General features: G+C 44.2%; 5 protein-coding genes, 1 long non-coding RNA gene and 1 pseudogene across 11 annotated transcripts in view; 5 read left to right on the top strand and 2 right to left on the bottom strand.

The window, feature by feature from the left end:
* LOC307208870 (protein SSUH2 homolog) overlaps nucleotides 1-225 on the bottom strand; it is a 14,881-nt gene extending 14,656 nt beyond the window's left edge. For both annotated transcript variants that reach the window (XM_079963888.1, XM_079963889.1), the window contains exon 1: nucleotides 116-225. The gene's annotated coding sequence lies outside the window, so the exon portion shown is untranslated. The remainder of the gene's footprint in view (nucleotides 1-115) is intronic.
* Nucleotides 226-8,509: 8,284 nt separating this feature from the next.
* On the top strand, nucleotides 8,510-29,812 carry LOC307208820 (protein SSUH2 homolog). The gene is made up of 13 exons (XM_079963803.1): nucleotides 8,510-8,608; nucleotides 10,288-10,343; nucleotides 10,757-10,858; nucleotides 11,252-11,330; nucleotides 11,700-11,829; nucleotides 12,487-12,547; nucleotides 13,347-13,471; nucleotides 21,620-21,682; nucleotides 22,990-23,072; nucleotides 24,679-24,771; nucleotides 26,460-26,565; nucleotides 28,476-28,583; nucleotides 29,076-29,812. Exons 1-13 carry the CDS (start codon nucleotides 8,583-8,585, stop codon nucleotides 29,214-29,216), a joined length of 1,173 nt encoding a protein of 390 aa, XP_079819929.1. The 5' UTR covers nucleotides 8,510-8,582; the 3' UTR covers nucleotides 29,217-29,812.
* Nucleotides 29,813-34,853: 5,041 nt separating this feature from the next.
* On the top strand, nucleotides 34,854-60,696 carry LOC307208814 (protein SSUH2 homolog). 4 transcript variants are annotated; one of them, XM_079963797.1, is made up of 14 exons: nucleotides 34,940-35,032; nucleotides 37,522-37,580; nucleotides 40,920-41,239; nucleotides 43,867-43,968; nucleotides 45,105-45,186; nucleotides 46,078-46,207; nucleotides 48,773-48,833; nucleotides 49,400-49,524; nucleotides 51,432-51,494; nucleotides 51,987-52,069; nucleotides 52,841-52,933; nucleotides 54,756-54,861; nucleotides 56,683-56,796; nucleotides 59,590-60,696. In XM_079963797.1, the coding sequence occupies exons 4-14, from the start codon at nucleotides 43,920-43,922 to the stop codon at nucleotides 59,728-59,730; spliced, it is 1,047 nt and encodes a 348-aa protein (XP_079819923.1). In that variant the 5' UTR covers nucleotides 34,940-35,032; nucleotides 37,522-37,580; nucleotides 40,920-41,239; nucleotides 43,867-43,919; the 3' UTR covers nucleotides 59,731-60,696. The 4 variants fall into 4 exon arrangements, with proteins under 4 accessions (XP_079819921.1, XP_079819923.1, XP_079819922.1 ...); XM_079963796.1 differs by lacking the exon at nucleotides 40,920-41,239 and adding an exon at nucleotides 40,472-40,872 and having other exon boundaries at nucleotides 34,972-35,032; XM_079963795.1 differs by lacking the exon at nucleotides 40,920-41,239 and having other exon boundaries at nucleotides 34,854-35,032.
* LOC307209267 lies at nucleotides 56,824-58,544 on the top strand. Its single transcript, XR_013835493.1, has 3 exons — nucleotides 56,824-56,943; nucleotides 57,601-58,113; nucleotides 58,472-58,544. It is a non-coding gene; the product is annotated as an uncharacterized lncRNA (long non-coding RNA).
* A 6,014-nt stretch (nucleotides 60,697-66,710) lies between the features above and the next one.
* LOC307210521 (small ribosomal subunit protein uS10 pseudogene) lies at nucleotides 66,711-67,199 on the top strand (annotated as a pseudogene). The gene has a single exon. The product of its transcript is annotated as a small ribosomal subunit protein uS10 pseudogene (transcript).
* A 1,521-nt stretch (nucleotides 67,200-68,720) lies between these two features.
* LOC307208809 (protein SSUH2 homolog) lies at nucleotides 68,721-111,642 on the top strand. Its single transcript, XM_079963783.1, has 12 exons — nucleotides 68,721-68,863; nucleotides 77,236-77,334; nucleotides 78,893-78,974; nucleotides 80,112-80,241; nucleotides 83,109-83,169; nucleotides 86,579-86,703; nucleotides 87,073-87,135; nucleotides 87,956-88,056; nucleotides 103,715-103,807; nucleotides 104,905-105,010; nucleotides 106,677-106,784; nucleotides 109,517-111,642. Exons 1-12 carry the CDS (start codon nucleotides 68,782-68,784, stop codon nucleotides 109,661-109,663), a joined length of 1,197 nt encoding a protein of 398 aa, XP_079819909.1. The 5' UTR covers nucleotides 68,721-68,781; the 3' UTR covers nucleotides 109,664-111,642.
* Nucleotides 111,643-130,202: 18,560 nt separating this feature from the next.
* The window catches only part of LMCD1 (LIM and cysteine rich domains 1), a 55,924-nt gene continuing 42,556 nt past the window's right edge, over nucleotides 130,203-143,570 (bottom strand). Inside the window, exons 5-6 of the mRNA XM_079963876.1 lie at nucleotides 134,819-135,034; nucleotides 130,203-133,794 (exon numbers count right to left, since the gene is read on the bottom strand). Coding sequence (XP_079820002.1) covers nucleotides 133,636-133,794; nucleotides 134,819-135,034 — 375 coding nt within the window. The 3' untranslated portion in view covers nucleotides 130,203-133,635. The remainder of the gene's footprint in view (nucleotides 133,795-134,818; nucleotides 135,035-143,570) is intronic.

Below are 143,570 nucleotides of genomic sequence, written 5' to 3' on the forward strand. Positions count from 1 at the left end.
CTCTTTCCTGTTTACTTCGTTGCAGAGGAAGAGATGCCGAGGACGGGGAGGACGGGCAGCTTTCAAGGGGAGCTAGGAAGAGGAGCGAAGGAGGATTTTTGAAAAAGGCTCTCACCGGATTCCCTGATGTCCGTCCATCGCTTCTAGAACACCATCTCGAAAACGCGAGCGAGCAACCTTTGCTCCCTCTCTTCTTTCAGTTTCGGGATCCCTCTGTCGCCAGCCTTGCACAGCTTTCAGATTTATATAAGCTGCTAGAGAGGGAGTGGAAATGTGGGGGGCGGAGGGGCCAGGGCGGTGTCATCACTAAGGGGGGGTTGACAAAATATTTGCGTGTGTGTGCCGGTGCAGAGACATCACCTTGCCAACAATGGTCCATACAGTGGTACCTCGGGTTATATACGCTTCAGGTTACATACGCTTCAGGTTACAGACTCCGCTAACCCAGAAATAGTGCTTCAGGTTAAGAACTTTGCTTCAGGATGAGAACAGAAATCGTGCTCTGGTGGCGCAGCAGCAGCAGGAGGACCTATTAGCTAAAGTGGTGCTTCAGGTTAAGAACAGTTTCAGGTTAAGAACAGACCTCCAGAACGAATTAAGTACTTAACCGGAGGTACCACTGTATAGTTAAAGCTATGGTTTTCCCAGTATGGAAGTGATAGCTGGACCATAAAGAAGGCTGATCACCGAAGAATTGATGCTTTTGAATTATGGTGCTGGAGGAGACTCTTGAGAGTCCCATGGACTGCAAGAAGATCAAACCTCTCCATTCTTAAGGAAATTAGCCCTGAGTGCTCACTGGAAGGACAGATCCTGAAGCTGAGGGTCCAGTACTTTGGCCACCTCATGAGAAGAGAAGACTCCCTGGAAAAGACCCTGATGTTGGGAAAGATGGAGGGCACAAGGAGAAGGGGGCGACAGAGGACAAGATGGTTGGATAGTGTTCTCGAAGCTACAAACATGAGTGTGACCAAACTGTGGGAGGCAGTGGAAGACAGGAGTGCCTGGCGTGCTCTGGTCCATGGGGTCACGAAGAGTGGGACACGACCAAACGACTAAACAACAAGGAGCACGTGCGTGTTTGTGCGCGAAGTTGCAAAGCCCAAAGGCGTGCGCTCTCTCTCTCTCTCTCTCACCAGCTGGCTGCTCTGCTGCTCTCTCACCCTCCTTCCACCGCTGAGCAAAGCTGGCGAAAGCAAAAGCCAAGGGGCTGCCGGGCTGACCTCTCTCCGCTTCCGAGGGGTGCGCGCACTTAGGCGCAAAAATGCTTTTGATTTTCTCACAGTCCCAGACTCGAGGACTTTGTGGTGCCAGAGGGAGCAAGCCGTCTGTGCCCCCCCCCCCGCGCGCTCCTTTCCGATCTCGCATTCTTCTGTTTCCCAGGGGCACCGTCGACCCCGGTTGAAATTGAGCCAAGCCAAGCCCCTCCAAAAAACAAAACAAGCAAACAAAACACCCTCACTCTCCTCAGCATCTCTTTTAATTCACTCTGGAAGGAAGTACAGTGGTACCTCGGGTTACATACGCTTCAGGTTACATACGCTTCAGGTTACAGACTCCATTAACCCAGAATTAGTACCTCGGGTTAAGAACTTTGCTTCAGGATGAGAACAGAAATTGTGCTCCGGCAGCGCGGCGGCAGCAGGAGGCCCAATTAGCTAAAGTGGTGCTTCAGGTTAAGAACTGTTTCAGGTTAAGAACGGACCTCCAGAACGAATTAAGTACTTAACCCGAGGTACCACTCTAAACAGGAAAGAGTCCCCGTTGCCCTCATGTTGCTGATGATCTTCAGGGTCCCCGCTGGAGACTGAAAGACTGACCCTCAAAGCATTTTATCTCCTTTGCAGCACACATTTTATTCCTTCTTTAACTTTCCTATGTTGCTTAATCTGCACAGAATTCTAAAAAAGATTTTATTGAAGTAAATCAAACCAATCAATACAATGAAAATAATGAAAGTTCATAAAGCAGCACAGTATATCTGAAATAGATTTAATATTAGGTTGGCAAAGTACCGTATTTTTTGCACCATAACACTCACTTTTTTCCTCCTAAAAAGTAAGGGGAAATGTCTGTGCGTGTTATGGAGGAAATGCCTATGGGTGGCATGCCTACGGATTTTCCTCCTCTAAAAACTATGTGCGTGTTATGGTCGGGTGCGTGTTATAGAGCGAAAAATACGGTACTTAAGACCTTTAGGAAAACCAAATTTCATGCTGCATTGTGGAGAGGGAGTCCTGTGTGTCTGTGTTTCTTGCTTATAAGATAAAATCCCATCAGAATTTTTCAGGATGCTCCAGGCCTTTGGCAACACATAATTTATGAGCTGCTTTTTCAGCTAGTGTTAAACTCCACAGATTATTATACCAAAGCAAAAGTCGCAAATTCTGTAATGTTTTCCATCTGGGGGCAATTTATGTTCTGCCAGCATCCGTGTCAAGAATTCCTGAGAACTGAACCCTTTCAACTGATTGAGCAACAAACTGCAATAAAGCTGGAATGGAGTGTTTAAGTCAGAGCTTTCCAAAAAATACTTACCCAACTGCAGCTGGCACACTAGTGTGTTGCAACACAGAGTTTGGAAAGCTCTGGTTTAAGTATTTTGGTCACTTCTTGACAAACCATTGTCTAGAATTTTAACACCGGTGGGCAGTCCCGTCATTGGTGGGAAAAGGGGTCTCATTTTCCGCCGCACTTCCAACAGTACTGAGAAGATTGCTAATATCATGTAGGTAATTTGCACTGGTGTGTGGTAACTATTTAGAATGCTCTATCACTACGTGCAGCCCTTTCTCCCATGTAAGTGCTTCCTGAATGCTGGAAGAAAGACCTGCTCCCTGCTGCAAGGCCCATTTCCACCTGGCCTAGTGGGCCAGGCCCAGACTCACCTTGGACAGCTAAAAGGCTCCTGGGAGGCCGGAGGGACGTTGCTGGAACAACTCCTGGGTTGGGGCAACTAGCTAAAATGTTTTAAACGGTTCTAATTTTGGTTCCCCTGTTTTGTTTTTGTCGGGTTGGTGTTGATTAAATGTTTAGTTGGGGGGCTGGTCATCATTTTAATTTTGGTATAACTATAAACTGTTTATTATCGTTATTATTGATATTGTTGTTATTATCATCATCATTGGCTTCTATCGATTTATTTGTTTGTTGATTGTATAGAGTATTTTGTTTTTTAATGTTTGATGTTCTGTTGTGTTTTTATATATTCCACAGAGTGGCTGGGGAAAACCAGCCAGATGGGCAGGATATAAATTAAATAACAATAATAAGTTTAAGGCCTAATAATGGACCATTGGAAATATATCATATTACATATGTAGCTGACACTAGGCCTTTCCCCTTTCAACCATGATCTAATAGAAGTGATTCAAGCTTGGTTAACCGATCTGGTGGCTTGGATTTTAAGGGCTGAAACTGCCAAATATTTAAACTGAATATTTTGAAACCAGGTGAGTTGTAAATCATATACAGCAAGTTTAATTTCATCTAAAAAGAAGGGGTTACTATTTTTATAAAAGTCTCTTAACCTAAAATTATTATCCCCCCCCCGCCCCATGACAGGATTCTTTTATGTACTGCTAGATCTGCCACCAATGAGTGTCAACTCAATTGTATCAATAGCAAGCATGGAGGTGACTCTACCATTACTTCCACACTCGTAGTACTTTGGCCACCTCATGAGAAGAGAAGACTCCCTGGAAAAGACCCTGATGTTGGGAAAGATGGAGGGCACAAGGAGAAGGGGACGACAGAGGACGAGATGGTGGGACAGTGTTCTCAAAGCTACCAGCATGAGTTTGACCAAACTGCGGGAGGCAGTGGAAGACAGGAGGGCCTGGCATGCTCTGGTCCATGGGGTGATGAAGGGGACATGACTAAGCGACTAAACAACAACAACAACAACAACAACACACGGATAGTGTATTAAACACATAATTTCTGTCCATATAACATCTCTTGCTCTGGTAACATCCATTTTTTTTTTGTCAACTTTGTTAATAATAAAGAGCTGCCTTAACAGATTTGCTTCTTCAGATAATATCAAATGCAGATTTGAACCATCCAACCCCTTATGGTTGTTCAGTGCTAATATTGGTCTCTTCCCTCTTCTCTTCTCTTGAAAACAACATTAGTTATTATTCATGCACAGATTGTGTAACATATATCACAAGTATTTCCAGTAATCTTTTGTGGAACTTCAGGGAGAACAGAAAGTGAATTTTATAACTTTATTCTTCGAGTTCATGAACTGCTGAGGGCACAAAGCACTTGTAGTTGTGGTCTCACACTACTCTTTTCAGACTTGGGACTCACAAGTTAAGTACAAAAATATATTTTTAAACAAATATTAATATAGTTCTGCTTTTGTGACTCACCTTAATGGACACAAGTGGAAGAATAGTGGCATAGAGGATTGTCACCTGCGGAGGTGACAATAAGAAGCACTAGGTAAAAATGGTTGCCATGCCCTTTGGCAAAAGCTTCAGTGCCTAACTGAATACCTCTGGGAAGCCCAATAGCAGGACATGAGGGCAACTGACCAGGCATTTCTTTGGGACAAAGATGAAATTCCAAGGTGAAGCAGCCTATTGGTCTTTTTTTAGATATACAGACCACCTCCAAAATATCATGACTCTGGTTCAAAATGGTCTGAACTGAAGTAGCCTGATCTTGAAACTCTGGACCCATCTCAGAGTTTTGCAGGGCTCAGGCAACAATGTCACTTTGATTTCTTGGGTAGGCCTTTTAACCTGCAGGTGGTGCATAGTGGGGATGAGTTGCCTGAGGTGAGGGGAGGAAGCATCAGTCTCCTGGATGTGGGAAAGACATCATAGCCGGGTCTGATTTTGCAGCTCCTAGTATAGGAAGAGTGCCCATTTGTAAAATGAAACTGACAATTAAAAGCACATTGTTAATTCTTATTAAAATATGTGTTGGCAGATGCTTGCTTTGAGAAATAATCAGCATACAGTTCCCACATTCAGCCTAGACAACAGCAACAACAAATTGATAACGGCAATGCAGTAAAATGATTCAAAATGCTGTTTTAAGAGTTGTGCATGGCAAGATTGTTGCTGAGACTGGTCAGGTCTCTCGCCCTACTCCTGGAGACTACCTGAGAGGCATCTTCTGCCTCAAAAAAGCCCTGGACACTTCTCATAGATGGGTTGCTTCTGCTCAGGGGGAGCTTGCTGAAGGGGTAGAAATTATTGTCATGCTTACTATGCCTTTCAAAGAATAATGTTTGTCTCATCCATCTAAAGTTAGCTGTGTCTAAGTCTGCAAGTCTGTGCGAAATAAGTTCCACTGAACCAAGAGAGACTTGCTTCTTTGTAAACGTGCCAAGGAAAGAGGCACACCTTTCACAGGAAAGATCATAAATTGATTTTAAGTAGGTTGTCTACTTAAGAACATGTTAGTTGTTGCAAATGTACTCACTGAACTCAGTGAGACTTACTTTTGAGAAGACAACTGTGGATTATCTGGCAAATCCTGAGTTTTCCTGGAGTGAGGCAATTCTCAGTAGCAGACACATCATCCTGGCACGCCACTAAAAACTCAACACTGATCCCACACTGACAAACATCAGCAAGCAAAGCTGGTCAAAAAAGAAGTTAATGTCAGGATTATTAGCATGCTGTCTTCTATTAACATATAATACCATATATTGAAGAATATGCTTTCATATTAAGAACAAACTTAATTGGTCTCTAAGGGGCTACTGGTCATTAACCAATATTTTATTTTATTATTTATTTATTTAGTTCGACTGTGTCAGACCAACATGGCTACCTACCTGAATCTAGATGCATGTATATTGATCACAGAGCAATATCATCAAAATATACTACAGAAAGAAAATCCATTACATGTAGTATAATTTTTATGTATAGTTGCAGAATACAACCCCCATTATGAAAATGCAACTTGCATGTAAACTCCTGACAAGATCATGTTTCTTCTTCTTACAACCGTTGAATTTTCTGTTTGCAGTTTGGTGCCCTCCCAATTCGGAAATATGTAATTCGGGATTCACCTAAATCCTATTCTGCTCCTCCATGCAACTGTCTCCTCTTCATCAACTCCACATAGCTGAGGATCCCAACGTGCGCCTATGCATATTTTGCTACTCAGTTGTAGGCATCCCTTGAAGGCATCATGCTGAATGCCCAGGCACAAAGGAGTTTGGGCCAACGAGGCACATGTTGGGGGAGGGGAAGGCCAGCGGTTCAGCCCTATTGCACCTTAAAGGTAAAGGTAAAGGGACCCCTGACCATTAGGTCCCGTCGTGATTGTCTCTGGGGTTGCGGTGCTCATCTCGCTTTATTGGCCAAGGAAGCCGGTGTACAGCTTCCGGGTCATGTGGCCAGCATGACTAAGCCGCTTCTGGCGAACCAGAGCAGCGCATGAAAACGCTGTTTACCTTCCCGCCAGAGTGGTACCTATTTATCTACTTGTACTTTGACGTGCTTCTGGACTGCTAGGTGGGCAGGAGCAGGGACCGAGCAACGGGAGCTCACCCCGTCGCGGGGATTCGAACCGCCGACCTTCTGATCGGCAAGTCCTAGGCTCTGTGGTTTAACCCACAGCGCCACCCGCGTCCCTACTGCACCTTACCTAAGCAATAATAACACTACACATAGGCATAGCCAGGATCTATGATGAGGGGAGGGGGCACCCACCTGTCACCATCATTGCCAGATTTACATATAAGCTAAACAAGCTATAGCTTAAGGCCCCACTCTCTTGGGGGCCCAAAAAAATTTAAAGGAAAAAAATCTGGATGCACATTTCAAAATATAAGATAAAAACCAAATAAAATAAAACCTACATACAGCAACAGTGTTTTGTGTTGTGTAGGCTCCTATGATGTAAGCAATGGGCCCCGCCTGCTAGCCTGCTCCCTTAAAATATCACTGGTTTGTTCATTTATACATACAGTGGTACCTTGTTGATATCATCAGTGACTTTGCTTTGGCAAAGACAAGGAAAGTATTGTAATTAAGATCATGTTTGTGTACTGTTTCTATACACAGTATACAATGAATCATGATAAAATAATACAGTTGAATGGGTATTGGGTAGATGCATTAATATAATTAGTCCTGTTAAATAATTTTTTGATCTACAGCCGTGTTTAGTATTGGTATTATTTATGAATGTGACATATTACTAGAAATATTGTCTTTTACACTCACTAAGTATAAGAGGATACAAAGGTCTGCTGTCCCAATGAACAGCGTAGAGTACTATGGTGATATTGATATTATATAAAAATGCATTGTACAGGTAATAACACTTAATTTCATATTAATAAAGCTATTTATAATTCTTTGTAGTTTGCACCATACATTTACACCTATTATTATTTCATGTTATACCAAGTTTCCAGAGACTAGATTATGAGTCTTTGTAAATTGTGTTTCTAAAGGAACTTTTGTTATTGCCAAATGCCAATGTGTTTGCATTATTAAGTTTGCTATGAATAAAAAATCATTTTAAGTTAGAGCTTAATAATTATTTCACTATTAACATTCTTCTTGATTGGGAGCCGCCCAGAGTGGCTGGGGAAACTCAGCCAGATGGGCGGTGTATAAATAATAAATTATTATTATTATTATTATTATTATTATTAATTGCATTTCACTATTAATATACTTCTTCTTAATTGTATTTCCGTTCAGCAATTACTCTGATAAAATACATATTTAGTTATGTGCAAAAGACTTTAGATACCTATTAGGTCCATAAATTACCATAAAGCATATATTCAACAAAAAATTAGTGATAATTTGTTGTTGACAAAGGACAGCTGGACATATAAAAGGCCCCATTACCTTCAGTAACTTAGGGTCTCATCAAACCTAAATCCGGCCCTGGTCATCATCCTCTGCCCGGCTCTATACAGCACATTCTGAATGAAGTAGTTTTAAACTACTTTCTTTTGACCCCAAGTGCTTGGAAAAATCTGTCAAATTATTTCTACAATTTCTGCTTTTAGTTAAGTGTTTTTTAGTTATTTCTTTGATGGGGGGCTCCCTCGTCTCCCCCCCCCCCCCGCTACGCCCTTGGCTCTACACACAAATGATATACCCTCCAACATTTCTCCAATGAAAATAAGGACATCCTAAGGCAGGCTTCCTCAACCTCAGCCCTCCAGATGTTTTGAGACTACAATTCCCATCATCCCTGAACACTGGTCCTGCTAGCTAGGGATCATGGGAGTTGTAGTCCCAAAACATCTGGAGGGCCGAGTTTGAGGAAGCCTGTCCTAAGGGAAAGGGGATCAAATCAGAAACTAGGGCGGCTTCTCTAAATCAAGGACGTTCCTGGGGGAAAAGGGACACTTGGAGGGTCTGAGATAACATGAGAATGGGCCTAGGAATAGGAGAACTCCTGTCCATTTCTGCTTCCTCTCGCTTCCTCCTTTTCCTGCTTCTCCGCCGTCCACATTTCCGCAGCTTATATGAAACAGAAAGTTGCGCAAGGCTGGCCAAAGAGGGATCCGGAAAGAGAAAGTAAAGAGAGAGGGGGCAAAGGTTGTTTGCTCGCGTGTTTGAGATTGTTTGCTGGAAGCGATGGCGGACGGCCGTCAGGGAATCCGGTGAGAGCCTTTTGCAAAAATCCCCCTCGTCGGGACCCGCTTCCCTCCCCTCTTCTCCGCTTCCCTTGAAAGCTGCCCGTCTTCCCCACCCTCTCCCTCCTCGCCATTCCTTTTAATTCATGCTGGAACGAAGTAAAGGGGAAAGAGAGTCCCCGTTGCCCACGTGTTGATTCTTTCTGCCAAGAAAGCTGCAAAGGGGGCTTTTTTTTTTGCGCAGGAAAAAAGCTGCTTCCGGGGCGCTTTTGCTGCGGGCGAACGGGAGAGGCGCGCAAAAGCGCGCAAGGCAACGCAGCCGCGGAAGGAAGCCGCCCCTCCAGTCTCTCCTCCCTGGGCTGAGCGCGCCGCGCCCATGTCAGTGGAGGCGGCCCGCTTTCATCTCCACAGCTAGCGGGACTTGAATTAGTCCCCAAGTTAAGCACCTCCCCAAAACATCTACAAAAACCACAGAAGCAAAAACAAAATAGCTCCAGGAACCATTAGCTTCTTTTCCTAGGGACATGGGAAGTTTCCTCATATGGCATGTGACCCAGGCTTCTCCACCCCTGATGGGGAGACATAGGGAAGTATGCTCTCCACAGGGTTTCAGGATGGGCTCCTTGCCAGCCGTTCCTGGAGATGCTCAGCCACTGGAAGTGAGCTTGAGACACAGGGCAAGAGTCTCTTTCCTAGCCTTGCCTGGGGATACCGGGGATCGAACCGGGAACCTCTGACAAGCAGAGCATGCGTACTTCTGCAGAGATTCCCTTAACTCTGAGATACAGAACATGCCGACCTCCGGGTGTCAGACATGAGAACGTAAAAGCCCCGCTGCAAACAGGATATTGCAAGTTGGAAAAGTTTCAGAAAAGAGGGGAGGGGATACAAAACTTAGTATCTTTTCGTATTTCCCCCCACAAAATACAAAACTTAGTATCTTTTTGTTTTATATTTTTCTCTATAAACCTTAATAACATTAAGTTTTTTTAAAAAGGGAGTGGAGGAGAAAAAGTTTCAAAAAAGGGCAACCTAAATGATCAAAATGCAACTTTCTGCACAGGAAGGAGTAACTCCCCCGTGCAGAAAGGTTGCAGTGTTTGGGACTTTTTAGTTTAGAGAAAAAGTGGTAAAGTTATAGGTGTTTAGAAAGTTATGTACTGCATGGAGAAAAGTTTTCCTACCCTTCTCATAACATTGGAACTCATGGACATGAAATGTAGCTGATTGCTGGAAGATTTGGGACAAATAAAAAAATGTACTTGGTCATTTGGCAATGGATAAACATTGGGACTCACTCCCAGAGTCTGTTGAAAGAGTTCTCAAGAACTCAAAAGCTTGTTCTCTATTTTATGACGATTCACTTAGTCATAGCATTACAATACTAATACTATGCCAATAAAGGTATTCTTATATTGTGGCTTTAGGGCTTTTAAAATCAACTAAAACAGCAGCTCACAATTCCTTTTTTTAAACAATCAGTTTGTTGCTGAAAAAATGGTTGTATGAAGCCAGCCTTGATTTTATATATAAAGTGTTAAGCACCTACTACTTCAGACCTTCATCCGACAGTGTTAAAATTGCATCCACAACTGCACTCTCTAATGGTTTTAAATTGACTGCATCTATTTCTGCTTTTTGTATTCTAAGCTGCTCATTTATATTCGTTATTGTGCATTACACTCTTTTTCACTTTCTCCTGCTAGAGTACCAACTCAGACATACGGAACTGTTGGACAGACATCTGCTCAGTGGACGTTCGGTATGAAAAGCAAGACATTGCGGGCATTAATTATCCTTATTAACCTTGGCTCCATTGAGATGTCACACTAAATCCTAGTTTACCAGGGGTTGCCAATGTGGCTGCAGGTGCTAGCATGCCCACTGGTACCACCTCTGGTGCCTGTGTAAGGTCTTGATGAATATCCATGATGCATGAGAAATTTGCCCTTCCTTCTCAGTTCTTGTTTGCATTGGCTCAGCATTGCTACGTCCTCCCTACATTTTGTGACCATGGCACTTTCTCAAATCCCAAAGGTACCCACTAGTGCCAAACCCATCACTTGTGTAATAAAGACGAAATCTTATATGTAGGTTTCAGTGTTCCGTACGATTCATTATATGTTTGAAAGATGACAACGTTTAACGTCTTCCTTTTCCCTAACTTTCTTGTAGGTGCTGCCCTTCCCAGAGACATGGCTCAGATGCCAGGACCTTATGCTGCTCCTATGTATAACACAGGCACCATATCTGGCTATGAAGGCACAACCGCTGCAGGCAAGCACTTGTTGGTGTGGACCCTAGTTCCCTAAAGCATATGCCAGGGGTAGGCAACCTAAGGCCCATGGCCCACAAGCAGCGCATGGGGGTCGTTTAACCGGCCCACGAGTCACCCCCAAACCGAGCCACCCATTCGGTGAGTCCCTGCACGCTACAGTAAACAAGCCCGGCATGGCATTTCCGCGGTGCTGGAAATAGCATCTCAAAGCTGCGCTCGGAGTTCTGCACTGGTTGCTGATCCGCTACCTGGCCAAGTTCAACACCCACTGCATGAATGTTCCTTTCTGCTATTGCCAAGGAGAACTTTCTTCTAGCACGTTGCTCATGAGACCTGAGAACATTCACAACTGCTTATCCTGCTGTTCTTACCCGAACCCCATTCCTTTATAGGAGGAAAACATTGCCTGCCTCCACCTAACTTGTTTCTTGGACATGGAGGTGGGCAACAGCCGCCCCAGAGAACATGGAAGTAAGTGGATACTGTTATGCATTCTGTTGTGGACTTCCTTCTCAGGGTCACATGATAGTGGTGTGGGTGGGGCCAGAGGCAAAAATGGGCCAAGCAGGGCATGCAGATTTCACCTTTGTTCAGTAGGCTAGTTTCCACAGACACTCCCACATCTCTCCCCAGCCTCCATTCAGAAATTCACAAGGTGTTTTCAGACTTCAAAGACATATTCTAACCGGGCCTGGGGAGAGTTGTGAGGGCCAGGAAAACGGGATATGGTGTGCATATTTGGTTCTTGTCCCTGAGGTCCCGCCCCTCCCAGACAAAAAGGACTATGGGAAGTTTTGGCGGTCATTTTTGCTTATCCCTCCTTTTGGTCCTTTCCTACAGTGTTCCTGCCATTTCAGAAGATGAAGCCAAAGAAGCTTTTATCCAGTACGCTTCCAGCAAGTGCTGCTACAGCACAGACCCAGCCAAAGAGATGGTGTTTAATGACCTACAGTTATTCAATACCTACAGAGTAAGCAGTATATATTGGTAATAGTATAGCTATGCAGGAGCAGCTGGTATGGTGGAGGCAGAGACGCCCTCTGAACGCTGGCATTGCCAGTCCGACACACCTGACTGACTCCACCTCCCTGGGTCCTGACTGGGCAACCTGTTTAACTATTTCACCTCCAGCACTCTCTCATATGTTAACGTCACACTCACATTTCTGGTTCTTCTTGGGATTGTTACCTTCATGAATGTATCTGAACTTTTTAATCTAGTACCAACATCGCTGGATATCTTGCCCATCTCAAAGCAATGCTTTTGCTTGCAAAAACTGTTGCATGAACATTTCCATGCGCTGTTCAAAATTGATACACATTTATGGATTTATTTTCATTAGCCTTTGCCACTTATTTTTTAAGTATCTGCAGTTCTTTTATATTAGCATGGAAACTTGTAGACAGGGACATTCTATTTTTTTAGTATATATAACCATTTTGAATTAATGGATATGAGATGCATTTTACTTGTACTGTTTTGTAGTCTTCTGGTGGTTGCTTTGTGTTGGCTCTAACCAGAGACATTTAAAGGTGTTGCTTCCCTGTGTAATTTCCCTAAGCCAATTTTAAAAATCTGCTGACTATTTCTTGAGTGAAGTGTTTAATTCTTGAAAGTTGTTTCTTAGTATAAATTGGAGACCTTCACTGAATCAAGATCCTCTGAATGGAAGACGGAACCTTATGGGGGTAAGTACCGCTATGCTACGCTACACTACAATCCAGCCCCACCTAGGCCAGACTGAACCATCCAAACCCTTCACAGTGTGGTGCATCTCCTTTTGCTTCTGCCAGCTGAGCTGGCCTCCTGCCAGTCACCAGTTGGGCAGTCAGGAGTCCCGTTGACATTATCCCAGTGGATACCCAACAGAGGGCCTTGAAATGGGTTTCCAAAGGTGGGAATGGGGCTGAGCTGGCCTGGGATGCAATGGATCATGAACTGGTCTAACAGCAGGCATCAGGTGACAGCTTTTCCTGCCCCCACCCCCCAATTCTATGGCCACTGAGCAGCTGAGGATGTTGTGATGGCTCTGCCACTTCACAAAAGGCTGTGTCAGCAGGTGGTGGGAGTTCGGGTAGCAACTGGAGAAGAATTTTACAGGAACCAGCTTTTATTGCTTTCTCAATGCATTCTCAATGTAAAGGACTCAGTATAATATTATTTAACAAGGCCTTCAAACCAAAAAGGATAGATGCATTTAAAAATTGCATTTTGTACATTTGTGTACCTTTGTTCTAAAAAATCTGAAAGCATTAGATGGAACTGTGCTTTAGTATAGACCACCTTATCTCTCCATTTCTGTATGTCCTGAAAACAAGGTGTGGTGGTACTTTGGAAGTTGAATGGAATCCATTCTGGAAGTCCGTTCAACTTCTAAAACTTTCAGAAATAAGGCATGGCTTTCCTGCAGCCAATTGGAAGCTGCGGAAGTCACATTGTATGTTCGGGTTCCAAAGAACATTTGCAAACCAAGCTTTCTTATACCAGGTGGAGCAGTAGATTCCTACCTGCGTGGGACACCTCCTTTGCCTTGGGATGTGAGAGCAGACTCTCCTGGCATGTTCCGAGAGAAAACCCAGAGAATCAGAGTGCCTCATACATCAGCATTAACGGTACAGAGCTAATGTATCAGTGAATATGGTGGTATACGTGGGTCCATGCATTTTGTCTGGCCAGCACCCTTCCCCTCCTCTTTGGCACAGTCCTGTGCCTTTTTTCTTCAAGGTAACTCCCATTGAACTCAGTGGGGCTTACTGCCAGGTAAGTGTTCATGCTGGCTTGTGGCTTGAGGCCCTGATTTTGTGCTGTGTCTGTGAGGGAGGTCAGGGACTGTTTCCCCAACTCTCTAGCTGCCAGTAGCTTATACTCTTGTCCTTATCCTGTAGCTTATACTGTTGTCCTTAATTACAAGATAGTTATTATCTCTGAGTTGTTCCTGTTGTGGGAGAGATTTATGAGAAGCAGCCAGTGACTGTGGGCTAGAGTCACGTAAGAGGGAAGCAGCTCTTTGGAGTTTCTCAGGCAGAATTGAAGGCACAAAGATCATGATCAGATTTATAATGGGATATAAGAGCAGAAAGAAGCGACAGAGGAATGTTGTTGCAAATTGTACACAGGTTTACTGGTAAGAGTTTGTGCAGAAATGGTTGTATAGGCATTTAGGTGGATCATTAGGTGACCCGAGTAATTAGGGTAAGAGGGTTGCGTAATTTTGGAGGTAAAAGAGTTTTGTATTGAAATGAGATGACTGAAGGAAAGTCAAGCAGGAAAGGAAAGTCATACTGTCAGGGACTCAGCGGGAGCGCAGGGAGGAGAGGAGATGGAAAGCGAGGGGGAGCAATCCGAGGGCAGCGTAGGAGAATATGACAGCAGCCCGATAGATTCCATGAGCCTCTCCAGCGAATCGGAAGATTCACAGAAGGGGGCGCCGATGGGCAGGGCAAGGGGCGACCCAAGGGGGACACCCCAGAAGCAAGGGGCCAGCGGGGACTCCCAGAGCACCAGTTGCAAATCAGGACCAGCTTCCCCACCAGAGCGTAGTGGGGGGGAGGAGTCCCAGGTGTCAGAGCCCACATATGCACCACCAGCGAGAGAAGATGAGTCAGGGTGGACCACGCCTCCATCGGAGAGCGAGTTAACGGTTAAGAGGAAAGTTGCAGGCTGGGCGCGCGCGCCAAGTTCAAAGGTACAGGCGAGCGGCACAGAAGGTAGCCCGGATAGGGAACCAGGTCCTAAAGCCCGCCGGAAGGAGGGGCAAGAATCGTCAGGGTCAGCGTCAGAGGAGTCGAGGAAGGATGAGACCCTAGTGGGCAGGAGGGCCCAGAGGAGAAAGGAATTTAGGAAGAGGTGGAGCAAAGCGAGAGTCTTAAACTGGTGTGGAGGGGGAGGAGACTCAGACAGGACTTCGCCGGTCTAAGCTCGGGACGTAGAGCTGCACGCTGCGGCTTTGAAATGGAGACTGAATCTCAATAAAGACTTTTGTACATAACTACAGCCTAGCGTTGGTCCTCTGTGAGCTGGGACCTGGAGGCAGCTCTGACAGTAAGTCCTGTCTCTGATTTCAAAGAACCTCGCAACGTGAGAGGACGCAGCGAGGGGCGAAGATTGGTGCTTCGCGAGCTCACAAAAGCAGCACAAGATGACTACAGAAGAACGACTGGCAGCTTTGCAAGAAGCCGTGGTACAACTTAACGCAGAAATACGAGCGGCAAGGAGGAGAGAAGAGGAATCAGATGCTGTCTGCAAGGATCTGCAAAACAGGTTGGAAATGTTGACTAAACAGGGGCCACCGGCAGCCAAATCAGAAGGGATCGGGCTCGGGAAGAGAGGGGGGAGCCTGGTGTCGCATTTCGATGGGAGTCTGCAGCAATATCCTAACTTCACAGCAGACGTAGTTTTTGCGCTAAAGTTGCTGGAGAAGGACTTTAGAGATGAGCAGGAGAAAGTAGGCTTCATACTAACGCATCTCCATGGAGAAGCTAAAGCGTGGTTGCGCAATCTGTGGAGAGATAATGATCCAGCCCTCCAAAACGCAAAAGCCTTCATTAAGGCGATGGACGATTGTTTTTTATCGGAGATAGATGTCGATGTCGCTAGAAAAGAGATTCACGGTCTGAAACAAGGCAGAGCCACTGTAAGGCAATATCATTCCCGCTTTTTTGCATTGGTCAACGCGCTGGGATGGGAAAAAGATTCAGCGGCCGTCAGGGACCTGTTCTGGGAGGGGCTGAACGGGGCTGTGAAAGACGAAATCGCAAGGGGGGAGAGGCCACGGAGCACTCAAGAAGTGGTCCAGAAGGCGTTGACGATTGGTGTGCGGCTGGAAGAACGTCCCTGGAGCAAAGATGAAGGGCGTTGGGGACGCACGCCAGCAAGGGCACCTCCTTCATTTCCCAGAGACTCAGCGCGCGCTCAATCCACGCCTCCACTGGGAGGGGGAGAGGAGCCGATGGAGATAGGTGGTGCCAAGGCTCAGTCAGCGACCAGAGCCCTCACACCAGGAGCAGCCAAGGTGAAGCCTCCTAGAGGGAACAGGAAGTGTTACATCTGCGAAAGTGCTCAGCATATGGCAAAAGAGTGCCCCCAGAGGCTCCACAAGCACAATGCAGCCTCAGCAAAAGTAACAGAAGCAGCTCAGCAGAGGGAACCGCAGCAGGGAAACGACGAAGTCTGGCTGGAAGCAGAGCCGCTGGGGCCCAGCCAGACGAATCAGTGAAGCAGTCCCCAGGAATCTTACAGCCCACAGACCCCCTCCCGCCCAAACCAGTGGTGCAGCTCACCGCAACACTCCAGCTTCCCAATGGGCTCACCATGGAAGTGCCTATTACCATTGACTCTGGTAGCAATGCAGACTTTATGGGGGTGGATTTCATCAAGCAACATAGCATAGCGCTCCTGCCTGCCACGATGCCCCTGAAAGTAGTGACAGTCGATGGAAGAGAATTGCTGGGGGGACAGGTGGTACAGCAAACGCCGCCAATGGTGATGCGCATTGGAAATCACCGCGAAGTCATCAGCTTCAACGTCACCCAACTGTCAGACACGCCCATAGTGTTGGGCATGAGCTGGTTGGACAGGCACAGCCCGGCATTGGCATGGTACCAGCGTAAATTGACCTTCTGCTCCTCCTACTGCGCAGAACATTGCATCATGACTAACCAGGAGGACGAGGGGCAAGAGGATGACCCACAGCTACAACTGGGCATGCTGCAAGCTGTACCCGACAAGTACAAGGCGTTTTTGGAGGTCTTCTGCGAGAAGGAAGCGGACAAGCTGCCTCCCCACAGACCCTACGACTGCAAGATTGACCTCCTGCCGGGGGCAACGCTGCCGACCGGAAAACTGTACTCCATGTCTGAAGACGAACTGCAAGAGCTCAGGGAGTTCATAGATCACAATTTGAAGCGGGGATTCATCCGAGAATCCAAAGCAGTGGGGGGCAGTCCTGTTTTCTTTGTGAAGAAAAAAGACACGCCCCAGAAGAGGCTTGTAGTTGATTTCAGAATTTTAAATTCGAAAACCAAGCCCACGGCTTTCCCGATGCCCAAGATCGACGACTTGCTCGCGACGGTGAGAAAGGGACGCATCTTCACCAAGCTGGATCTACGAGGGGCGTACAATCTTATACGCATGCGGGAGGGCGACGAGTGGAAGACGGCCATGTTCACGCCCTTGGGCACCTATGAGTATAGGGTTATGCCTTTCGGTTTACAAAATGGCTCCCACTGCTTCCAAGCCTTCATGCATCACGTGTTAGCGGGGCTCCTATACAAGAAGTGCGTCTGCTTCCTGGACGACATTCTGATCTTCTCGGAATCGCAGGAGGCTCACGAGAGAGATGTCAAGGAAGTCCTGCAAAGACTACGGGAGCACAGGCTTTACGCCAAGCTGGAGAAATGCCAGTTCGACATGACGGAGGTGGATTTCCTGGGCTACAAGCTGTCCGACAAGGGAATCGCCATGGACAGCGCCAAGGTACGATCAGTACTGGACTGGAAGAGCCCGCGCAATCGGAAGGAGGTCCAGAGGTTTGTCGGCTTTGCTAACTTTTATCGCAAGTTCATCAAGGGTTTCGCTATGCAGACGGCGGCCATCACGGACACCCTCAGCTCCAAGAAGAAGAAGTTCATCTGGACGGACCAGGCGGAGCAGTCCTTTCAGAAACTCAAGCGTCTTTTCGCTTCCGAGGAACAACTGCTGCATGTGAACCCCAGCAAGCCCATGAGGGTGGAGACGGATGCCTCCGACAGAGCCGTGGGGGCAGTCCTGTTGCAGCGAGACCCGCAAGGGGATTGGAGGCCGTGTGCTTTCTACTCCAGGAAGCTCAGCAAGTCAGAGCAGAACTACACCATCTGGGACAGAGAGTTGCTGGCCATTCATGCAGCATTCAAGGCGTGGCGGCACTTCCTCATCGGAGCCAAACACACGGTGCAAGTTCGCACGGACCATAAGAACCTGGAGTACTGGCGCACGGCGCGGTTCCTGAACCAGAGACACATCCGCTGGGCGGAGTTCTTTGCGGATTTCGACTTCAGGATAGAATATATCCCCGGAGACAACAACGTCATGGCGGATGCGCTATCCAGGAAGCCGCAGTATCTGGAGGAAGCAGCACCGGTAGCGGCCAAACACATTTTCGCACCCAAGGCGTGGGCATGCGCTTCTGCCACAATAGACCTGGAAGCGATACGGCGCGAGCTGCGAACAGATTCCTTCGCGCGCTCCAAGATGGAGGAGGTGCGCAGCGGCACGGCAAAGGACGACGAGTTCCAGATACGCGACGGACTGCTCCTCCGCAAGGGGGCCATCTACGTACCGGGAGATGAACTCCGCGCGACAGTACTGCAACAGCTACACGACGCACCCAGCGCCGGACATTTCGGCAGGGAAAAGACGGTGGAATTAGTAGCCAGAGACTTTTGGTGGCCCAAGATGCGGGGAGAAGTCGCGGAATACGTCACGAGGTGCGACACCTGCCAAAGGGCCAAGCCAGTACACAGACCGCCGGCGGGACTGTTAGAACCGCTACAGACCCCGTCCGAACCGTGGGAGAGGGTAGCCTTGGACTTTGTCACTGACCTGCCCAGCTCGAGGGGCAAAACAGCAGTACTTGTGGTAGTCGACATGTTCACCAAGATGGCGCACTTCATTCCTTGCGCGAAGGTGGCCACAGCGGAACAGACAGCCAAGCTGTTCATAGACCACGTGTTCAAGGTACACGGCCTGCCAAGGTCTATCCTGTCTGACAGGGGGCGCCAGTTCATCTCGAGTTTCTGGCGGAAGCTGATGGGGATCCTGAACGTCAAGGTCAACCTAGCGTCGGCAAGACACCCGCAGACCAACGGACAAGCGGAGAGGGTCAACGCCGTCATGCAGCAGTACCTGAGATGTTACGCCAACCAGCAGCCCTCGACCTGGGTGGACTATCTGCCCCTGGCCGAGTTTGCATACAACAACACACAACACGTGTCCACGGGGGTGACACCGTTTTTTGCCAACCACGGGCGACATCCCAGGACCTTCCCGGGCTTAGAGAAAGAGGGGGAGGGGGAGCCACAGGGAGCAGAGGCATTGGCAGAGGAGTTACAGGAGGTCCATGAACAGCTCCGTAGACAGTTAGACCTAGCAAAACACGTATACAAGATGCAAGCAGACAAACACAGAAGAGTGGGGGAGGACATACGGGTAGGGGACTGGGTCTGGTTAGCGGCCCAGGCAGTGCCGGCCAGGTCCTTAGCTAAGAAGAAGCTAGGACACAAGCAGTTGGGCCCTTACCTAGTCGAGGCACAGATCAACCCAGTGGCTTTCCGTTTGACACTACCGGAGGGTTCCAGAATGCACCCGGTCTTTCATAGATCGGTGCTAACGCCCTACAAGGCACCTCACAGGTTTCAGGAGCCAGGAACAGCTCCCAGTCCGCTTAGAGATGCACCCATGACAGGGGGGTCGCCGAGGGCGGGGCCACTCAACGAGGTGACGGAGATTTTGGACTCGAGATGGGGGGAAGAGGGAGTCGAATATCTCATCGCAAGGGAAGGTGCCCCGGCCAGCGCCAACAGCTGGGTGCCGTACTATGCGGTGGAGGAGCACTACCTCAAAGACGAGTTCCACGCACTCTTCCCACACAGGCCCATGCCGGAGGATTATTTTGACGAATATCTTTTCACCCCCACACTCTCAGCCAGTACGTTTCAGGGGTTCTCCTCGGTTGAGGAGACGGTTCCAGAGACTACCTCGCCGGAGGGGTCGGTCTCAGACTTGGGTGCGGAGCGCTCTTATTGGTGGGACACTCAACCCGAGGAGGAGTGGCGCAGGAGACTGCTCAGAGGTCCCTGGCACGCAGACTACCCAGAGGAAATGGGGGAACAAGGGGGCATGGACGGGTTGGGGGAGGATCCTGGTTTCGAGCACGCCGGCAACGAGATGGAAGCGGAGGAGAGCGACGTCGATGTACCCGTCACGGACTGGCAGCATGCCAGGGGGGGAGACCAGTATCCGGCATGCACCCCCACAGCATTGGAGCACCCGGAACCCACGCCAGAGGAGGGGGAGGGGGGAAGGGGGGGCTTCGAGGGGGGGATGGATGTCAGGGACTCAGCGGGAGCGCAGGGAGGAGAGGAGATGGAAAGCGAGGGGGAGCAATCCGAGGGCAGCGTAGGAGAATATGACAGCAGCCCGATAGATTCCATGAGCCTCTCCAGCGAATCGGAAGATTCACAGAAGGGGGCGCCGATGGGCAGGGCAAGGGGCGACCCAAGGGGGACACCCCAGAAGCAAGGGGCCAGCGGGGACTCCCAGAGCACCAGTTGCAAATCAGGACCAGCTTCCCCACCAGAGCGTAGTGGGGGGGAGGAGTCCCAGGTGTCAGAGCCCACATATGCACCACCAGCGAGAGAAGATGAGTCAGGGTGGACCACGCCTCCATCGGAGAGCGAGTTAACGGTTAAGAGGAAAGTTGCAGGCTGGGCGCGCGCGCCAAGTTCAAAGGTACAGGCGAGCGGCACAGAAGGTAGCCCGGATAGGGAACCAGGTCCTAAAGCCCGCCGGAAGGAGGGGCAAGAATCGTCAGGGTCAGCGTCAGAGGAGTCGAGGAAGGATGAGACCCTAGCGGGCAGGAGGGCCCAGAGGAGAAAGGAATTTAGGAAGAGGTGGAGCAAAGCGAGAGTCTTAAACTGGTGTGGAGGGGGAGGAGACTCAGACAGGACTTCGCCGGTCTAAGCTCGGGACGTAGAGCTGCACGCTGCGGCTTTGAAATGGAGACTGAATCTCAATAAAGACTTTTGTACATAACTACAGCCTAGCGTTGGTCCTCTGTGAGCTGGGACCTGGAGGCAGCTCTGACACATACCATACATTTAAAGCATCGTCATACTAATTTAAACACTCATAGATTCCCTCAAAGAATTATGGGAGCTGTGGTTTGTTAAAGGTGCTGAGCATTGTTAGGAGCTGCATGTTCCCTTCACAGAACTACAGTCATACCTTGGAAATCAAACGGAATCCGTTTTGGAAGTCTGTTCAACTTCCAAAATGTTTGGAAACCAAAGCGCTGCTTCTGATTGGATGCAGGAAGCTCCTGCAGCCAATCGGAAGCTGTGGAAACCCTGTCAGACGTTTGGGTTCCAAAGAATGTTCGAAAACCAGAACACACACTTCCGGGTTTGTGGCGTTTGGGAGCCGAAATGTCCAAGTACCAAAGCGTTCGGGATCCAAGGTACAACTGTACTATGTCCAGAGTTCCACGTGAAGAGGAAATTCTTATTAATTCACTCTGAAAATGGTAGCTCTGGGAATGGAAGACATTGTGACCCAGTCCCAAGGTTTGTGCACTGGAAGAGCCTACGTTGGGTGTTTTCCATCTTGTTGGCTGTAACAGCTAGGTTCTGCCTTAGCCCAATGTCTGCAAGCATAGAAATCATAAGGTTGTGGCTGAGATTGAAATTCTGAACCTTCTGACAGTAGAAGACCTGGGTGGGAACCTTCTAGAACTTGTTGCAGTTCAGCACCCATAACAAACTCCGGTTCCTAGAATTCTTTGCGGGGGGTGGGGGGTGGAGCCATGGCTGCTTAAAATGGCACCATAACACCTTGAATGTATGTTATGAATGTGGCCATAGCTTAATGCAAAACAAATGGAAGCCCACCAGATCCTCTTAACATTGCCTGCTTTCATTATGAACAGCATAGTATTTCCAGACAACCCAGGTCCAAATAAAAGCTGCTGGCTCCGTTTTGACGCTCTCCTTTCTTTGATTTTGAAGGCTTGCCCGACATGTGGATCGACTGGTAGACGTCACTGCAGTAAATGCAATGGCAACAGCAAGGTAAGTAGTTGTGAGTAAGGGGGTTGTTTTGCTTAGTGTGGAGTTTTTGTTTTGTAGAAAGATGAGAACACAGATAAGAAAATAAAAGGTGGTGGAGGAAAGAATATTTCTTTTGCGCAGTAGCCTGTCCTGCTATTGTCTAAACAGCAGATGGGATGTTGACTAGTAGAACCAAATTGGAACCCCGGAGATATAAACCAGAAAGCCAGTAAATATTTGATATAGCAATTGTACTGGATGTCTGGGGTATACGTTTTCTATGCTGGTTTTTCTTCCATATTTGGAAACTCAGAACAGAGAACAATTAACACGACTGACTACGTAATCATGGATGTGAGAAATATTAATTAAAGTAAACATTGCAATGCCGCCCAAAATTGATAAAAGTCACGACTAACAACTCTTCCATCAATTTTTAATCTGTTAATTCAGAAAAAGTTTATTTTTATTTTTAAAAACCTACATTTTTACATGCTTTGTGAAAATAGAAAGGAATGAAGTATGGTGGAATCAAATAGAGTATCAGTTCACAGACTGATGGAACTGGGCAGCTTCTCTTATTAAGAGGCAAGAAATCTCCAGCTGCATCTAGGCAGTGTTAAGAAAGCAGAAGGAGAAGGTCAACACCTCTCACTTGGATGGAATCAGCCAGGTTGGGTCAAGGAGACAGGGAAGTCCTCTGTCACAGAGGGAAGACCTTTGGATTTTTGACCAAGACAGAGTGGTGTTCAGGATTGATCCTTCCCCTTATACTTCAGCACCATGTTTCATGAGGTGCAGGAAACAGATTTTCTAATAATTTTTTTGTCTGAGATGGCAGCAGTTTGAGGTTCATAGGGCATTTTAAAAATACACTTGGTGGAGAGTAGAATCTGATTCCCGGGGTGGGGGTGGGGAGATAGTCCCCCTTGTTTCCCACAAGCAAGTCACCCAAGACTCTCTTGTCTTGAGAACCACCAGAAGCAGGTGGAATTGAGAAGGCTTGGATCTAGCCAATTTTTCTGACAGGTCTGCAGTTACAGCTGACTTTGTGGTCCATTTGCCCATAGGAACACCTCTTCGCAACAGTGTCCTCATTGGGGATATGTACAAAGGTGGTGCCTTGGGCCTCTCCATCTACATTCCCAGGGTGTTACAAGATGGACATCTTTGCTTCGGCAGATAGCACCTTAATGACTGATAGAGAAAGCAGTGAAGTGATTCCTTGTTAAAGATGATCATGGAGATCTGTTTTTGCCCAACGAGGGTTTTGTTTGGAGTTACCCTGCTTATTTCTGGCTCTTTTGTCTAAAATTAAATCCCAACAGCAACAGTGTGGGAGATGTCATGGAAGAGGAGTCCGGTTTGTGGATGACACATGTGACCTGTGTTCAGGAAGTGGACTTGAAAAGTGCGTGAGTCAATATGCAAATATATGAGGAAGATGCTCATTTTTATTTTCACTGTGGGGTTAGAGTGTTGCACTATGTGTGACAATTGCACTGCTTCCTGCTCCCCTGATACGTGAGATACCATGGGCAATCGTATGGTGGAGTTTCAAGCTATAGGTTCAACAGATGATAGGTTCACACGTATACTGTGCTAATGCATGCATGTGTAAATATCTACTTTTATCTAGTTACTATAGCTCAGGGACCATGAAGTCTTTGCTTCAAATCTTGCCTTTGCTGTGAACTGAGGCTGTATACACACTATATACCTTAAAAGCACATTCAAAGCACATTCTTTCCCTCAACGAATTCTGGGCACTGTGGTTTTCTCCTCTCAGAATTAAAATTCCCAACAACGCCCAACAAAATACAACACCCCTTAATTCTTTGAGGAAAATAATATGTTTCGAATGTGTTTTATATGTATCATGGGTGCTCAGCCTCACTCATTGGCCTTTGGAAAGCTGCAGGATGAAAGAGACATCTGCAGTATGGGAATAATAAGACTTAGCTTACCCTCAGAGGTGTGAAATGTTTAAAATACTGCATGTGAAGGACTTTAAAGACCCTAAGTTAAATTTTTAAAATTAAAAATATAGGAAGCATTGTCCTAGATCTTTCTGTAACTGAATTGATTCAGTTTCTGTAACTGAAGTGATTCAAATGTATTTTGCACTTGGGAAGTGCACTTGTGCCCAAATGTAAAATAAAGCAAAAGGCGTTGCCTAATAGCAGCACCCTGGAATGAGGGCTATAGTGAAACGGCCCCAAAAACTAGAAATATAAATGGAAGTCTCTTCTGTTTATGATTTTTTGCATTCAGAGACGTGTGCTATTGTTTTGCAAAATTTGAATTAGCGTGAAAAGTTAGACAGCCCTCATGTGAATGGAGAAAAGATCCTGCAGGCCTTACTTTTCACCTCCCCATTGGTCCCAGGCACATGCAGACTGTTAAGAAGATGGTGATCTGTCATTTTAATCTTTTAATCTTTGTGAAATTTTCTGTGTACATATAATTGCTATGATGATGCAGCAGCCTCCCTGAAGCTAAAGCTGGTCTATGCCTAGTTGGGGACATATGGAAGCCTGTAGGAGTTTCATGGTGGAAAAATTCATATGAGAGAAAGGCTTAGGGGTATGTTTGAAACAGAAGGATCCTAAGAAAGCAAATAAAGCAGATCTCCAGCCCTTCACCCAAACTATGGGGCATGCCACACTTCATCTCTCTGTGTGCCTGTGTTGGCTAAGTATATTCAAGAGAGCAGAAATAGAGTTGCCATCCCCTGACTAGTATTGGCCATAATGGAAAATGTTGCTAACTGAAAAAGAAGCTCAGCTTGTTATGCGTCCTGAGGTCCAGGAGATGGCACCATTTCCCAACAGAAAAACGAAACAAGAAGACAGCTCTAGAACTGAGAAACCTCTATTCCATTGGTTTTGCCGGATTATCCTTTCCTTTTGTGTGTGTGTGTGTGTTTCAGCCGGGCTCACAAAGTACCAAGCTTTATGCCGAGTAGTTTCATTACATTTTATCACACCTTGTGTTTTATTACATTTTATTTACAGTTGCCAGCAGTGTTCTGGTATGGGAAAAACAGTCTGCAATGATTGTGAAGGAAAAGGACAACTGCTGTCGTTCATTGAGCTGCAAGTTGAATGGTAAGTCTTGTCAAAATAGACTGTGGTGGAAAGGGGAGGCCGCTTCTAACGGTGTGGAAAATTGGCTCTGCCTACCAGAGCCGCCTGAGTTTTACATTCAGCATCTTGAGTGAGCAGGTCCAGTATAGATGTACGAATGGTTACTCAACTGATCTGGAAAATATGGGCTTGAGACCTCTTGTCATTTAGGTTAGTGTATGGGGCTAAATGAGGCACTGCTCTGGCTCAGTCCGCACCGACGGCTACCTTTGAGCATTGTGCCAGTTTTGTGACTTCATGAATTTATGGTCAGCGCCTGATGTGGTTCAGTTCTCCCATGGGACTGCACTGTGTTTGATATACCGTAATTTTCGCTCCAAAACACGCACTTTTTTGCTCCTAGAAAGTAAGGGGAAATGCCTGTGCGTGTTACGGAGCGAATGTACTCGACCGGAGCCATGGCTGCCGTCAGTCAAGCAAAGCGGGAGCCGCTTCCAGGGCTTTGCATGGCTCTAGCTTTGATTGCTTTACAGCCAGGAGGAGGGGGAGGAGCCGAGGAGGAGGGAGGGAAGGAGAGCCATGGCAGCAAAGCGGGCAGCAGCCGCTTACACGCGAGGAGGAGCCACAGCGAGCCGGAAAAAAGCGCCGCGTAGCCAGCAACAGCTGCTGCAGCCTCAGCTAGCAAAGGTCCGTGCGCTCTCTAAATGGAGCAATGAGGCTGCAGAGGGACGGCAGGGCACAGGAGGGCTCTGAGCCACGAGCGCAGTGAAAACCAGTAAAAAAGTTTTTAAAAAGGCTGCTGGGGACAGGAGGGCACGGGATGAGGGAGAGGGGGAAATTACGATTCTCCCAGCGTCTTAGCTGATCTGCTGAGCAGGACTTGGGTTGCAGGGGATTCACCATTAGCTGCGTAAAGCAGCAAAGAGGGAGAGAAGGAGCAAAGCGGGGGAGGAAAGGAGCTGCTTACACTGCTGTAAGTGGCTGCTGTCCAGTTGGCTCCTTTAAAGCAACAGTGCTCTTTCCCTCCCCCCTCCCCGCTCAGCTCACCGAAAAGCTCCTTTTCCACATTCCCCACGCGAGCTCCTTCTCCTCTTAAACCCCTCTCCTGCATCATTAGCAGCATCCTTCTCTACACACCCCATGCATGTTCCTTCTCCCCTTAAACCCCTCTTCTTCATCATTAGCAGCATCCTTCTCCACACACCCCATGCATGTTCCTTCTCCCCTTAAACCCCTCGCCTGCATTATTAGCCGCATCCTTCTCCACACACCCTACGCGTGTTCCTTCTCCCCTTAAACCCCTCTTCTGCACCAAAACACACACACATGTGGCTGCAATGGTGCAAAAACGTGGTTACAAAGCATGGATCCATGTGGATTTTTGCATTGGGCTACCCCAAACTCACCATCAGATCATGTCTGTGGCCACAGCATGAACCACAAAAATCATATATCCACTGTTTCGTTTAGAATATTTTTTTCTTGTTTTCCTCCTCTAAAAACTACGTGCGTGTTATGGTCAGGTGTGTGTTATAGAGCAAAAAATACGGTATGTTGGAGATTGGGTCGGCTCTTCGACCCCACGTAAAAAGGTTACATAGCAGGGGGAGCCATTTTGAGAGCGTTTGGTTTGAGAAGGGTGTTGTGCTGTGAAAACAAAGAAAGGCTGCAGGTTGTCATTACAACTCTCCTGCCTTTTGCCTTCATAGGAAGAACAACGTTTATGAATATGTGGCAGATGAAAGATCTGGATTTCCTATCGAACTCTTCAAAACGGTTACTGGAGAGACGTTGTTTGTTGATGACAGCCCTATGGTAATGAAATGCTTTCAGCAAAAGCAGTAATGCAAAGAGAGGCAGGACTTGAAAAGGAATCAACTTAAGTGTTGACAGTTAATTAATTGGTGGAGCATATTTCACCATATAATGTCCCCCAGACACATAAACCTCCCCCCACCCTATTCCAACCTCTGCTACCTCTCCCTCACCCTGAGCCACAACACACACACACAATCATAAAAGTAATTGTAGCCATACAAAAATACACGGGTAGGAATGTGACATGTTTGTAAAGTCATCCAGAGCCTGTTAAAGATTTAGTGTGATAAAAAGGTTGCAGAGGCCTATGGCTGTAAACAGGTTTTCATTAATTCATAAAGTGATACTACAGTGGTATCTCAGATTACATACGCTTCAGGTTACAGACTCCACTAACCAGAAATATTACCTCAGGTTAAGAACTTTGCTTCAGGATTAGAACAGAAATCGTGCTCCGGCGGCATGGCAGCAGCAGGAGGCCCCATTAGCTAAAGTGGTGCTTCAGGTTAAGAACAGTTTCAGGTTAAGAACGGACCTCTGGAACGAATTAAGTACTTAACCCGAGGTACCACTGTAGTTCAATTGAATCTTTCAGGAAACCCACTGGCAGCGGCAGAACATAAGCCCTTTCTCCCCCTGCTCTCCGTTACCAGGTCAGGCCTGACCTGGCAGCGGAGGTGAAGCTGCTGAGGCCAGGTGCATCTCACCGCAACTGAGATGGGATGCTCTCCACCGCCAGGTCAGTAGTGCGCCCCCTCTCAAAATTGTCCCCTGGCACCCCCCACTCTATGCCTCTGCCTACTCGGTAGCTTACAGCCAAATCGTACAGTGATCCTACTATTTTAGAACCTGCAATATGCCCATTGTTTGACAGATCCTGACCCCCAACCCCAACAGTGGCAGTCAGAAAATAGTTTTAGACAGGAATGATGGTTTAAACGCAATCTTCCAAATAGCTTAATAATGCATTTAATGGATTAAAAGAAGTTTTTCATACCCGGTGATTTGTTAAGACATGATTTGAAGATTTTGCATCTAAATGGCATTTCCAGAAAACATGCATATAGTTTGTGTGAGGCTGGGGTATACATTTTCTATAAAGCACCCTCGTAGTTCCCAAACTATTGCTGGCCTTGATAGCCAAGGCAAACCTTGTGGACCTATCACTCTGAACGAAGTCAGGGACAATCCCTCACTTTCTTCCCGGCTGGGGAGGATGTGGGTTGGGCAACGCAGGGGAGAACAATCTCTGTGCTCCTCCTTCCAGTCATGGAACTGGAGAAATTTTGGTGTTGGGTGACAGTGGCGCTTGGCCCACTTCAGTAGTGCATTTGTCAAATGGCAACACATTTTTCTGTGGAGGCCCAGGCTGGGGCTTGTTTCGGCACTGGGCTGCCAGAGCATTAACAGTGCCAAAGTGGGAACCTAACCTCTCTCTGGCTCCCATTTCCACTAGACGTTGAAAACAGCATCATACCACATTCAACAGTCATGGCTTTCCCCCAAGGAATCCTGTGAACTGTCTTTGGTTAAGGATGCTCAGAGTTGTTAGGAGACCCCTATTCCTTTCAGAAAGCTGCAGTTCCCTCCCAGAGTGGTTTATTAATCCCTCTTCCCAGGGAACTCTCTTGATAATTTTGTGTAAAATAGAAAGGGCTGGACAGGGACATACTGGGTTGCCCAGAAACAGCCTGGCTTCATCATCTCATATTGGCAACAGTAGTTTGCTCTGCATTTTACTTACCTGTCCGCAGTGCAGGCAAGAGGCTTTTCTTGGGTGGTATGCAGTTGCATTTTAGAGAGTTCATGTCTACATAATGTGATAAAACAATGACTAGCCTGCTCTTGCTCCTCGCTCTGGACTTCAGGGTTTTTTTTGTATGTCTTTGAAATTTGTGTTTCCATAGGTATATCCAGTGATTAGTTTCCCTGATTTTGGCGTCAGTCAAGCCTCCAGCTATGCCGTTGAACAACACCAAGCTCAGTTTGCATCTACAAGGCGGATACTGAGGCAGGCAAGTGCTGTGAATATTAACTGAATCACCACTGAGGCGATGGTCCTCAGTGCTGTGGTCCAAGAGAATTGCCTGGAGCGCTTCCTTCCCCCATGCAGGGTCATGGTGAAATTCATACATCGGCCTGTGCCCTTGCAAACATTCTAAGCTTTGTAGGCTTTTTCCATATTGTTTGGCCAAGTTCCTACATTGGCAGCACCCTCGGCTAGTTGGGTCAGAGAATAGGGATGGGGAACTTCTGGCTTTTCAGGTGTTGTTGCTCTCCAGCTTAAGTAAGCCCAGCAGGCATGCCCAGTGGTTTGGGACAAGAACGTCAGGAGCGTCACAGATTCCCCATACCTGCCAGATAGGGCTGCAGCATGTCCGTATTCAGAATGTGCCTAACTCTTGCCATTCTTCTATGTATAAAAGAAAGCCATTCAGGTTTGAACATTTCTGCAAACGATACACTGATATTTAGACCCTAAAAGTATCTTCTTTGTGTTTTTACAGAGGCAAACAATTGAACTGATACTTCTCACCAGGGTACAATATTTGTGGCATGGAAAACCTTACTCCTTCTATGTTTATGGCAAGGAACGCAAGGTGCATGCGGAGGATTATCCACAGAAGTGTTGCTGTACCATCCTGTGATTATTATGGGCTATTTCAACCGGTGTAAAAGAAGCACTGTTGATTAAAACTTGTGGAATATTTGCAGTCCCTCCTCATCCCATTTTTTTTTAAAAAAGAAGTCTATTGTCCCACTTTATAAGAATTGTGGAAGACATAAAGGACTAAAGTTTGCCAAACTCCAGGATTACATATTAGAAGGAGAAAGAAGAGCTATCAGTGCAAGGATGTCTCGTGCACAACAGAACATTCCTGCCCCCCCCAGCGTGTCTCCTGAATATGTTCTTTTTTAATGCTTTATTAATATTAAAAGATATAACAAAGAAATATATATATATAATCAAAATAGAAATACAAAAAGAAAATCACATTATTTGTTCACTGTACATTCTTCAGTTCCCTACCACTTCCTGCCACCCATCATGCATTTATTTCTTATTTTATCTAGTGCACTATTAATCTCTATTTTCTTTTTAATTGTCAATAATATATCCTCTTATAAATATCCATCATAACACAGAAATCATTCAAATCCTGCCACTTTTATACTAATACAATAATCTCTAAGATTTTTTTTATACATGTCCCATTTCCAAATAAATGTTTGTTCAGTATTACCTCTCAATTTGTCTTGCATTTTTGCCAGTTCGGTGAACTCCATCAATTTACTTTGCCACTCCAACTTTGTTGGGATTTTCTCTCCTTTCCAGTTCATTGCAATTAGTATTCTTGCTTCTACAGTAGCATACAAGAATATTTCTCTCGCAATTTTTGGTATGTCTAGGCCAAGTATCCCTAATTTTCTTGACCCTTCCACTTACCAAATATTTCAACATTTGCTTGAAATATTTTTATACATTTTAGATAATTTTAGTGGTGTCAGGTACCATCGGAACTGCTTCATATTAGGGTGTAACATGCAGTGAATTTCTTATTGACCTTCCATAAATTTTCCCAGGCGGTCATTGGGATGTTGTAGCCAAAGTCTTGGGCCCATTTGACCATAACAGATTTTACCTCTTCTTTCTGGAGCTCCCTGGAAAGTATTTTTGGAAAGTACAGTGGTGCCTCGCAAGACGAAAAGAATCCGTTCCGCGAGTCTCTTCGTCTTGCGGTTTTTTCGTCTTGTGAAGCAAGCCCATTAGCGGCTTAGCGGATTAGCGCTATTAGCGGCTTAGGGGCTTAGCGGATCAGCTGATAAACGGCTTAGCGGATCAGCTGTTAAGCGGCTTAGTGGCTTAGCGGATCAGCTGATAAGCGCCTTAGCGGCTTAGAAAAAGGGGGGGAGGGGAAAAAAACCGCAGGAACTCGCAAGACATGTTCGTCTTGCGAAGCAAGCCCATAGGAAATTCGTTTTGCGAAGCACCTCCAAAACGGAAAACCCTTTCGTCTAGCGGGTTTTCCGTCTTGCGAGGCATTCGTCTTGCGGGGCACCACTGTATTTTTGCTTTTGAGTTTACCAATTCTTTTTCCAGTCTGGATGGTCCCACCCTGCCTAGAGGAGGAAAGGGGCTGGACTTTGTTGGTGCCAGCAGCAGTAGCACTCGAGTGGCTTGCCATTTTAAGCAGCCCCTCTGCGGAGCCCTTTCGCACACCACTCATTGTCCCTCCACAGCCACCACTGCCAGCCCCTGCCACTCGCAAGAAACAGGTAAGCAGCCACCGGGGCTCGCGATGCTCTTGCATCATTCCCCCCCCCCCCAATAGCCCGGCCCCCCACTAGGTCTGAGGGACAATGGAGCGGCCCCCTGCTTAAAAAGTTTGCTGACTCCTGATCTAGTGCAACTGTTTCATTGAATACTCATGCTTTGATTTCTCTGTTGCTATCTGTGGGGAGCGATCTCTTTGTCATCCTGAGAGCATTTTGAAATCGTTTTTCAATGTGAACCAGAAAAATCACCAGATAAACGATTCATTCTACTCTTTATATAGATCTCTGTAGTCTCTCTCACTCTCTCCTTCCCTCCCTCCCTTCTGCTCTCCCTCTTTCACCCCTAAACGTTCCGTGTCATTGAGTTCTTATGGGGTGTTTTGGTTTCCCCCCTCCTTGATAGGATTTATTCCTACAGGGTTTTTCTGCAAACCTAGTGCTACCTTAGGGATACCCCAAGTCTGCCTATGCCTTTACTGTGGGTGGTGCAGTTTTGACTCCAGATACATGAGCACAATAATACACATTGGAGACAGAGGGCACGATGGAGGGGCTGCACTCCTTCTCAAGGGGTAGGTCAAGAGCTGGAGGTTACACCTGGATTCATATTTGTCATTAGTGACCCCTGTGACTAGCTTTGTCTGTTGGCCAGGTATGGCCATATCTGGGTCAGAATAACTTGACCACTACCAAAGAGCATACTATTCATGTAAGCGATGACAGCAGCGCGGATATTACCGGCCCAGAGTCCCGACCAGAGACGAATGGTTGAAAAAGACAATGAACTACACCAAAATGGCGAAAATGAGCAGAAAATTAGGAACCAAGAAGATAGAAACTTTAATAAGGAATGGGGAAAATTTATAAGTTACCTAAGAGAACACTGTAAATGACTAAAAACTTTGGCAGGATTATAACAACACTTGTAACAAAAACTAAGGTAAAAATGAAATTATATGATGCAGTAGAAAAAGGTTGACAATGGAACTCATGGAGGGAAGTCGAAGGATTCAGGGAATCCTATATGTTTATGATTATGATTATTGTTCAAATTCAAATATATATTGTAAAACTGCATAATAATAAAAACAAATAGCTTGACCACTAGTCAGTGCCTTGTTAACCTCAAGAGTGGATTGCTGCTACTCAGTCACCCATTCCAGGACTTGGTTGTCCACTAGGTCACCTGCTCAGGTGGCTGTTCAGTCATCTGCTCCACTTCTCACTTGGTCAGTCAATAGGTCAGCTAGATTGCTGCTCAGTGAGTCTGCCATTAATATTATTTTTACTATTAAATGTGTAGCCCTTCAGCCGAAGATCACAGGGTGGTTCACAACATAGAAAAGGGGGGGGGGGACAGAAAATGCATATACAGTGGTACCTCGGGTTACAGACGCTCCAGGTTACAGTCGCTTCAGGTTACAGACTCCGCTAACCCAGAAATATTACCTCGGGTTAAGAACTTTGTTCAGGATGAGAACAGAAATTGTGCAGCAGCAGCGCAGAGGCAGCAGGAGGCCCCATTAGCTAAAGTGGTACCTCAGGTTAAGAACAGTTTCAGGTTAAGAATGGACCTCCAAAACGAATTAAGTTCTTAACCCGAGGTACCGTACCACTGTACTAGACTGGTACAGGCTGTTGGTGTTCTGCATGAGATGCCAGCAGTAAGAGACTACAAGAGAGACTGGCAAGAGAGACTACAGTCTTATACACACTTCTCTGGGAGTGAGCTTCACTGAACTGAGCAGGACTTTTATCTAACTGGACATATATAGGATTGCACCCTTAGCATCCTCCACACTAAAACCCTGGTATCCCAGGAAAGGTGGGAAGGTGTCACTGATTCAGCTGTTGGCCATCTGATATTGAAAGCTATGAGGGACCATACTGCACTTAAACATTTTGTAATGCTTAAAAGGCTGCCAGATGATCTTAAATATCCGAAAACTGGGCAGATAAGAGTTGGGCTCCCGTTCAATGCCATCCTTGTTCTTATACAGCTTTTGTCTTACTGCTTTTCAGTTCTACAGTGCCACCCTGTGGTTAAAATATAAAAATGTTTCTCTTTCTTTAACAATAATACTGTAGTAACTTTTCCACTGTTCCCAAAGAACTCAAAAGCTGTCCTTTTGAATTCTAGGGTGAAAGGGGGTTGTTTGTTTGTGTTTCTGAAGTTTGGTTGAACTGGGTAAAAGCTGTTGGCAATGGGGGCTGCCATACCACGAGCTAGACACAAAATCTCCCACACCCCTCGCTGTTGTATATAAACACATTTGCATAAGCATAAATATGCACATAGGTGGATGGTTATAGGGCACTGAGCAGCCCATGGCTCCTGGCAGATAGACCCAGTGACTTCCTATCTGAAACACAAAAGCTCTGCTTCCGTTGCAAGCAAGGAGAGCACCCTGGGGGAGGGGTCAAGACGCTGCACGGCTTTTGCAGGTGGTCTTGGATCTCCCACTCTTTCCCACCCTCACATTTTATTTTATTTTTTGCCTGCATGGCAGCTGGGCACACCACAAATCACAGTGCCATGAGAACCTAGCTACAGTATCTTCCTTCTTTATTTGCAGAGGACCCAATCCACATACAGTGGATGGGTTTAGGAAAGCCATTGTTCAGAGAAATCCCTGATAGTGAGAGCCCGGATTTTGTTCCTCCCACCTAAGTCAGCCTAAATCTGCATCCATACACATAAATCAGCAGACGCAATTTTTAGGCAGTTGTGTGTCATGGGCTTGTAACTCAAGTCTTTTATGTGCCCAGAGATATCCCTGTTTGCAAGTCTGGCAAACTAAACTCTTTGTTGTTGGTTTTTCCTGCTATGTCTCTATTAGAGAACAGGATTGTTGATTTTGAATAGTTAATTTGTAACACTGCAGCTTTATGAAATGCATTTAGTTGGTCAAACATAAAGCTTCCCTTGGATTCTGAACCATTAGATTTTGAACCATTAAACTCTTTGCTTTGATGGTACCACCAAGGTCACAGCATCACTCTGCCTGGGTCAGCTGACTCCCAGAATCATTCCCTGTCTTCTAGGCCCAGTAAAGCTACACCTAACTTGTTGCTCAGTCTGACCAGTTTCTGGTGTGGAAACACTGCCCAAATCCCTGCTTGCTTCTGTGAACCTTGACCCCTGTCTGTGCCAAGCACTTGCTTCTGGTCCTCTGATATTTGTTCACTATAGGTTCTGGCTCATGTGGACTGCCAGCCCGTTACCGCCATCCTCAAAACCTGGCTAACTAGGGCCTGACAACAGCTCTTGTGTGACAACAGCTCTTGTGTCTCCGAGGTTTTGAACAGTCACAAAATTAATCTGTGTGCACTGGAATGTACACAGGAATGTGGACACGACCTGTCCGTGCATTTTGCTTTCAGTGGGGTGGATCCAGAGGGGCGTCCCTTTTACTGTTTTAGCTACTCACCTGCATCTGGACCCTCTGATCCTATTTTGCTGCTCTGGAATTCAACACCTGTGTGTTTGGGACCACAACAATTACTTCTGGACTGGCAGCCATCTCCCATGGCTGGAAGAAGCTCCTCAGAATCCAACTCAAAGGATGTGCTTTCAGAAGTACATGTGAAATGACAACCCAACCCATATTCTAGCACAGCTTTGAATAAAATACTTCATGAGGCATGACTGATGCTTGGCTGACATTTAACATTTAAAACAACTAGGATTTTAAGAAATAAATATGCATTGCGAAACTAAAAGAGCCCCTTTTGCTCTCAAGATTCAGTATGTGTGTTCTTCCTAAAAGTATTTGGTCAATAATGATGTCACTGGATTTCTATGTGTACAATTGGTTTTTTTCAGAGCCAGCAACAACATGGAATTAACTGCAAGGCCAGTTAACTTGGTCCTGAATCTTCCAGTGTTTTCTATGCCAGCAAAAAAGAGGAACTGCCATTACACAATCAACATCCTGCTTAAAGAAAGTACAATCCAGCCCCCCCTCCCGCCGCTGCTTCTTCAGCGTTATGTAGCAACTGAGCAGCGAGCTGCAATTTGACAGGGGTTGTGCACATGTGTCCTTGTAAACTTCCGACAAACATACCAACTTCTGCAGAAAGAGAGGCCTTCTGGGAAGCAGGAACTTTTTCTCTCTCTCCCCGCTACCCAGCAAAACATCAACAGCTGCCTTTCAGTAGCGATGGAGAAAGACCTGCTTATGGGGTGAGTTGTTATTTAACAAAAACAATTTTGTTCTACTAAATAAAGCCATATGTGATACATTTTTTAAAAAAATAAATGTTGAAGACAAATCCAACAGTAACGGCAACAGATGAGGAGGTAAAGAGGACTCATCATTTCCAGTACATTAGTTGGCACTGATAAAATACAATTCACAGAGTATTTCTTAATAGAGTTGCAAGTGGAACCCTATGCCAGATTTTTCTTTTTCTTTTTTTACCCATATGCTGGAAATGCTTTTGCTTCCTGGTATAACAGCCTGTTCTGTTCTATTTTCTGTCGATTTGTTTTGTTTTTTCATCATCTGTTACATAGGACAGAGCAAATCCGTGGGAACTGAAACAAATGCTACAGTCTGGAGTCCTCCTGTTCTGGAATCCAAACACTCCAGACACCCCTTTCCTTTTTTCCTGTCCCTTCCTACCCCCTTCCCCAAGTCAGCGTTCTGTGGCCACTGAGCATGCTCAGTCCTTACTGGACTGGGAGGGTGTTTCCTCGCTGAAGATTTTTTTGTACGTTCAGCCAGCTGATACCTCTCCATCATATGTGTAGATGGTGTGATTTTGGCTACATAAGAACCACATTTGGGGGATTTGTGATCACTGGTGGTATATATGATAGTATTCAAGCTAAGAAGATGGCTTTCTGTTTCTGTTTCTATTAAGCGAATTTTTTTGTTAATTCAGCAGTGGTTCAGATAAGCAGCAGGTGAATTGGGCAATATGCTGCCATACTTAGACAGCAGGTAGGGGAATGTTGTGGCTGAATGACCCTCCTTAGAAAAAAAAATAAAAAAAATAGACCACCTGTATGTAGAGAACTGACGCAGGTGGCGCTGTGACGCAGGTGGCGCTGTGGGTAAAAGCCTCAGTGCCTAGGGCTTGCCGATCGAAAGGTCGGCGGTTCGAATCCCTGTGGCGGGGTGCGCTCCCGTCGTTCGGTCCCAGCGCCTGCCAACCTAGCAGTTCGAAAGCACCCCCGGGTGCAAGTAGATAAATAGGGACCGCTTACTAGCGGGAAGGTAAACGGCGTTTCCGTGTGCAGCTCTGGCTCGCCAGAGCAGCGATGTCACGCTGGCCACGTGACCCGGAAGTGTCTCCGGACAGCGCTGGCCCCCGGCCTCTTGAGTGAGATGGGCGCACCAACCCAGAGTCTGGCAAGACTGGCCCGTACGGGCAGGGGTACCTTTACCTTTACCTTTATGTAGAGAACTAGATATCAGACAGAAGGGTTCTAGCCAGCCTTCTCTCTTAGGCCCCAATGGCACTATATATTGAAAACAGTATCACAGTACTTTAAGCAGCCATGGCTCCCCTCAAAGAATCCTGGGAACTGTAGTTTGCTACAGGTTGTTGGGAGTTGAGAGTTGTTAGGAGACCCCCCTATTCCCCTCACCATGCTACGATTTCCTGAGTTCCCTGAAAAGTGGGGTCAGCTGTTAAACTGCTCTGGGAATTGTAGTTCTGCCTGGTAGCCCTAACCCCTAGCCTCTGCCCTTGATTGTAACATCAGTGTGGGAAACGGTTTGTGTATTCATATACAGTGGTACCTCAGGTTAAGAACTTAATTCGTTCTGGAGGTCTGTTCTTAACCTGAAACTGTTCTTAACCTGAAGCACTTTAGCTAATGGGTCCTCCTGCTGCCACACCGCCACACGATTTCTGTTCTCATCCTGAAGCAAAGTTCTTAACCCGAGGTACTATTTCTGGGTTAGTGGAGTCTGTAATCTGAAGTGTCTGTAACTCGGGGTACCACTGTACAGTCAAACCTCAGTTGTTGAACACAATCCGTTCCAGAAGTCCATTAGGCTTCCAAATTATTTGACAGCCAAGGCACGGCTTCCAATTGGCTGCAAGAGCTTCTTGCACTCAAGTGGCAGCTGCGCTGGACGTTCAGCTTCCAAAAAACGTTAGGAAACTGGAACACTTACTTCTGGGTTTTCGGTGCCCGGGAGCCGAAACGTACAATCACAGAGGTGCCTGGGAAGCAAGGTTTGACTGTACCTGAATGTATGTTGGCTCCTGCAGGATCCAGATCACACCTTCAGAGGGTACTTTAGGGTGCAGGTGCACAGGCTTCTGGGTAGAAGTTGTGTTCTCTGTGAGAAGGTTGTGCTGGGTGTAGGGATAGGGCTACAGATGAAACTCTGTCTCCCCCCCAGCCCCCCCCCAGCTCTTTACCCAGGTTGACCATCTGCACAGGCTCAGGAAGTCGGTAATGATTTGTGGTACAATAAGCAATTGTTTTTCTTCACGATGGAAAAATCCATGCCTCCTTATCTGTACATTCAAGGCGTACAGCGCCGTCAGTCACAGGACAGGAATATCCCAAAGGTGCCCTGTCAGTCTGGCATGCTTAACTGCCCTACCTTATAGCCTTGGGGAACAGCTGACTGTCACGTTGAGTCAGAAAGATCCGACTCTTTCAAAAGAAGTTAAGCGACGTTCTTTTGTTTGCCTTCTTTCAAACAGAGACGGAAATTGTGCAAGTTATGGAAGTGACGGTGTCCTCTCCCCAAAGATTGCACAAGGTAAGGCAAACCTAGAGTTAGCCAGCCCTAGGCTGAGATAAGATCTGAAAACAGTTTCCAAGCAAAATCTACAAGGTGGGCAGGGTATTTACAGTCTCTGGGTTGCTTGTTGTGCAAAACAGATGAGAGAAGAGGCTGGTGGCAGTGCAGCCGACATACATACATATACCTACATTGTATAGGAAAATCACTGAACTTTGTTTGACTTGGGGTATAAGTGGCCGTGAATGGCTGCTGGTGCTTGTTTAATTTCCCCAGGATTTCAGACAGGGGAAATTCCTTTCCTTCACTGGAGATGCCTGGGGCAGAAGAACCTTCATGCAAAATCTACCACAGAGCTATAGCCCAAATATATAAATAATATATATTTTTTAATACTATTATTAATTTCATTTATATCTAAGTAGCTATGTTTTATATTTTTAACATGATTGTTCTATAATGTTAAAGGTTAAGGTAAAGGTACCCCTGACAATTAAGTCCTGTCGCAGATGACACTGGGGTTGCAGCACTCATCTCGCTTTACTGGCCAAGGGAGCTGGCGTTTGTCCGCAGGCAGTTTTTCCGGGTCATGTGGCCAGCATGACTAAGCCACTTCTGGCGAACCAGAGCAGCGCACGGAAACACCGTTTACCTTCCTGCCGGAGCGGTACCTATTTATCTACTTGCACTTTGACATGCTTTTGAACTGCTAGGTTGGCAGGAGCAGGAACTGAGTAACGGGAGCTCACCCCGTTGCGGGGATTCGAACTGCTGACCTTCTGATCGGCAAATCCTAGGCTCTGTGGTTTAACCCACAGTGCCACCCGCACCCCCTTTTTATATATATATATATATAAATATCTTTATTAAGCAAGTTTTAAAAACCACATACAAAAATATAACAGAGATGATAACAAGCATATAGGAAGAAAGCAAACACAGATGAAAGAGAAAGAAAAAAAAAAGAAAAAAGAAAAAAGAAAAAAATAAAGAGTAAAAAATACAAAAGACTTACAAACTTACAAATCTACAAACAATAGACCTCCGTCCAACTCGGTTTAGGGTTACCTTATCTTATACTCTTTCTGCAGTTATTAATACCATCATACTAAAACGTGGTAGGTATTAAGTACCGTCTGCTGTTAAATTATTAATTCCAAAATTAACCTCCATATAACTTATAAATTTATTCCAATCATTTTTTAATTTTATACTATTATGATGCCTAATTCTTTGTGTCAATCTCGCTAATTCTATGTACTGATGCAGTCTCACTTGCCAGTCTCTGATCGTAGGCATATTGGGGGATTTCCAATTTTGCGCTATTAAAATTCTAGCCGCCGCCGTGGCATACTGAAAAAAGGTTTGATCCACGGTCTTTATTTCCTCACCAATCATACCTAAGAGAAACGCCTCGGGTGTTTTAGGGAAGTTGTACTTCAATATTTTTTTCAATTCCTCATAGATTTGTCCCCAGAATTTTTTCACCCCGTCACAGGTCCACCAAATATGAAAAAAAGTCCCTACCTTTGCTTTGCACCTCCAGCATGTGATGTCTCCGGTTTTGTACATCTTCCCCAGTTTTGCCGGGGTCAGGTACCAACGGTACATCATTTTTTCTAAATTTTCTCGGAGAGCAGCACATGCCGTAAACTTCATACCCTTCTTCCAAAGTGTCTGCCATTTATTATATTCCACATTGTGACCAAGATCTCTATCCCATTTAACCATTACTCCTTTCACCTGTACATCTTTGGTATCCCAATCCAGTAATTGCTTGTACATTTTGGAAAGAATTTTATTATTACTTTCTAGTATTTCTACCTGGTATTTTGACTTTTTTTCGCTCATCCCTGATTTTTTATGTTCGCTCCAGAGAGCATTGATTTGGTGGAATTGTATCCATTCCTTAATCTTTTCCTTCATCTCATCATATGGCCTAAGTTTCCATCCCTCTTCTGTTTTGACTAGGAGATCTTCATACGTCCACCTTTCACCTGTCATATTTAATTTTTTTATTTTGATAATATCAATAGGGGAGAGCCACCTGGTGGCACCCGCACCCCTTCTATAATGTTAGTTGGCACTTTTCAGAACAACTTCCTCCTTCCAGCATTCCCCCCCACCCCCCAACTTCTATGCTTCTCTCCTAGATTTTGTTTTCCTCATTCACAGACCGTGACAAAATATCAGTGATAGAAATGCAGAAAAGCTCCAATATTGCTTAATTACAGCTAGAATATGCTACACTTTCTGAGTTTGGATATAATGCCTGCATATAGACCATACATTTAAAATACATGACCTCAAGGATCCTAGAAAATGTAGTTTGCCCCCCATGGAGCTAAAACTCTTAGCACTGTTAACAAACCACAGTTCCTAATATTTTTTTGGGGGGTGTGCGCAATTTAAATCTGCTTTAAATGTATAGTGTGTGTGCTGCCAGTGAGAAACAGCAGTATAGTGGTACCTCTGGTTGCGAACGGGATCCGTTCTGGAGGCCCGTTCGCAACATGAAAAGAGCACAACCCGCAGTGGTGCTTCTGCGTATGCACATGATGTCATTTTACGCGTCTGCGCATGCACGAGTGGCAAAACCCGGAAGTAACCCTTTCCGGTACTTCCAGGTCGCCACAGGGCATAACCTGAAAGAACGTAACATGAAGCAAATGTAACATGAGGCATGACTGTATATTCAGAACGGTAAGTAGACATTTTCAGTCTTGCTCCCTAATGCACCATGAGAGGGGAGGTTCACTACAACACATTCTTGTAGCAGAAAACCATATGTGAATTGGGACAGACTTTTCCTGTGAAAATCTGACAATTTAAGAACATTCCCCCTGAGAGTTGAAATACATTCATACCTTCAAAATGAGATTCTCACCATTTTGTCTGTCTGCTCTCAGAACAAAATACTTGGATGCATGTGCTATTGCAGAAATGCCCCGTTTGCTGTGGATGATGAACAGAAAGCTCCACCTATATTTTCTCAAGCACTTCCTCTAATGCTCTAACCACGTGTGTTGTGAAATGCCACATACTTAATCGGTTCTCCTTCAGAAAGTTCCACTGACACATTCCTCCTCAAGCGTTGCACCTTACGAAGCTGTTAAAAGGAGTTGCTGCTCAAATATTTACTCATCCTCTGACGCTGTGAAAAATACTTTGGCCATAGCAGCAATCGGCCTACTCACACTCTCTGGGCTAATGCCTTAGGCTTCTTTGGAAACAAGAATTTTATTCGAGGAATCTTCCATGCGCAGAACAGAGCATTTGAGAGGCAGCTGGAACAGAAAAGGCATGCCTGGTATGTGAGACAGAGGAGCTTAAATCCAAACATCTTCTTTTCTTTAGGAATTGTTTAGAGCAAAATTCAGCAGTGGTATCTAGCGTGCTGGAGCTAGACTTCAGAGTTGTTCTGGAGTGCCGCTGGTAAACGGTTCCACACAAATAGGGTGGGAGACTCAGAGCTGATTAAGACTGAACCTTCCATTTGAAATCAAAGTAAGGAAACGAAAACAAAACTGAGAGAGCTGGGAATATTCACCCAGTACTCCTTTTAGCAACAGCAGCTTGTGCAAAACAGAAAAAGGGATATCCTAACTGGTGTGAACTAGACAGGCACTGAAATAAAGGAAAGAATCATCAACTCCTTAACACATCCAGAAGCTTGTGTAAGTAAGAATAACATTCTCTAGCATGTTTCCTTTTCTTCTGTATGTTTTGAGCTTCACAATTAAGTTCCCCCCTACAGAGGCCTTGAAAAAGTAAGTCATACCTGGTGTTTCTGTATGTAAACTGTGTGAGAGAGAGAGGGGAGGGAGAGATTTTATTTACTAACAACACAATCCTTTACTGTATGTCTACTCAGGAATAATTCTCATTCAGTTCAGTGGGGCTTGATGCGAAATAAGTGTGTATACGAGTGCAGCCAAACAAATTAGAGTTCGGCAAAAGCTGTCTGACTAAAATGGAATCATGCTCATTTCAAGGAGATGACTTTGATTCAGGGAGCTGACAGTATGTTCCATTTGATTAAAATAGAAAATCTTCACATCACACCAATATCTGTATATTATTTTCCAAAAATGAGTGGTGTTCGGACTTATGCATCAATTGAAACAACTGCCTTTGACTTCAATTTAACCTCTCCCATTCTGCTCCAGTATGTTCTATGGACTATCTAATCCATAACGCAGGTGGCGCTGTGGGTTAAAGCCTCAGCGCCTAGGGCTTGCCGATCGAAAGGTCGGCGGTTCGAATCCCTGCGGCGGGGTGCGCTCCCGCTGCTCGGTCCCAGCGCCTGCCAACCTAGCAGTTTGAAAGCACCTCCGGGTGCAAGTAGATAAATAGGGACCGCTTACCAGCGGGAAGGTAAACGGCGTTTCCGTGTGCGGCTCTGGCTCTGGCTCTGGCTCTGGCCAGAGCAGCGATGTCACGCTGGCCACGTGACCCGGAAGTGTCTCCGGACAGCGCTGGCCCTGGCCTCTTAAGTGAGATGGGCGCACAACCCCAGAGTCTGTCAAGACTGGCCCGTACGGGCAGGGGTACCTTTACCTTTACCTTTATGGTGTTGAACAAAGTTTAGTAATTGACTTGGCAGGCTCTATTTTTTCATTGTTCCATTTCAATAGCACTGTCCATTTAAAATAATTCTATAGAGGTTTTTTTCCTGAACCTTTCCATCCTCACAAATTGGGCGATTATTCTTCTCCATTTTACAAACTGAGAATTTTCAGATAAAAAGGGATTTTCTTGTAGTTGGTTGAGTTGACAGTCCGTTTTCAAGATCCAAGTCCAACACATCACCTGTTGGAAAATACTGGACTTACAATGCCAGCGGTAAAAATCTTTGCACTGTGTCTAGCACATGCACTTAAGAAGGGAGACGAGTTCTTGAAATGTTGGGCCCTACAGATGATATTTTACAGGTGCATTCAGGATGATTTGTGCTCATGATGCTATTGGGGTGGTCACACACACTCCTGTATTCGAGCTGATTTTTGCCTTCAAAATTTTCAGGACAGTCTCATGGTATGAATAGCAATCCACGCATGGTCAGTAGCTTCCAGCAGAGATCCCAAAACTTTTAACACCAGAAATATTTCATGGCAACGTGCCAAGCTGAAGTTGCTTCTTCATGATGCAGCCATTCCCACATACATCCTGTTGATGCTTTTTGTGTGTGTATGTGTGGAACTGAACACAGCTTAAGCGCGGCCATCAGAGCCTGAGCATTAAAAATACAAGAGCAATAGTGTGGTGTTGGCATGGCACCATAGTGCAAATAGCCCACTCTCTTTTGCTGCTTGGCTTGCGTCAGGAGCGTAAAGAAGAAGCTTTGTGGCTGGCTGAGCCTGTTAGGGTTTTGTTTTGCAGCAAGGGGAGGTAGGTATGTGTGTGTGTGTGTGAGTGAGTGAGTGTGTGTGTGTATCAGTGCAGGTACAGAAGCAACTGAGGAGTGGGGAACAGGTAGATCTTTCCCTCCATCTCTCCCTCCGCCGTACCCTCCAGCATCTTTGTCCAACTGCTGTGTGCAGCGAGGGAGGCATCAAAAACTGGATTTCCTGCTGCAGGCAAAGGAGAAGGGCAGCAGCACATCTGCCACCAATGGAGGACTGTGCAAAAGAGCAGGGTGGCAAGGCATCACAGCACAACTAACCTCTATTGTTGAAAATAAGAGGAAGGAGAGCAATAACAATTTGAAAGGAACCAAAGGAAGCTAGTGCACACTCCACAATGTGGAAGTACTGAAGAACAATTATTTAATGGGAGGAGCAGCAGATGTCCAGTACCAAACCATCACCAACCCAGACTTTGGAACTCCTTCCCTAGAGAAGCTAGACTGGCTCCCTCCTTGCTGAAGATGCCTTTGTGCTAATGGGCCTTTGGGAACTGACTGCTTTTAATGAAAGGGCTGGTGCTGCGCTGTTTTTACTGTAATCATTTGTGTGTATACACACACACACACACACACACACCAATACAAATGATTACAGTACATATACATATATATATATATATATATATATATATATATATATATATATATATATGTTTAATTGTTTTAATGATGGGTTTTTCCTATGTTTTTAGCAGTTCTTATTTTTATCTCTAAGGTGCCTCGAGTCCCGTCAGAGAAAAAGCCAGGGTATAAATAAATAAGTTAATAACAACAACAACAACAACAACAACAACAACAACAACAACAACTTGTTGATACATACACTTGCAAAAAGAAACCCATCTGGAGGAACCTTCTGTGAATTAACATGTTCTGTATCATCTTTCTGTGTTTTAGGTGCATCTTGTAATTCATCTCTCTGGGAAGGAGCCTCTGCCCCTCCTTGTGAGATGATGGACAACAGCCCTGTGGATGAAAAGGAAACTGTTGCAGATGCTGGTGAGTTGACATTTACATGAGTCCAAGCTACTAGAGGCTTCCTTCAAAAAATGGAAGTCTTGTCCAAATGGAGAGAACAAAAAGGAACACAAACTTTGGCAAAAGAAAAGAAAAGTGCAAGCAGACAGTAAGAGATACAGTGGTACCTTGGGTTACATACGCTTCAGGTTACAGACTCTGCTAACCCAGAAATATTACCTCGGGTTAAGAACTTTGCTTCAGGATGAGAACAGAAATCGTGCTCTGGTGGCGCAGTGGCAGCAGGAGGCCCCGTTATCTAAAGTGGTGCTTCAGGTTAAGAACAGTTTCAGGTTAAGAATGGACCTCCAGAACGAATTAAGTACATAACCCGAGGTACCACTATACTAAAAAAGAATTTGAGGACTATATTGCTAAAAAATATTAAGGCTGACAAAAAAGTAATTATTTAAATATATTAGCAAGAGACCATTTAGGAAGATGGTTAGACCCTTGGATGACAAGGGAATCAAAGGAATGCCAAAGGAGAATAAGGAGATTGCGAAGAAGCTTAATTAAGTATTTGCACCTGTCTTCACAATGGAAGATATAGGGCAAATCCCAGTGCCTGAACTAACTTTTGCAGGAGAGGAGTCTGAGGAACTGAGGCTGATAATGGTGATGAGAGAGGAAGTTCTAGGCCTAATAAACAAAATAAGAACTGACAAATCACCAGGTCTGCACTCACAATCAATATATTTAGGAGCAAAACAACCAAAAGCTAGTTTTACAAAGATTGTTTGCAATTGCTGACAGAAGACAAAGGGGATGATGACATTCTCTCGGGGCACTGTCTGCTCCATTGTTCTGTGGTCCATCTTGAATCATTATCTCCTTAACACCACTCTACTCCTGAAGTTGCTTTATTGGAAGCCACTACAGAAAAAGCACTTCCACCAACTGTGCCTTGGAAAGCAATAGCGCATGTCGGGTTGGGGGGTGGGCACTGATCTTACTGGACAGGGAAATTTTCATTAAAAAACACTGTCTTTCAAGTAGTTTGGCCCAAGCTGCTTCCAACTTTTAAGGTAATAACCAGCACCTCAAATTGCACCTAGGAAACAAATTAATTGGAAAGGACAGACATTACAAATATATCTTTTTTTATTCCATTGCAGAGAACCGGTCCATTTCTGATATACCTGCTCACATGTCCTGTGAAGAATATGAGGGACTCCCTCCATATCTAAGAGAGGGAAAGTAAGACATTTCTTTAATCATTGTTTCTGGGTGTTGTTATGAGTGATTGTTAAAATTATTGGGTGGAATCTTGACTGGAAAAGACCTGGAGAGCTTCAGCCAACCAGTGTAGACCAAGGATAATCAATGTGGTACTTCTAGATTTTGTTGGACTACAAGTCTGACCCATACTGATTGGTGCTGATGGGAGTTGCAGTTTAACAACACCTGAAAGGCACCTCTGGTGTAAAGGTAAAGGTAAAGGACCCCTGGATGGTTAAGTCCAGTCAAAAGCAACTATGGGGTTGTGGCGCTTATCTCACTTTCAGACTGAGGGAGTCAGTGTTTGTCCACAGACAGCCTTCTAGGTTATGTGGCCAGCATGACTAAACTGCTTCTGGCACAACAGGGCACTGTGACGTTTACCTTCCCGCCACAGCAATACCTATTTATCTACTTGCACTAGCATGCTTTTGAACTACTAAGTTGGCAGGAGCTGGGACAGAGCAACGGGAGCTCACCCCGTCACAGGGATTCAAACTGCCGACTTTCTGATCGGCAAGCCCAAGAGGGACAATACTGAGCTAGATAGACCAATGCCCTCACAGCAATCACTATTGAAAAGGGTTGGCTGTGTGTTACCACCTTCATGTTGCTATTATTTTTACCTGCCCTTCAACCTAAGGTCCGAAGGTGGGTTCACAACATTAAAACACAATATTATAAACAGTTTAAAACAGCTTACAATCGCAGAAATAACGTGGGCCCCAAAATACATATCCAAAGTGTCCACAGCCCTTGAAATTGTTCCAATTTTGTTAACGTTCAGGCATTTTTAAGGCTATAAATTCCAAGTATAAAGTTATCTAGCAAGTACTACAAACTGAAACATGTCTTGATTTCCTTTCCCAGTGTCCTCTTTGCTTCTGAGCAAGATGTTAAAGAAGCCTTCCTACAGTACGCAGCCAGTAAGCGTTGCTATAGCACTGCCCCTGCAAAGCAAATGAAAGTCCAGAATCTCACTCCTCTCAACATATACAGAGTATGTACCATAGTAGTATAAAGCGAAGTGACCGTTCCTGAAAATCAGGCTTTGTGAGCTTCAAGCCAGAGGTTTAGCTCAGCTGCTCTCAGACTTTTCCCTAGGAGCCACTCAGGTCAAGATAACTGAACGTTCAGGTTCCACAACATCACACCACTTTGCATTTCCCTGTGTTTTCAGTATGTCCCATGACTGTCAGGTATAGGAAATGTTCTTGGAAAAACGCAGGTATCTTTTTAGTTGGGAACCAATAGTTAATTCTTAAAGAGGGATTAGCTGCCATGAGAAGTCTATGCAATGGCTGTGTTCTAGCTACCTGTTGGAGGCAGTCTCTGAATGCCAGTTCCTGGGGACAAGTGGGGAGAAGACAGCTGTAGCACTCAGGTCCTGTTTTTGGGCTTCCCATAGGTATCTGGCTGACCATGATGACAACAAGATGCTGGACTAGGTGGGGCATTAGCTTAATCTGGCAGGTCTCTTCTTATGTTCTTATGCGTTCTTAAAAACCTTTACTCCTCATTGTTAAAATGCCAGAGTACGCATATAGCAGTCAGTGGTGCTGTGAGAGTTATTTCCAAAAGATGTGGTTATTACTTAAAAAAAAAGAAAAGAGCCACACTTTTTGACTTAGTTGTTATGTTGAAATTATACCTAATTCTGAGAACGAAGATGTAAGTAGTATCTAAATCTAGAAAGGTGTCAGAGTGGCAACTCAGGAGAGCCAAGGCACATGTCTTGAAATCCCTTCTCCTTAATTCTGTGGGTACAACCTACAGTTGCACAGTATGTTAATGGTTTGCTTTCTGGTGTAGGGACCCAAGTTTGGCATGTCAACTTGCGGTGGGACTTGGCATGGATGAATTCTGCCAGTTTTTATTTCTGTCCGCCTCTCATTTTTCCAAACTTAAATTCAGTTTGCCACAGTCCCATATTAGTTTGCAGTTTATTTATTTATTTTAAAAAGAATTTCCTTGTGGAAATTCTCCAGCATTTCACCTAATTATACTTATTTCTGTAAGCCATTTTGCATAAAACAATGCTTTTTAAAATGTATGTTATTCCACCTATATATACATTTTAAAATGCACACTTTCTTGTTGCGTATGCATTTTTGGTACACATTTTTGTGTTGGAGAACTGCATTGCAAAATTTGGAGAATTTCAAAGAATAGTTCCATTTTTGTTTCTGCGAGTACAGGTTAGGTAGGTTGTGTTAAAATGAGAACGGAAGAAGATCACATTTCTTTCCATCTCTAGGGAGGGACTGGAGAGGGACAACAGCTTAGCAGCAAAAGGTCCCAAGATTAATCCCTGGCATCTCCAGTAAAAAAAAAAAAAGATCAAGTAGCAGGTAGAATTCAATATTTGCAAATCCCCGTAGAAAATGATCTGATCGCACCTTTCGTGTGGAATGGAATTTCCCTTATCTATTCTTCAAATGTTGTAGCACAGTTCATGCCATATGCATGAATACAGAATTAACTCCCACTGACTTCTGCAAGACTTACTTACTGCAAGTCACCATGTATAAGATTGCAGCCTAAATGTATCAAAATATATTATTTAAATGCATAGGGGTTTTTTGAGGAGATAAATATTTTTAAATGTAGTATGCATTTAAATATATCTATGTATACTGAGGAAAAATGCATATTTGGGGGGAAATTCTTTTTTAATTCCCCCCTCCAAAAATAATAATAATGCAGAAGTGGAACAGAACAGGATTATGAATAAAAACATGCAAAAGCAATAGGGACCAGAAATAGATAGCTTAATCCATTCCTAGCAAGTAGACAGCTTGGGTTAGGACTAGGTGGACAATACATAGGCCTCTTTCGTTCTGTGCATGCTTAGAGGCGTTATTTCACAAAGTCTGGGGCTTAGGCTCAGGGCTGAAAATAGATTCTGGCTGTGACCATGGGTGGTGAGAGAATTTAACAAAAGAACATTAATGTTCATGCATGGTTGGAAATCTCTCCATGCTGCCTTGAGAAGGTGACATCCTTCAGTTCATGAAGAGAAACACTTGTTGCTGTTTGAATCCAAAGAGAAGAGCTGGCCGTTTGAAGCTGAAGTGTGCTGGACTGGAGAAAGCCCAGGACCTTGATGGTCTCCATACAATTGTTTTCTGGGAATCTGATTGAGTGTTTTTATAGGACCCTTTCTGCTTCTGTAAACACTTTCTTTTCTTTTTCAAATTACTTCTCATACAAAATGGTTGTGGTTAAAGGATGAGTTGTGGGTCGACAAGGCAAAGCACAATAATTTACACTGCTGCTCTTAATTCCAGATGTGTGAGGGGTGGTTGTAGTTATTTAATGGTGAAGGAAAGTATTTGTACAAACTCAGAAGTTGGTCTAATCTCTTCACGGTTGAATCTTTAAATATATGAAGAACAGAGCTGCACCCTGTTGAGCTCTGGCTAAGATCAATTGGGAAGCCAGCTCTCCATGCGACACTTCTCATTTGCAGGTTTTGTTTCTCAAAAAGAACCATTTCAAGTCCACTTCCACATACCCTTATGTTATAATTTTGATAGGTTTTTTTCCCTCTTCCTGTTCTCAGTATCGTCTGGAAACTTTCACTGAAATGAGAGACACCCACGTGGCCAGTGAGCTTTATGATGGTGAGTCGCACATGAAAGAGAAGATATACCATTCTGGTATCTGTATAGATCAGCCTTCCCTTTTTTGTTGCCCTCCAGATGTTTTGGATTCCAACTCCCATCATCCCTTACCATTGGCTGTGCTAGCTGGGGTTGATAGGAACTGGAGTCCAACAAGATCTGGAAGGTACAAGGTTGGGAGACGCTAGTATACATGAAAAATGGGTTTAAAGGTGTTGTTCAGCTATGACATCCATCGGCCCCAGCAAGCTTTGACAGTGGTCAAGGATGATTTGCGTTGTAGTTCATCAACAACTGGAGGGCACCATGTTGGTTTCTCCTGCTCTAGGGCCTCTCAAGGGAGAAAACCATAATATTTACTTGTCCTATTGTATTGTTCTGCTGAAAAACATTTAACCAGCACCGATGATTCAGGAAAGGTGCTCTTCTGGTTGAAAAATCCCAGAATATTTACCCACTTTGAGACAAACATTAGTAATGGCAGGTCATTTGTCAACCTGTCATTTTGCCATTGAAGGTGGGGTACATCATTCTTACTAATTTTATGGTGGCTTCTGTTCTTCCAGGTGGATTTGTAGACTCCTTTGCTGTTGGAATACCACCTCTCCCATGGGATATAACAGTGGATGAACCTCCTTTGTTTACGGACTGTGAAATGCATATTCCAGTGCCCCATTCGTACTCAGTAGAGGTAAGAAATCAACTAGCCATTGGCTGCTCTACACAGGAGTTCAGTGGGGTTTACAATGCAACCCTGTGCATGTTTCCTCCGAAGTAAGACCCACCGTGTTCAATAGGGCTTATTTCTGTGAGTCTCCCTAAAAGGCAGGCAGCAAATAGAACAAGATGGAGAAGAATGCATGGTATTACGGCCTTGTTGACATTTTCCACCAAGGGAGACCTGAGGCTTTTCTGCGCTGTAGGTGAAATGTCCTGCTGCTGCCTCTGTGATGTGAGGGTGCAAATTCTGTAAGGCCTTCTCCCTGAGTGCGTGTAGAGTCTTCCCTGCTGGGCAGGGGGCATCCTTTTCAGATCCTGACTCCCACCCAAGCAGTGGTGCTTCCCATCAGCTCCTCCATTCAGGAGACAGGAGGGGAGGTGTTCCACAGAGCATTCCCACTGGTCACTCTCTGCCCCTAGAGGCTGGGGAAACCAGCGGTGAAGCTGAGCAGTGGTGCAGTCCCCCTTGTGGGGTGACGCCTGAGGTGGCTGCCTGACCCTGCTTTGCTTTCTGCCTTACTGGTTCTTCAAGACTAAAGCCATGTATGCAATCAGTGGTTGAACTGAACTCAGGTTTTCTGATCTATTCACCTTGAACTGATGGGTCAGGGCCCACTACTGGGTCAGAACTTACTGAAATTACAGCAGCACCGTAGAAAATACATCATAAAAAGTAAAATAAAATAGAATTGAGAAATTCAAAGTGCTTTTGGCTTAACTTAGCACAAGTTGCACCCCTTCTGAAACCAGTTACTTTAAATACTCTGAAACAAACAGCGTCCCCCAGCCTGGTATTAATTGCTTCTTCCCGCAGTTTATGATCTTGGCAGAGAGCATTGTTTTTACTGCGAGATAATATATTAGTGGAGAAAGTTTTTTCTTTTCTTTTTTTAACGTATGGGGATTTGGCAGGGAGTATTTTTCCCCCTTTGGTTTATATAGTCTGGTGTGTGTATTTCATTTCAAATGGGCAAGTCGCCATGAAAAACTGATTTGTATCTACCCAGAAGAACAAAACATGGATATTTTTTTACACAGGGTGTGTGGTTTCTTTTAAAGCAGGTGCAAAAACAAAAAACAAAACTATTTAGGTGGTCTCTCCATGCTAAAATCCAATATTCTAGGTACATCCTCTAAGTGGGCTGTAAGTCCAACTGAAATCAATGTATCTTAAGTTGGTGCTGAAGTGCAAATCTACCATTTAAGTTCAATGGAAAGTAAGTGAGTGCTTAATAACATTATGTGAATGACACCTTATGCCTCACTTCAATAGGTTTCTCCATGCTGAAGAAACTGGAAATCTTTGAGCACTTGATTCACTCTGAACCATGTCCTGCCACTCTCATTGCTCCTAACAGCTGCTTTTATTATAGCATTGCTGGTCCATGTCATTTCTTTTAATGTGGAAAGTGGAAACCAAAGGTTGATATCAAGAAACAGAAGTGCCAGATTTAAGTGAGAACAGACTACTGCAATCTGCTTTGGGGGTTCTCCCCCTTTTATTACACCTTTAAATAAAGCCACCTATATGATGTCTTACTAAAATGAGATCATAACATTGAATAAGTTGACTGTAGTTTAGGGATTTCTATCATAAGAAGAGAAAAGATTTTGGGTTGATTCAAGCATAGCCCTTTTCATAGATAGTAGAATATATATATATGGTTATAGAGGGAGACTACTCCTCCCTGTCTGCTTTTCCCAAACTTCTGCATTGCAGATGTTTCGTTTTGCCGTTTTTTACTTATGTGCTTGTTTTTTATCCTGTGTTTTATTCTGTGAACCGCGCTGAGATCAAATGATGAAGGGCAGCTTAAATGAATGAATAAGTTTCCCAAATCATTTTCAGTTATACTTCATTCCTTGCTTTGATTTCAGGACTGTCCAAACTGCAAAAGACGTGGTGAAACTATGTGTCAGCCTTGTAAAGGAACTGGCAAGGTATTGTATGATGGAAACATTGCCAAATTTCTTTTTTGAAATTTCTGGGGTTTTTTTGCAATTGATACTTACTTTCGATTCAAAACGTAAAAGAACGGTTTTTTATTTAAATTATATGAATAATGTGTTTGCTGGAAACCACAGGAAATGAGAGTTTTCTCATGCTCTGGTCCTGCTTTGGGTTTCCCAAAGGCATCTGGTTTTCCACTCTCAGAAGAGGATATTGAACTAGATGGACCACTGGTCTGATACAGTAGGCTCTTCTTATGCAACATGCCCAGCTTGAAGAGAGTGGAGCCCTGAACAGGAGCACTCACTGGAGGATACACTGCAACATTTGGTTGCAGGCACACTTGTTGCATTCTGTTCGTAGGTAAAATCACAACCTACTTAACGTGGCAAATGTGCACTCAACTCTCCAAATGGAAAGAGCGAGTTTCAAAGATATACACACATGCATGCCTGATTATTTTGTTTTGTCCTTTAATGTAGAAAAAGTGTTCGGCTTGTGGTGGGACTGGTTCACAGGAGGACAGCAATATCTGCTCGTGGTGTGCAGGTTCAGGAAAGAATCGGTAAGTGAATAAGTGGTAAGTTACACCACTTGTATCAGGGACGTGGGTGGCGCTGTGAGTTAAACCTAGGACTTGCCGATCAGAAGGTTGGCGGTGCAAATCCCCGTGATGGGGTGAGCTCCCGTTGCTCGGTCCCTGCTCCTGCCAACCTAGCAGTTCGAAAGCACGTCAAAGTGCAAGTAGATAAATAGATACCACTCCGGCGGAAAGGTAAATGGTGTTTTCGTGCGCTGCTCTGGTTCGCCAGAAGTGGCTTAGTCCTGCTGGCCACATGACCCGGAAGCTGTATGCCAACTCCCTCAGCCAATAAAGCGAGATGAGCGCCGCAACCCCAGAGTCGGTCACAACTGGACCTAATGGTCAGGGATCCCTTTACCTTTACACCACTTGTAGTAAGTTGCATGGCAGGAGATTATTGAGTTGGCTCATCTCCCCCCCCCCCCCGTTATTTCAGCAAGGGGAATTTGTGATCAATTGTGATTTGGCGGGGGGACATGCAGTGTTCTCAGCACTCTCTGCCTCATTCACCTCCCCTGTGATCATCTGTATCAATGTGCCCATTTTACAGCAGCGGCACTGAAACCTGAAAACCATACTGAAAATCTTAGCGTTGGTCCATAGTAACGATGAAATTGTTAAAAACTATTCAACTTAGAAAAATCTAGCCATATTCAGAGTAAAGAATTATATTGCTTCTAAATGTTAAGTATGTGCACATTTCCTATTTCCCATTTTTGTGTGTGTCTGTTTTCCCACCTTCCTCTTCCACAGTTGCTTCAATTGCCGTGGCAATGGCTGGCTGAAGTGTTACCGTTGCAATGGGAGCGGTGTCTTGCTATTTCATACCGAACTTACGATAACTTGGTAAGATGAAAAGCCAAAGGAAGCAGAGTTCCATGAAGGTGTGCTCTTGCTACAACCCTTGAACATTTTCGAGTGATCCCTTGGCATGGTATTAGCAGAGATCATCACCGAGTACTAGGAATCTTTACAGCGGCTTTATATGGAATCTGGCCATTACTGTATCTAGTTCAGTATTGTCTGCTTTGTCTGTCAGTGGCTCTCCAGGCTTTCAAACACAGGTCTCTCCTGGAGATGCCAGGGATTGACCCTGATGCCTTCTGCATGCAAGGCAGCTGCACTACCACAGAGCCATGGCCCATCCCTATTTTCTGCAGCTTTTGCTATATTAAGCGTTATGCTAGGAATGCCCAGTATACATCAACAGAGAACATCAATTGACACTTCTTTCCTTTTTTCACCATGCAGACTGCTGGACTTCAAATCCAAGAAAGTTACTAGACTGCTTTGTTGTTATTTTTTTATTAGCCTCTTACTAGGCTTTTTAAAATTGCCAAGTGGGCTTGCATAGAAGGGACGGGTCTCTCCATCGCTTGCCCACCAGCCTACTTGGTTTCCCCGCTGATCTTCCTCTACAGGCAGCAGGGAAGGAAAGTAGACTGGTAGATGAGGAACAGGGAACTCCATCCGTCTTCTGCCAGACCCACAATATTTCCTTGTTGGCCATGGAGCAAGATGCTTCACTTTATCCTAAGCCAGGGTTAAAACCAAGTGGGCTGGAGAGTCAGGATGATCCGTCCCTACTTCAGCTCACTCACCTGCAGGCCCTGACAGAATTCCAGAGAGGCCCAGGACCCCAAACCATAATAAAACCACTAGTTTTTATTGTGCCCCCCCCCCCAATAATCAGCTGAGCTGAGGACATGTTTATCAATGGTCTAATCTTGTGTTGTGAGAACCTCTCTCTCTCTCTAACATATATATATACTACATATATATGTGTGTAATAAGGTATATTATGTAAAAACAGAAATAATAATTTTATAATTGATTTTATTAAACTCTAAAAATGACAAAATCTACATCAGTTAACAATTTTGTGTCTTTTTCCAAATCACAATTCATATTTGCAGCTCTGAGCTGAGTGTGCCACATTATGGTCTGAGGCTCATAAAAACAAACTGTGCATCAAATGCCAAAAAATAGGGTTGCCAGAATTGTTGAGCTTCCCCCGCCCCCCTCGGATGTCCGGGGAATTTCTGGACATATGGCAGCCCTACCAAAAGATTAACTAGTGTATAAATCTGAGGCTCTCTTTGTGTTTAAGGCTCAGGGGAAATGGCCTCATGCTACCATCTTCTGATTGGCCCTGCTCACTTGCATCTAATTTCTTGTCTAGAGACCAGACAAATAGTTAAATACGAGGCTATTCTAGTGGTCCATGAATTTTTCCCATAGCAATGCTAGTAGAGCCAACAAAAAAACCTCCAAATGACTGAGAAACCAAGTCACACACAGACCAGTCTCTCCCCCCCCCTCCACTTTCATCTCACCTCATCATAAATCACTGGAGCCAAAATTCCTTGCTAAGCAAAACACATTTTCCGAGTCATCCAAAAGCAATGTGGGAAATTGTGGTATCAGGATACAAGCAAAGCCTTCATTCAGATTGCAGTTATACACAATTACCTAGAACCAAGTTTCATTGAAATCAATCAGTGGGAAGACATGCAGGTTTGCAGTATTAATTTATTTTTTCAGTGCTGTCTAGGAGCTGGATGTTGTGAGGTCAGCACTGTTACGCTTTGCCCAGCCTACTTTGTCCTTGAATGTGTGCCTGAAAAAGAATGCAAATGTGTCTTCTTCGTTTCTGTTTTCTCAACAGGAAGAACAATGTTTTAGAACATGTAGCAGACAAGAATTCTGGCTTCCCAGTTCACCATTTGCAAGAAGTAACTGGGAAAGAAATTGTTAGTGATGAAGGTTCCTTGGTAAGCCACATTCAACCAAATAGCCTGGGGGCATGGGTGCTGTTTTTCTTTTGTGGGGTGTGGATATACTCGGGATGTGGGACAAATTCAATTCAGTTCACATTTAAACTTACCTAATTCACACTTTCTGAAATAATCCGTGAACCAAAACACAGCCCTCCTTCAAAACCTTCACTTCTCTAAATGTTGCAGTGCAGTTCTATAGCCACATAATGGATGTGCTATAGTGCATATACTAAACATAGGGATGTGGGTGGTGCTGTGGTCTAAACTACAGAGCTTCTTGGGCTTCTTGTTGATCGGAAGCTTGGCAGTTGGAATCCCTGAGACGTTCAAAAGCATGCCAGTGCAAGTAGATAAATAGGTACCACTGTGGCGGGAAGGTAAACGGTGTTTCTGTGGGCTCAGGCACTCATCCTCTGTGCGCCAGTAGCGGTTTAGTCATGCTGGCCACATGACCCGGAAAACTGTCTGTGGACAAACGCCAGCTCCCTCAGCCTGAAAGCAAGATGAGTGCCGCAACTCCATAGTCACCTTTGACTGGACTTAACCGTCCTTTACCTTTACCTTTTTACCATACTAAACATAATGCATATACTAAACATTTTTTGAAAGTTAGGTCATTCAGGTTATGGAAACACTTTAAACAGGAGCTTAAATACAAGCTCCAGGTAAGCAGTTAAATGTGTGTTTATCAAAACTATAAGGTGAGAAGGATTTGTTTTTTTAATAGGAAATATTGATGGGAATTTCCTATGTCGATAATTTTTTTTTGTCATCCCATGCAAAGGAAGAGTATTTGGGCTGGTTTTGGTGTTTATATGCTCTATACTCAGGGATTTTTCCCCCCAGCCAGAACTTGCCAGAACTGGGTTCCAGCACCTCTTGGGTGGATTCTAGCACCTCTCAGGTGGGTGCCATTGCCATTCTAAAAGAACAAATGAAGTGTTCATGGCCATCTCAGTTCTACTATATGCAGATGATGTGGGCCTAAAAACAAAAGTGGGCCTAAAAAGATTGATGAGGGCAATCACAGGATACTGCCAGAAAGAACAACTGACTGTGAATTTGAATGCTATATTGAAAGGGAATTTTCAATGTGCGTTTTCCTTGGCTCACAATGGCAGGAGAAGCAGCACCTGTTAAATTTCCCACTTATACAGAAGTATTTGGTGCAGCAAAACCCTGTCTTCTGTCAGTGGCAGATTTGGGTACGATGGTGCCCTGTGCAACACCAAAATTTGTCCCCCTCCATCCTCGCACTGCCTTCCCAAAGGCAGGGAAGCAAGTCACTGGGCTTTGAGAAGGAAGCATGAGGGGTTGGCAGGGTCCTAGAGCCCTCCGACTTCCTTTCCAAAGCTGGGAAAGCACTAACTATGCTTTGGGAAGGAGACTGGAAGATTCCAGGACTCTATCAGAGCCCAACACCACCATCCCAAAGCCAAGCGACTTGGGTTTTCAGAAGGTGCCCCCTCAACTCAGCACCCAGTGTGTGTGCACTGCTAGCACAGTCCTAAATCCACCCTGCTTCTATACTGTATTCCATGCAGATAAGCAAGGAGCATTAAAGAGCCCAAGGACATCCTTGGGCCAATCATAAAAATTCAAGGAAGGTGCAAAGCAGCGTCTGTGAGGGGTGTGGCACTGGGAAGAGCCCCATGGGTCAGACAGAGAGGCCCTGAGGGCTGACTTTTGACCCCTGGACCTGAGGTTCCTCATCTCTGTCCCAAAACAACAACGCCACCACTTTGGGGTTTTTCTTGGGATTTTAACAATATTTTACAAATGTGAATATAGCAGTGTATTTTATTTGTTCTCTAGGTATTTCCCATAGTTGATTTCCCAGAGCCATTAGTTGAGGACTATTCCCGAGCATTCATTGCACAACACAATATGCAGTTTACCTCAGAAGGATTGCACAGAGTCCTGAGGCAGGTAGGTGGAAAATGGAATCAATGGATACCTGTAATAAAGGATTAGGGTTTGTTTCTTGTCCGTAACTTGGCATAACTTCTTCTTATTCTTTTTCTTCTACTATGTCATTATTATTTATTAAATGTCTTACCCAACCTTCACCAGCAGGTCCCAGGGAGGGGATACAACAATTTATTTTTTTAAAAAAAATAATATTTATTAAACTTTCCAATAAAAACATACAAATACAAAACAACTACAATAAAAAACAAACACTAACAAACAAAAAGAAAACAACAAATATAATTTTAAAACTTATTTTCATAACCTAATTTCCCCGACTTCCTCATACCTCACCGTCTTGTATTCTAGTTTCATTATCCCATCAGCAACTCCATTCCCTTATTTCCCCAAATTCTTTATAAATTCCATTCCTTTTCTTACTCTAATGTCTCTGAAAACCACAATATTTTTAAATCCATGTCAATCTAACATTCTTTAATCTTATAATATTTGTTAAGATAGTCCTTGAATTTCTTCCAATCTTCTTCCACTGTCTCTTTCTCCTGGTCTCGGATTCTGCCCGTCATCTCTGCAAGTCCCATGTAGTCTGCCATCTTCATCTGCCATTCTTCCAGCGTGGGTAGATCTGATGTCTTCCAATACTTTGCAATAAGGATCCTTGCTGCTGTTGTTGCATATAAAAACAGAGTTCTATCTTTCTTTAACACCACATGGCTGACCATACCCAGGAGAAAGGCCTCTGGTTTCTTCAGGAAAGTGTATTTAAACATCTTTTTCATTTCATTATATATCATTTCCCAGAAAGCCTTTAGGGGATACAACAATTTAAAAATCAGAATAAGAAATAGTTAAAACGAATTATAGTCACAGGAATAGAGTGGGTCTTGAAAACACATGTGTCATGTGTCAAAGGCCAGGGTGAAGAGGTGAATCTTCAGCATGCATCAGAAGCTATGCAATGAAGGTGCCAGATACACCTCTGTGAGGAGGGAATTCCACAACCTAGGAGATGCCACACAGAATGCCCTCTCCCAGGTCAGTCACCCTCACTGAACTTCTGAGGGAGAGATGTAACTTTAACTTAGAGAGGCAGACTCTCAACAATATTTTTGCTGGCTGTACCAGGGCCCAATACTTTTTAGGAAAGTTAAAAGGGAAGTTGTATGCTGGTGAACTGTATGGTGACTGCAAATAGGGAATGGTTTTTGGTTTTTTATCCTCTGCCTTTGTAAAACAAAAAGGGGAAAATGTTGCAGCATTCGAGGAACTTCAGTAATAGTTGTAAGGTAGATATACGAAATTAGATATACAGTGGTGCCGCGCAAGACGAAATTAATCCGTTCTGTGAGGCTCTTCGTATAGCGGTTTTTTCGTCTTGCGAAGCAAGCCCATTGACAGCTTAGCGGATTAGCGCTATTAGCGGTTTAGCGGCTTTTAGCGATCAGCTGTTAAGCGGCTTATCAGCAGATCAGCTGATAAGCGGCTTAGCGGCTTAGGAAAAGGGGGGGGGGAGGAAAAAAAACCCGCAGGAACTCGCAAGACATTTTCGTCTTGCGAAGCAAGCCCATAGGGAAATTCGTTTTGCGAAGCGCCTCCAAAACGGAGAACCCTTTCGTCCACCGGGTTTTCCGTCTTGCAAGGCGTTCGTCTTGCGGGGCACCACTGTATTAAGAATAAGTTTAATTATGATAAAAGTGTGTATTGGCAATAAGTATTATGAAATCGAAATATGGAATAGATGGGAGGTTGGGTCTTTAGTGTTAAGACCAATATATGTTCTATTGTTTGCCAAGAAAATTATGTGTCTATAGTTATTCCTGTGTGTAATTTGGAATTTGTGTTTTTTTCTTTTTTCTTGTTGTATCAATAAAAAAAATCTTTTTTAAAAAAAAGGGGGGGGAGGAAGGGACCTGTGAGAACCAATAGGCAGATGTTCCAAAACAAAAGGAAATAGTTTTTCACATAATGCTTTTCTGAAATTCCTTCCTTGTGATGTATGTATCAGTAAGGTCAAAATTGTCACGGCCATGAACAGTTGCACAATAGGCTTGTCAGTGAATATAATTTCATGTGAAGTCATGTGAGTTTCAACTCATCACCACAAGCTGGGGGATGAACAATGGAGTCATTCAATAACTATTCCACAGCATACTAGAACTATGGGTATTACAGTGTTACACAAATGATGACCCTCCAAACTGAATCCAACCCATGAGCTGAATATCAGATAGTTCGCCATGAGTTTTGCTGCCTGTGTGGAATGCTCAACTCTTGGCTATTTTGAGATACAGGGTGCTAAAGTGAACCAGATGAGTAATCTCTTACCTGGCACAGGAGATATTAAATATTTTCTTCCTTTAGCTAACAAAGGGGAACTATTTGTGGGTCAACACATTGGTGTCTTGTGGGAGCTCTTCTTTAAAGACAGAAAGGCAGGGCATAAAAGTTCTTCTAAAGAAACAGAGTTGAGCTCAGGTCTGGCAAAGACATTTTGCTGCCTGAAGCAAAAGGCAAGATGGAACATCTTCCCTATTCGATGTGTAGAAGCCAATTGTACTGACAGCTGAATCTTACTACAAAACCAGAAATGGGATGGCATCCTCCACAGCTAATTTAGGTCGCTGAGAACAGGCCATGTGGCATACAAACTGTGGCTTCCAACACAGGGGAATGTCTGGTGTTCAGGGGTGCTTAGAAGGAGCAGCCAAGGGAATGCTACCACTGCTGCTCAGCATCTGTTTGCTCTTTGGAGCAGGTTTTTCAGTAAATTATATATCTCTTTTTTCCCAGAAACAAACAGTTGAGTTGGTGCCACTCACAAAGGTTGACTATGAATGGAAAGAGAGAGTCTATTCCTTCTACATCTTTGGCAATGAGAATAAAGTATATACCAAAGACTATCCAGCAAAGTGCTGCTGCTCCATCATGTGACACGAGGACAGTTTTGGCGGCATTCAGCAACACAGCTGCTCCCTGTTATTTGTTCTTCATGGCAACTTGCAGATTTTTATTTTATTTTATTTGCTGAAGGACATTTTCTGTATGATATTTAGGGATTCAGCCATAGTTCAGCACGGTCAAAGTTGATTGTGGGTGCTATACACCGGACATTTGTCTCTAATACATGACTGCATTGGCTGTGCTTCTCAATTAGGGAGATGAAGGAAACTATTTGTTCTAATGTACGAAAGAGGATTCAATGCATTTGCTTTCTTGTGGTTGTGCGTTAGGATGTCTCAAGCTAAGCATCCTGTAAACTTCTTGTGGAAGTATAAGCAGTTCAGAATGAAATATATTCCAGCACTGGGCATCATATTGCACGAATCTCTGCAGTGATTTGCATTCCTTCTCTTAACTAAGAAGGTCAGGTAAGTGAGGAATTGATGGACAGATTTTTCATTTGTCTCCTATACTAGAACAGATCCCCTTTCGCTGCCATTTCAGTATCTGATTGTACAAGTGCCACATTTAGCAAAGTCTATAGCAAGGTCAGAGAAGCTGTGGCCCACCAGGCATTGCTGGATTACAACTCCCACCATCCGTTACCATTGGCCATGCTTGCTTGGAAGTGGTCCAGGAGCTCCTCAAGGATCACAGATTCTCCATGCCGGATCTGAAGGATCATAGCTGTAGCCGCCATATAGCATGCTCTGATGTTATTGTAAACATAGAATTCAATGAGAAAATATTTTGAAAACTGAGTCTTAGCTGTGATCAAATGCCCCAGTACCTGGTGCTCAACAACCTCTGTGTTTAAGTACCAGTATTAAGGCAACTGGCATCTACAGTGGTACCTCGGGTTACATTATGTAATTCTACCTGAAGAAATATCAGGATCACCCCAGAGAAGAATTAGTGTGAGTCTGCAGGATGAAACTTTTTTTTATTTAAGAACACGTCTCAAGTGGTGTAATACATTTAAGCAACCCTTTGGATTTTGTTTCTGTTTTTAAATTAACTTACATCATTGCGTAGAAAATGACTAAGAACAAAACTGATCAGATTTGCTGGAATGCTATGCTATAGGGGAATAATGAGTAAGTCTCCTAATGGTGGGTTCCTCCCCTGTCCTAATACTTGCACAAAACCATGTGGTATAGCAGTCAGAATGCTGGACTTAGTCCAAGGAAACCCACATTGAAATTTCCACTGAACCATGATGCTCATTAATTCACAATGGGTTAATTACTAAGAAAAACAACAACACTATTATAGCTATGTCTGCTAATTTTCTTGCTCTTATACATTTAAGGAACATATGACATACAGACGTTAGTCAAGTGAAGCTACTCCCAGCATGATGTGAAACTAAGTGATGCAGGAAAGCCTTTGTCCACCTGGGACCAGAATATCCCAGAGTATCCATCTCCTCCTTATCTTCCTGCTGCTCTGTGAACCAGGCAGAAAAGTCATTCCCTTGTCAGAGGCCTTCCTCCATGTCCTCTTGCCACCTGGGCGGGGAAGTTGAATAGAGAAAGCACCTTCTGCGCTGTGGCCCCCAGACCGTGGAAGAGCCTCCCTAGGGAGACATACCTAGAGCCATCCAGATTGTCTGTGAGTTAAATAACATGGCATAGAAAGCCCATTCAGGCCAACCATTGATGCTTTTAGCTCCATATTGTCTCTTCCCTGCCAGCCAGGATGTCAGACAGGAGTTTTTCGTAGCCCTGCCTGGAGACGCCAGGAACTGAACCCAGGACTTTTTGCATGCAAAGTGTGCACTCTACCACCTCTCTTACCATGTTTTAACTGCTGCTATTTTAATAATTTCACTGTTTTGTCTTATTTGCAATTTTCATTTTAACTTTTGAGTTGCCTTTGAATAGTTTCTGTCAGAGGCCGTGTATATATATATATATATATATATATATATATATATATATATTTGTAATAAATAACATAAATCAAAGTTCTGCCTGCTTAATTTCTTTGGGGATGATGTTAAGGCAAAGAAGCCAGACCAAAATAAAAATGTGTTTATTTAAATGTAGCTCACTGGGATTTGATAATAAATTCCAGCGCCAATGAAATGCTTCAGAGTCCTGTCCTTGCCCTAGGACCACTTAAGCCTGTCTTAAACAAATAAAGGTCACTAGTCAGTTCTGCAGCATCGTTGTGTCCTGTCACAGTGGTACTACACTGTAAATAAGTGTACAGTGGTACCTCAGGTTAAGTACTTAATTCGTTCCGGAGGTCCATTCTTAACCTGAAACTGTTCTTAACCTGAAGCACCACTTTAGCTAATGGGGCCTCCTGCTGCCACTGTGCCGCCGGAGCACGATTTCTGTTCTCATCCTGAAGCAAAGTTCTTAACCTGAAGCACTATTTCTTGGTTAGCGGAGTCTGTAACCTGAAGTGTATGTAACCTGAGGTACCACTGTACCGGACTTCAGGGACAGGAATGGAGCTGGATCACAAATAACCTGTGTAAACCACATAGGACTCCACAGCTGCTTCTCCAGCAGAGGTTGACAAGGAGAAATGGATGCAGAAGTGGGAAGTTGCATTAGGAGGGACAGAATGATATTGTAGTTGTGGTAATGCAAATAATTGGCTGTACTATGACCCTACTATGAGTAAATAAGCTCAGGCTGGTATACTGGTATACACGCAAGCACGCGCACACACCCATAGTCATAAGAGGTAAACATGCTGAAGTTGAAACCAAGATCCTATGCCTGATGCCAAGTTCCACGAGGAATTTTTCTTGAGCAAAATTACAGAAAACGAACAGCTCCTTGGGGCATTGTACTGACGTCACTGAGCAGACCAAGCCTTTTTTATATGAGAGTTTAGAACAATAAGAAGTCTCTTAACAAGATTTTGGGTCGCTAGAACTTCTCCCACATAAGATAAGTAGTTAAAGTAGTAGACAGGTATAATGGATGACTGCCAATGTTAAAGGTCAGTAGATCACAAACAATGATATTCTCTCAAGACATTGTAGTTGGAATTGGATTGTGTAACAGGCAGGACACAGTTCTGAATGGAAGTAATGGACATAAACAACTTCATCTACCAACTGGAATGATGATATTATTATTATTATTATTATTATTATTATTATTATTATTATTCCTTGTTAAATTTGCTTACTGCCAAAGATCACAGGGTGGCTCACAACATAAAAATACAAAATGAGAACACAAAAGACATAATAAAAACAGTTGGGGCATCATTTTACCTGAACCTCATGACTCGAAAACTTTAGACATGTAGTCCATATATCAAAGCAACGTGAACGAACAACAATCGTGTATACCAGACCATTTACTGGTACCAAGCCTGGTATTTGCCACTGTTATCTCAGTTCACTCCAGAAGGAAATATTGCAACACTTTCTTGATAAAGCTCTCAATCCAATGTTTCCAAGACGCAGGGCTCTTTCCCTAGCTATTTTTATTTTTTGCTGTATTATTTTATTGTGCAACTGTAGTGTTTCCCTTTGCAAGTATTAAATATTATAATATGTTCTTCCCCCTCGGGATCTGATAAATTGATAACAATGTTATCAGAGTATTACAGGCTGTTTTGTTCTGTGTATATGGCATTATTAGCATGCATTTAAGGATGTGAGCATAACTGGGTAGTCAGGATTTGAAAGGACGGTGCAGCTGAGATGATAGGCATTACTACTAGAAAGCTGTATGAAGAAGATAACAATTTGGAATAAGAATCTAGGGAGAACCTGCAGGATGAGACCAAGGGCCCATCTAATCTGGCACCCTGTTCTCACAGTGGCCAACCAGATGTTTGGGGAGAGCCTGCAAGCAGGACATGAGCACAACAGACTCCCCTCCTGGAGTCTGCAACAACTGGTACAGTGGAACCTCAGTTGTCGAACATAATCCGTTCTGGAAGACCGTTCAACTTCCAAAACGTTCAACAACCGAGGTGCTATGGGTGGTTGGAAATGTCAATGGAGAGAATTGATAAACACGCCTCGGAAGCTGTTCAACTTCCGAGGCACGTTCAGAAATGGAAGCAATTAATTGTGGGTTTTCTGCGTTCCAAAACTGAAACGTTCAGTTTCTGAGATGCTTGAAAACCGAAGTTCAACTGTACTCAGAAGCGTACTGCCTTCAACAGTGGAAGCAGAAGCTAGCCATCATGGTTAGTAGCCCTTCGAGGCCTTATCCTCCATGAATTTGTCTAAACCTCTTTTAAGGTCACCCAACATGGTGGCCATCATTACCTCTTGCAGAAGCAAATTCCGTGGATGAACTATGTGCTGCGTGCAAAACTGCTTTCTTTTTGTCAGGTTTCATGATGCCGCGCAGACTCACTCTGTCCAACAGACAGACTCAAATTGCCCGCACCTGAGCCCTTACAACATTTCTGCACAACCTGCTCAAAGCAGCACACCCAGGTGGTGACTTTTCGTTGCAACGGCAAGCAAGTGGAGGATATATAACCAGAGTGCCAAATCTTTTTAATGCATAGCTCCAAAGTGTGCTAATTTTATACAATTTTCTACAACAGATGTTAATCACAGTTCTGTAGGGGAAAATTTATGGGGGGGGGAGAGATTTTCATGACTCATATCTGATAAACACCAAGATGAATTGTAGTGTCAAATCACTCCCCTGTGAGCACTATATTAGTCATGCATATTAATAGTGATGAATAGTTTAGGCTACGCTGCTGCAAAGTGCTACTGCAACGAGACCAGATGCTGTTATTTACTGAAATGCTCTGCGTGCGCTGGAGGCTGTTGTGATTTTTCTGGTGCAATTTCAGCATGAGAAATTGCATTTCTTTTTGCCAGTTTAAATTTACTGCCATTAGCAAGCCGATTTAGATTTATAATTTCCCCTCTTTTTTATATATTCTTGGGTGGTGGTCGTGTTTAATTTATTGACTCTTGCACAGAATTTTTTGGTTTCTCATATTTTATCAGAATAAGCCTGCCTTAATGAAGAGAAGAAGATCCCAAACTGAAACCAAATGTTGCTTGAGCGCCCACAAGTATAACTGAAACATACCAGGCAGGCAACACTTTTTCTTGGACTGATTCATGCAGATTTACAGATCACTTACTTTGTCCACATTATGCCTACATGGGAATGGGTGGAGAAACTAAACTGTAAACCAGGGATGGGGAATATTTTCTGGCCACAAGGCCAGATCCTTATCTCTTAACTCTTGGTGGGCCAAAGTTTTGTAGGTGGGCAGGTGTCCTCTCCTACAATATTCCCACTCTGCTCCTTGGTGCTTTCAGGTTTCATGTTGATATTCCTTGGGACCCAAGGGACTCCTTTCCCTTGCCTCTTCCTTCAACTTGGCCTTCTGGATTGATTCTCCCACACATTGTCTTGGGTAGTCTCCTCCAAGAATGCTCTGTGTTTGACCTATCTACTGTGAAATCTGAGCACCATCTCACCTGCTTCAGTTTGTTGTTGTTGTTGTTGTTGTTTAGTCGTTTAGTCATGTCTGACTCTTCGTGATCCTATGGGCCAGAGCACACCAGGCACTTCTATCTTCCACTGCCTCCCGCAGTTTGGTCAAACTCATGCTAGTAGCTTTGAGAACACTGTCCAACCACCTCGTCCTCTGTCGTCCCATTCTCCTTGTGCCCTCCATCTTTCCCAACATCAGGGTCTTTTCCAGGGAGTCTTCTCTTCTCATGACGTGGCCAAAGTTTTGGAGCCTCAGCTTCACGATCTGTCCTTCTAGTGAGCACACACATTTAAGAAGCGAGAAGACTTCCAGTATTCTTTGTCTATGTTCACTATGCTCTGACCACAAACTTTGTAATTAGCCTGCTAGTGCCAAAATGGGGAAGATCATGCTCCACTACCTCGTTTGCTTGGTCAAAAGATTTACTTCAGCAGAGCTTCCAGGGTGCTTTCCAGAAACACAAACAATGTTAACAAACTTTGGCTGACATCAACAACTGCTGGGCCTAGTTCTTGTCACCTCATCTCACAGAGACACAGGGCTGGAAAAGAACGCAAATTAATCAAGAGACTTGAGTACACTATAAAGAGCAGAAAGACACATCTGAGAACTGTTTATGTTAGGAAAATAAGAACATAAAAAGATCCCTGCTGGGTTAGACCAAAGGCCCATCTAGTCCAGCTTCCTGTTCTCACAATGGCCAACCTGATGCCTGTGCGGAATGTGCAAGCAGACCCTGAGCACAGCCCTCAGAAGGCTACTGCCTCTGATAATGGAAGTTGAACATAGCCCTCAGGATAAGTAGGCACGGATAGCCTTATCTTCTATGAGTTTGCCTCATCCTCTTTTAAAGCCAGCCAGCTTCATTGAAAGTCCTCGAGTTCTAGTGTTAGAAGAGAGGTAAGAAAAACTTTTCTCTATCTACTTTCTCAATGCCATGCATAATTCTATAAATGTCTATCACATCACCTCTTATTTCCCTTTTCTCTTAACCAAAAAGTCACAAATGCTGCAACCTTTCCTCGCGGAGAGTTTGAGCCACCCCCTTGAATATTTTGGTAGCCCTTTTCTGAACACCAGAAGACAGGCTCTATGAGGCGACCATGTCAGACAGTAGTCGATCGCTGGGGTAGGTGGGAGCAGTGGTGGCTGGTGCTCATTGGAACTGGTTCATTAAGGGGCAGGGAGGCCAACGGTAGATGGCGCTAGAGCCAACTAATTCTAGTTTTGCCTCCATCCTCCTCCATGCTGAGTTCTACAATGGCAACACTGACACTAAGTGTCCTGAGGTGTCACTGACCTCAAGAGTGGACTGGCAGGCTGAGATGGATGAGGAGAATGTGCCCCCTGCTCCTCCCTTGTCTCCTAGCACTCCCTAGGTAATCCCACTACCCCCAGGGCATCACCCACTTTGGCTAACCAGTGCCCCAAACAAAGTAGACAATACCCGATTTAAAAAATGAGGGCAATCACTCTATTCCAACAAGAATAAGAACAATAGCATCTGCGCCCGTGTCTCGGCGAGACATCCGTTTCCTGACTCACGGCTGTTCCCCAGGCCTCGCGCGCTTCGGCCAGGAATAAGTCAGTCAGGAAGGCTCTGTGGCGGCCATGGAATTTAAAGATACTGGGAAAGCACCTGTAGAACAGGAGGTAGCAATTCATTGAATCAGAATCATCTTGACAAGTCGCAATGTGAAGTCGCTTGAAAAAGTCTGTGCAGATCTGATCAGAGGTGCTAAGGAAAAGAACCTAAAAGTGAAAGGACCTGTCCGCATGCCCACCAAGACTCTGCGAATCACCACAAGGAAAACACCATGTGGTGAAGGTTCCAAGACCTGGGATCATTTCCAGATGTGCATTCACAAGCGTCTCATTGACTTGCACAGTCCTTCAGAGATTGTCAAGCAGATAATTTCTATCAGTATTAAGCCTGGAGAAGAAGTTGAGGTTACCATTGCTAATGCCTAAATGATTGTCATCTGCTTCAAAAAATGTTAATATCAACTTTAAAAAAAACACAGAATAACAGCATCTGGGGGGGATGATGCCCCAAACTGGGTAGCAGTGTTGTACAGAGGAAGCAACCAACAAAACAGGAGTCGGAAGTCGTCAAGGAGCAAAGTTGATGGGAGATTATTGAGATTGTCTGAGGTTCTTAAGAATGGGGAAAGCATGGGTATGCTGCCCAATTACAGTAGGGAGGATACAGAGGGAACACCTAAGTAGAAAATGAGGCTGTGTGGTGGTGTAAGGGCTGACTAGAGAAGTTTGTTCCAAAATGTCAGACCTAAATTCCTTAAGGGTAGTTCCAGATGGGTGTTTATCATGGGATGAGCTGGTCCACTAGGGAGTCACCTACCTGCTATCGTACATGTTCCTCCTCCTTAATCTCTAGGGTTGCCATTGTTCAAACAGTGAAAATCTGGACAGAAAAGCTGCTGAGCCTTTTTGGCAAGGTTGTTGAGCTTTAAATAGCAAAATCGCAAAAGAATTGCAGTTTTTGAGCTATTTTTATGGAAAAACGTCACTGCTTACATGGGCTAACACATATCTGGCTTTTCCTGGAAAATTCCAGACGTATAGCAACCCTGTTAGCCTCAGCGTTGCACTAGTTGAACTCAGAAGGGAGGAGACAGCTAAAATCCATTAATTCTGCCTGCCGTTGCCTCTAGCGCCCCCTACTGTTGGGCTCCCAATGGGGACCAGCTGCCATTGAGAACGGGGTGCTCTTTGTGCATTTTTAAAAGCAGAATCTACATGACATTGTTGGCATCAAAATACCAGCCCCCATTTCCCCCATTTAATCAGGATTTACCTTTTCTAACTTGAAGAACAAACCTGTTTCCAACAACCTGTTTGAGATAGTTGAGCAGGTAGATTTCAATGCTGAATCCCTGTCTGGAGGCAGCCTAAATCACATTTAATGTTAAAGCACATTTATTATAATTATAGTATTGCTTTATTTGTATTTTTTAATGACAGCTTGAAAGTGCCTTTCTGGGTGGTTAAAGGTGCCTTTTTGAGTTTATTCCTCACCTGTGAAAATTCCTTTAAAGAAGCACTAGGAGAGTGTCAGGCTCCCTTTGGCAGCAATGAATTAGACATTGATCTAAACTGTGACTACATGCACACCATGCATTTCATGCACATTCAAAGCACTGTTTCCCCCTCTCAAAGGATCATGGGAAGTGTAGTTTGTTAAGGGTGCTGGGAATTGTAGCCCTTTGGGGGTAAAGTACAGTTCCCAGGATTCGTGTGTGTGTGTGTGTGTGTGTGTGTATGTTTTAATGTACAGTGTGTATGCATCCTGTGTTTTAGGCAAAATGAAAAAGAGTAAAGTACAAAGATGAATTTTTTTACCCACAGTCACATCCAACAGACAGTGAAAGAATGTATTTTTAGAATCGGGGGCAGGTATGAATGGGAGCTCTTAACTTGTAGCCTGGACTTCATTTCAACAGAGATTGATGAATCACTTTACATACTTTTCTTCAGATTGTTTTATAAAGTGGGAGTGGTTCCAGGGGCGTGCATGGGATTTTTATCTGCTCCTAACACAGAATCCTCAGTAAACAATATATGTGGAAATTGTTGGAGTGGGACTCAGAGACTTCATCCTGCACCATGAGAATGGATCAGGGACAGAACGGAGACGAAGGCAGTAAGTAAACAAAGTCACGCTGTTCAGTATGCCTTGCAAAAGCAGGCAATTTGTCTGAAAGCATGCTTTGTTCTGGGAAGTCGTTCTTCAAAATCAGCGGCTGTACACGCTGTACATTTAAAGCTCCCCCCACAAGAATCTTGGGAATTGTAGTTTGCTAAGCATGCTGGGAACTGTAGCTCGGTTAAGGGTAAACTACAGGTCCCAGGGTTCTCTGGAGAATGGGGAAATTTGTTTTTGATGTATGGTGTGTTCATAGCCTTAGACTCGGCTTTGAAGTACGGTGTGTGGCTTGTGGTAAATAAATGCAAGTTTTCTAGTACAACCTGATGAAAAGTTGGCTAATTGCAATTTCTTTCAGAAATGGGAGAGCAGGTAGAATAATACTGATATCTGGCTGAAAGCCTGGTGCATGGTTTCCCTGGATTTCTATTTGAGTTGGAGCCATTCATTGACTTTTCACTATCCTTTGAATTCTGCCTTGCGGATGATTTGCACTTTCTGACAGCAAGAGTCCATAGAAGGCGATTTGGGCGTAATGGTCATTTCTCTAACCCATAAGGGAATGATGTGTACTGTAATTAACAGAAGCATCATCTAAAGCTACCTCCTGCTCTTGTTTTGCAGAAGGTCGTCAAATAGCCCTTTACAAGGAGGCTTAATAACCAAATCCCATTGCTAGTAAATGAATGCACTGGTTATTTTGATGCTGACATTAAATGGTTGTTTAAGAAAGAGTTGGTATTTCTGTCCAAGGGGATGTCATTCAGCAGCTTCATACATAGAGTTAAGATCTAGTTGAGAACCTGGTTTAAAGGCTCCATTTTCCTCTGCTTCAGAGGCTTTTTCTGAGAAACAAAAGAAAGCAATTTCCTAGTGTACTTAAAGAAGTATAAATGCCTTATTCCATTCAATTTAAAACTGATCTCTCTTCTAAGGGGAATCTTGTTTCATCTTGTCCCTTTACACATCTATGAATACATAAAAGACCATGTTTACCGGTACTCTGCCCTGGTAAAAAGACTGCCTGTGTTTTGTCTCCTGGGATATAGTACAGGTCCCCATTTTGTTAGTGTAAATTATTAAAGTGGCCAACCCACAGGTTTTAATCCCTCCCATGGGATTCCAGAATTTAAATCTCTGAGTGGGAACTGGCAGATTTGTCTTGATACCAGTGTCCAAGCATTATACAGTGGTACCTCGGGTTACATACGTTTCAGGTTACATACGCTTCAGGTTACAGACTCCACTAACCCAGAAATAGTGCTTCGGGTTAATAATTTTGCTTCAGGATGAGAACAGAAATCGGGCTTCGGCGGCACGACAGCAGCGGGAGGCCCCATTAGCTAAAGTGGTGCTTCAGGTTAAGAACAGTTTCAGGTTAAGAATGGACCTCTGGAACGAATTAAGTACTTAACCTGAGGTACCACTGTATATAGACAGAAAGTGCCAATTTCCTTCCTTCCTTCCTTCCTTCTTCTCCCTCTGAAACTATTCAGGTGAGGAGGGCTCTAAAAACCCACTAAAAAATAGTGGTTCGTCTAGTGCTGGACTATGACTGGAGAGACCAAAGGTCAAATCCCCACTCAGCCATGAAATTCCCTGGATGACTTTGGGTCAGTCACTGTGGGTTGCACCCAATATTAGTCCTACACAGAGTAGGTCCACTGAAATAATTTGGGCCCATTAATATCAGTGGACCTACTCAACTAGCACTGGCTACAAGCCTATGTCTAACCTACCACACAGGGTAATTGCAAAAATATAATTAGGGAGCGCCATCGTACGCCATCTTGAAATGCTTCGAGGGAAGGCGGGGATTAATGTAGTAAAGAAATAGCCAATTGCTGCTATTCTCTAATGAGCACAAACAGATAAGTGGTGGTATTGAGCATTATATTAAACACTCTTAAATATACCAGTAACAAGAGAATAGACCTCTATTACGGTCTGTTAGGAAAATAACCTATTTTGAAAACCGGTGCCGGACAGACTGTTGCAGAGTAAATTAAGCACACAAGAGTGTCCCTGTTTTCATCTCTGAAATGTTGGAGAATATGAAAGTGGATGTGCAATTTGGGGCTGAGCTGTATTTGTCAAAGATGATCCATCACGGACACAGAAAAGCTATTGCAAGATTACAGTTATTACAGATCAAATCAGTAGTCCTAAGTGGGAAATGGGGAGGTATTTTTCTTGCAGAAAAGGAATGGCTGGCGTGACCTGAATATTATAGATCGGGACAATTTATGTGATTTGCTTTTTTACATGCAGCACCTAGAAAATAAATGGCCTTAATCTTGTGTGGTAGTGCGCAAGATTGCAATGGCTACACATGCACGGTTATATTCCCTGGGCTGTTTCTTCTTCCAGAAACAAGCTGCTTTTTAAAAACTAGAAGAGTATAATTAATAGCAGCTCAGGGATTTGAGAAGGGTGGGGAAAATACTATGAAGATGTGGCTAATGCATATTGCTGCATTATATGGGCAATGTGCTTTAAATACTTGTTGTTTACAGGGGGATATGATTATTATTTTATTTATAACTAAAGTTCATCCCATTCCTTAAATGCAGTAAGATGTATGGGACGAACCCTGAAAATTTGACAAAGCATCTACAGAATAGATGGTATTGGGGGCATTTTCTGAATTGCTCTGAGATGCCTTCTTCTACCAAAAAAACAAAACAACAAAAAACAACAAAAAACAACACATCCTGAAGGTCCCAGGCCACAGAGAGGTTAGGCTGCCCTCAACTAGAGCCAGGGCTTTTTCGGCTGTGGCTCCAATCTGGTGAAACGCTCTGTCACAAGAGACTAAGGCCCTGCGGGACTTGACATCTTTCCGCAGGGCCTGCAAGACAGAGCTGTTCCACCAGGCCTTTGGTCAGGGCACAGCCTGACTCCCTCCTTTGGCAATCTTCACAGAACTTTAGCCTAATGGTTGCCATCAATTTGAGTTGAATTAATTTTAATGAAATGATTTTAGAATGTTGTATTATTTTATTGTTGTTAGCTGCCCTGAGCTGGGGAGGGCGGGATATAAATAAAATAATAATAATAATAATAATAATTATTATTATTATTATTATTATTATTATTATTATTATTATTATTACTACTACTACTACTACTACTACATCTTTGATTTAATCCGCATGACGACTCTGTTAGGTAGGTTAGCCTGAGAGGCAGTGACTGGCCCAAGGTCACCCAGGTGAACTCCTTGGCCAAGTGGGGATCTGAACCCAGGTCCTAGTCTAACCCTATAACCACTATACCACACAGACTCCTTGACTGTTATGGGCCTGAAGCTGGGTTCACATGTACCTCTGTCGCACATAACATCATTTCTTTATTTTTTGCTCTGGATGTTGTATAACGATAATGAAGGGGGCAGTTTTCATTGACATGCATAACGGCACAACAACTCTCAATATCTTCATGTGTTTCACCCAGAGTTAATGGAAATGAACCCTTTATTTCTATGGGTTTTGACAAAGGTATCACACAACTGCGGTCAAATGCATATTATGAATAGATGTGAATACACCCTTTTCCATTGTCCAAGCACACCCAACTTCTTTGTTCCACTAACCTAGAACAAGGAGGCTGTATTTACACACTATTGTGACTTCCAACTGGATTGCTATAGCAACAGGTCTGTCTGCAAGTTGCAGACTACAAACAAGAACTATTTATAACTTTGTTATTTCTGGTTATTTACTATATCATTATTTTCAGGGCCGATATCTGGCACACATGAGCATATTCTTCCTTCTAAGCTGACCTTTACTATGGCATTTACAAACTATACAGTGGTACCTCAGGTTAAGTACTTACCGTATTTTTCGCTCTATAAGACGCACCAGACCATAAGATGCATCTAGTTTTTGGAGGATGAAAACAAGAAAAAAAATATTCTGAATCTCAGAAGCCAGCACAACAAGAGGGATCACTGCTCAGCGAAAGCAGCAATCCCTCTTGCTGTTCTGGCTTCTGGGATAGCTGCGCAGCCTGCAGTCGCTCCATAAGACGCACACACATTTCCCCTTACTTTTTAGGAGGGAAAAAGTGAGTCTTATAGAGCAAAAAATACGGTAATTCGTTCCGTAGGTCTGTTCTTAACCTGAAACTGTTCTTAACCTGAAGCACCACTTTGGCTAATGGGGATTCCTGCTGCTGCCACGCCACCGGAGCACGATTTCTATTCTTATCCTGAAGCAATGTTCTTAACCTGAAGCACTATTTCTGGATTAGCGGAGTCTGTAACCTGAAGCGTATGTAACCTGAAGCATATGTAACCCGAGGTACCACTGTAGTTCACTTTCAAGGCAAGCTGGACAGATTTGTGAGCATTGTTATACAACCAGCTTCAAACCAGTAGTTAAAGACCATAGAAGGAGGGGAGGGGAGGCTTAAAGAAAAATAACAACTTGAGTTCATCTTCTTTTGCTTAAATGTCGGAAATGGCACCCACTAAACCTGGCGATAATGAAGGTTAGGGCTGCAAAGCTGGCTCACTGATAGTAAATCAGGCCTGGATAGTGTGGTTTTAGCATTCATGCACTGTTATCATAAAATCATAGAATTGTAGAGTTGTAAGGGTCCATGCGTGTCATCTAGTCCAACCCCCTGTAATGCAGGAATCTTTCAGCCAATGTAGGGCTCCAACCAATGACCCTGAAATTAAGTGTCTCATGTTCTACAAGTTCTCTATGCAGTTTTAATGTTGTTTTCTTCTCCAATTTTGATCACTCTACAGACCCTTCAGGGCTGAATAATGGGTTATTTAGTTAACGAACTGTCAGGGACTCAGCGGGAGCGCAGGGAGGAGAGGAGATGGAGAGCGAGGGGGAGCAATCCGAGGGCAGCGTAGGGGAAGATGACAGCAGCCCGATAGATTCCGTGAGCCTCTCCAGCGAATCGGAAGATTCACAGAAGGGGGCGCCGATGGCCAGGGCAAGGGGGGACCCAAGGGGGACCCCCAGAAACAAGGGGCCAGCGGGGACTCCCAGAGCAGCAGTTGGAAATCAGGACCAGCTTCCCCACCAGAGCGTAGTGGGGGGGAGGAGTCCCAGGTATCAGAGCCCACATATTCACCACCAGTGAGAGAAGATGAGTCAGGGGTGGCCACGCCTCCATCGGAGAGCGAGGGAACGGTCAAGAGGAAAGTTGCAGGCTGGGCGCGCGCACCAAGTTCAAATGTACAGGCGAGCGGCACAGAAGGTAGCCCGGATAGGGAACCAGGTCCTAAAGCCCGCCGGAAGGAGGGGGAAGAATCATCAGGGTCAGCGTCAGAGGAGTCCAGAAAGGATGAAACCCTAGCGGGCAGGAGGGCCCAGAGGAGAAAGGAACTTAGGAAGAGGTGGAGCAAAGCGAGAGTCTTAAACTGGTGTGGAAGGGGCGGAGACTCAGACGGGACTTCGCCGGTCTAGGGTTGAGACGTAGAGCTGCGCGCTGTGGCTTTAAAATGGAAACTGAACCTCAATAAAGACTTTTGTACATAACTACAGCCTAGCGTTGGTCCTCTGTGAGCTGTGACCTAGAGGCAGCTCTGACACTAACACACACACACACACACACATACTGCTAAATGTTAGAAATATCAAAGCGGTGTACATAATACAGATACACAACATAATATAATAAAATCAGTCTAAAACACAGCACCACCAGCTTACATCCACAGTGGTTGTCAGTAGGGTAGATCAGTAAAATTAATCAAAGAAACACTGGGAGGGGTGGCGGTGGGTTGATATTTAGCATGCACGGTAAAAAGGAAACTGTCAGCACATGCCTAATTTCCAGGGGGAAAGTGTTGCTGCTGCTGATGCTGATGCTGTTGTTGTTAATTGAATTTGTTGGTTGCTTTATCCTGCCCAACCCAACCAAACAGACACCCCCCACCCCCAGATACATTAAAACTAATAGGGGAGGAAATACATCCCGCCACTGATAGTTAAAAAGGCTTGGTTATAAAGGAAAGTATTTACCTGGTGCCTGAAGACATATAATGATGGCACCAGGCAAGCCTCCCTGGGGAGGTAAAGGGTAAAGGGGACCCCTGACCATTAGGTCCAGTCGTGACCAACTCTGGGGTTGCAGCGCTCATCTTGCTTTATTGGCTGAGGGAGCCAGCGTACAGCTTCTGGGTCATGTGGCCAGCATGACTAAGCCGCTTCTGACGAACCAGAGCAGCGCACGGAAATGCTGTTTACCTTCCCGCTGGAGCGGTACCTATTTATCTACTTGCACTTTTACGTGCTTTCGAGCTGCTAGGTTGGCAGGAGCAGGGACCGAGCAACGGGAGCTCACCCCGTCGCGGGGATTTGAACCGCCGACCTTCTGATCAGCAAGTCCTAGGCTCTGAGGTTTAACCCACAGCGCCACCCGCGTCCCTTCCCTGGGGAGAGCATTCCGCAAATGGGAAGCCACTGCAGAAAGGCCCTTGCATGCGCAGGTGTTGTGAGCCTGAGTACCAATGACCGAAAGATCACTCATGATTGACAACACAGTATAGTTCAAATTAGGCCACAACTTTATTTATTACAGATGTTAAGGGCTTGGCATAGGCATTGGGTTGTAACTGATATGGTTTGCTGAATGGTAGACCAAGGGGTCGAAACAGTGCCAAGGAGGTCCTATGACATACATCAAATAGGTGCCACTATGCCAGGATTGCCGGCTCAAGAAGTGCTATGGCCCTTGCCTTTGCCCAGGTGTCTGGACAGAAGCACCTCCTCCAAGGTCCCTTTAAGAGGACACCCCATTCCCTTGGAGGGGCAGGCAGAGGCTTACAACCTTCTCTCTGACCAGAACTAAGGCTTTTACCCAATGCCTTACCTGCCACACGAGCCGGTCCAAATTCTGGCTCGCCACCAATCTACTCACAAGCAACATGTCAAATCGGCCAGGATATCCATGAGCCAAACATCATTCTCAGGTGCACAGAATCTGACCTGTTGGTTTTGCAAAGCCACGTTCCTTTGGAGGTAAGAAGTATGATTGCGTTACCACCCTCTGGACTTCCCATGGAAATGGCACATGAAGAAGAGCCTCAGATGATGATTGCAGAGTCTGGGGTGGTTCATATGGGGAGAGACGGTCTTGGAGGTATTGTGGTCCTGAGCCGCTGAAGGCTTTTGAGAAAACTTGTGCCACCACACTAAAGATGGATGGCAGGACTATGAAGTACCACCAGGACAAACTCATCAGAGAACTATGGCAGTCAAATGTCTATGGAGGGGAGAGGTGGCTTCTCAGTTAAATTTCTGTATAGACTCCAGCTTGACCATTTCCACCAAAGAGCTCATAAATCTTGGGTATGTGTGGGATAGTACAACGGTCCCTTGATGAGCATTTGACAGGCCACAGTTCATAACTAGGGACATTCAGTACCAATACTGCTGAAGTAGCGCAGGCCTTTTCTAAACAGATTCTGGAAATGAGATAGGCTACTAGCTCCCTCTTGCCCTGCTGGACTCAGAAAACCTGGAAGCAGTTCTGAGTCCACATTTATTTTTTTTAAGCAAGGGAAAAATTGATTTGATTAAAGGTTTTGGGTTCTTTTTTTTAAGCTATCAAAAACTCCTGCAGCATAACCTACCTGTGTTCTCCAGCCTAGTGCAAGTGTAGCTATTGCAGTTCCCTCCAGATGTTGATGGACTCCATCAGCTGCAGTCAACATGGGCAAGGGGTGATGGGTGTTGGTGTCAAAAGGTACCACTGGTCTAGTGAGATCATCTGTAATAAAGGAAGCTAGAAATTGCTTCTGTCCGGATCAATTCTTTTTTTGCCCTCTACCTCTAGACCACAGTATTGTATTAAAGCAAGAGAAATGGACTGGTGTATCATCTTATTTTTTTTTTGTACGTAGAAGAATAGAGAGATTATTTTTGTCCTAGTGAATAATTGTGAATGCTTTCAGCAGAAAGGTCCACTTTATCAAATTGATGAATGATGTCATCAAGTCACTTTCCCCAGTGTTAGAATTGTACATTGTTAGCAAGTGGCATTTCCTGGAGCTTCTGCATGTATATATATATTCTTGTATGGACCTTCAAAATGGCACAAAGCACTCTAGTGTGATGGTTACTGAGTGCATTGTTTCTGCATTAGGAATCATGAGCACCTATTGTTACAGCTCAGCAAAGGGCATATTTTTAGAAGAGCACATGAATCAAAGAAACATCTGGTGCCCTAAGATTACTTTCAGGCAATTCTAAACTCTTGCATTAAAAAGGCAATGACTGCTGCTAAAAATTAAAGTCTGAGACCATAGAATTCAGAACATATGATTATACAAAAAAGAAACCCAAAATACACGATAATTTGACTAAATATTCCCCTCATATTTATGTCTAAAACAGCTACCCTGGAACTGGAATCAGAGCCTGAAAGTCCTTTAGCACCTCCTGCAGATCTGTTAGAGCCACTGGGTCATTATGAGTGGACTTTCCGAGATCTTGGTAAGTCTGCATTGACATCATGGTCCCCCTAGAAAAATATTGTTAAGTCACTTTAAAATATTGTAAGCCACTCTGAGCTGCAGTGGCAAAGAAAGCAATTAATTAATTAATTAATTAATTAAGCAAATAAACAAACAATAGAATCTCAGCCTAAAGACTTTGGGGATGGATTCAGACTTGCCCTCTTGCAAATGGAGGCTCCTTCCATTCATGAAAGGGAGGGTTCCACTGAAGGAAAGGCAGGGCAACTTTCCGCTGTTCCTGAAGGTCCCCCAATCCTTTGGAGCAGGTTTTCAGGGGATCCTGAGTTTTGCAATGCAGAATCAGCAGCAACGATCTGCTCCCTCGAACAGAGAAGAGTTCTCCCTAGGACTAGTCTGGATCCAACCCAATCGATGCATTACTGCCAAAGAACAATACGTTATACAGTGGTACCTCGGGCTAAGTACTTAATTCGTTCTGGAGGTCCGTTCTTAACCTGAAACTGTTCTTAACCTGAAGCACCACTTTAGCTAATGGGGCATCCTGCTGCTGCCGCGCCGCCGGAGCACAATTTCTGTTCTCACCCTGAAGCAAAGTTCTTAACCTGGGGTACTATTTCTGGGTTAGCGGAGTCTGTAACCTGAAGTGTCTGTAACCCGAGGTACCACTGTACTGCAATGCAAGTTTCCACTTGCTACCGTGGAATGTCTTGGGCTGGCACTGTATGATGGAAGTACCCAAGGCTGCCTCCATAGCACATCTGTAACCATGGCCAATAGAACTCACCTAGCTGAGAATCTGTGCAGAAAACCCTTTCACTGACTATCAGCCGTAAGAACTAGAGAAAGGTGGGATTCCATTTTCAGACAGAATATATATTTGACAGATAGATGCTGCATGTTAATTACAACAGTTAAAAATGTGTATCAAGGTCTCTTCATGTGTTTCCCAGGTTCATTTAGTTGCCAATGGCCAGAAGATAGAAAGCAGAATGATGAGAATTATTATTATTATTATTATTATTATTATTATTATTATTATTTAGTCGTTTAGTTGTGTCCGACTCTTCGTGACCCCATGGACCAGAGCACGCCAGGCACTTCTGTCTTCCACTGCCTCCTACAGCTTGGTCAAACTCATGCTGGTAGCTTCGAGAACACTATCCAACCATCTCGTCCTCTGTCGTCCCCTTCTCCTTGTGCCCTCCATCTTTCCCAACATCTGGGTCTTTTCCAGGGAGTCTTGTCTTCTCATGAGGTGGCCAAAGTATTGGAGCCTCAGCTTCAGGATCTGTCCTTCCAGTGAGCACTCAGGGCTGATTTCCTTAAGAATGGATAAGTTTGATCTTCTTGCAGTCCATGGGACTTCTTGCAGTCCATGGGACTCTTCTTCTTCTTCTTCTTCTTCTTCTTCTTCTTCTTCTTCTTCTTCTTCTTCTTCTTCTTCTTCGCATCAGCTCTATGGGGGATTTTCCTTAGCTTTCAGGTTTTCACTGTTATCCCACCCCACCTGCTTTGTCAGCACCAGGAAATCATTGACGATGAAGACTAATTCTTCTTTAAATTCTCTCATCTAGGCAGAAAAAAATTAGTTCCGCCTCCAGAGGTAATGCAAAAGTTTAGCGAACAGAGAAACAACCCAGTGTTTCTGCAATGCAGGTAAGAAATGTTTGTTTATTTTCCTTGTCTTGGAAAGCTGCCTTTCTAAGGTCCTAGCACTGGTATGAATCACACCCCACGCCCTGCAAAAAAGGTGCAAGTACCCACAGACTGAATCTCCTGAGCCTATAGGATTGGGCCAAGCAAAAATTCTTTGGTGGCTGGTGCCTATTGAGATGGTTAGGGCAGAAGACTGGCCGGCCAACAGTAGCTAGAGTCATAAAATGATAGAATCGTAGAGTTGGAAGAGACCCCAAGGGTCAACTAGTCCAAACCCCTGCAATGCAAAGGCAATTACAGGTTTTCCTTGTTTCATTCCCACCCTCTAAACTGCTGATCTCTAAAAGGATGAAGTGGAAGCTAAGCAGGAGGAAGTTGACAGCCAGGACCACCCCTAGGCTAGTTGTAATAAAAAAAAAGGGGGGGCAGGCATTTGGCTTAAGGCAGACTGAGGTTAGTGGGGCAGCACCCAATTTGCCCTAATGGACCACAGTGGGCATGTTTGCACCAGGAACTTGCTACTCCATAGAGTCAGCCACTCCTCTCCCCCAGCCACTACATTAAGCCCATGCTGTTTGCCTCTAGTCATTTTGTTCCAGGCAGCAATGGTCAGGTGGTTCGTGTGATGGCCCTGTTTTGAGCAAAGTGCACAGAACCAGCTGCTGAGAATGGATGGGGCTTTCAAAACTCCATCGTTAGGATCCATTTGCCTCTACATAAAAGGAGCAAGATTATACGTGTCTGTGTGTTTCAGAGGTTTTGCGCTGCCTGTAATCTTTAGAACGGGGCTGTCGAGAAAAGGCATATCAATATAATTTGACAGAGATAAGGAAACTGCAACCAGCCTAGAGCACAAGAATATTAGATAAGAACAGGCATGTTATTTAATAATTTGTTTTGGTTAACTTGAGGCTGGCAGTGATTTTTATTCCCCACCCATTCATTATTGTGTTATGGACACTGAGAGAGCCCTGACGGCAACGTCATAGAGGCCGTGTATCGCATCAAGAGATGCGATTGCCATTAACTTCTTCATTCCACGTTTGAATTTTTGGAGTTCCTGAACGACTGCTACGGGTATTAAATTCATTTATGTATGGTTTAGAAACGAGTGTGTGCTGTGCCGTTAATCCACAGGATCCCAAGAATGACAGATGACATGGCCAGAAATGCGCTCTTCAGCTTTGTCAATTCCAAATGTTGCTATGGCAACAGAGCTGCAGGAGAGCTTGTCATTCAGGAACTGAAGCCGCAAACATTGTACAGGGTGAGTATCCCCAGATGCGCTTCCAACAGGTGTAAATTAGACAAGAGTTAGGGAAGGGATGTGGCTTGATGCAGATAGTTAAGCACTCCAATCCGTCTGATTGATTTCAGTGGGACTTTAGCAGCATCTCATAGCTAAAAATATTTACCAGGCACATGCTCTCCACTGAGGTCTCTTCCCTTTAATCTTCAGTGCGCAGGTTATTCAGTCTGCATTTGCTCAGAGGCATGCTTCCAGGAGCAGAGGGTGGGGCAGGGTGTTGCTTACCTGACCTCCTGGCAGCAGAATTGCTTTCGCTTGTCAGGAATGGGAGTGGGAGGGGCAAGGCGGTGGGGAAGTCTGTGCTGTGCAAATGCACCCGCAGGAACAAGATGCTGGCTCCATTGATGTGTTTGCACAGCTCCAGCCACCCTGGCAACTTGATCCTCCCACTCTCCCTCTTGGTAAGCAGGAGCAATTCTGCTGCCAGGAGGCCAGGTAAGCACTGCTGCCCCACCCTGCCCCCGCTGCTGCAACCTTCTTAATGATTATTTCATATAGCCGAGGGCCAGGACGGGCCCAAGGCATTTTGGCACCGGAGGCGAATCACAAAATGGTGCCCCTCACCCTGTGTCAGGGTTGGAGTCAGTTGTAGGTCAGCAATAAAACAATAAATCAACCATGGCCAGTGACTCTTTATTCAAGATTGCAGCTCCAGCCCAGTGGTCTCAGCAACCCTTTCCTGGAGCTCTTGCCCTGATGAAGCAGTTGCGAGGGCTGAAAGTCCCCACTTTTCTAGTGCTGACTAGGACTCTTCCTCTCCAAGCTGCGTCTGGGCACAACCACCCTCTGCTCTGGCCTTTTCATTTCTCAGTGTGTTCTACAATCCCAGGGGGAAGGGGAGCTGGATGCAGCAGGAGGGGAGACTCCCTAGCTTCTTCTGCAGTAGGCGTCTCCACCTCTTGGCCCCACTCCCTCCAGCCCCTGCTGTCACCTCTGAGTCTGAACCATGCTCTGCCACAGCCTCTTCCTGCTCACTAAGTCCTGTTACCTCTTCAGCTTCCGACACACCCTCCTCCCAGTCTGCTCCCTCTTCTCCCTCTGACCACTCATCATCGTCCCACCACAAATCCTCTGGCTCTGAGCCTTCTTCCCCTGGGGGTTCCCCAGCTGGTACCTCCCACCATTCCTCTGCATCCAGCCAGTCCATGACCCCCCACCAGGGAAGAAAAGGGGAGTGATGATCTGCATCAGGAACAATGGGGGGGGGAGGAATAAAGATCAACATTGGGAACAGGATTTGGGAGAAGACCAGCAGTGCCTCCTATTCACTGAGAGGCCACTGTGGAGGAAACATTAGGGTGGCAGGGGGAGGCTGTGAAGGAGGTGGTAGCATGTGGCCTTCAAGGAGCTGCAGCTGTCTCTAGCACTGTGGCAGGTGATGCATTCCTTGCCGATTGGATCTGCTGAAGTTTCACCCTGGGCCAGCAGGGGGATACTGTATATAGTTTTCACTCAGGTCTGTAGATAGTTTTCACTCAGGTCCACGTCAGTTATTTTAGGCGGGAACTCTGGGCTGTTGTTGCTACAATGTTGACAGCCGGCTGCCTATAAAAGCAGGCCGGCTGAGCTGTTTGCAGTCAGTTCTATTCCAGCTTACAAAATAAAGAGCTACTTGGAGAAATCGCTGTGTCGTCTGCTATGTCAACCCACAACTTAACAATCTACATCAGGAACAATGGGGGGGGGGGGGAGGAATAAAGATCAACATTGGGAACAGGATTTGGGAGAAGACCAGCAGTCCCTCCTATTCACTGAGAGGCCACTGTGGAGGAAACATTAGGGTGGCAGGGGGAGGCTGTGAAGGAGGTGGTAGCATGTGGCCTTCAAGGAGCTGCAGCTGTCTCTAGCACTGTGGCAGGTGATGCATTCCTTGCCGATTGGATCTGCTGAAGTTTCACCCTGGGCCAGCAGGGGGATACTGTATATAGTATTCACTCAGGTCTGTAGATAGTTTTCACTCAGGTCCACGTCAGTTATTTTAGGCGGGAACTCTGGGCTGTTGTTGCTACAATGTTGACAGCCGGCTGCCTATAAAAGCAGGCCGGCTGAGCTGTTTGCAGTCAGTTCTATTCCAGCTTACAAAATAAAGAGCTACTTGGAGAAATCGCTGTGTCGTCTGCTATGTCAACCCACAACTTAACAATCTACATCAGGAACAATGGGGGGGGGGAGGAATAAAGATCAACATTGGGAACAGGATTTGGGAGAAGACCAGCAGTCCCTCCTATTCACTGAGAGGCCACTGTGGAGGAAACATTAGGGTGGCAGGGGGAGGCTGTGAAGGAGGTGGTAGCATGTGGCCTTCAAGGAGCTGCAGCTGTCTCTAGCACTGTGGCAGGTGACGCATTCCTTGCCGATTGGATCTGCCACTTGGTGGATCCTGCTGCTGAGGCAGTCACCTCGTTTTGCCTCATGGGTGGGCCACTCTTGCCGAGACCTAAGTCTCATAAATAAAAACTGGTTCATGTACATGAGTCTTGGTGACCAGTGGCACAAACTGAACATGCCAAATTTGGTTTGTGAGAGGCTGAGATTACTTTATTGTTGTGAGATGACTTAGAATATGAGGAACAGGAGGGCAATGAAGCAGAGATATGATGAAGCAGAGAGGTGGGGAGAAATTTGCTTCTTGTTCAATTACTTTCAGGAGTTGTGGGATGGCATGGCAGGCCACTGGTCCATCACAGACTACCATCTCAAAATGTCCCCAGACAACTCTACTTGCTGAGCAGGGCTTAAAGTGAACAAAATATTTCCTATTTACTTTCAGTGATAATTACAGTTTCTAGTAATTGCATTTAATTACAATATTTATTTCTCCACAGTATCGGCTGGAAACCTTTACTGAAACAAGATTATGTGAATGGACTTTTGAGCCTTATACCAGTGAGTAATTTTCATGAATAGTGAATCATCCATTTTGATTGCAGTTGTGTCATTGTAATCCAATGTAATTTGTCACCTAATCATGCTTTGTACAGAGCCCTAAAAAATCTAGCTTCATTTTACTTACAACCATTCTGTCATAATTGATAGTGAGCACACAGCCACGTGGATGGCTGATTCCCTGTAACACCTGTCCATGAAATCAGGAGAATTTGTTCACACTTTAAGCGAACCTACCACACCCACAGAATCAATATATGAATCAAAGCAACTTCTCCTTCAAAATCCAAACTATTTGTAATGTAATTCTCCAGTAAAAGAATGTGCACAGAAATGTGCATAATAGTGGAAAAAATGAAAATAACATACAAAATGCATGCAATTAAGGGAGAATTCCTTGCAGAAAAATACACACACTGGGCTGTGGTTTTTCAACGTGATGCCCATGGGCATCATGGGGCCTGCAAAGGGCTTCAGTGGTGCCCTCAAGCTTGGGAGGCAGACTCAGGGATTTCTTTTCTTTTTTCTTTTTAAAAAGGAAGTCCTAGAAATAAAGCTATGATGCAAAATGTGCAATTATCCTTCTAAGTGATTTCTGGAAATAAGTGAGCCTGGTTGCTTCTACCTGTCAGTGTTTTCAGCCAATGGGCGAAGTCAGAGCTGTCACTGATAAGTGAGGTGTGTGAACACCTGGCAACAGGAACCCCTGGGTTCCTAAAGAGCTTATGTTTTCCTCTTCCCTTTGCGTGTTCAGACCTTTAAACCTTCCCCTTAAATAAATTCAGACAAGACTCAAATTTTGGTTTGGTTTTTGGCAGAATTTAGGCCACAACTTTATTGATTACAGCAAGTGAGTGGTTGCATAGGCTCTGGTTCAACTAGCTCCCTGCACCCTTGCAGGCAACGCTGACCCAGGGCACCAGCATAGGTCAGCCTAGGGCGAACACCTGGATAAGCGGAAAGTTGGGAACAGGCTATGTCCACCAACCAAATGTCCCCCTGGACTCAGGCAAGGGCACAACCCCCTCTCAGGGGTTGACCAAACCATTGAGTCCCTGGATTCCTTTAACAAAATACCCTTCATATAGGGATGGCGAGAGTGTTCCCCCATCCCTATCACCTGAACCAGAGCCTATCCGCAACCTTACAAGTTGTGATGATTTGCTACGTGGCAGGTGAAACCCAAATGGCAACAGCCAATCAGCCAAGTGGGGAAATTCCTGCCGTGCCCCAGTCCCAACGACAGACGACACAAGACGGCATAGCAAGGTCAAACGCAACAAGCCCTGAAAGTAGGAAGAGGTGGGCGGGTGTTCTGATGCACAAACCGAAAGAGGAAGCTCTGGGTCCCTTGATCCGTTTAGGCTGAGTCCCATTGGCCTGATTAAACCCAGCATCAAGGGACCTACCAACTGGGTGCTGTGGCTATCCAAACGTACCCACCCACAGCACAGGGTTTGGTTGCCAGGTCTCACCACAACACGTGCTCTCTTTTAGGGAGGACCCGATTTAGTGCACTTTTGCTGCATCTGTCTTGCTTTCTAGTAGTCCTTGGAATTTCCATACTTCGCCTTTCCATTCTTCCTAGCAACCAGGATGTGTTTTTTTCCTGTGAAGGGTTCATCTGAGATCAGGTACTCCCTAAAATTTACTGTTTGCAGAATAAGTGGGAAGTGAATGTTAAGCAATCCCCTCCCCCAATGGCAAATGCAAAACGTGATAACTTTGCAGAGAAGCTTATACAGTGGTACCTCGGGTTACAAACGCTTCGGGTTACGAACTCCGCTAACCCAGAAGTAGTTGCTCCAGGTTGCAAACTTTGCCCCAGAATGGTGGCGCTGCGGCAGCCGGAGGCCCGTTAGCGAGAGCATACCTCAGGTTAAGAACGGTTTCGGGTTAAGAATGGACCTCCAGAACAAATTAAGTTTGTAACCTGAGGTACCACTGTACAGATATCCTGCTGTGCGGGAGCTGATGTTCGGGCACGCTTTAAGAATTCACTGCACAACTTACAGTACAGTGGTATACATGTCTACTTCAGAAGTTAGATGAGTCCTGCCCTTTGACACCAGAAATTTAACAGACAGTCTGAATGCTGTTAACACTTCCAAAATAATCAACAGAGGGCAAAGGGAAACTGGTATCTCATATGCCCATCAATATATCTCTAAATATTTCAGAAGCTGATGATTCTTTCCTCTCAAACAGATTGCTTCCATGCCACTAACATTTCATAAAGCATTCAGTGTTTGTTCATTTTGTGCATAATATGTTCCTTCATATCAGTGCTTTTTTTCTGGAGGTACACTGGGGTACGCATACCCCTAAACGTTTTGTGAATATTTGTACTTTTGTTCATTTACTGTATTTAATTTTCCTGATTTGAGCTATAAAATGGTGATTTTCTTGAGTCAAAATGAGAGTAACCCTAAGCATTTTTTTTTTTTTTTAGAAAAAGCACTGCTTCATATGATTGTCAGATCATTTGAACTTTGACTCAGCACAGAAAAGTTCCCAGTTACTTTAGGAAAAGGCCTTTCCTTTAAGTTATCACGGGCTCACAAAAGAACCCAAAGTTAAAAGAAAAAAGGTTGCTTGTACTATCAGTATTATAAAGGTGAAGTGTAATGGCTTTCCTGGAAAAGTAATAAACTCCTACTAAAGTGATTGGCAAGGCCTGTTGTACAAAGCAGCTGAGAGTTGCTGAAGAGAGCTGAAAGGTTTCTTTACTAACTTCATCCCCCTCCCCAGTTTTGTGGGGGCTTTGTGATGTCTTTGGGTAGCTGGAGGCAGCCATTATTGCTATTCAAAAAGGCAACTCTTCTCTAGAAACTTCTTGCAAAGTGTGAAATACCTCAGTGCCTGTCAAGGAGCTCAGACAAACATCCCTGGAAAGAATGAATTCACTTATTGATCCAAAGGAGCAGTCTGGACAAAGAAACTGCACAGATAATCTCTGCACAACTTGATGAACCCCTAGAAAACTTGAACATTATATCTGGATCTTGGGTCCACTAGACGAATGTAACTCAGCATGGAAAAAAGATAGCTATTGAATAGCTAGCTGTATTATCTATTTCAACTAAGAACTCTTTCGATAATTAAGTTTAATGGATATATTAATCAAGGATCTAAAATGTGGAACTATATATTCACATGGTACTCAATTTTTAGTCATATTAAGCAAAGTTTTTTCAAAATAATTCTAGTATTCCCTCTAATTATAATAAGAAGGGTGAGCAGCAATATGCTGATCAGGGCAAAGCAAAACAGGACCCCCTGTAAACAAAGCAGAGATTTCTCTGTTCCATCTACTATTTGATTTCAATGAGCTTAAGTGGTGTTTGGGTTCGGATTATGGTCTCTAGACTTGCTAAAATATTGTGTTTATGTTGTTTCTTTCTATCAGATATTTTGGTAGATGGGCCACAAAATGGCGCATCTCCTCAACCATGGGATATTAAAGTCCAAGTTCCACAGATGTTTCAGGAAGATACAAAAAAGTTTCGCATTCCTCACTCTTCTTTAGTAAAGGTAATTTGTCAATCATGGGTTGAAAATCAAGCATTAAGTCACATTATTATACCTCAGTTATGCTGGTTTCTTGATCTGCTTTATCACACAGCTCTGTGATGGTTAATATTTTGTAGGTGGTTTTCATTTACATACCCTTTGCTTTCATTTGCCGTAGGTAAAAAATTCTGTTGCCCTTGGTAGTTCAGTTAGGCTGCCACAGTCATTCCCTTGAACTAAATGAGACTTACCTCTGAGTAGACATGCATAGGATTGCACTGTTCTGCTTCCTCAGTTAAGGCACCACCATTCATTTTGTTTAAGACAATGGCATACAATTGCTGGAAATACTTGGCAGAAATCTGTATTTGTGCACCATTTATATTTCAGGAATGCCACAAGTGTCATGGTCGTGGCCGATACAAATGCAGTGGGTGTCATGGTGCCGGCAGAGTGAGTATTGGCTGTGTCCTCTCCAGTTCAATTCCTTCTTTCTTCTGTGTTCTCAGTGTTATCACTTGTGCCACTTGCACAGCAATCCTGTTTAGTCATTTCATGTTGTAATCTGTGTTGAAAAATCCATATATACACCAGAAGGAAAGCAGTGCCTTGCATACTTAAAAATACCAAATGTGTTGGGGAATGGCATGTTCAGGCAGACATTTCTGACATTTGGGGGAAAGCTATTACTTCTAGAATCGCATAGCTATCAACTTACAGATTTGAAAATAAGGGACCAGCAGCCTTGAAAATAAGGGATCAGCAGCCAAAATAAGGGATTTTCCGAGCACAGGTATGTTCAACTTCTGAGCCCCTCCGAGCCAAAGGCAGAAAGCCCAGCCAGCAGTCAAACGAAGCCTCAAGCGGTGGTTCCCACAGCACAGCAACCCGGCAAAGGGGATGCAGCAAGGGAAACCACGTCACCTCTCCGCTGGGAAGCGCTGAGCAAAGGCGAGTCCCCAGGCAACGCGGCCGATTTGATTGGCTCAAGGCATGCAAGCTCCACCCCCCAGTCATTCTTAGACTCCTTATTGGGTGAGCAATGCAGCCATGCAACACAGTTGGAGCCTCTCTCCTCCCTGGCTGGCAGGGAGGGAGGGAGAGGAGATGCTTCCTTTGAAACCTGGGAAATTTAAGGGACATCATCATCAATAAGGGACAGCAATGGGGGACAGCGCTGGGATAAGGGACTTTCCCACCAAATAAGGGATGGTTGACAGCTATGTAGAATTGTGTAATCTGTTCTGTTGTTGTTGTTGTGGTGCACCTTTAGATGAGGTGTGTGACATGCAGTGGAGCCAGACATAAAGCAAAAGCGAAACACCTGAAACATCAAAAGCGATGCCAGATGTGTTCAGGTAGCGGACGTAAGAGGTAAGTTTTCTGAGGTGGGATATTCTCTCTCTCTCTCTCTCTCTTTGATAGATACTACTTATAATAATAATAATAATATTATTATTATTATTATTATTATTATTATTATTATTATTATAGATACTACTTATTAAATACTTAGGATAATTTCTGCCAACACCAAAGGAACTTAAGAATTAAATAAACCAAGGGAGTCCTACTATAAAACGATAAATCCCAATCCAAAAGTAAAGGCATACACACATACGTATATCTATCGCAGGAGCTCTTAGAGGCTTTTCCTGCAGTGATTGCCCCATTAGCCGAACCACCGATTACCTGAAAGGAAGAGCTGACATGAAAGGGAGGCTTGACTGTGTTGCCTTGGTGACAGAGATGCTTCTTTCCATGCAAGGAAGGCTGGCCGAATTGGGGTGAGGGGTAGGTGTGCTGCTATCCCACCCGCAGCTGGTTATTCATAAGCTAAGGAGGGCTGCCCACAGAAGCTTTCTAACCCAGAAAGAGAAGAGAAGGAATGAGGATGATTTCATGCCCTCTGCTCTGCCGAGGCATGGTTGTCCCCCTTCTCATTTAATCCCCACAGCAACCCTGTTAGGTAGGTAAGGCTAAGAGGCAGTCATTGCCCCTAGGTCACCCAGATAGCTTTATGGCTGGGTGGGATTGGAACTCTGATTTCCCAGGTCCTAGTCTCACACTGTGACCACTGTTCCACACTGGCATACAGGGAAATAAAGAAATGGTGAGCACCTCTGCATGCTGGCCATGTTTTTGTGGTGGCAATATGTAGGCAAGATCTCCCTATGGCTCAACACCCATCAAATGCATTGCTAGACATGCAGGCACCGCATATATGGGACAGCCTACAGGTACCTCCTAGGTGTGAGCCCAGCAGTCCCATGACTCCCCAGTGTAGTGGTTAAGAGCAGTGGTCTCGTAATCTGGTGAACTGGGTTCGATTCCCCCCCCCCCCACATGCAGCTGCTGGGTGACCTTGGGCTAGTCAAACTTCTCTGAAGTCTCTCAGCCCCACTCACCTCACAGAGTGTTTGTTGTGGGGGAGGAAGGGAAAGGAGATTGTTGGCCGCTTTGAGATCCCTTAGGGTAGTGATAAAGCGGGATATCAAATCCAAACTACTACACCTCCTCCTCCTCCTCCTCCTCCTCCTCCTCCTCCTCTTCTTCTTCTTCTATTGCTATGCGCACAGGCTCAGAACCTGAGTTGCCTGCATGCCCAGCTCCAGGGAAGGCCAAGGTAACTGGATTTCTATTTATAGAAGACATGGATAGGCTGACCCTTCTAGGTAAAGGCTGAGAACATTGCAGTATACTTGGCAGGCACTATAGCAAGCACTATGTCCATCCAGATTGGGGCTGGCAGGGACAAAAGTAGGGAGTTAATGGGCTCTCCTGAACTCGGGAGGGGGAGGGATCCTTGCAGCATTTGCAGGTACACAGGGGAGACAGAGAAGAAGGAACAAAAGGGATAAGAAAAATGTAAACCCAGTTCATTTCTTCGCAACAGATTCTACATTTTTGGGCTTTTATCCATTTACTCAATAAGCATAAGAATAGCAGCAGCAATAGCAATAGCAATACAGTGGTACCTTGGGTTCCATACACTTCAGGTTCCATACGATTCAGGTTACATACGCTTCAGGTTACAGACTTCGCTAACCCAGAAATAATACCTCGGGTTAAGAACTTTGCTTCAGGATGAGAATAGAAATTGTGCTCCGGCAGCGCAGCAGCAGCAGGAGGCCCCATTAGCTAAAGTGGTGCTTCAGGTTAAGAACAGTTTCAGGTTAAGAACAGACCTTCGGAACGAATTAAGTACTTAACCTGAGGTACCACTGTAGCAACAACATAGTACTGCCCAGCAATGCAAACCAGCCAAACTTCAATGATTAAGTATTGAATTGACAGATTTCCATTCCAAATAGGTCTGACACCCTCAAGCTGTAGATGAGCTGTGACTTCCTAAATCTCATCTGTACAATGATAACGTGCATATGAAAACCTATGAAAGTACCTCTGAGCCCAACATTAACTTTTTATACAAGGAAAATATTTTTGAAGGTTATGTCTATACAGAGGTACTCAGGGCTCAGAGGTACTTTGATAGGTTTTGTTATGCACATTATCATTGAGAAACAAGGCTGATGATACCATCTGGTTGAGTGATCCAAATCTCACCTAATCCCATGGAAAGACTTCCATTTTCCATTTACAGTAATACCTCCGCAAACGTCTGCCTTATCTAGCGTCCATTCCGGCGAACGTCCGTGGCAAACCCGGAAGTACTGGAACGGGTTACTATCTGGGTTTGCCGCTCGCACATGTGCAGAAGCGCAAATGCAGCGCTTTGCCCTGCATCTTTTTCGGCTAGTGGTTGGGGCTCTGGAACGGATCCCGGCTGCAAAACGAGGTACGACTGTACCATATTTTACAGAGCCTTGTTTTCTTTTGACACCTTCTCCTCCCAGGTTGTCTGCAGTATGCAGAACCGCTGCCCTTCTGCTTCTCTGACTGCTGAACTAATTGCCTTTACAAATGATCTTTAAATGATGCAAAGTAGCTCACCATTCTTTTAAACTGTTTTTATTAGGCTCCATTATGCTTAAAATAACAGAGATGGCATTGCGGGATAATCGTGGCAATAATTTTGAAAGCGGGATCCATTGGGGCTAGCAACATCTTAAAGTGCTTTCATAAATCAGCTGTTAACTGCTGCTAATCTGCGTCATGTTGATGCAATCCAAATTTGCCAAGAACAAACATATGCTTTCTACATCTGTTGTAGGCAGAATGGCACTTTCCTTGAAAAGGGTCACCTAGTCTTCTATAGCTTTGTAGGGAAACGGCCATTTTGTGCAGATGAGCATTTCATTTCCTTCAATGACATCTTTGTTACTCAGTGATCTCTGTGCTGGCACAAATCATGCAATTCAAGCAACTCGCTGTTGAGTGTTGAAGTTAAATAGGTAAAAACACTTCCCCCTTTTAGCTCTTAAACATTTACATTGGTAGTTAAAGGTAAAGGTAAAGGTACCCCTGCCCGTACGGGCCAGTCTTGACAGACTCTGGGGTTGTGCGCCCATCTCACTTAAGAGGCCAGGGGCCAGCGCTGTCCGGAGACACTTCCGGGTCACGTGGCCAGCGTGACATCGCTGCTCTGGCGAGCCAGAGCCGCACACGGAAACGCCGTTTACCTTCCCGCTGGTAAGCGGTCCCTATTTATCTACTTGCACCCGGAGGTGCTTTCGAACTGCTAGGTTGGCAGGCGCTGGGACCGAGCAGCGGGAGCGCACCCCGCCGCAGGGATTCGAACCGCCGACCTTTCGATCGGCAAGCCTCAGGCGCTGAGGCTTTAACCCACAGCACCACCTGCGTCCCCACATTGTTAGTTAGGGTGGCTCATAATGGAACTAAACCAAAGCAAGACCATAATACAGTGGTACCTCAGGTTACATACACTTCAGGTTACAGACTCCACTAACCCAGAAATAGTACCTCAGGTTAAGAACTTTGCTTCAGGATAAGAATAGAAATCTTGCTCCAGTGGTGTGGTGGCAGCAGGAGGCCCCATTAGCTAAAGTGGTGCTTCAAGTTAAGAACAGTTTCAGGTTAAGTACGGACCTCCGGAACGAATTACCGTATTTTTCGCCCTATAGGACACACTTTTCCCCCTCCAAAAATGAAGGGGAAATGTGTGTGCGTCCTTTGGGGCGAATGCAGGCTTTCGCTGAAGCCTGGAGAGCGAGAGGGATCGGTGTGCACCGACCCCTCTCGCTCTCCAGGCTTCGCGCAGCTCTCCGCAAGCCGTGGGAGCCCACACCGGGCTCCCACGGCTTGCGGAGAGTTGCCTGCATGCTGAAGCCTGGGCGCTCTGAGCTCTCCGCAAGGCGTGGGAGCCCGGCGCTGGGCTCCCGCGGCTTGCGGAGCGTTGCCTGTTCTGGGGGCTGGGGTCGGGGGTCGGGGGAAGCTCGGGCTTCCCCCGCTCCAGCCCCATGCCTGGGGGGAAATAAATTTTTCCCCTTTATTTCCCCCCAAAAAAACTAGGTGCACCTTATGGGACGGTGCGTCCTATAGGGTAAAAAATACGGTAAGTACTTAACCTGAGGTACCACTGTACTTCCAGCCCTTCCCCTTCTGATAACTGATTTCCTATTCTGTTTCTCACTCAGTTTAAAGGGTATAGTGGGTCATTGGGGGAACCAGATGCTATCCACTGGATGCCATCATTGATGGCTTATGTGGATCCAAAGGAGACATATATGAAAACTCCCTGAGAAATATTATTAGTTTTATTTTTATTTTTTTAAATAATATTTATTCAAATTTTAAAAATTACAAAAAGAAGAAAAAGAAAAAAGAGAAATAAAAAAACAAAAAAATACAATCAGTACAAAAAAAAAGAACAAGTCGAACCTTTACATAGCTTTCTTTTTTTTTTTTTTCAATTTGCATGGTGTGTTTTGGTTTTTTTTTTTTTTAAATGATTTTTATTCGTTTTTCAAACAGATAACAAAAACAATACAAAACAATATAATTTCCAACCCATCGTTTCATACCCTTCTTTCTTTTGACTTCCCCATACCTCCCCATCCCTGCATCCTTGTTTAATGGTTCTTTAGCAACCCTTAGGTCCATTATCTTAATTCCTTTTCATAAAAGTTCCTTTAGTTTTTTTGATTACTGCTGCAATTCTTTACCTCTTACCCCCTGACATCTTAACATTCCTCAATTTTACAATTGTTTTTAAGGTATATTTTAAATTTCTTCCAGTCCTCTTCCACTGTCTCTTTCCCCTGGTCACGGATTCTGCCCGTCATCTCGGCCAGTCCCATAAAGTCAATCACCTTTGTTTGCCATTCTTCCAGAGTAGGTAGTTCTTGCGTCTTCCAATACTTTGCCAGTAGAATTCTTGCTGCTGTAGTGGCGTACATAAAAAAAATCCTATCCTTCCTTAACACCACTTGGCCAACCATGCCCAAAAGGAAAGCCTCTGGTTTCTTAGGAAAAGTCCACTTAAGGACCTTCTTAATTTCATCATAGATCATTTCCCAGAAAGCTTTAACCTTTGGGCAGGTCCACCAAAGGTGGTAGAAAGTGCCTTCAGTCTCATTACATTTCCAACACTTATTATTAGGCAAATGGTAAATTTTTGCAAGCTTGACTGGGGTCATGTACCACCGATAGATCATTTTCATAATATTTTCTTTTAAAGCATTACATGCAGTAAATTTGATACCGGTGGTCCATAACTGTTCCCAGTCAGCAAACATAATATCATGACCAATATCTTGTGCCCATTTAATCATTGCTGATTTCACCGTTTCATCCTGTGTATTCCATTTCAACAGCAAGTTGTACATTTTTGATAAGTTCTTAGCATTGGATTCCAACAGTTCTGTTTCTAATTTTGACTTCTCTTTCTGAAATCCTATTTTCCTGTTGTCAGGGACTCAGCGGGAGCGCAGGGAGGAGAGGAGATGGAAAGCGAGGGGGAGCAATCCGAGGGCAGCGTAGGAGAATATGACAGCAGCTCGATAGATTCCATGAGCCTCTCCAGCGAATCGGAAGATTCACAGAAGGGGGCGCCGATGGGCAGGACAAGGGGCGACCCAAGGGGGACACCCCAGAAGCAAGGGGCCAGCGGGGACTCCCAGAGCAGCAGTTGCAAATCAGGACCAGCTTCCCCACCAGAGCGTAGTGGGGGGGAGGAGTTCCAGGTGTCAGAGCCCACACATGCACCACCAGCGAGAGAAGATGAGTCAGGGTGGACCACGCCTCCATCAGAGAGCGAGTTAACGGTTAAGAGGAAAGTTGCAGGCTGGGCGCGCGCGCCAAGTTCAAAGGTACAGGCGAGCGGCACAGAAGGTAGCCCGGATAGGGAACCAGGTCCTAAAGCCCGCCGGAAGGAGGGGCAAGAATCGTCAGGGTCAGCGTCAGAGGAGTCCAGGAAGGATGAGACCCTAGCGGGCAGGAGGACCCAGAGGAGAAAGGAATTTAGGAAGAGGTGGAGCAAAGCGAGAGTCTTAAACTGGTGTGGAGGGGGAGGAGACTCAGACAGGACTTCGCCGGTCTAAGGTCGGGACGTAGAGCTGCACGCTGCGGCTTTAAAATGGAGACTGAATCTCAATAAAGACTTTTGTACATAACTACAGCCTAGCGTTGGTCCTCTGTGAGCGGGGACCTGGAGGCAGCTCTGACAGTAAGTCCTGTCTCAAATTTCAAAGAACCTCGCAACGTGAGAGGACGCAGCGAGGGGCGAAGATTGGTGCTTCGCGAGCTCACAAAAGCAGCACAAGATGACTACAGAAGAACGACTGGCAGCTTTGCAAGAAGCAGTGGTACAACTTAACGCAGAAATACGAGCGGCAAGGAGGAGAGAAGAGGAATCAGATGCTGTCTGCAAGGATCTGCAAAACAGGTTGGAAATGTTGACTAAACAGGGGCCACCGGCAGCCAAATCCGAAGGGATCGGGCTCGGGAAGAGAGGGGGGAGCCTGGTGTCGCATTTCGATGGGAGTCTGCAGCAATATCCTAACTTCAGAGCAGACGTAGTTTTTGCGCTAAAGTTGCTGGAGAAGGACTTTAGAGATGAGCAGGAGAAAGTAGGCTTCATACTAACGCATCTCCATGGAGAAGCTAAAGCGTGGTTGCGCAATCTGTGGAGAGATAATGATCCAGCCCTCCAAAACGCAAAAGCCTTCATTAAGGCGATGGACGCTTGTTTTTTATCAGAGATAGATGTGGATGTCGCTAGAAGAGAGATTCACGGTCTGAAACAAGGCAGAGCCACTGTAAGGCAATATCATTCCCGCTTTTTTGCATTGGTCAACGCGCTGGGATGGGAAAAGGACTCAGCGTCCGTCAGGGACCTGTTCTGGGAGGGGCTCAACGGGGCTGTGAAAGACGAAATCGCAAGGGGGGAGAGGCCACGGAGCACTCAAGAAGTGGTCCAGAAGGCGCTGACGATTGGGATGCGGCTGGAAGAACGTCCCTGGAGCAAAGATGAAGGGCGTTGGGGACGCACGCCAGCAAGGGCACCTCCTTTCTTTCCCAGAGACTCAGCGCGCGCTCAATCCACGCCTCCACTGGGAGGGGGAGAGGAGCCGATGGAGATAGGTGGTGCCAAGGCTCAGTCAGCGACCAGAGCCCTCACACCAGGAGCAGCCAAGGTGAAGCCTCCTAGAGGGAACAGGAAGTGTTACATCTGCGAAAGTGCTCAGCATATGGCAAAAGAGTGCCCCCAGAGGCTCCACAAGCACAATGCAGCCTCAGCAAAAGTAACAGAAGCAGTTCAGCAGAGGGAACCGCAGCAGGGAAACGACGAAGTCTGGCTGGAAGCAGAGCCGCTGGGGCCCAGCCAGACGAATCAGTAAAGCAGTCCCCAGGAATCTTACAGCCCACAGACCCCCTCCCGCCCAAACCAGTGGTGCAGCTCACCGCAACACTCCAGCTTCCCAATGGGCTCACCATGGAAGTGCCTATTACCATTGACTCTGGTAGCAATGCAGACTTTATGGGGGTGGATTTCATCAAGCAACATAGCATAGCGCTCCTGACTGCCACGATGCCCCTGAAAGTAGTGACAGTCGATGGAAGAGAATTGCTGGGGGGACAGGTGGTACAGCAAACGCCGCCAATGGTGATGCGCATTGGAAATCACCGCGAAGTCATCAGCTTCAACGTCACCCAACTGTCAGACACGCCCATAGTGTTGGGCATGAGCTGGTTGGACAGGCACAGCCCGGCATTGGCATGGTACCAGCGTAAATTGACCTTCTGCTCCTCCTACTGCTCAGAACATTGCATCATGACTAACCAGGAGGACGAGGGGCAAGAGGATGACCCACAGCTACAACTGGGCATGCTGCAAGCGGTACCCGACAAGTACAAGGCGTTTTTGGAGGTCTTCTGCGAGAAGGAAGCGGACAAGCTGCCTCCCCACAGACCCTACGACTGCAAGATTGACCTCCTGCCGGGGGCAACGCTGCCGACCGGAAAACTGTACTCCATGTCTGAAGACGAACTGCAAGAGCTCAGGGAGTTCATAGATCACAATTTGAAGCGGGGATTCATCCGAGAATCCAAAGCAGTGGGGGGCAGTCCTGTGTTCTTTGTGAAGAAGAAGGACACGCCCCAGAAGAGGCTTGTAGTTGATTTCAGAATTTTAAATTCGAAAACCAAGCCCACGGCTTTCCCGATGCCCAAGATCGACGACTTGCTCGCGACGGTGAGGAAGGGACGCATCTTCACCAAGCTGGATCTACGAGGGGCGTACAATCTTATACGCATGCGGGAGGGCGACGAGTGGAAGACGGCCATGTTCACGCCCTTGGGCACCTATGAGTATAGGGTTATGCCCTTCGGTTTACAAAATGGCTCCCACTGCTTCCAAGCATTCATGCATCACGTGTTAGCGGGGCTCCTCTACAAGAAGTGTGTCTGCTTCCTGGACGACATTCTGATCTTCTCGGAATCGCAGGAGGCTCACGAGGGAGATGTCAAGGAAGTCCTGCAAAGACTACGGGAGCACAGGCTTTACGCCAAGCTGGAGAAATGCCAGTTCGACATGACGGAGGTGGATTTCCTGGGCTACAAGCTGTCCGACAAGGGAATCGCCATGGACAGTGCCAAGGTACGATCAGTACTGGACTGGAAGAGCCCGCGCAATCGGAAGGAGGTCCAGAGGTTTGTCGGCTTTGCTAACTTTTATCGCAAGTTCATCAAGGGTTTCGCTATGCAGACGGCGGCCATCACGGACACCCTCAGCTCCAAGAAGAAGAAGTTCATCTGGACGGAGCAGGCGGAGCAGTCCTTTCAGAAACTCAAGCGTCTTTTTGCTTCCGAGGAACAACTGCTGCATGTGAACCCCAGCAAGCCCATGAGGGTGGAGACGGATGCCTCCGACAGAGCCGTGGGGGCAGTCCTGTTGCAGCGAGACCCGCAAGGGGATTGGAGGCCGTGTGCTTTCTACTCCAGGAAACTCAGCAAGTCGGAGCAGAACTACACCATCTGGGACAGAGAGTTGCTGGCCATTCATGCAGCATTCAAGGCGTGGCGGCACTTCCTCATCGGAGCCAAACACACGGTGCAAGTTCGCACGGACCATAAGAACCTGGAGTACTGGCGCACGGCGCGGTTCCTGAACCAGAGACACATCCGCTGGGCGGAGTTCTTTGCGGATTTCGACTTCAGGATAGAATATATCCCCGGAGACAACAACGTCATGGCTGATGCGCTATCCAGGAAGCCGCAGTATCTGGAGGAAGCAGCACCGGTAGCGGCCAAACACATTTTCGCACCCAAGGCGTGGGCATGCGCTTCTGCCACAGTAGACCTGGAAGCGATACGGCGCGAGCTGCTAACAGATTCCTTCGCGCGCTCCAAGATGGAGGAGGTGCGCAGCGGCACGGCAAAGGACGACGAGTTCCAGATACGCGACGGACTGCTCCTCCGCAAGGGGGCCATCTACGTACCGGGAGATGAACTCCGCGCGACAGTACTGCAACAGCTACACGACGCACCAAGCGCCGGACATTTCGGCAAGGAAAAGACAGTGGAATTAGTAGCCAGAGACTTTTGGTGGCCCAAGATGCGGGGAGAAGTCGCGGATTACGTCACGAGGTGCGACACCTGCCAAAGGGCCAAGCCAGTACACAGACCGCCGGCGGGACTGTTAGAACCGCTACAGACCCCGTCCGAACCGTGGGAGAGGGTAGCCTTGGACTTTGTCACTGACCTGCCCAGCTCGAGGGGCAAAACAGCAGTACTCGTGGTAGTCGACATGTTCACCAAGATGGCGCACTTCATTCCTTGCGCGAAGGTGGCCACAGCGGAACAGACAGCCAAGCTGTTCATAGACCACGTGTTCAAGGTGCACGGCCTGCCACGGTCTATCCTGTCCGACAGGGGGCGCCAGTTCATCTCGAGTTTCTGGCGGAAGCTGATGGGAATCCTGAACGTCAAGGTCAACCTAGCGTCGGCAAGACACCCGCAGACCAACGGACAAGCGGAGAGGGTCAACGCCGTCATGCAGCAGTACCTGAGATGTTACGCCAACCAGCAGCCCTCGACCTGGGTGGACTATCTGCCCCTGGCCGAGTTTGCCTACAACAACACACAACACGTGTCCACGGGGGTGACACCGTTTTTTGCCAACCACGGGCGACATCCCAGGACCTTCCCGGGCTTAGAGAAAGAGGGGGAGGGGGAGCCACAGGGAGCAGAGGCATTGGCAGAGGAGTTACAGGAGGTCCATGAACAGCTCCGTAGACAGTTAGACCTAGCAAAACACGTATACAAGATGCAAGCAGACAAACACAGAAGAGTGGGGGAGGACATACGGGTAGGGGACTGGGTCTGGTTAGCGGCCCAGGCAGTGCCGGCCAGATCCTTAGCTAAGAAGAAGCTAGGACACAAGCAGTTGGGCCCTTACCTAGTCGAGGCACAGATCAACCCAGTGGCTTTCCGTTTGACACTACCGGAGGGTTCCAGAATGCACCCGGTCTTTCATAGATCGGTGCTAACGCCCTACAAGGCACCTCACAGGTTTCAGGAGCCAGGAACAGCTCCCAGTCCGCTTAGAGATGCACCCATGACAGGGGGGTCGCCGAGGGCGGGGCCACTCAACGAGGTGACGGAGATTTTGGACTCGAGATGGGGGGAAGAGGGCGTCGAATATCTCATCGCAAGGGAAGGTGCCCCGGCCAGCGCCAACAGCTGGGTGCCGTACTATGCGGTGGAGGAGCACTACCTCAAAGACGAGTTCCACGCACTCTTCCCACACAGGCCCATGCCGGAGGATTATTTTGATGAATATCTTTTCACCCCCACACTCTCAGCCAGTACGTTTCAGGGGTTCTCCTCGGCTGAGGAGACGGTTCCAGAGACTACCTCGCCGGAGGGGTCGGTCTCAGACTTGGGTGCGGAGCGCTCTTATTGGTGGGACACTCAACCCGAGGAGGAGTGGCGCAGGAGACTGCTCAGAGGGCCCTGGCACGCAGACTACCCAGAGGAAATGGGGGAACAAGGGGGCATGGACGGGTTGGGGGAGGATCCTGGTTTCGAGCACGCCGGCAACGAGATGGAAGCGGAGGAGAGCGACGTCGATGTACCCGTCACGGACTGGCAGCATGCCAGGGGGGAAGACCGGTATCCGGCAGGCACCCCCATAGCATTGGAGCACCCGGAACCCACGCCAGAAGAGGGGGAGGGGGGAAGGGGGGGCTTCGAGGGGGGGATGGATGTCAGGGACTCAGCGGGAGCGCAGGGAGGAGAGGAGATGGAAAGCGAGGGGGAGCAATCCGAGGGCAGCGTAGGAGAATATGACAGCAGCTCGATAGATTCCATGAGCCTCTCCAGCGAATCGGAAGATTCACAGAAGGGGGCGCCGATGGGCAGGACAAGGGGCGACCCAAGGGGGACACCCCAGAAGCAAGGGGCCAGCGGGGACTCCCAGAGCAGCAGTTGCAAATCAGGACCAGCTTCCCCACCAGAGCGTAGTGGGGGGGAGGAGTTCCAGGTGTCAGAGCCCACACATGCACCACCAGCGAGAGAAGATGAGTCAGGGTGGACCACGCCTCCATCAGAGAGCGAGTTAACGGTTAAGAGGAAAGTTGCAGGCTGGGCGCGCGCGCCAAGTTCAAAGGTACAGGCGAGCGGCACAGAAGGTAGCCCGGATAGGGAACCAGGTCCTAAAGCCCGCCGGAAGGAGGGGCAAGAATCGTCAGGGTCAGCGTCAGAGGAGTCCAGGAAGGATGAGACCCTAGCGGGCAGGAGGACCCAGAGGAGAAAGGAATTTAGGAAGAGGTGGAGCAAAGCGAGAGTCTTAAACTGGTGTGGAGGGGGAGGAGACTCAGACAGGACTTCGCCGGTCTAAGGTCGGGACGTAGAGCTGCACGCTGCGGCTTTAAAATGGAGACTGAATCTCAATAAAGACTTTTGTACATAACTACAGCCTAGCGTTGGTCCTCTGTGAGCGGGGACCTGGAGGCAGCTCTGACACCTGTCCTGTTTAAATGTCTCATTTATCTGATGGTAATGCAACCAATCTCGAACCTTAGGCTTTAGTTTCTCATAACTCTGCAGTTTCACCCTTTCACCATCATATTCTAAAATTTCATGATATTTTGGCCATTTAGAGTCCATATTAAGCTTTTTTACTTCCCTAGCTTCCATTGGTGACACCCACCTAGGGGTTTTACTTTCCAGCAGATCTTTATATCTAATCCAAACATTATACAATGCTTTCCTCACAATATGGTTTTTAAAACTTTTATACACCTTTACCTTGTCATACCATAAGTATGCATGCCAACCAAAGCTATTATCGTACCCTTCCAGGTCCAAAATGTCAGTGTTCTCAAGAAGTAGCCAGTGTTTCAACCAGCAGAAAGCTGCCGATTCATAATAAAGTCTTAAGTCCGGCAGGGCAAACCCCCCTCTATCCTTTGCATCAGTTAAAATCTTAAATTTAATTCTGGGCTTTTTGCCCTGCCAGACAAATTTTGATATGTCTTTCTGCCACTTCTTGAAACAGTCCATCTTGTCCAAAATCTGCAACGTCTGGAATAAAAACAGCATTCTAGGCAATACATTCATCTTAATAGTAGCAATTCGGCCTAACAAGGAAAGTTTCAACCTTGACCATATTTCCAGATCCTTCTTTACCTCTGCCCAACTTTTTTCATAATTATCCTTAAATAAATTCACATTCTTGGATGTTAAGTTTAACCCCAGGTATTTTACCCTTTTTGTTATTTCCAGGCCTGTTTCATTCTGAAAACTCTCTCTTTCTTCCATTGTTAAGTTTTTTTCCAACACTTTCGTTTTTTGTTTGTTCAATTTAAAACCTGCTACTCGACCAAATATTTCAATCAGTTCTAATACTCTTTTAGTACTAGTGTCTGGCTGTTGCAAGGTCAATACTAGGTCATCTGCAAATGCTCTTAACTTGTAATGTCTAACTCCGACCTGAACTCCTTTAACCAACTGGTCCTTTCTAATCATATTTAACAAAACCTCCAGGACTGATATAAAAAGCAAAGGGGATATTGGGCATCCCTGTCGTGTACCTTTTTCTATGGGTATTTCTTCTGTTACCACATTGTTTACAATTAACTTAGCCTTTTGTTGGGAATATATTGCACCTATACCGTTTTCAAAACCTTGGCCTACCCCCATCCCTTGGAGATTCTTTTTCATAAAAGTCCAACAGATATTGTCAAAGGCTTTCTCCGCGTCCACAAAAATCAGAACTGCTTTCCTGTTAATGTCAACATCCAGCAGCTCCAAAATGTCTATAATGTTCCTCACATTGTCTGACATATGTCTACCTGGGAGAAAGCCTGTTTGGTCCTTATGAATCTCTTCTGTCAACACTCTTTTCAATCTTTTTGCCAAAATGTCTGCAAAAATTTTGTAATCCACATTGAGTAAAGATATAGGGCGGTAGTTTCTAACCTGGTTCTTCTCAGCTTCTGTCTTCGGTATAAGTGAAATGAAAGCCTCTTTCCACGATTCAGGTGCCTTTTTCCCCTTCAGGATTTCATTGCAAACTTCCTTCAATGGTTGTATCAAGCATTCTTTCAGCATTTTATAGTATTTAGCCGTCAGGCCGTCTGGTCCTGGTGATTTTCCCAATTTCATATTTTGGATGGCACCCTCTATTTCTTGTTCTGTTATTTCCTCATTTAGGGTCCTTTTACTTTGTTCTGGAATTTTTGGTAAGCCGTATTTTCTGATGAATTCTTCTATTTCTTGTTCATTAATTGGCCCCTGTGCATACAATTTCTTAAAAAAGCTTTGAAAGCAATTGTTTATCTCATTAGGTTTGTGGATAATTTTTCCATCCATTTCTAGACTGGTTACCGTGTTCATTTTCTGCCTTTTTTTCAATTGCCATGACAGAAGTTTCCCACATTTGTCCGCTGATTCGAAGGTTCTTTGTCTCATGAGACAAAGAACCTTTACATAGCTTTCTTTCCTTTACTTATTTCTTTGACCTCCTCACACCTCCCATTTTTGTATTCTAATTCAAATTGTTGTTTCAGCTAATCCTTCCAACCTTGTTTTTATCTTAATAATTTGTCTTAATATACTATAATTTAACATTCTCTCTTTCACCCAATCATTTTTACTTAATCCTTTATGTCATTTCTGCCAAAACCACATAATTTTCTTTTTCCATCATCTTTCTAACAATCCTTAATTTTACAATATTTTTGAAGATAAACTTTAAATTTTTTCCAATATTCTTCCACCAACTCTTCTCCCTGGTCCCGGATTCTGCCAGTCATCTCAGCCAGTTCCATGTATTCCATTACCTTCATCTGCCATTCTTCCCGGGTGGGTAGATCTTGTGTCTTCCAATACTTTGCGATGAGTATTCTTGCTGCTGTTGTGGCGTATATAAAAAAAGTTCTATCCTCCTTTCGCACCAATTGGCCGACCATGCCCAAGAGAAAGGCCTCTGGTTTCTTCTGGAAGGTATATTTAAATACCTTTTTCATTTCGTTATAGATCATCTCCCAGAAGGTCTTAATCTTTGGGCATGTCCACCAAAGGTGAAAGAATGTGCCTTCAATCTCTTTACATTTCCAACATTTATTATCGGGCAAATGATAAATTTTTGCAAGCTTGACCGGTGTCAAGTACCACCTGTAAATCATTTTCATTATATTCTATCTTAAGGCATTACATGCCGTAAACTTCATACCTGTGGTCCATAACTTTTCCCAGTCAGCCATCATAATGTTATGTCGAACATCTTGTGCCCATTTAATCATAACAGATTTAACCATTTCATCCTGTGTATTCCATTTCAACAGCAAGTTATACATTCTTGACAAATTCTTAGTTTTAGGATCTAACAATTCTGTTTCCAATTTGATTTTTCCACCTGAAAACCAATTTTCTTATCCAGATTAAAAACCTCCCTTATTTGATAATAATGAAGCCAGTCTCGTACTTTATTTTTTAGTTTGTCAAAGCTCTGCAGTTTTAATCTATCTCCTTCTTGTTCCAAAATTTCCCAATATTTCGGCCGAAATATTATTAGTTTTAGGGCCAATCTAGGTGAGGCAGTGGAGAACCACGCCCATCTTTGATTTGACTAAGCCTATGGTTTTGGAGTAGGGTGCAACTCTTTCTTCAGTGCCATTTCCGCCCCTGACCTAAATCAATTTGCCTTCCACACTGGGGCAAATAGCAGCTTTAAGGGAAGAGGAAGATTCAGATCAGAAAAGTCGAACCCAAGCAAAAGAGTTAACTCCCCTTCCAGACACCAGCAAACTGACCCAATTGTGGCACAGCTACTGCTTTTTTATTTTTTATCTTGAGATGTTAGGAAATCTGACCACAAAACTAGATTAGTCTCTCTGATAGTGTACAGCTTATTAAAATTTATTTGGGTGCCTTCAACAGTTCTTGAATATTTCACCAGAACAGAGGCTTGGAATTTGCCTCAAAATTTGCCTTCAGATGAAATTCAGTGGTAATTCAAGTCACAAGCCTACTGGTTTTATCTTATTTTTTGTATTTAGTTTCTTAGGCTGTGCTTTTTTATACCGTCCTCCTGCTTAAAATGGGGTGGATCACATTTTGAATAAATCAATACATGCACAAAGTTCAATTTTACATCTAAAAGGTGCAGCACCTGTTCTGGAAGAGGCAGCAAAACCTGTACGACGTGCCATGGAGAGAAAAAGTTGCTACACTACATCCAGCTGACAATAACTTGGTATGTTGTCTTCTACGGGATGTTGCTCTTTTTGTCATCATTCTCTGAAATTAATTGCCTTGACTGCCAAAAGCTCTTAAATTCATATGTGTGAAGTGTTTATTAAGACTAAGATTCTGTGGGTGCTTTGCAATATTCATTAGACTAGACCCTATAGGGAGGGGTGGGGGAGAAATTTAAAGGCAAATATACCTAAATCACACTTTCTGAAATCTGTGAACTGGAACAAACCATTCTTCAAAATGTGCACTTCTCCAGATATTGGAATGTAGTTCTGCAACCAAATAATGTATGCGCAAATGTGTATATTAGGGCAAAATGTGTATAAAAATGCATCTATTAATGAAAATTATATTAAATATGTATATAATTAGGGGAGATGGCTTTACTAATATGGGTATATCAGGGAAATTGCATACAAGTGTGTGTCTAGAGGGAGAGATTCACTGATGATTTTCCATGAGGACTTTTTTTAAAAACAACAGTTTTGTGTCGAAACGTGGAGTAGTGAACTTAGCACAGGAAATATGGGAAGCAGAGAGACACCTATCTCAGGCAGATAGATTAAAAAGAAGCTCTTTTATCACACCCCCTTCCACATGTCCATCTAATATGTCTTAACCATTTTGACCTACTTGCTTTGAAAGTATAAGGTGGTGGTACACACACACACGACACAACAATCAGGGGCTATACCCAGGAAACATGATAACTGACAAGATAAACGGTGGTGTATTCTTATTTTTTTAATTGGAGACTATGAAAGCAAGTAGGTTTTTTTGGATTAAATGAAATCACAGAGCATAAACAATTTCATGCAATCTTTGCTTTTTGGTGGACCCACTAAAATCCTGAACTTCTCAATGTTTTCCCCCCTCTGGGCAACAATAATTTCTCTGTCAAGGGAAGACCAAAAGTGATTTCAGAATGTTTATGTGTGAGCAGCAACCTCCAGTTTGTGTTCACCAGCAACTGGTCTCCAAAGCCTCTGTTGCCGATATTGGAGGTAGAATCATAACTAGTAAACACTGAAAGCCTTATCCATACATTGATCAATATAGACTGACACAGTGCTCTGAATCCTTCTTAACTTGCAGGAAGAACAATGTATATGAATTCATTTATGAGAATCAGTTGAACTTTCCCAGAGAACTACTCAATAAAGTTACGGGAGATAACATATTTAAAGATGAGAACGCTGTGGTGAGTAAAATACATGCCCCCCCCCCCAAACATGACTCCTGGTATTTTCCACATGAAACCTTGGTGAAAAATTACTGGAAGCAGCTGAACTGCTTAATACGATAACTCACTCACATTTTTCTGCCCCCTACCTTCATGGACAATGGAAATCTGCTCAGAAATCTCATGAGATTGCAGACTACCTACTCAAGATTGGAGCTAATGTTTCTGTTTGTACTTAGGAAGTTTGGAAGCTGCTATATACTGAGTCAGACTATTGGGGGGTCTCTCTAGCTTAGTAGGGACGCAGGTGGCGCTGTGGGTTAAACCACAGAGCCTAGGACTTGCCGATCAGAAGGTCGGCGGTTCGAATCCCCACAATGGGGTGAGCTCCTGTTGCTCGGTCCCTGCTCCTGCCAACCTAGCAGTTCAAAAGCACGTCAAAGTGCAAGTAGATAAATAGGTACCGCTCTGGGGAGAAGGTAAACGGCGTTTCCGTGAGCTGCTCTGGTTCGCCAGAAGCAGCTTAGTCATGCTGGCCACATGACCCGGAAGCTGTACACCAGCTCCCTCGGCCAATAAAGCGAGATGAGCGCCACAACCCCAGAGTCGGCCACAACCAGACCTAATAGTCAGGGGTCCCTTTACCTTTACCTAGCTTAGTACCATCTACACTGGCTGGCAGCAGCTGTCTCGGATTTGAGGCAGGCTCTCTCCCAGCCTTATTTGGAGATGCCTGGGACTGAAACTGGGACCTTTTCGCATGCATAGCATGTGCTTTCCCCCTGAGTCATGCTGCTTCCCCCGTTTGCTGTTGATAGCAAGCCACCAGTATGTCACTAAGTATTTGTTCAATGCATTTGCTCTCTATAGATAACATTCACGCCACATCTCTCCCATATTCCGATAATGTCACATTCCATTTTTACATGCATGTTTTTCTTCCTCTTGCTGGTAGAGATAAATCTGAAAACATAATGGCAATATTATATACCAAAGACTCAGGCACTACGAAAGCTCAGCTCAGCTATTAGGTGATCATCTATTATGATTTCTATGTCTGCCTTTTGAGAGCAGTTGATGACGATTCAGTGTTCTTCCTATTGGTATTAACAATTCCAGAATGGAAGAATAAAATGCACCACATCCAGCAATTTCACATCCACCATGTTCATCTCATTCATATTCATAGTATGTAAATGATACGGCTTTGGTTCTACAGCTCCTGATATGCTACTCTAACAGAGCATGATGCTGAGCAAATCCCCTGCAACTGATGAAAGTGATGGACAGACTTAGACTAGAAAAGTGGCTGGTTGCTCTTATTTCATCTTGCTAGACAATGCATTATACACAGTGCCCCAGCAGACTAAGTGAAATGGCCATTACCTTAACTCATTTGCCTAGTGTGTTAATAAACCAGGGCTGGATCTAGACACATCAAAAAAACTTTTCAGGAAAATGTGTTGGAAAGTTCATAATGTGAAATCACATTGCCGAAGGAGCGGACTCTACAGCGCCATCTGGTGTCGCAACGCTGTAACGCATTTAAAACACACGCTCTTTCTTTTCTTTTCTTTTACTAATGTAGCTGAGTCCCAGGTTGGGAGGATAGGTGGGGATGGTCAGAAAGGAGATGGGTGAAGTAGGGTGAGAATGATTCTGATTGCCTCTTTTTAATTTGCAGGTGTATCCCCTTCTTGACTTCCCTTACCCTGAGATCTCTCTGGCATCTGAAAGAGCTATTGCAGAGCACAGGGCCACATTCACCAACACATCCCGCATTCTGCAGCAGGTATACGCAATAGACATGTGTTTCTTTGATTTTTATTTAAACAAACATTTAACCCCAGCTAAATATTGGGAACTTTGAAACTGGGGGGAAATTTCAGAGAATCAAATATGTGTGGGTTTTTGTTTTTGTTTTGGTCAACTTTCCTTTCACTTTTGATTCTATGCTGTTGAATCTATATGAATCTATCTGTTGTTCATCATAATCTGTGAAAGGAAAGGCACCTTCTCTTTCCAAGAGGCATCGAGATTCAGAGAAGGCTGCTGCTGGAGCAGGAGGAGGGAGGCGATTTCCATTCTGCTGCCCTCCATTCTGTCTCCCCAACACTTTTGAGCAGGTTTACGGGGGGCGGGGGATGAGGAATAGGCAGAAATCATTTCCCTCATTCTGTTTCCAATGGTGGGAACATCCTATGAGTACAGTTCCACAGGAATTCTGAATACAAGCTAATTATACAAGCCAATTGATCTGAGCTGAAAAACTTTGTAGTGAAAGGGCAATTCTTAACCGATAATCATTCTTAATACTCCTTTGAAAAATGTACTAAGGTTGCTGCCATGCTACAGACCTCAGCATTACTCAGTGTTCCTGAGGCATTCCTTTGCCACAATTCCAGGGAAATACTAATACTGAAAGTGAACCTGTTGTATGGAATCACATTGTATTGTAATAGCATGCTGCACTATTTCATTTTAGCACCAGGTGGCATAGAGACAACATATCATCTATGCAGCTAGTTAACTTCTGCACCCTTCATAAAGGGTTCATTCCCAGCCTCAATGGTAAAGGAATTATGTAGTCAAATATTTTGACTAAATGCTTGGTTTTTAAGCATGTTTTCAACTGATGAATCAATTGAACCAATTTGTTCTCCCCGAAACTCTCTCATTGCTAAAATATAACCAGCAGACTATGTCTGAGAAATAATAATCACCATAATAAACCTTAACACATAAAACATGCAGGAGCTTGATGCATTATCCCAGGAGTTCTTGCAATAACCCTGTAGAGAATTCTGGAGTTTAGGCATGAAGTTCATATTTATGAATGAAATAACCATCCAGTCTTTGCGCCCTCTTCCACTATGGAAGAAAACTTCTAATGTTAGCTTAGGGTTGGGAGAGACAAGTATAAAACACAGCCACCTTGCAGGCTCTTTCCAGTCACCTTAGAGAGCTCCTAACATGATCGGAGCAGCGCTGGAAGGCTGCATTCAGCCACAACAGTGCATGCGTAAGTTTTTCTAGCTTGCTTCAACTTCACTTATTTATTAGACTTATTAGTCACTTGTCACCTAGCAGGTCTCTAGGCAACTTCCCTCAAAGAATATATGCATAAATATGATCTATGGTATGTTCAAGACAATGATGCTGTGAGGGGACACTTACAAAATACACGTCTGCTGTGATAAACCTTTCTTCCACACATAAGGGCCCCATCAATAAAATCTACGTTTGAGGGGTGGGGTAAAATTAACGTATGGTGATGTTAGGAAGCACACTTGTAGAGGTCAGGTACATGCATATTGTATAACACTGGTGGTAATCCTGGCCTAGTAAAAGCTGAAACAGGCCACGTTCTGCCTCCATTCCAATCACATATACAGCCATGTCCACTTCTGCGTGTCAGTCAAGGAGGATTCCCTCCTGTCCTTCCAGATTTGGCATTTTCACCTTCCCAGCTGCATCTTGGCAGGTAGAGGGATGATCTACAGCTTTACATGGTATCTCTGTTGCCAGACTGTCCTACTTCAGGCTGCAGGCACAGGAATCAAGTGTGTGTGTCCACAAAACTGTCCGTACAGTCAATAGCAGCTGTTATTATTAAGTAAATTAATCATCAAACTCTTCACCAGCAGGCCCTAGGACGGGTTACAACAATTTAAAATTCAGTATGAAAAACAGTTTAAAGGGTCACAGGAAAAGGGTTGTTCCCCAAAACACATGTCTCGGGTGTCAAAGGCCAGAACTGACATACTAGTTATGTTTATACCAAGTATCCCACCTCCCCTGTTTCTAAGTGTTTTGGGAAAAAAAGATAAATGGTTGCAGATTATTGGTATGGGTGTTTTCTGTGAGAAAGAATCGTGCCATGCAGATTCAATCCTATGTAAAATTTCATTATATTTATATATATATATAGAGAGAGAGAGAGAGAGAGAGACAGAGAGAGAGTGTTAATACACAGTACAACAATTATTCAACAAATGTTCTAACATTTCAAACTTCAACTCCCTTCCCCCTCTTTCTGTGGTTCTTTGCATTTATTTTTGTCATTTCCTGCACACTTCAAATTATCTTATCTATCTATCCATCTATCATCTATCTATCTATCTATCTATCTATCTATCTATCTATCTATCTATTCTCATATTTATCTCATAAACACTTTTGAAATTGCAGGTCTATACAACAATCCTGCCAATAATCTGTTTACAGTATGTTTGTAAATACTCAATAAAACATTTCCATTCCTTTGTAAAGAGTTTATTGTCTTGATTTCTTATTCTTCCAGTAAGTTTCGCCATTTCTGCATACTCCATTAATTTCTGTTAACTCCATTAATTTCTGTTGCCTCTCAAATGTTTTTAATGTGTTTTATAACTGTAACACTTTTAGCTGTTTTTGTAATTGTATATTTGATTCTTATAAGCAGACCTGAGACTTTGTGGTTAAGAGCAAGCAAGACATTTTAGAAACAAACAAATAAATTCTTGTTCTGGCTTTGTCCCTCAGCGGCAGACGATAGAGCTAATTCCAGTCACTGAAGTCCACTACCAGTATGCTGAGAAGACATACATGTATTACGTCTATGGAATGGAGAACAAGGTCCATGCCCTGGACTATCCAGAGAGGTATTGCTGTGGCTGTACCATCATCTGACAGTGGGACACTTTGCAAGGAGAATTCCTAGTACGAAGGAAGCTTTTCTTCTTGCTTAATTATCCACGGGTGTCTGTGGGTACAAATCAATTCATATTTTTACTCATCTGTAGCCCCGTCTTATTTTGCTTGCCCACAGTGGCCACCAAAAGACATAGCGATTATTATAACCTAATTGTATTTACACTACAGTTTCAGCCATTATTAATACTGTTCCTCTTGGGATCTAAGCGTCTGGTAAATTTATTGGATAGATGGAGAAATTGGGTGGTGGAGTGATGGAACTGGGAAGAACTCCAGGAAGAAAATGTTGGAATAAACTATGGATGAGAAAAAGCACTTAAATGGAATACAGTGGGTAAAAATATAAGAGGGTGCTGGATCAGGCCAAAGGCCTGGTTGACAATGAGGCCCTGGAAGCAGGACCTGAGTGCAACAGCACTCTTCCCATCTGTGATTACCAGTAACTGGTATTCAAAGGCATATTGCCTGCAGTAATGGAGGCAGACCATAGCCATCATGACTGGTATCCATTGAAGGCTATATATTCTTGGTGGTGTCCAATTAAGTCATACTCAGTATAGGCCCAATGAAACCAAGGGACTCAAGTCCACTGATTTCAGTGGGTCTACTCAGACCTGTACGCCGTCCAATATGTTGATTGCAAGGATTTGAAATTTAGATTCTTCCATTTGATTTGGGATCACTAGTGGGCAAGGCCAAAGAAGATTGCTAGATCTTGCTCAGAGGCTTATTAAAATATATGGAAATATGTAGCACTTACCTTGGAGGAGCTCAAATGCAAGCTGGACTTTAAAAGATGTTACGTTAGCAGAGTGTATTACACTGTGTAGAATATATTTTTGTATTTTTTATATGAGTATATTTTTTTCTTACGCTTCAAAGTCGCACTAGATTAATGGTTGGGCTACAGTACTGGGCAGAATGGGAACATCATTAGGTCTACATTTCAAAAAGGGAAAATTTGGAAACAGAAGTTGTTGAGCTTTTGTCCAGGAAATTCTGGACGTATGGCAGTCCTAGTCTACAGTACATGCATGCAGTTTTAGTTTTAAAATAGTTTTTAATGAAGGTGGGATCCACGGTGAGGAGGCAAATTGAGGTTTCATGCTGGATCTCAGAGACCAGTATGCTTTGCAGAAAACGGTATTCTCAAAAGGTAGGTCTAGGAGACTCTATTGAAGTGCAGTTCTGATACAAGTTTACTCTTCATAAATGCATGGCCAACTATGAACAATCATTCCAAGAAACCACCAAAACAATCTCCAGTATTCCACATGCACCAAGTAGTTATTTTCATGAGTCACAAAATTACCTACCAAAACTCCCTTATTGAGTATTGTACACATTTGTAACATGTGAATCCCCCTTGTCTTGCTTACCTACTTTATCTTGTTTTATGATATAGAAGAAAAAAATAGGGTGCTTCATTGCTAGGTTTCTTGTTTACTATATTAATCATATTTACACTAATAGCAAACCTTTGTTAAATGCTTTATGCATGTTTGCTGCTGTTAATGGTTATTTTAGGAAAGGACTGGGAATTTTCCCTTTTGAAGACTGTCCGCTAGAGGGAAGCAGTGGCAAAAAAACCAGCCTCCTGAATTGTTTTGGTTTAGTAGCAAAAACACACCAGAGTAGTGGCTATGGTGTGTGTGTGTGTGTGTGTGTGTGTTTATGGCATCATTGTTGCATTTATTATTCTCTTGTCATTGTTATTTTTAAAATTATACCGCTTGGGTCCTAATCAGGTTCATTAAGAATTCTTCTTTCAAATAACCATTCTTAAATTTGCAACCTATTAACAGAGGACAGTTTGTCAGTGTATGAAGTCAATTCCCTAAAAGTTATAGGTTTAAAACCTTGCTTCACCATCTAACCACAATTTTAATACAGAGAGTGAAAGATGTGTGTTTTATGAAGAAATGATGAACCATAAATTTGCTGACAGCTAAGTTCAAAGGGGACGCAGGTGGCGCTAAAGGTTAAAGCCTCAGCGCCTAGGACTTGCCGATCGAAAGGTCAGCGGTTCGAATCCCTGCGGCGGGGTGCGCTCCCGCTGCTCGGTCCCAGCGCCTGCCAACCTAGCAGTTCGAAAGCACCTCCGGGTGCAAGTAGATAAATAGGGACCGCTTACTGGCGGGAAGGTAAACGGCGTTTCCGTGTGCGGCTCTGGCTCGCCAGAGCAGCGATGTCACGCTGGCCACGTGACCCGGAAGTGTCTCCGGACAGCGCTGGCCCCTGGCCTCTTAAGTGAGATGGGCGCACAACCCCAGAGTCTGTCAAGACTGGCCCATACGGGCAGGGGTACCTTTACCTTTACCTTTTAAGTTCAAAGGACATACATCCAGAAACAGCATCAAACGTTCTATTATATATGTAAATTTAATAGCTACTTCAAACAGGTACTATATGATGGTGAACCAAAACAAAGAACAGCATTAATCTTGGATTAGGGTTTCTTTGCACATTATAAAGATTTCTCATAACTTGCACTATTACAGTCCCTTTAAGAACTTCTAAACGTTTTCTCTAAGTCAGCTTTTTACAAACTTTTCTTATTTTCCCTAATTCCAGCTCAACATATGATATGCTGCCATTTATGAAAGTGTATGCCATTTTATAATAAAAAGCTTCTAAAAAGTTAGCCTTAAGGTGCCATTAAGCTCATTGCTTTTACCTGAAATAAAGCAGCATATGGAGTGAGAAAGAAATAAAAATTAGGCAAGATCATGCACATGACACAAAATGTTTGTTCACTGCTCCCTTTAACTGTGTATCCAAATACAGTTGTAAATGTTGTTGGATATGTATGAGTTGGAAAGAAGCTACATTGTGAAATTAAGTATCTTTTAAAAAATAATAATGCTGTGATCATAAGACGACACATCTTTACTTCCTACACTGTTTTTCAAGCCAGTTTGCACCTTCAGTTTGGCATCCTCTGGTAGCATGCTTCAAAAGCCAAAGCAGTGCACGCTATTGCAGAGTTAATGAATACACACAGCAGGCAGAAAAAGGTCTTTAGCAATATATTATAGCAGGAGGGGTGAAGCCATTCAGACAGTGAGTCTGGGAGTAATGATGTTACACATACACAGGAGTGTTTCTATTTTCATCTGCGAAATCTTGGAGGATAAGCTGTGGGAATAAATATCTCGTGAGGTATTACCAGCTTCTCAGGCAACTCTGGAATCCATGGCAGTGAGATACCATGCAGATGTGAGGAGTTTGCCCTCTCTCAGAGACAATGAGAAAGGGTACAGCACGAGTCACTCGCATCTAAAGAAGGTATCTCTTAGAGAAGTTGCAGCAGACGTTAAAGGGACGAAGGAACACAGGAAACTATTTTGAGTCAGACACTGACCCATCTAGCTCCCTGTTGCTTACACTGACTGGTAGTTACCCTTCAGGATTTCAGGCAGGAATCTTTAACATCTCTACCTGGAGATGCCAGGAATGGAACTTGCATCCAAAGTAGATGCTGCACCATGGAGCTACAGCCCTTCCCTGAGAGAACTCTTAACTGTGGTCTTCTCTTCTGGGTGTCTTCTGTTGGTTTGGTGTCATCGATGCATGAAAGGGATGCCTGACAGATTCCTGACAGCAGTGCTTACCCACCCCCCTAAAAAATGTTTAGGGGTACTCTCATTTTGACTCCAGAAAATCACCATTTTATAGTTCAAATTGGGAAAAATAAATAAATACAATAAATGGACAAAAGTACAAAGAACATGCATTACCTCATAGTACACAGCTGACAGCTCACAGTAACTTCCACACTGGAAGTGCTAGATTCCAACTCCTACTTCACACAGTAAACGCTCGCTTCCATCTGAGACTGAGGAAACACCGTGACAGGAAATGAGGCCGCCATTGGGGGTAGCAATGGACAGTGCTGGATTTACATCTAAGCTAAACAAGCTATATCTTAGGGCCCCACGCTCTTGTGGGCCCCCAAAACATTTAAAGAAAACAAACAAACACCTGGATGTACAATTCCAAAATATAAGATAAAAACAAATAAAATACAGTAAAATCTACATACAGCAACAGTGATTTGTGTTGTGTAGGCTCCTATGATGTAAGTAATGGGCCCCGCCTGCTATATAAAGGGCCCCATTACCTTCAGTAGTTTTGGGCCTCATCAAACCTAAATCCGGCCCTGGCAATGATTCACCGTGCTAGAGAAGAGACTAAAAATTTTAAAATTTCAAATCTCTTCTGCTGTTAGATTCACAAAATGTTTAGGGGTATGCGTACCCCTGCGTCCCCCCAGAAAAAAGCAATGCCTGACAGAGATGCGGACTGTGAAGGATGTTAACACAAGGGCTGATAGATATGTGCATTCCCTTGTGACAATTCTATGATCTGGACACTATCGCTGGATTCCTTTTGCTGGATCATGTCACATAGGCCTGACCTAGGACCTCAGAACCCAATGGAACACACCCCTGAGGCTCCCTGTGGGAAGTATTATTTCATATATGTATTTGCTACATAACAATTTATAGGCCACCCTACAATCTAAGTTGTCTATTCTATGCATTGGCATAATGTTTTACTACCTAAATGTATCATATTTAATAAGAATGACTATTATTTTTTTTGCATTTCAGCCTGTGCTATATGTAATTGAATTGTAATTCCTCCCTCCACTGATCCTATTACTGGTGAAGAGGGAAAGCCCTTCTTCTCAAATCCATTAATAACACACTTAATTTTTTGTAAGTGCCAGAACCATGTGTTTCTTTGGCCAGCTGATTTCTTCCCCCTTTGGGCTTATTCCAATATTAAATCTTTTAGTAAAACATCAAAGATGTGATTTCATTTAACAAGGATGATAAATTAATTACCATAGCTCTGCTTTCCATGTATGGTCTCCTTTAGCCTATGCACATATCACAAAAAGAGAGGAAGCCAATTCCCTTTCTCTCAAGGTGTTTTGACTGGATTGCTACAAGGGACTCTCCCTCTTGCCTGGGCAGCAAAATATTGTAAAGATCCTGAGGAAATTCTTTTCAGAGGTGGAGCCTTTCAGGCAAAGGATATAAGATTTCCCCTTGGTTAATAATATTTGCGTGCTCTCAGAACACTTTCTCCCTGGAATCTAGAAATGGATAATTTCATTTTGGTCCTTAACAGGGTATAAGAGATATTCTCAAGATGGGTTATTGTCCCCTTTTTCCTTTGCCTATTTCATCTTGTAGTCAATATTAATCAATAAGAATATGAACATGCATATTTATCTATTAAAATGCTGAAGTCTATGCCTCTAACTCACAATAACATTTCATGTGTCTGGGGAAGAAGACTGTATTCCATGAATACCTATGCCATAATAAATGTATTCCACAAGACTGCTTGTAGCTTTTGAAGAACATCAAGCATGTGTGTGAAAAGAATGGTGACTTCTGAAGTAAAGGTGAATTAGGTGCCTGGTGAGGGAAGGGATGGTGTATGAGGGGGAAACATTTTCCACTACCCTACATTCTTTGCCGCTGAACATCTGGATTTACCTCATTTTTCTTGGGATGTGCACACACAGCATTTTATTTTAGAATCAATGGGAACTGGGTACTTGTTCTTTCTACATAGCTCACAAACAATCTAGATATATTGCATAAGTACTTTTTGAACAATGGGTTTCATTCTGAAAATAAAAGCTCATTGCAGACTGATTTGGCATTACCCCACAGTGTGTCGGTATGGAAACAGATGCAGGCAGTCTCAGCAATGGGGGGTGTATCTGCACCTGCCCAATGACATTGTGGGTGAACATAAACCATTATTGGCACTTCCTTTTTCCTTCACTTGAGACATGTGCAGGGAGGAAAAGGCAAAGGTAACCCAACCAAGGAGAAGATTTTAAATTGTTGTCAAGTAACCACACCCACCCAAGATCAATGTGGCCCGAAAGCAGCATGTTCAGGGTGAGCAAGAATGACTCCAGATTGAGGAAAAACTACAGATTTGTGCTAAATGGTTTAGTGAATAAGAGCAACACCTTAATCCTGGGCTGATTCACACATGCACACAGATAATCTCTGTTAAAAAAACAATACACCATACCATCATGTGGGAAGATCACAGGAATGTTTGTTTTCTTGCTGTGCGGAGCAGTATCTACACAACAACCCCCATACTGAATAAAAAATAATTAGAATAAAATAACTCAAACACACAGATCTATGTTAAAAGGATTCCTTCTTCCAGTCCTGAAATGCCAAATATAAAGAAGAGCCATGTGAAACATCTCCTGTATTGGTCTATCCACTCATCTAGCTCTGAAATTCTTCACATACTGACCCCCTGACATAGTTCATTTTTGTGGAGAAAATTTCCTTGAATCGGGCTGGTTTTTCCCCTTTCCAAAGCCTAGTGGGTTCCCTCCTGCTTCCAACTGTCCAGTAGTAAATACATTTAAGGGATTTTGAATTTACAATGCGGTCTGAATTGTCCTAATTAATCTCAGTCCAAAATCCCATTTTAGGGCATAGCTTCAGTCTAATTTATTGCCATATTTGGCTTTTTCCTTCTGAAGATGCACATTTTCTTCCTAGTGAAACAAAACATGGTTACATCATCCACAAAGCAGTTGATTCAGAAACCTACTTTACCCTGGCTGGTTGTTAGTCGGAACAGTAAACATCTCATTTATTGTAGTGATAGCACAGAGTGATATCAAATGTCACTTTCTCAACAAAAATCCGGAAACGATACCAATAAAGTACATAATTACTCCTTCAGCTTTCTGGGTATCATAAAGAAAAAGTGTTAGGGAAGTTTCGAGAAAGAATCTTTATTGTGAAGGAGTTGGACAAGGCGTTAAAATCCAACCCTCTTTCCTTTTTCGAAATCAGCAGTCAGCTTCTCATTGTTTTACGCATTGAATGGGGCCTACTTTTGAGCCGACATATATAGGATTTTCTAAGTGCCGTCTTAGGGCAAGTGTAGAATAAGTCCCGGCAGTTTTCAACCATTTTCCTCAAATGCTGCTATGCAAATTCTGTGAGCTACATGCTGTTTGTGGCGGCGGCATTTTTATAGGTAGGCTATGGTGTACTGTGCTAGATGGACCAATGATTTGACTTGAGAAGGCAGCTTCCTGTTTTATTTCCTATGATTGCAGCACAAAAACACAGTTACACAATTACTGGTAGACTTGAGTGCCTTTGAATGTTCTCCTAGCTGTGTAGGAGTCATCTATCTGTGAGTGGATCGAAAGTGATGGGGGATTCTTCTTCTGCAGCCTTTGGAGGTTAGGTAGGTATTACACTTCCACTGTGGTTTCTGGGGGATACACCTGATACCACCATTATTATATTTTAGGCACCACACTGGCTGAGTTTTTAATGGCTTTCCCTGTTTTATTGTAGTGATGCTGCTGCCTCAATAATGACAGTAGTAGTAGTAGTAGTAATAATAATAATAATAATAATAATAATAATAATAATAATTTTTATTTATACCCCGCCCTCCCCAGCCAAGGCTGGGCTCAGGGCAATGATAGCAATGTAGGCTCAGCCTTTTTTAAAATATATATATATATATATATTTAATAAAATAAAAAATGTTATCTTTTGTCGGGATTTTAAATTCTATATTGGGAGCCACCTCAAGAACTTCTCAAAGTGGAAAGGCAGGGTGCAGATACTTAAAATAAGTAAATAAATAACTCGGCCATGTAAAGGTAAAGGACCCCTGACAGTCAAGTCCAGTTGCAGATGACTCTGGGGTTATGGTGCTCATCTTGCTTTACAGGCTGAGGGAGCTGGCGTTTCTCTGGAGACAGTTTTTCTGGGTCATGTGGCCAGCATAAGTAAGCCACTTCTGGTGCAACGGAACACCGAAACCAGAGCAGTGCACGGAAACACCGTTTAACTTCCCGCTGGAGCGGTACCTATTTATCTACTTGCACTGGTGTGCTTTCAAACTGCTAGGCTGGCAGGAGCTGGGACAGAGCAATGGGAGCTCACCCCATTGCGGGGATTTGAACCACCAACCTTCTGATTGGCAAGCCCAAGAGGCTCAGTGGTTTAGACCACAGTGCCACCTGGTCCCTAACCTGGCCATGTCAGTGCCATCAATTGCATGGGTCTTTTCCGTAGCATTGGCACCCCACGGGGAGGGCACTGCCCGTTCCATGGAGAAGAGCCACACAATTGTTTCTGTCTACATGTTGGGATCATTTAGGGTGCAGCCCTATAGTCATTAAACTTTGAATAAGTGCCATGGTCTCAAAGAATAGAAAAAGACAGGATTGCATTGTTAGACATTCCCCCAGCTGTGTGGGGTCTCTTGAGGGCTAAGCTATCACCTTGCAGCTGGGAGAATGTTAAAAGGGCACCTGGAAGGATTTATGGTGAGAGTTGTGTTCCTTAATAACATGCTGTTCTATAAGGAATTTTAAAGAAAATCCCTTATCTCTCCAGCTATTTTCTGGCAAAAGAAGAAACATCACCTTCATGAGATTCTCCCACTTTATCACACTCTCAAAGCATGGTGCTGTAATATTGTCAGCCTAAACTGCAGAGAAAGCCCTGTTTAAAGCAGGGCGGTTTTTTCTCTGCAACTGTTCCAGGGCTACAGACTTCCCGGTTCAGGAGGATGACCTAATAGGTATATCACTGTTAAATTTTCATAAGCAGCGTTGAAAGGCTGGTCTGTCCTGCTAGGTATTTGTAGGTTCACGTTTTATTTTGCATATGATTTATGTGCCATGCCAACTTCTGTTGTTACCATTAGGATTTTATGATTGGATTGTTGTTTTAAGATGTTTGGTCTCATGTTTTATGCAGTTAGCCATTCTGAGCCGGCAAACGGCAAGCTCTAGCAAACCAAGGAAGGAAACTGTCATCTTACACCACCAGTTCACATCTTGGTTGTTTGAATGCCTTATCTCCTGAATCCACAGTATAATTTGATCTTCATAGCCCCACCCCCCTGGTGGTACCTTTCTGGAAGTTGTACGCTTCAGAAATTTCACTGCAATAAAGTCAAAATAACTTATTTATGGTAGCAGCATTTACAAGCTTACTAGTTTAGACCAAGCTCTAGCTATCAAAATATTTGTTTTAGTCCTGTCTTTCTGGCAGATTCCCCAGTGCCTGAAACTGACTTATCTGTAGAAGTAGAAAATGGGGAGGATCAAGGGAATGTGGTAAATAAAAAAAGCTTTTCTCCTCACTTCCTTACATGTGCTGGTTCAAAGAAGGACCACTAGAAGTGAATATAAGAATGTTTCTTTTTCTTTTGCCATGAAAGCACATTTCAGATGTTTTTGGAAGTTGATATGAAACCATGCGTGTTCCAGCTTTATTTCTTTGCTTTATCATCTTCCTTCTTCGGTTTCCCGGGGCAGATGGCATTTTCTGTTACTTGAGCTGCTGCTGGAAGCTTTATCTTCTCATTGGTGTGGAGGCACAACAGCAGGGCTCTGTTATTATCTGGGACTATAATGCTGTCCTTGAAGCTATTGTGAAAGCAGGCAAAATGCAGAATGGAGGCTTTGAAGGTGATCCGGAAACGACAACTAATCCAGAATGCGGCAGCCAGACTGGTGACTGGGAGCGGCCGCCGAGACCATATAACACTGGTCTTGAAAGACCTACATTGGCTCCCAGTACGTTTCCGAGCACAATTCAAAGTGTTGGTGCTGACCTTTAAAGCCCTAAATGGCCTCGGTCCAGTATATCTGAAGGAGCGTCTCCATCCCCATCGTTCTACTCGGACACTGAGATCCAGCTCCGAGGGCCTCTGGCTGTTCCCTCACAGCTAAAAGCCAAATTACAGGGAACCAGGAAGAGGGCCTTCTCGGTAGTGGCGCCCTCCCTGTGGAATGCCCTCCCACCAGATGTCAAAGAGAACAACAACTACCAGACTTTTAGAAGACATCTGAAGGACCTGTTCAGGGAAGCTTTTAATGTTTGATGTATTATAGTATTTTAATATTTTTTGGGAAGCCGCCCAGAGTGGCTAGGGAAGCCCAGCCACATGGGCGGGGTATAAATAAATAAATTATTATTATTATTATTATTATTATTATTATTATTATTATTATTATTATTTCTGCACAAGCAACATAATTTCACATTTTGCCAGGCTTCTTAAATAAATAGCACTGATAGTATTTCACTTAATTCTTCATGATCAGTAAGTTTGAATTCTAACTCTTGTGCATTGGAGTGGATCCCTTTGGGGTAGAGGATGCTAAACTCCAACTCCTATCATCACTGACCACTGACCAAGCCGATGGGAGTTGTAGTTCAACACTTCTGTTTTTTTTTTTTAATAATATTTTATTGAGATTTTTAAATACCAATGCAAAATTAGTAAACAATGTAACATATTTCATAACATAGTTTCATAACTTCTTTGGACTCCCTCACGTCTCCCACTCCCACTTACATCATTATAAATTTTTGCCAGCAATTTATCAACTTGTTTGCGTTCTTATGTCCCGCTCGTTTAAATATAATTAATAATTCTCCAAAAAATTTATATTTTCCTCAATCTCACTTATCATCCTAATTCCAACTATTTTAGTGGTGCTCAATTGTTTGTGATCTAGCATCCTTATTAACATTCAACCAAATTACAATATTTTTGTAGGTAAATCTTTTGTAGGTAAATCAACACTTCTGGAGAGCACCAGGTAGTGGAAGGCTGCTGTATAGCAGGGCGATATTTGGTTTTCAACTTTGTGATACCTCACCAGCTAAACATTTCAAAATACCAATATAGAACAATGTCTGAAATAAGGATGGAACTACAGTCCATCCTACAGAACTACAGTCGTACCTCGGGTTACATACGCTTCAGGTTACAGACACTTCAGGTTACAAACTCCGCTAACCCAGAAATAGTACCTCGGGTTAAGAACTTTGCTTCAGGATGAGAACAGAAATTGTGCAGCAGTGGCGCAGCAGCAGCAGGAGGCCCCATTAGCTAAAGTGGTGCTTCAGGTTAAGAACAGTTTCAGGTTAAGAACAGACCTCCGGAACGAATTAAGTTATTAACCCAAGGTACCACTGTATATAGAGGCATTGGCTGGCTTCACAGTTTTTCCCACATGGTGATTTTTGCATAGCACACACATCATGATTTGCAGTATATTGCCAGGTCAAAAATTATGAAACCAATACCATGATACGGACTTGAAACTGATTTTGACAAATATCACCCCCTCCCCCAAAAAACCACATATCATGATTCACAATATATTGCAAGGTCGAAAACTATAAAAACCGATATCAAGTTATGGACTTCAAACCGGTTTTGGATGAGATATTGATATATCATCCAGCCCTAGAGTGCCTACATTTAAAAACTAGACCGAGTGAGTGAAAGCATAAACTCATCCCTCCATCTTTGTGGTGATAGGAATTCCTTTGCATGCTATGCTAATGCACATGCGCTAGTGTTCACGATTGTATCAGTTGATGTGTATGCCATTAGACATCAAATTGTTTGGACATACTCGATGTTGAATGGCTGGGACCACCACATCCCTGATTAAAAACAAAAGTTCTTGTCTCCGTTTCTTTTAAATTCAGAGCAGTGCAGTGCAGTAATGATAGCCAGATGTTTGGAGGAAGGCAAGGACATTTCATGTGCTCCACCCTATATTTGATTGAATGAAAGGAACTATCCCAGTGGGAGTGAGCAAAAGTTAGGGCAGTACCTCTTGCAGAGCCATGAAGGCTGGCTGTAGCTTTAAGAGTCTGAGGTCAAGAGTGCTTTGAGGATGATAAGGGGTGCGTGCTGATTGCCATAATGTGCGACTGATGTGAGCCAATTGGGTCAATGCCCAGAGCTCGTTAATTGTCTGCCTGCGTTATGCAACCTAAGCAAGGACAGACGATTGCTCCTTAGGGGTGTTCGATCTTTTAATGCACTGTCATCAGGCTTTTGTGATTCTGATAGAAAATAATGAGCAAAATACAGTTTACATTATATTCAGTTCTCAGAGTGCTTCTATACAGAATGTCAATAAACCTTTACAGCAATTCTGCAAAGGAGGTCAGTTATTGCCTTATTACAGATTGGGAAGTGAGGCTAAAGCTACCCAGTGAGTTCATGGCTATACTCAGATTTCAACTGAAGCCTTCCTGCTTATAGCTTGGCTTCTGCTCTCAAATGCTGCACTGACATGATAGAATGTCAATCATTATGAAGGAGATTGTGGGGTGGAACCTTCAAGTTGTATTCTATTATTTCTGCCATGTGTGGGGCAGAACTACTTGCCTTCAGGAATTTAATGCAGAGCTCAGTACTGACTATACCAATAGTCTTCATCCTTTACGGACTCGTGTTTAACCCAAACATGCATTTGGGGACCCAATTCTGATTCTTTTATCATCTATTTGCATGGTGGAGCCAGTGTGGTGTAGTGGTTAAGAGCGGTGGACTCATAATCTGGTGAACTGGGTTCGATTCCCTGCTCCTCCACATGCAGCTGCTGGGTGACCTTGGGCCAGTCACACTTCTCTGAAGTCTCTCAGCCCCACTCACCTCACAGAGTGGGGAGGAAGGGAAAGGAGATTGTTAGCCGCTTTGAGACTCCTTCAGGTAGTGATAAAGCGGGATATCAAATCCAAACTCTTCTTCTTCTTCTTCCTGCTGCGACTCACCAGTTGATACTGATTGACAGTAGCTCTCCAGAGTTCCAGATCAGGGTTTCCCCCACTCTTACCTGGCAGTTCAGGAATCAAACCCGCTACCTCCTCCATGCAAAGCAGATGCTCTACCATTCGTCAGGTCCAAATTAAAATTTGATTATTCAAGTGCTGGAGAGGATGGCTTGTCACCACTATGAGCATAGGCGGTTCTAGGGTAGTGTGACTGGTGTGCTTGCACAAGTTGCCACACTGCAGGGGGCAACAACACAATGCTTTAGAACAGAGTGCCAGAGGCCGTGTGGGGGGGTGCCAAATGTTAATGTTGTACAGGGTGCCACTGAAATTTGAGTGCCCAAAGTCCGCCACTGCTTTGAGCATCAGAGCCAGCAGTTAGAACAAATGCTCGTTAAAGACCGGAAACAGTCTGAGCACCACATAAACTTTGTGTAAGCAGATCAGGATGAATTATGAATACACAGATCTTCTGGAGGAGCCCTCAGTGTGCAGAGGAGTGCAGCCTTAAGGCGTGGGTGAGGAGGATGAAGGAGAACCAAAGCAGACAAGCCACTACACCCAATACCTGCTAACCTCTTGTGCTTGGTCCAGATGTACAGACTTCAGCAGCTAGGGTGCTAAGTGAAGCACTCAGCAATGCACATCTTTCACCAGCACTGAAGGAACTGTATGGGCTTCAAATTAGCTAACAAATCATGTTCTAGGTTTTATCATTGATATACAGTGGAACCTTGGTTCTCAAACGCCTTGGTACTCAAACTTTTCAGCTCCTGAACTCCGAAAACCCAGAAGTGAGTGTTCCGGTTTTTGAACATTTTTCGGAAGCTGAACGTCCAATGCGGTTGTCGGCTATTGTTTCCGGGGCACCTGCACCAATCAGAAGCTGCGCCTTGGTTTTCAAATGTTTCAGAAGTAGAACAGACTTCTGGAATGGATTACGTTGGAGAACCAAGGTACCACTGGATCTTGAGGCTGGGGTACCTAGGTGACAACCTTCCCCATCATATACCTAACTAAACATCCTACTGACCATACCACCACTTGTGTACTTCTGTTTCATGGTTTCATGAAAATGCGAGTTCCTTGTGGTATTAAGGACCCTCTGGACCTCCTTCCTGCAGTACAGGATGATGGGCTTCAAACAACAATGGTAGACATCTTCTTGGAAGATGTTTTAAAAGTATGCTGCATGGTTTTTGGCTTCTTCTGTTTTTGGTGTCATACAGTGAGCTGTATTTTAGATGAAATATGTTTATGGTTTATGTCTTGCTTTTTTGGTTATTTTTTGTAAGCTGTTTTGGTATTAAATGGTATATAAATATAGGAAAACAAATAAGAAGGCAAAGCTGTCCTTTTCCATATTCAATTGTTGACTATGTTCTCCCTTCTTTAACAATTTCCCTCCCAGTGGGAAGTGAGATGAAAATTCTCCAGGGCTGTTCTAGTTTCCTTCCTTTGGATCTATGTCTTCTCCCAATCCTCTACCACCATTCAAGTTCCACTTTTGCTGACACAAAAGCCATGGAACTCTCAATGGTGGCAGGACATAATGAAGACAGGAAAGGCAGACTCCTCTCTCCACTTGAAGCAGGAGATCTCTTCTGTCCTATAGTCCCTTGGGATACCTTCCCAGAGACCACAGGATTGCAGGGTGATCCTGTTGCAGATGAATTAAAAGCTGTGGCCGAAAGCTGCGAGCTGGCACACCTAACTGACCCAATTTTTATTTCATTTCATTAACGGAAAGCATGCTTTCCCCTCCCAAGTTAAGGCATCTAAGTTTTCATAATATTTATTTTTGTTCTTGGAATCTAATCCAGGGATGTGGTTTTAAGTTATGGGTTATGGAAAAACAACCATGGAAAATCCACACTCGAGAAGAACAGTGTGGCTTTCATGGAGCAACTCCTACTGCAGGCCCATGAAATGAAACCTTGCTTTGGCCAATGGCTAAAGTAAAAGGCTAGCAAGCAATAATTTTGTGAGTCTTCTGGTCCATTTGGAGTTGGGGAGCCATACTTTACAAACATAACTGTAGTTCATGCGGTAGCATGTTTATTTGAATAATTTACTGTTGCACTGAACTTTTACTAACTTTTTTTTAAAAGAGTACTTTTTATCACTATCTTAGATGTCCTGCAGTCTAGCAATTTTGCATGCCAAGGACGGATTAGACCAAGTAGTATAAAACTGTCTCTCTTGCTTTCGGTTAACAGTGTTGGCTGATAAATATCTACTACAACTTCAGTATAACTTCCAAAAATCTGAACATAATTAGCTCTACTTCTAAGAATCAAAACAGTGAACCAGGCACAATGGGATTTGCTTATTTACTTCTTTTGCTTAGGAAAAACTGCATACATTGACATGTCCATCATCCACTACACATCCACAAGGCAGCTCCTGAGGAGGGGAGGAGTCTGATCTGAATATCACATGCTCAGAAAGGATCACCTGTCACATATCTAATGCATGAGGAACCAACCCTTCAGACCCTGTTGGACTGCCGTTCCCATGCAGACTGTGTTGGCTTAAGCTGATGGGAGTTAGCATCATCTAGCAACATCTTTTCTTTGCCTAGATTTTGGCCAGCCCTCCAACCCCAACAGCGGGGACGCGGGTGGCGCTGTGGGTAAAAGCCTCAGCGCCTAGGACTTGCCGATCGAAAGGTCGGCGGTTCGAATCCCCGCGGCGGGGTGCGCTCCCACTGCTCGGTCCCAGCGCCTGCCAACCTAGCAGTTCGAAAGCACCCCCAGGTGCAAGTAGATAAATAGGGACCACTTACTGGTGGGAAGGTAAACGGCATTTCCGTGTGCTGCCCTGGCTCGCCAAATGCAGCTTTGTCACGCTGGCCACGTGACCCGGAAGTGTCTCCGGACAGCGCTGGCCCCCAGCCTCTTGAGTGAGATGGGCGCACAACCCCAGAGTCTGTCAAGACTGGCCCGTACGGGCAGGGGTACCTTTACCTTTACCTTTACCAACCCCAACCCTATTGCAGGTAGTCTAGACCTCTGCCCACTTGCCTGTATTTTACCTAAATCCATTTCAGTCTGTCACTTTTCTCCTCCTTAGTCTCATGTTGCCCTTGCAGAACTCAGCGAGGAAGTGGGTGGGTACAAAACCTGAATTAGTTGGCTCTGTCTCCACCTGCTGTTGGCCTCCTGTCCTGCCAATCACAATGGCACCACCCACCACTAATTAGCACCCAGAAAGGGCAGGGCCTTTTCCTCACCTGCGCAGGTCACTATTTATGACTTTAGGCTTCAAAAACCTTTGGTTTGCAAGTACCCCCTCTTTTCTTCTTATTGGAACAGCATGGCAGCACACTGATCTTTCAAGATACAGTGTTTTCTCCAACTAGATTACATGCATAGTAATCCCACTGAAATTAATGGACCTAAATTGCTCATGATTTTTAACGTGTCTGCTCTGAGTAGGGCTAGCATTGGATGCACCTAGCATTTTTTGAAACTGATAAAATTCTTGTAAACCAAACCACTGCTTTTAAATGACAATTCCTTGCAGCACACTTTCCCATGTTCACTTTCCTAGAATTTTTATGCTTTATATTCAAACACAGTATATTTACAACGGTATCAAGCTCTCCCACTGACACTTCGAGAGCCAGCCATGTTTTACTGAGGATCGGCTGTAACCAAAAGCCTATGAAGAACTCTTTTTAATATTGTGGCTCCAAAATACATTGTTAATCGCAGCTCAGCGCAATAAATCATTTCTTGTAAAACCATCAGGCGTCAGGTGGAAAACCAAGCACTGTTCTGCTGCTTAATAAAATAATATTTTTTAAAAAATACTTCTAGGTTTTCTGTTAATACCTCCTTGTTTCCACACATTTTAATTACCTGCAGCGAGACCTAAACCAGCCTTTTCTCAATCAGTCAATTCTTCTCACTGTGCAATGAATCTGTCTCACACAGCACCAAAAAAAGGAGTCTGGTTGTAATTCCTGTCTGCAGTGGCCAATATGAAACAGATGAGGGTATTGCATTTCATTCCTTTGATTAATTTAGCTGTGCCAGTTCGTTTAATTCCCTGCCCCCAGCACAATTTGCCCCAGAGTGCTCCACACTACTGAATAAATCTGTTGTTTGGTTTAGAGTTTTCATTTAGTATGTCCTCCTAACAATTTAGGCAATCCAAAACAACCTAGCTACATGATAGGAGTATGCTTTAACCTTATGTGTACTGAAATACACATAATCTAGGGCATGACCTCAATTTTAAGCCTTGGCAAATATCTAAACTGGTCACAGATATCTCTGTACACTGACATGAAAGGTCTCTAAAACAGAGGTAGCTAACAGGTTTGGGCTGCATTCATTACTGGGCCAAAGCTCTACCGACCACCTGCCATGGCTGGTTTGGCCAAAAGTGGGTGAGACCATCCTTTACTCTCACAAGCAGCTCTCTTCATGTGATCCATGGAGGGTTATTGATTTCTCCTTGATGACTGAGGAAGGAGCAGTTTATATCCAAGCAGTTTACATTCTCGGTAGTGGCGCCCACCCTGTGGAACGTCCTCCCATCAGATGTCAAGGAGATAACTACCTGGCTTTTAGAAGACACCTGAAGGCAGCCCTGTTTAGGGAAGTTTTTAATGATGGATGTTTTAATGTATTTTTAATCCTTTGTTGGAAGCCGGGGGAGCCAGAAAAAAAGCTTGGAGGAATGGCGTTCAGATCAAGCATAAGTATATAAGGAAAGCTCTCTTGGATAAATCCATAGGCCTGTCTACTAAAGGACTCCATTTTCCACAGTGACTAACCAGATACCTTTGGGAAGCCCAGTTCACAAGCTAGACTAGAGGCCATCCTCTCCTGTTGTTGAGGCATCTAATCATAAGCCTGCATTTTTATCAAGCTTATATTTTTTGATCAAGGTTGTATCTTAAAAATGAGTTCAAATTCACAAATGTTTCATGCCAGGCAGGAACTAGGCTGGCTAAGATTTTGGCAGATGTTCATCCTCTTGGCCAGAGAGGCCCTCTGGTTTATTGCGGTCATAAAAGGCTGAGAGCGAGGTCACTGACCTTGCATGTTGCAGAGTACAATTAAGCTACAATTAAGTTGGTAAATAGTAAGAATTATTGTGCCTCCCGTTAGAGACTTGAGCCACATTTTCCTAAGGGCAAGAGCTAGTGGAAATAGGGAAAGAAAGTGTTTTTAAGTTTTTTCTTACTTTGAAAACGTCTTTGCTTATAAAAAAAAATTATATATGTTATGTATTAAATATATTGGCTTAAATGTAATTATGCAAAGGATTTAAGAAATGTTGGATTCTTATTTCATATAGTTGTAAGAGTTGTAACTATCCTGAAATTAAGTCAGCCATCAGCCCAGCCCCCCTGTCGGGCAGGAAAGCACCATCAGAGCACTCTAGACAGATGGTTGTCAGGTTTTTGTTTAAAGGAACCTCCAATGAAGGAGATCTTTCATTGATGATGCGTACAAAAGATCTTTGATACCTGTTTAAAATAGAATTAGCCACCATCTGTTTTAGCCATCTGCTCTATTTTAGAATTAAGGGGGCAAAGGTGATTTGGTAATTAAGGTGCCTTGTAGAGGTTAATGGCTACTTGTTTGCCAATTATAAATATAGCTTTTATTTCCCATAAAAGGCAATAGGAAATGGTTGTATCTTTTGTGATTGGTTCTAGCAAACAGCCAATAGGAATTTCAACCAGGCTGATTGGACAGAGGCAGCCAAAGGAGGAGCAAGGGGGCTGGGTTAAGGAAATATAAGTGCTGGCCATAATGGCAGGAGGCCAGGCCAGAGCTTGGTAACCATATACCACTGTGCCTCATATTTATTTGTCTGACAAATAAATTATTATTTTAATTTCTCTATTGCTGCGTTGAATATTTCATTCCAGCTAAGCGTTAACCACAAGCAGGGTGCTACATTGTCTCCAGCGGCCATTATTCAGAGAGACATTATTCTGTCTCTCATCCTGGAGGTGGCAGAGAGCCATTAAGACTAGCAGCCATCAATACTTAAGCAGAAAGCAAGGACATGCTAGCAGACAGGTAAGTGAAGTACAAAGTACAGAGATTATGGCTATGCCAAAATCTGTCCTTCAGTTTTCTTGCCCTGCAAACAAATCTTCTGTTTTTCTCCCTCATTCACAGGTTACTTTAGAATTCCTTTAGCATTTTCCTGGATGCAGCTCAGAGTTTTCCTTATTACTGTGAGGTGGCAGGTTTTGTGTCTGTTTTAACTTCAACGTTTTCCCAGCATTCTGCAGTCCCTTGGCCTTTAATTGAAGTTCAGAAAGCAGTGAGGTTGGCTACCAAGTGTCTGGGATTGGTGTACTTGCTAATTTGATTTAAGGGAAGTCCCTCCTTTTGATTTTCATTTGAAAACATTTCTTTATAAGTAAAAAAGACTTAAGAAAGTTATGGGGAAATGCCCTGGAAAGTGTGGTATAACAACTGTTTGACACAACATTGCTTAACAGGAATCTAATTTCCAGTAAGGTTAGTCATATTGGTCCTTTTTTTAGTAGCCTGAGGACCATAAAAAATGGAGAAAATTGAAAGCCCTCCTTCACAGGGGTAAGTAGCCTTGTTGTGCAGAACGTGCTGTTTACTCTCTTCTTAAAAAAAAAAAAAGTCTAGAGGCTCACCTTCTGAGTAATTTAGAATTCTCATCACCATATAACTAATAATCAACAAGAGTTGCTGACAACTGGCCATTAATTTTAATTTTCCATTGTCACAGAAGGAAAAAAAACAGTAGAATTTCAAACCCAATGGGATAATCAGGTTCAGAGGATTGAAAACAATTTGCAGGGCCTTTTCCTTTCTTCACTATACAGACCATTTGTTCTGCCTGGCTCTTGGCAACATCCCAAATATGTCTGCTTTACAGAAAGGGAGACTTTATTCACTAAGTTGAAGCAGTGTCCAAGACAGGTCTGCTAGAATTTTTGCACCTCTCACTCATTCATACACAGCCTGGGTTTTATGTCACAGCTCTTAGAGTGGTTCTGTGGCAGAATTTAAAATAAAACAGCTTATCTTTGAATCTAGGTATAACTACACAGAGAGAACCAGTTGTGAGATGTTATTAAAAACAGGGTTTGTCCCAGAACTGATCTGCGTACACCACGAACCCTCAGCAACTGTTTGATGGAGGTGAGGGAAGGGAGTCTCCTATTTGAGCAGTGTATCTCTTTCCATGCATTCTCTCCATCTTTTCACATCTTCCATGGGATGGGCATATCTCCCCACTGGTGTTTCAGTTTCTCATTAGTCCAGCTTTATGTTCAGCTATCCACATTTCCACAGCAGCCTTGAGGTTTTTTTGGGGGATTTCTTTTATAGCCCTTGTGAAAATGCACCGACATTTCAATGCAATTTTTACCTAAAATACATATTTTTGGAAAACAATTCCCCCCCAAATAATGCATTTTTGAACATTATTTTCACTAATTAATTCATTTTTATTCACACTTTAGCTCAAGTCTATTTATTTTTTGTACACATTCCTCGCTTGGAGAGCTGCAAAAATTCAGAGAAGTGCATATTTTGAAGTATGGCAGTGTTCTGAAAAGAGCAAAGCAGGTAAGTTCACATTTAAAGGTGACTCTAAATGAATTCCACATTCTAATGTGACCAAAAGACAGAGTTCCAAGCACATGCCGCTCATCTATTATTGCTTTCTCTTCTCTCTCAACTATGAGGTGACAAGATGAGGGCTAATACCTGAACTCCAGCCTTCCAAATCTGAGAGTGAAAGCATTGCCAGCATTATCCTTCTCCCCTTCTGCATAGTATATTCCTTTCAGGAAAAACTTTTTAAAAACATCTGAGTTGCTTAAAGGCCAAGATAGAACAGTGATGAAGACACGTCTCAAAAGGCTTCCAATTCTTTACATTTTATTTTTCCGAATACTTTATATTTAAGCATTTAGAAACATTTTTTCCATGTCTTGTCAGTTAATGGTAGGGGAAGTATTAGATATTTTAAGCTCCACAACTTAAAGAACATGACTATTTCTTTATTATTCACACTATACACATATAAACTACCTGTGCTGAGGTGATGGGCATAATTCTCCATGTGCTATTTCACCTGCAGTCCCATTAAAAGAAAAAGGGGGGTGGATTGTATGGGGGTCAGAGTTTGGTGAATTCTGTCCCCGTCAAACTGATTGCCCAGACTGTCCAATCAGAACTATGTGATTCGCCTTAAGACATCCTCCCAAACTTATGCAATGGGTTACTTCTTTTAGCACTGTGGTCAATGGCGGAGCAACATGCTGCAGCCCCTGGAGCACAGAACAGGCGGGGGCGTGGCTGGCGTGCGTCCCAGGGGCATGATGCATCACCCGCGGGGGCATGGTGAGTGACACAGGGGCAATATGCAGCTGACTTCACAGACTGCTACGTGGCAGAATGCTACAAAACCATGGACGCCATCTTTACAATCCATTCTGAGGCATTATAGGAAGTCCAGCATGCTTTTGATGAGTCTATTGCTCCTTTGACCCATGTACCGCATGGTCCATCTCTCTGTGGCAGAGATGGGGAATCTGCAGCCTTCCAAATACTGTTTGACTACAATTACAATCAGCCCAAACCAACCATGTCAGTGGTCAAAAATGATGATGGGACTAAGAATCAAACAACATCTGGATGGTCACAGGTTTTCAGTGCATCTGTATGTGTGTTGAAGAGAAGAAGAGTAGAAGAAGAGTTTGGATTTGATATCCTGCTTTATCACTACCTGAAGGAGTCTCAAAGCGGCTAACATTCTCCTTTTCCCTTCCTCCCCCACAACAAACACTCTGTGAGGTGAGTGGGACTGAGAGACTTCAGAGAAGTGTGACTAGCCCAAGGTCACCCAGCAGCTGCATGTGGAGGAGCGGAGACGCGAACCCGGTTCACCAGATTATGAGTCTACCGCTCTTAACCACTACACCACACTGGCTCTACTGGCTGAACACCCAAATACCATCCCTACAGATGTCTGCATTGGAGCTGTATTGACACTTCAATAGGCTTCTTAAAAATAATAATAATTTTTTTTAAGTGTTAAGAGTGCCGCATTGGTTTTAAAGTAATTATTTTTATACCAGGTGAAATCATATATAACATTGTGGGGATTTTTCCTTCTTTTACCAGTGACCACCTGCTAAGAAATGCTGTTCAAGTATACATTTCCACATCTTCTACCATTGGCCAAACAAGCTGTGCATTTTATTTTTGCTCCAGATTTTAAGTACTCACATTGGAGGGGCTGGGTAAATAAATGAATATATTCACTGGTGCATTTACATTTACAGCCACAGGTAGGTGTCACAGGTAAGCACTACTGAAATCAGTGCACCCCAAGCAAGTTCAGAGGCACACACTGCAATGGCTCTTGAGCAGGTATTTGTCTTCCACAAGCCATTATGTCTTATTTACACATTGCTTGGAGTGTCAAATGTAGATACTACAATGGAACACATTTCTCAGTCATAACTGGTGGTGATTTGCCAGCATAGTTGCATCAACGGATTGCAGTTTTTATTTTCAACCCAGAAACTCACTGTGCATATATAACAAGCCGAATGGAGTTTTCCTGTGCTGCCAAAAAACGTTGTCCAAGACTAAATTTACTGGAGAAGCTTATGCTTTGTACATACCTAGTTTCCATAAATTCTTTAAACAGCCACACTGATTATACGTCTGAAAGCAAAATACAAGCATCTAATATGTGCTATGTCTCAAATCAGAAGAATTAATTGAAATTATTTTCCAGTTCTTCACCTCAAGTAACTTCTGCTCCCACTGTATCCCGACAGATGCTTACAGTACATTGGCGATTGTTGCTGGACTCGTCAACCAAACCAAATATTTACAGAACCAGTAATGACAAAATTGTTTCTATAGTTTCTGAGGGCTCCCTTGGTTATCTGTTATAAATGGGCTTAATCTGAGTTAAAGTTTCAGCTTCATAAAGACATGCAACTAATATAGGCCTTGCTGCTAACCCCAAGCAAATGAACACTTAGGAACTAGATAGACTTTACATGTTCCAATGTACTCTTCTCACAAGAGTCAATGCACATCTTGTTGGATGTGCATTGGATAATGTTCATGATCACATGCTGTTTTCCTAACATCGTACAGTTTAAGCTGACGAGAGTCTCATCATAAACATTAGGCAGAATAAGATTCAGAAGGACTTCAAGGTCTCCATATCTATAATAGGATCCAGTAGCTGAGACCAAATAGTAAGTGAGTTGACATAATGCCCAGGTTCATTATTATTTCTAAGTCACCAAAGCATATGAGCAAGTGTGTTTATGCCAACATTTGAGCTCATCCTCCAGTTTCAATGAAAATAAATAGAAGGAGTGGAGTTAAAAGAGAGTCAAGAAACTGTTGAGCACAAACCAGTTACTCATCACTCCTTCCTGTCTCTTGGCTGTCGCAATAGAACTGCTCCACGTGGCAGATTTTTATAGGTATGAAACTGGGTAACAAACTAATTGGGGGGAGAAAAAGAATATACGGGACAGACTAACAACCAACACAAACCATTTATCCATCCCCATAAAGCCCACTGAAAACTAAGCGTAAGGCAAACACATTTTGTTTTAAAAACAGCTATAGCTATAGCTAGAATTATTTGAATGCCAGTTGCAATATACATCTGTTCCAATCGCCCTGCACAAGCCATTATTACACCAATATCTTGACGAACATGAAGACAAACAGTTTACTATAGTAATCTTAACAGCACTTGACTTGTAAACACAAGTTAATCAGCAGATCCCTTGCATCTGAGAAGTCGGTCATTACAACAAAGAAGAGAAAGTTCTTGTGAACGTCAGGGTTATATACGTTTTGCCACTTAGTTCCATTCTTTAAAGCCACTAATTTGGCTGGAGTTAGTGTGGTGGTTTTGATCTATAACACTTTCATAACATAATTTTGCCCTGACAGCAAAATTAAGAATTCTGCATGTTTCTAGAGACCTTTGATTAGTTATTGTAACATGCAGTCAATCAGTAATTGAACATTATGGGCATTGGTTTCCAGAACATTAGTTTATATCTCTCTAGAAAGAACGAGAACATTCCATTCTCTAGATTTCACCCCGATGTGTTTGCTACCCTGTCATCATTTCCCACCTCATTTCCCAGGATAACATGATTGTAAATAGCCATAGTAGTCCAAAGCCGCTATGAATTGACTTTCTTCACTTGTCCCCCCCTTCCCTGTGTTTTTATCCCATTGATTCAAATCTGGATGGCATCAGTAAATGAAAACTTTGGTTTGAGAAACTTCATGCCGACTAAGGATGCTTGTTTTTGCTACAAGTTGTACATAGCAGGTTGGCTGCATCCAGGATGAATGGTTGGCCTGTCAGCAAGGTCTCGCACTCCAGGCAGGTAAAGTGTTGCTTGTGCCAGGTGAGGCCTTCGACTCGCTGGTAGTCCTCAGAAAATATTATCTGTGGAAGTAAACAACTCCATTTATCATGTCACTTTCTTCCTAGAGCAGGCCAAGTCCTATAACTGCTTCATTATGGAAGCAACACACAAACAAAGCAGTTGACAAGCCAAAACGCATATAAAAGAAAGCAGTGTTTGCATCATTACTATTTAGCAACACACCAAAAGAGGATATCTCTCAACATAAACTACGGAAGCAGTTTGGCCTAGCTAATTCAAAGCTGTAGGGCATGTTTATATTCCGCTTTCGGTTTTTATAGAACCTCTGCTTATTAAAATAAAACTGAAACAAAAAAAGAGCACCTTAAAATGCTTCTGGTTTCCGTGATTTAAATATATTTCAAACCTTCACAACAGCTCATGGTTAGCGAGGAGAGAGGTTAAGTATCAGCCCAGTTTCAGATAACAAGGTAAGGCAAATGCAAATCCAAAAGTCCCTGGAGCAAAAAAGATGAGGGAGGAGTAGAGTGGCTGAGAGATCATCTCCATGTTGACATGGTCCTGGTAAGTCATAGTTTAGTTCACCATGTTAGGAAGATCAGATCACTGAGTTGAATTTAACGTGGTCCTTAGTGCAAGCAGAACGACCTGCTGTGCAATGGGACTTTCCCCTTCTCCTCTTCCCTCACCTGACCCCTACATCTATTCTAGGGTTTCCTCCAACCCTCTGGAGCAAATCTGGGGACAGTGTGGGGCAGGAAAACTCGGCTGTGCACGCAGAAGTCATTCTACTCACACTTTTTTCAAAGCTGCACACCACTCCCTATATTTCTGTGCCTGGTACTAAGCAGGTTCCTCCTTGAGTCGTTATGGTTCCACCCCCATTCACCTGTTCCATTTTCTATTCCTCAAACCCACCAAAATCCCCACCCCCACCCAAAAAGCACTCACATACTAGAGGCAAGTATTCATTTTGCAGGGGCATTTGGCCAAACGCAATTCCTCGGAGCTGATAGTTTCTTACAGGCCGAGAAATTCAGAGCTATGCAGGAGAAGAGACTTCCATTTCCCCAGCTGTCATACCTCGTCACAAGCCGCACAGCGTGGCCTTACGCTCTCACAGTAATGACGCCCACACCAGATGGCCCCATTGTTCCAGAAGTAGATCAGGTCCACAAGCGGTTCAGAACACTTGCAGCACACAAAGCATGCGGGATGCCACTGGCGATCATAGCCTCCTCTGCTGGCATATACCACAGGGGATTCTGAGGGCAGCACCTGCTTGCAGAGGTCGCAGAACTGAAGAAGAAAGTAAGGCCGTAATGAATATTCATCCACCCTTTTGCAAGGAATAATAAAGCACCGCTCAACTAATTCACAGCCAAAGGTACAATTTCATGCTTCGTGTCAGCCAGCTCCCATTCACCTTAACCTCAGGGCCAGCTTTTAGGATCTCATGCCTTAGGCCCTCCAAGTGGAAGCATTTTGATCAGCCACAGTGTGCAAGTTTATTGCATGCTGTAGCTCAACACATCAATCGGTGTCACTGCATGAAGACTCTTCATGGCTCTGTCGCCAGCACTGGCAAGAGAACGGGACAACGTTGGTCCATGGCTACAGAGGGAGGGCAAAGCATGTTGAAGTGTCCTAAGGGTATTTCAGCAAGTATTCCAATTGTAACTCAATTGCAAAAAAAACAAACAAAAAACCCGAACTGAGCAAAATGTAGACTACAATGAAGTCTTTCTCTCTTCTGGGTCATGTTAAGGCATCATAGAAATAATAAAATACTAATCGTTCTTTATTGCAAGAACAATCTTCAGAAATTAGATTCATATTTGTAATACTTATTTGTTTTATTAATTCAACTGTGATCTCCCGTGATGGATTACAATGCAGATAGCAAGCTATATAGCAGACAGTCGGCTTTAAAAAATAGTAGCGATATGAATCAAAACAGTATTCTGTAGAGTTGGGAAAGGTTCTGAAAAGGAGATGATAAACAGGATGGAGCAACGCTCTGAGGGAAGTTTACAACATTTGGGGCTACTTAGCTTAGAGAAAACATGATACAAGTGTATAAAATCAGCCAGAGAAGGGGGATAGAGGAAAGCTTTTCTTTCTCTCATAGACCAGAACTCAGGGATATCCAATGAATGTTAGAAGTTCCAGGACAAACAAAAGAAAGTATTTCTTCACCTATCATAACTTATTTACCTATTAACTTCTACTTGTTAATAGCTGCAAGAATGTTATTGGATTGAAAATGGAAAGTTACATATACCCTCCCTGGAAACAGTGGCTTAATAAAGTTTGAGATTTGGCTAAGGCAGCGAAAATAACACCTCATTTATGAGTGCAAATGGCAAATGAATATAGAAACAAATTCTAGGAAAAAAAGTTGCACTTTATGCAACATGGCAAAGAAAATGGTTACTTCCTGCGTGTGTTTTTGTTTTTAAGTAACATTGTAATTTCATGTTAATATTATGCTCCCCACAGGCACTTGGCTGGCCACTGTGAGACGAAGATGCTTGACTAGATAGCTCTTCTCGTGTTCTTATTTTAATAAAATGTTATTGGGATTTTTGATCCTGTTTCCTAGCAAATATTGCCAAATATTACCTGGGAGAAGAGAAGGTTGAAGAAGACTGGAAGAAATTTAAGATTTATTTAAAAAAGCATTGTAATTTGGTTGAATGTTAAGAAGGATGCTAGATCATAAATAATTGTGCACCACTAAACTAGATGGAATTAGGATGACAAGTGAGATTGAGGAAAAAACATAAATCTTTGGGAGGATTATTAGATTATATTTTAAATGAATGGGATATAAGAATGTAAACAAGATGATAAATTGCGGGTAAGAATTGACAATGATGCAAGTGGGAGCGGGAGACGTGAGGGAGTCCAATGAAGTTAAGAAAATATGTTATGATATATGTTTCATTGTTTTTATTTCTGCATTTATGTTTAAAAATTTTAATAAATATAAATAAATAAATAAAAATATTGCCAAATATTTTTTTAGTAGCATTCGTGAAGACTTGTATGGCTGTTTTCAACAGGGCTTGTGTGATTATGGGGACCTCCTAAGATAACTGAGGCCTAAGACATGCCCCGTCCTTCTCTTTAGCTTCACATAATTATTTAATGACAGAGGTTGAAGGCTCCAGGGGAAAGATTCAGCAAGCTATAATGTTGACATTCAAATATAGATCCTACCGATCACCTTAAATTATTGAATTATTACATTACACTGGTACCTTGGGTTAAGAACTTAATTCTTTCTGGAGGTCCGTTCTTAACTTGAAACTGTTCTTAACCTGAAGCACCACTTTAGCTAATGGGGCCTCCTGCTCCCACTGCGCTGCCAGAGCATGATTTCTGTTCTCATCCTGAAGCAAAGTTCTTAACCCGAGGTACTATTTCTGGGTTAGTGGAGTCTGTAACTTGAAGCATATGTAACCTGAAGCGTATGTAACTCAAGGTACCACCAGGGGCGCCGACTTATAAAAAATATTGGGGGGGCCCAAGACCTCCAAACCGCTGCTGCTGGGGGACCGAAAGGGGCGAGCCCCGGGCTGCCCCGACCTTAAGTGAACCTGTGAGGGCCCGCCCTTTGCGGCAGCCGATTGGCTGCCGCCGTGGGCGGTGAATATTAATGAGCTAGGGGGAATCCCCGCTTCTCGCGGGGCTGACGCCAGCCCCGCGAGATTGTTGATGGGTCGAGAGCCCGCAACCCCACCCCCTCTCTAGATCGGGAGTGGCTTTGTTTTTCTTAAATTATTGGGGGGGCAGAGCCCCCCCAAACAAATTTTTGAGGGGGCTCGGGCCCCCTCAGGCCCCATGGAGTTGGCGCCTATGGGTACCACTGTATTTGTTTCAGCCTTTTATAGTCTTGGGCTGTAATCTTAATTCCTGGCTAGCCATGGCAGCAAAAAAACATTTTTGGTTTTCTATTGGCTACTGAATGAGGGGGACGGACGGACACTGGTGGTGGGCAGCTTTTGCCTGCTCACTGCAGACTCACTGGGGTGCCCCTCACCAATGGAGCTTCCTTGCTCGTGGAACTGGACAGCTTCTACTCCACTGAAGCCCCCTCTAGCATAGCAGATTCAGAGTCTGGTTTGCTCTGCCCATTATGAACTTTCTCCCATGCTGTCATGCAATAAAATAAATAAATAAATAAATAAATAAATAAATAAATAAATAAATAAAATTTATTATTTATTATTTATCCCAGCCCATCTGGCTGGGTTTCCCCAGCCACTCAAAGAACAGTACAATTAAACACTATATGGTTAAGCGTTGAGAGTGCTCTAGTTTGATCTTAGAAGGCACGCAGAAGAAAAAAAATTGCCTCTTTTTGATATAAGGCTAGTTTGTTTGTTTTTAAGTCTCTGCTATTGCAACCGTAAGGAAAGGCTGCTGTTCGCCTCTTGAGTATCCACGGTGAGAACTTATTTTCAATATGTGGCTTATCACATTGCATGCCAATGAATATTTCCTTAGTTAATACTGACAGCTTTTTATTTCCATTTCCATTTCCACTGAAATAAAATAAAACAAAAACAGCTTCCCCACAGAATCCCTCCCTTAAGTACACAAACCACTCTTTTCCTGTGAAGGGAAGCTTTGGCATCAGTGGAATATTTGTGTTCCAGCCCCAAGCTGAATCTCAAGAAAAGGACTCGGAAAGCCAAGACTTGTACATGGATTTCCCTAAACTCTTTGAAGACTGCAGTCTTTCGCCTCTTCCTTTATTACGAGCTTGCTATGCAAGTTGACGACGTCACTGAAGGCCTACGGAGAGATGTTTTGCACTGGGGGGAGAGGTTTAAAATGAGACTCCAAGAGGTAGTTACTATGGGTTCAGTCTTAAGACATTTACACCGAGTTGTGAGAGGTTTGGACTGAGAAGAGGCCTCTACTTGCTTCTGGCAGCTTAGCCAGTTTCCTGCAAGTCAAGTAACACAGGCATCACTTTGCCAGTGCAGACCTCCCTGTTTCTGCCCACTCAGTGTGCATGTGCAAGGCCTGCTTGCAGTATCCCTGCTAGTGGGGATGGGTGGAAAGCCCTGACACAGGGCATTCTGAAGAAGGGGATGAGCCGAGGAAGGGGCTGAGCATCCATGGGATCCTCAGGCTGCGGTCACAGCCGGCATCGGAAATGATCACAGTGCCACTATGGAGTCAGGACACCATCGATTTCCTCCTCCTCCTGGTGCTGCTGCTGCAAGTGACTAAGGTAAAGGTAAAGGGACCCTGGACCATTAGGTCCAGTCGTGACCGACTCTGGGGTTGAGGCGCTCATCTTGCTTTATTGGCCAAGGGAGCTGGTGTACAGCTTCTGGGTCATGTGGCCAGCATGACATGGCGAACCAGAGCAGCGCACAGAAACACCATTTACCTTCCCGCCGGAGCGGTACCTATTTATCTACTTGCACTTTGATGTGCTTTCAAACTGCTAGGTTGACAGGAGCAGGGACTGAGCAACGGGAGCTCACACTGTCACGGGGATTCGAACCACTGACCTTCTGATTGGCAAGTCCTAGGCTCTGTGATTTAACCCACAGCGGCACCCGTGTCCCCTGCAAGTGACTAGGTTTGCCATATTTCAAAAAGTGAAATACACCAACATGGGCTGCCACACACCTGGATTTTCCTGGACGTTTTGCCAATTTCTGCCAGACACCGCTTCCGAATGCAGAATTCCAGGTACGGCCAGGAAATTCCGTATGTATAGCAACCCTACAAGGAACCGGACTGGGGATGTTGCTCTGCAGTTGCAGCAGCATAAATTTTGAGTTGCTTTGGCCCTAGGTTTAATTGTATAGACAGGGCCGGATTTAGGTTTGATGAGGCTCTAAGCCTTTATATGTCCAGCTGTCCTTTGTCAACAACAAATTGCCACTGTTTTTTGTGCTGGATATATGCTATATGGTAATATATGGACCTAATAGGTATCTAAAGCCATTTACACATAACAAAATATGTATTTTATCAAAGTAATTGTTGAACTGAAATACAATTAAAAAGAAGTATATTAATAGTGAAATAATTATTAAGCTCTAACTTAAAATGATTTTTTATTCATAACAAACTTAATAATGCAAACACATTGGCACTTGGCAATAACAAAAGTTCCTTTAGAAACACAATTTACAAAGACTCATAATCGAGTCTCTAGAAACTTGTTTTAGCATGAAATAATAATAGGTGTAAATATATGATTTTGTTTTTTATCATATTTTGGAAATATACATCCAGTTTTTTCCCCTTTAAATTTTTTTGGGGCCCCCAAGAGAGTGGGGGCCTAAGCCATAGCTTGTTTAGCTTATACGTAAATCTGGCACTTTGTATAGATGTCCAACAGGAATTCCCCCATGAACTGTGGCAAGTCCCCCCCTCCCAAAATCAGTATAAACTGTGCTAGTTCACCATTATCTCAGATTTTAATGCTTGAAGCTTGAGCCACCAAAATTATGGAATAACAGCAAAAAGCTTCAGTGTCCCCCCCCCCAATCCAAATGGTTTCAATGTTTGGCACTAATACTGGTGTTCTCTAATGTCTTGAAAGCTGAAGTCCTTGTGGTTGAACAAATGTGGGTACGTTTTCAGTGAGTGTTTATTTGACTGCTGTTGGCTTCAAAGAATGCTCTGGAACAGAGGTGAATTCTGATTAGTAGTGGATGGAAAGCTTGGAGGTTTTCATGCTTCTGCATCCTCTTTGCACAGTTTGTTTTCTTTCAACAGAGCCAGGGTAAAATGGGCAAAGGAGTGACTTCTCCACCAGTGCACAGAATGTTCTGTAACCATTCAGGTGAATCTGACTAATTTACTAAGATAGTACAGTATTGACTCAACAGTGCAGTTAACTTGTAACTCAAGCAACATGATTTTTTAAAAATCCAAACTGTAGTATGTATTCTTAACGACTGCATTCTTAAAATCACAAAAATCCTTATACTTTGCAGAGATGCAAAAATTAGATGCATAGCTATGCTGTCACATTAAAGACTGATAGATATATTTGTGGACCAGAGCCCAAATAGATATATTTGTGGACCAGAGTATTTTTTACAAGCTGGCAGAGTTTGCATTAAGAAACCTGTCCTGTAGTTTTGCAAGGGATGCAAAAAGAGAGGCCTACTTGGTCCTGACCAGGGCTGGATTTAGGTTTGATGAGGCCCTAAGCTACTGAAGGTAATGGGGCCCTTTATATGTCCAGCTGTCCTTTGTCAACAACAAATTGTTGCTGTTTTTTGTGTTGAATATATGCTATATGGTAATTTATGGGCCTAATAGGTATCTAAAGTCATTTGCACATAACAAAATATGTATTTTATCAAAGTAATTGTAAAACTGAAATACTATTAAGGTGGTTCGAATCCCCGCGGCGGGGTGAGCTCCCGTTGCTCGGTCCCTGCTCCTGCTAACCTAGCAGTTTGAAAGCATGTCAAAGTGCAAGTAGATAAATAGGTACCGCTCCGGCAGGAAGGTAAACAGCCAGAAGTGGGGGGTGGGCAAGAGGGTGGGGCCCTAAGCTATAGTTTGTTTAGCTTATACTTAAATCTGGCACTGGTCCTGACCTCCCTTAGAGTTGGGAGGTCACTGCTAAGTTTGAGTTAGGCATAGGGCTGAAAGTGTTTGGGCTAGGATGGCTAAAACTGATTTAGTCTTAGGGTACCGCTTCTTCCTTTGAGAACCCAATAAAGAATTAGCAATTTTGCACATAATTATTTACAAATATGCCAGCAAATGTTATACTGTATAGGATGCTAGAAGACTCCATCCAAACTTGTATCATCATCCCTGGGTTTCCCCTCATCTCTCAGAGAAGTAGGGAACATGCAAGTGTGTATAGCAAAAAGTTTTTTAACAGGAGGGTCAAAACCTCTGTACGTGCAAAGGGACCACACTCAATGTGTCATAGAAAAGGGTCGTTATTGCACTGAAGGAAACTAGTCTGTGAACAATGTTTTGTGGCTTTGCAGATTCTCACTTATTGCTTCATAATGGCAGCCTGGCACAGCAAAGTGCTGGCACATCACACACAATTCAATTTTTCCGGAGAATTATAGAGTAGACGTGTAATTGCTAATTTATTTATTTTTTTAAAAATCAAGATAATCAGATAAAAATTATAGGGATTTCAGCAGTGTGATGGTACGCTTACTGCCAAGTATTGAGATGTATTCTAAACAATTTGAACATGGAAGAAGTTTTAAAAAGTAGATCTTTTTTGAGAGAACACCAGGAACCTGCAGTTGTAAACCAAAGTGAGAAGCAGTCACTTTGCATTGTACTTTGTTTTAAATTCTACAAGATTTTATCAACATCCTAACACTTGTTGATTGAATAGCCTGAGGACAATCTATCTAACCACCCATCCGCAGCCCTTAACATGGGTGCCATTTTGCTAATCCAAACAAAAGCTTAAATGTTCCATTTTTTGGAATGTCAGAACCTTCCATGGAATTTTGCAGAGCAGCCCCATAGTTTAGCAGTCTCACGACATCTGCACAAATGGAGCTTTTGTAATTGCTTTTCAAAGAATTTAGCTTTTCCACTGGTGCCCAAAGGAAAAAAAATAAAGCATTAAATTCTTCTGGAGAATAAACACCACAGGTATGTATTTACTTGGAGGGATGAACTTGCAGTCAAAATAAACCTCCCTTGCCAAGATGGTTTTTACAAATGCCTTTAAGCGGAAGTCTTAGCCTTCAGATAGGAAGGGTAGTGTGTATTTTTCCCCCTAGAATGGGTAACAAAAATCATTCCCAGACTGAGTCACTGCAACATGGTCTAGCAATGAACTTGCAAAGGGTTTTCACTGTTTGTAATATTCCCCCTTTTGATAGCTTGCCCTCTACAATCCCCCACCTAACCTTGCTCTAGCAAAAATTTGAGCAGAGGCTGAGACACTATCAGATATGGGGACCTTTCAGAGCCAATACAGTGGTAAAAAAGGTAAAGGTAAAGGTACCCCTGCCCGTACGGGCCAGTCTTGACAGACTCTGGGGTTGTGCGCCCATCTCACTTAAGAGGCCAGGGGCCAGCGCTGTCCGGAGACACTTCCGGGTCACGTGGCCAGCGTGACATCGCTGCTCTGGCGAGCCAGAGCCGCACACGGAAACGCCGTTTACCTTCCCACTGGTAAGCGGTCCCTATTTATCTACTTGCACCCGGAGGTGCTTTCGAGCTGCTAGGTTGGCAGGCGCTGGGACCGAGCAGCGGGAGCGCACCCCGCCGCAGGGATTCGAACCGCCGACCTTTCGATCGGCAAGCCCTAGGCGCTGAGGCTTTAACCCACAGCGCCACCTGCGTCCCAATAATACAGTGGTACCTCGGGTTAAGTACTTAATTCTTTCCGGAGGTCCGTTCTTAACCTGAAACTGTTCTTAACCTGAAGCACCACTTTAGCTAATGGGGCCTCCTGCTGCCGCTGTGCCGCCAGAGCATGATTTCTGTTCTTATCCTGAAGCAAAGTTCTTAACCTGAAGCACTATTTCTGGGTTAGCGGAGTCTGTAACCTGAAGCTTATGTAACCTGAAGTGTATGTAACCCGAGGTACCACTGTATGTACGTTTCACTGCTGCTACAGAGCACAGGGCAAGAAAGAAAAAAAGAAAGGAGCTCATACCTGCAAACTCTACTCCCCAAGCCCACCTTTTGGCAGTCCTCCACCCACTTCTGCCCAACCCATTCCCCAATCTGTCTCTCTCCCCCTATTCAACTTACCAGCTCACCCAATTCACACATCCATGACATTGCCACCAGTTTGGAAGAATGGATAATCAAGATGATAGAGCAGGCATAGGCAAACTCG

This window comes from Podarcis cretensis, assembly GCF_951804945.1.
Source record: "Podarcis cretensis genome assembly, chromosome: 2".
Taxonomy (NCBI): Eukaryota; Metazoa; Chordata; class Lepidosauria; order Squamata; family Lacertidae; genus Podarcis; species Podarcis cretensis.

What these genes read in the sequence shown, in the direction of transcription:
- LOC307208820 (XM_079963803.1), top strand. Translation starts at nt 8,583, where the DNA reads ATGGCGGACGGCCGTCAGGGAATCCG. An exon ending in GAAGACGGAACCTTATGGGG is followed by an intron (nt 12,548 to 13,346) that starts GTAAGTACCGCT and finishes TTCTTATACCAG; the next exon opens with GTGGAGCAGTAGATTCCTAC. An exon ending in TTGTTGATGACAGCCCTATG is followed by an intron (nt 26,566 to 28,475) that starts GTAATGAAATGC and finishes GTGTTTCCATAG; the next exon opens with GTATATCCAGTGATTAGTTT.
- LOC307208809 (XM_079963783.1), top strand. Translation starts at nt 68,782, where the DNA reads ATGTGGAAATTGTTGGAGTGGGACTCAGAGACTTCATCCTGCACCATG. An exon ending in CCAGTGTTTCTGCAATGCAG is followed by an intron (nt 78,975 to 80,111) that starts GTAAGAAATGTT and finishes GTTAATCCACAG; the next exon opens with GATCCCAAGAATGACAGATG. An exon ending in GACTTTTGAGCCTTATACCA is followed by an intron (nt 83,170 to 86,578) that starts GTGAGTAATTTT and finishes TCTTTCTATCAG; the next exon opens with ATATTTTGGTAGATGGGCCA.
- LOC307208814 (XM_079963795.1), top strand. Translation starts at nt 35,010, where the DNA reads ATGGAGAAAGACCTGCTTATGGG. An exon ending in GGAAACTGTTGCAGATGCTG is followed by an intron (nt 43,969 to 45,104) that starts GTGAGTTGACAT and finishes ATTCCATTGCAG; the next exon opens with AGAACCGGTCCATTTCTGAT. An exon ending in TGCACAGAGTCCTGAGGCAG is followed by an intron (nt 56,797 to 59,589) that starts GTAGGTGGAAAA and finishes CTTTTTTCCCAG; the next exon opens with AAACAAACAGTTGAGTTGGT.